We start from the raw sequence: 144179 nt of genomic DNA on the forward strand, positions 1-144179 counted from the left end.
ACCTGTTGCAGCAAAGTATCAAACATAGGCCAACCTTAGGAACATCACGTAGGTCCGGGGCCGTTTTTGCAGGTTGTAGAGACGGTGCGCTCGATTTGCTTACTCGGCTGTCCAGGAATGTTATTAATAGTATTAGTATTTCATGGGCACGTTATACCAATTTCATGGCCACGAATTAGTATTTTGTGGGAACGAATTAGTATTTCGTGAGCACGTTATAGCTATATTGTGGCCACAATTTATTTATTTATTTTTAACCATGTCACCAAAGGGGCTCCGCAGTTTCTGGAAACACTGACATCATGAAACCTCAGGTGTTCGCTGCGACGCTGATGAGTCGATACTGCGTGCGCGTCCCCGCCCACCTGCCCCAGAAACCGCCTCAAAAAGCTCGCTCCCGCTGCTCCCTCCCCAGTCAAGGTGCGGCAGAGGAACAGGTGCTGAGGAGATACTTAGAGACTAATATCACCGGTATCTGCTAAAAATTACTGACGGAAAACACAGGAATACCTCAAAAGGAGCAAACTTTGCTGGCAACAAAGAAAAACTAGCTTTATAAAAGAGGGAAAAACTTGTAAGGAGAGTGGAAATTTGGTACCTCCACAACAGGTGGACGTCGTCTTTTGTTGTTTCCAACTCGCTGAAGAAGAAGGAAAAATGGCCAACTCGGGTCTTCAGATTTTGGGATTCGCCCTGGCTCTCCTGGGCGTAATTGGATTGATAATTGGCACCATTTTGCCCCAGTGGAAGATGTCTGCTTATGTGGGGGACAACATCATCACAGCGGTGGCCATGTACGAAGGACTGTGGATGTCCTGTGCGTTCCAGAGCACAGGACAGATCCAGTGCAAAGTGTACGACTCGCTGCTGCAGCTCAACGGTAAGTTACACAGTCAAATAAATCAAACTGGGTGTTGTTGAAGTGTTTCTAATTTGGAAAAATAGATTAGAAAAAAAATTCTATCATAGTTTATTTTTTCATTATGAACAGGTATGCTATTTTGAGCGCTCTTGAAAAGTTGTTAAATGTCGCCTTTTTGTTTCATTAAGGGCCCCACTGTGTGCCTACAGTGTATTTTAATACTAAAACTTTGAGAAAACTGGTCTTAAGTCAACTCATTTGAATTTTTCCTACACATAAACGTAAATTTCATGTGTGACAGAAAATTATACAACATTAACCTGCTCCTGTTGGAAAGCAGTAGCTCCTAACTTTTTTTTTCCGCTTTCGGCCATTTTCTTTTTTAACGTCTCTCAGCCGTTACTTGATTCTGTGGTCTGATCCAACCGGTTTTATCACTTACTAACTCCTCTTTTATTCTCCCTTAGATTCAGTTTTGTTTACTTCAGAATCACACTATGAGGCCTCATCTACTCTGTGTCGTGAGAGCGTTGTTAAAAAGCCTTTTTTTTTTAAAAATATTCTGACCTATTTTCCATTTGATAGGCAGGAATGTGTGTTACTTCCACACCTAGGCAATGATTAGCCTTTTGCCATTGTCCTGCACGGCCTTACCCTCTTCCTACATGTGTGGAAATCTCCATTATATGACTTGCTTCACACAGCATAAGTGGTTACAGGTTAAACAATACCTGCATGAGCCACTGTTTAGAAAACATGTCTAAATACCAGCACCACAAACGCCTGCTTTGTCTGAGAGGGTTTCAAATGAGTACAAAACCATTCTTTCCTTTAGTGTGGGCCTGAAAATGCAGACGGTGAACACTTTTGACAATTACAACTCCACTTCCGAGTATATAGTAAGGCTGGTTAAGAGAAATTAGTAAAAATTTTAGTCATGCAGTCCAGTATCAAATCGGAACATCTGGGGCTAAATGAAGAAGCAGCAAAATTGGTTATGATTTATTTTGAAGGTCTGTAATCATCTGAGCGGACTGAGATGCTTTTGTGGTTGTAACTTCCTTGATGACTTTGGCCTGTTGTAAATCAGTGGATAAATGGGTCAATGGTAGCACGACAGGTGGCGGTTATTTTATTGTTCATGTCGCATGTTGAGCTGATTGATGAAGCGCCCTCAGGCATAAACTGCCTAAATGCCACTGAGAGAAATAGTTTGCACAGTTGGTACCTAGATCCCTCCCTGTCCATGAACCTTGAGTCTTGTTTACGCCGTTACAGCTGTAGTTTACTTGTTGACTTGGTGGTTAAATGGTTCGCAAATTTCTTCCAAATAGCCTATGTATCCGTTGTGATTTTCGTATCGTCTTTTCGGGTTGATTTATCAAAACATCTGATTAAAATACGTGTAGCGCGGTGTGCCTTATCGGCTACTCAAACATGAACACAATCCAACTTTGATAAACGCTGTGTGATCAAAGATGTGGTCAGATAGGAGATTTTTTTTTTTTTTTTTTTGTTAAACAGAAAGATCTACTCAAAATATACAAACACGCCTACGATTTAGCAACACTGAATACCAAAACAGGGATAGGTTTTTGTGGTAGATTTGTAAGCTTGATGTTTTTTTTGTTTTATTTGAAATCAAAGGCACATTTCTCTCAACTGGGGTAGTAATCGCAACCTGCAAAATGTCCACCTGCTGAAAGCGGGCTGTGAGTACCTGAGATTGGGAGTGTCTGTCCTCCTAATGAAACCTGAAACCTGGTTAGACCTGTTTCTGACTCGCAGGCGAACACACCCACTCCCCCAGCCCCCTCCGGAGTTTCTTCGGTCTTCCGGTTAGAGCCAGTTTCTGTGATGTGTTGTTATTGGGAGCGGCAGCGAGACACGAGAGACAGAAGCCGCTCTGTTGTGCACCAACGGTGTTTGTTTACACTGACCCCCTTTTATTTCCCTAAATAGCGGCTTCCAAGTGACTTAAAGCAACTCAGAAACGATATATCAAATCTGATGGAAGTTTTGTCACCACAAATCAGCATAGAGATTTATTTCACATGAAAGTCGCCATTCCTTTGCACTTTAGTTTCGCTTCAGTAGTGCCTGCTGCTTCTCACCACACCTTTTGATCATAAGTGTTAAGCTGTCACCAAACCTGATGAATTAACCCTATTCTGTCCTCTTACCCAGGTGCCCTCCAGGCAACCCGTGCCCTCATGGTTGTGAGTATTCTCATAACGCTGGCTGGTCTGGGCGCAGCCTGCATGGGAATGAAGTGCACCAACTGCGGAGGAGATGACAAAGTGCGCAAGTCTCGCATTGCCATGGCTGGTGGCATTATCATTTTGGTTGGAGGTAAGAAGCCATTCATTCTTGTTGTAATTACTTTTTTTGAAGTCATTTTTTTTCTGAACAGTTTCACTCATATTGTCCTTTACTCTGCCACAGCTTTGTGTGCCATTGTTGCCTGTTCTTGGTACGCTCACGACATCATCCAAGCCTTCTACAACCCTTTCACCCCTGTCAATACCAAGTAAGTACATAAGAAATGAAACTTAACATTTATGCACTGTCTTGGTTTTCTGAAGATATAAGTTGAGAGAAAATGTAAAAATTGTGACATGTTCTGGTGCTACAGTGCTTGCACATTTGCATTGTCAACCATAACAAGATGTTTGTATGTTGTAATATTAGTTGGAACTCTATTGACATCAGTTTTGCTCTTTTGACTGACCGTAACTTCTCTTTTTAAAGGTATGAGTTTGGTTCTGCCATCTTCATCGCCTGGGCTGGTGCATTCCTGACTGTAGTGGGAGGTGCCATGCTGGCAGCATCCTGTCCAAGAAACAAATCCACACCGAAGTATCCCATCTCCAGACCCCCTAGCAGCAAGGAGTACGTTTGAGCAGGACGGAACACAACTCGGTTAGAGGCTGAAGGACACTTTGACATTCATGCTAGTCCAGCTCAGAGATTGAAACATTGAAAAGATGTATCCCAAGAGGCGATCTGTACCTGTCTGATTTTTATTTTGTGTTTTAGTTTCTGCAGGGCTACACTGTTACTGTAATATTATTATTTTAACAAACTCATTAAAGTTTTTAAATAATGGTTGTTTACTTCTAAAAACAAGCCTATTGGCCTTGCCCTGTCTGGAACTGTAGTCAGTGCTTGCATTGTAATGTATACTATCCACTTCGTTGACACCTGTAAAGCACTAAGTTAAACTGAGATAAATCATCCAGGATGTTGTAGAAAATGTTTCTCACGTGCTGCATGGTACAGTGTGCTTGGGAGAATTATTGGAAAGCACTGCGTAGAAAAGATACGGCAATCGTCAGCTGTTTATTACTGTGTAGGCTGAATGCGCATGGTTCATGTGGCACCTGAGAAACGACAGGTCACCATAATTTCCATATATTTGTGCCTTTATTTATATGAACACCACAAATCATTCAGTACCACTGTAGACTATATTTGTTTTTAATCAATTGCTGAAGTGTAACTGTAATTGCGTAAATGAAAATATACTGATTATTTTATCTCGGATTGCCAATGTATTTGCTGACCTGACGGATATCGTGACTTATTTGTGTGACTGTTCTGTAATGATTCCTCTTTGTGTATGGGCTTGGCTGATGTTTGGTTTTTTTAGTTACAATAGCAGTTGCACTCATCAAATTTTCATTTTTTTACAAACTTTTTAAAGTGCGATTTGCAATGTGTTTGTGTTGTACATACAATAAAAGTGGAATATTTACTGTTTATGGGTTGTGTAAATACTGTAATTTAAAGAATATTCTTTTTTATATATGGAATTTATTTGTTTTAATTCAACACCACATAAAGTAGTAAGGAGCACAATATAGAAACACATGCAAACGAGTAAAAAACAATAAATTTCCAGAGGAAGTATACAGATAAGTTTTGGTTTCTGTGAGAGAAAGAGAACCATAGATGGTTACCGTACATAGTACTTTCTTTGTTTTGCATTAACTCCTTGTACATTCGAATAACCCATGTAATTTGCTCCCAGCACTAAATATTACTTAAGTTACACATTCTGTGTTCCCTTTCTATCCATTTATGTATCTCTAGTTTGTCCTCTGTTTTGTTGTAACTTTTCAAACTCCTTTTTAAATTGAGCATAAAGGCTAGAAGAGGACGCTTCCTGTAACTCAGTGTTACACTTTTTTAGAAACTGATCCTTTAGGCGACACAAAATACAGCTCCAAGTGTTTTACAAAAATTGTATTTCAATTTCAAATTGTTAGTTCAGAAAATAAAATACAAGAAGGCTACAGTAAAGTAAGGAAATGCTTGTGCATATTTTATCCTTCCATGAGCACTGGGCATTAAATAGAAATTAGTTTTCCTTTGATGTGGTGTTGCCCAAATGTATTCTGCAACACAAACGTAATTATAAACACTTGTTTTTTTTCTCAGGCACATTCTATTCTGGCTTTTAGAGATGTTGCTTTCCCAGACCTGACAGTCTCAGGTTGCAGATTATTTTCCTACTGAGGCAGGAGTCTGAAACCATCAGGGCCACACTCCTCTCTCTCTGGCTGGGAGCCATCTTCCCTCAGGTGGATGAGTGCACGGCGTCATAATGGCCAACAAAATGAAAGTTGCTTTGCTTTTATTGCCATCTTGTGGCGCATCCAGAAAACTACTTGTAGCTGTGGAGGCAGCTATAAAAGCAGAATATATGAATGTGCTGTTCTTTATGAACAGCAATTTTCAACTAATATCATAAAATGTTATTGTGTGCGATGGCTTGTCTTCATTTTCTGGCTGCAATCTAAACAGCTCTGAGGTAATATTTCACTACAATGAAACATTTTCACCTGCGTTCACCTCATTCCTTCTGTCTTTTTTACACTCTCTCATCTCCCCTCGCTTTGCCATTATGTCTTCTGAGGTTATGATTCTTGTAATTTATAAGAGCCTGCAGTGTCTTGCTCCAGTTCTCCTTTTCGTCTGTTCTCATTCTGCCTGCCGTCCTCTAATCATTACTCTTTCCTCCCTTCAGGCCAGATCAGAAAGCTAATAATGATAATGATTTCGCTTCCAAGTGGCTAAACCTTCTGACCCCAGTCTGCCTCTGTCCTATAAACTCATAAAAAGAAACCTAACATAATGACTATCCTCATCTACTGTGTCGAAAATGTTGGTTTGATAACAAAAAAAATCATTGAATGTTTCATTAGTCATATGAAGTCTCTTCTTCTCCTTAAAATAAAACCTGTTCTCAGAAAGCCTGCCTTGCTGCATAAATTCTGACCACAGTGCATGTTGTGGGCCCCTCTAATCTAATCAGCAGGGAAGGGCTGCTTATCACAGGCCATCCCAGCATACATGTCTTAGCTACTGAATCACAGAAAGATGACAATGAACTCTTACTTTCTATCATCCCTTTGTCACTCTGACTGTAAATGATGATAAGCAGCCCAGATTGGAAATTCATTTAGTGGATTGTAAAGGAAAGATGAGCAGAATGAGTGAACCCACTCCCTAAACTGCGTACATTATTCTGTATCAGAAAGCATGGCTGAAATTGAAAAATGAGCCATGTTACAGTAGGAGAAGCTCCTATGCAGAGTAATAGTAAATGATTTGTTATTTGGCTTAAAATGTCTACTGATGGGTGACAAATTAAACCCTTGATCCCCGACGGTGAAGGCACTCAGAGGCTCTGATATGCTCTTTGGGCATTTTTCTAGCATGGTTTGAGTCCATGTGTCCTCATCAAAACAGCTTTAAGTCACCACCTTGATCCAATGGTGAAGCATTTCTATCCTAATGGGAGTCCAGAATGGCAATGCCCCCATCCATAGGGCACAAGTGATCACTACATGATTGCCACTGACGGTATAGCTTTTGTAATCTCAACCTAGATGAGCCCTTACGGGAGATTTTAGACTGACATGTCAAACAATGGTCCTCAGTACCATCTCTAAAACACCAAATTAGGGAATATATTTTGGAAGATTGTTTTTCTTTCCTCCAAAGTTCCAGAACTTGTAGAATCAATACCAAGAAGCGCTGAAGATGTTCTGGTGGCCCAATACCTTACCAGCACACATTATGTTGCTTTTTCCTTTGTCACCCTTTTGTGATTGAAAAAAAATACTTCAAGGGTTTAGTCTGGGGCTGCACATTGGATCGGTGGTTAGCACCGTCACCATCTAGCTAGAAGATCTCCGGTTGTGACCTGGGATCTTTCTGCATGGAGTTTGCATGTTCTCCCTGTGGATGTGTGGGTTTTCTCTTCCTCTCACAGTCCAAAAACAGGCAACAACAGTTAACTGATGATTCTAAATTGCCCAGAGGTGTGAATGTGAGTGTGATTGTTTGTCTCTGTGTAGCCCTGCCATAGACTGGTGACCTGTCCAGGGTGTCCCCTGCCATCACCTTCAGTCAGCTGGGATAGACTCCACTGCGACCCTAATGAGGGTTAAGCGGTGTATAGATAATGGATGGATGGATGGTATAGTCCAAGTCTAAAGAGCTGAGAAAAACACAAAAACCTTTCTTCATGAGTAGCCTGGTGAAACAAATTTACAACAGATGACGCTTACAAACATAGAAGTTTTACTTCTTCAATAAAAATAAGCCAAAGTGGTCTGAACATTAGTGACTTTCATATTACAGGATGGTTATTGTCAGATGACTACATTGCAATATGTGCACTTGGCTCTAATCACAGGGGCTGTGCAGTGATTGTCATTAAAGATTTTGTGTATCATTCAGAAACAGAAAATAGATGTATACAAAGAGATCAAAGTAATGCCAAGATATGGAGGCAAAAAAAAGCTTCTGAAATGTACTGAGAAGAATGAATGATGTTAATGCATTTGTGTTGTTACAATAAGGTACAGCACCTTAATTAGGATTTTGAGGAACATATATAAGACAAAGGGGAGTGTAAGTAGGACTTTGAGCTTATGGTGCAGTATTTAAAGTGACAATATCAGATTTTGCCAATAGAATCACAAGGTCACTGCAAAATAATCATATCAGTCACAATGTGGTCATTGTCCTGTTTAATAAAGACACAGGCAATAGGAAACCAGTTAGAATGTTTCTTCATTTCTGGGAACCAATAGTGCAGTTCCATTGATCTCAGCCCCTAATGACTCACTCTGCAATCACAGCTCCTTCAGTGCTCTGCTGAACTTGCACCCATAGACCACAACTGACAGTAAAACCGGTTTAAGGAGTGGGCTGGTTTGTGTAATCTCAAACTTGCTTCTGCCTCACAGTATCAGGAAATAGATGACTGTGTACACAATGAGTAATTCCAACTTCAAAACACATCCTGGATCTTTCCATCTCAAGAACCACAGCATGAACATGATTTTTTTATTCTTCTTTATTTTATTAATTCTGAGTTGATAGTTGCACATACAAAAAAATAATAATTGGGGAAAAATACTGGATTTAGCATCAGACCTGGGTACAATTATCAGCAATCATAACGGTAAAGAAATAAAACAGCAGACAGATCCACAGCACTATCATTTAATCACTTTACTCATCAACCCACTGCAGGTTTAAAGTCGTACAAATTGACACTTCTTTAACATGGAACGGTGTTCTGCTTGAACAGGCCTCACGCACCAACATTTAAACTTTTACTAGAAGTTGAAGAAGTCAAATGAAAACAGAATTTGTGGCATGAATACAAGTTGGAACATTTAAGAATTGTAACAACTCGTATGCACATTCCTTCATGCATACAGTCTCTCACAAAGCAGATGACACATCCTACGGGCCATCAGTAGTCATGGCAACAGAGCAGACAGATCCCCAAAATGGCTGAAGTGTGTCAGGTTCTTCAATTCAACATTAGTGCAGCTTGTTGCTTAATATTAAATAGTTGGTTCTATCTGGACGGTCAAACATGACAAATTACAATAACATTTCTGAATTCTGATGCAATGTTTCAAACAGGTTTGGTGTCACTGGATTATGACATCAGGAATCTCACACTAGCATAGACATTCAAAAAACACCAAACGAGTTGCGTTTTCAAAAAAAGTGCCCAGTGTTTATGTTCTTGTTGGTACCAGAGAAACATGTATATCATGTTAATGACAAATTAAGACAAACACTCTGCTCCTGTCGAACAATGTGACCACGACCAACATTAGTTGAATTTACTACAAAACGGATATGAAGTGGCTGGAGCTGGTACTAATCTTGTTTTTGCTCTTTAAAATTGCGTAATGATGCAATGGGCGTTTTTCTGCTGTTCCTAAAAGAAGCAAATTGTATATATATATAAAAACAACACAGAAAACCCCCACATGAAATACCCTGCATACCCTGTCGCCAACAATCTAGAGAAAATTTAATTTACACATTTACTGTGATGCAAATTTGTAAGTTGGGTCTAGCAGGGTTAATTCAAAGCAAATCATTGGTTTGCCCTAATGAGATGGCAATAGAGGCGGATGTACCAACAGTGCACCGTCACCATCCATCACCACCTCTTCAGTCTTTTCATCCAGGAGAGCAGGTGGAGTTGAACTAGACTTGCGAGTGATTTAACGATAAGTGTGAGGCACTGAGTTCGGCTTCAGAGGGTTTGAGAGGTGCTATGGGCATAAACAAGGCATAAAAATAGATATTAAAACACTACAGAGTGGAGTTATTTTCCATCCTTCAATGTCTGCCTCCACTTCCACAGCTCTGCAATGTCCTAAAAACACAAAAGAAGCAATTAGCTGGCAGGTAGCATTAGAATGTTTCTATTGTCACTGCACAAGAACAACACAATTGAAAGTACAGTCTCCTGAAAGTGCATATATAAAATATTTTTTAAAAAACACATATGTAAGGCTATCAACAGAAAAAAACATTTGAAATTGAATTTGTTCTGATTTTAGTGCATAAATAGCATTTGCGTACAAATTTAGAAATGAAGTCAAAACACATATGATGAAGAAACTGAGCCCCCCCCATCAAGGCATCAGTGCATTTTCTACACAACTCCAATGTATGCATTTTTGTCATTGGTAGGGAAAAAACATATTTGGTGCCCCCTAGTGGTAGCACCAATAAAAAGCCTAAAACAAAGGAGCAGTTTGAAGCAGGGGCATCTTCTTTTCCCCCCGTTTTACTTTGAACATTTTCCTTAAATCATCTCCTCATATCTCTGCTGTGAACTATTAACAATGCAAATTTAATTCCTAAAATAAACAAACAATTCTTTTAAACGCTAGAAAAAAATAAATCACAGAAGTTCCACATAATTCATATGAAAGTTCACTAAAACCAAGCCTTGCATTTTTCCTGTACGTTTCAAATCAAATGTGGACAGATGCCAACTGAAGAATTAAAAGCATCAGCTTGAGCAGCATCTTATTCCATCTTCTTAACAAACTCATAAAATCAAGTGCATTACATCTGATACTCTATGGCAGCAGTGTGTGTCTGGTAAATAAGTTCAGGCACTGTCAATATAAACTTTACCTTGGGGTCTGTCACTCTGTGACCGTGCTTCACGAAGTTCTCAAACTTGGGTTGCACTTTAGGTAATGTTACTCCCTATAAAGAGCAAAGAATTACAAACAGTGAGCAGATTTAAATTTTTTCTCTTGCTGTACATTAGGTTTTCAAAAGGAGGAAAACAACAGCAATACAAACAGATGTAGAAAGGACACTGACCTTGTTCACTGCCTCCAGAATCTTGGCTTTAATCTCAGGAAGTGTAAGAACAGCTTTAGGAGTTGGTGGGCTCTTGGCTGACTTCTTGTCCTTTCCTTTAGGTGTCTTTTCCGAAAAAGATATTCAGACATTTAATTGATAATTTTCCAAAATTAAAGCATGCTGCCAACATTCAATAATGTGTAAAGGTCCCATATATTGTGCAGCTTTTCAGAAAATTAAGGAAAATTTGTGGACGTCTTTCAAAATCTTAGCCCAAAATATCATCGTTGATTACACCTAGCTGCAGTTCTAAATGGGCTGCTGCGTTGTGAAAAAAAATAGGCTGGCTCTGCAATAACCCCTTTTGGGAGAAAAACATTCTCCGTGTCTATAATTGAGATGTTTCACAGTTAACAGAAGCAGCTCAAGAAACTAAACAACCCTGGTGAACTGACAGGCAGCTGCTCATCCTGAAATTTAAAAGCACCATAAAACATGACAAAAATGGATTTTCTCATATGGGACCTTTAAGTGGAGCCCGGTGGTATTCAGTGGATAGAAAGACGCCCACATGAAGACCAGTTTTTACCTGGTTTGCAGCTGGGGTGTTGGGTTTGGAACTCTTGCCATTCTGAGCAGCAGCTTTTTGTTTGGATGGGGTTGGTTTGGCCTGGAACAAACAAGCAGCTGTAAGTCACGAAGCAACTTCACATTAATTGAGCTTTAACTCACAAAACTGTGATATTTTCTTACCTTCACAGGTGTTTCTTCTTCCTCACTCTCTTCCTCATCGCCATCATCATCATCCTCATCGTCGTCCCTGAGAAAAAAGAAAGAAAAAAAAAAAACCATCAGGCTTAAACATTCCAGTAAGTGAACAGTTGTGGTGAAATGCAACAGCGCGTTTCAAATTCACACTTTTTTGGTGACCCAGACATGCAGCATGTTTAGGTCAGTAAAAAAGCAAACGAGACACTAAATTAATATCGTCCTCTGTGTGCTATGACTGACACTAGTACCTTCTCTTTTATAAGTGGCTTCTACTGAACACCCGAAATGTCTGGTTTGGAGCCAAAAGATTAATTAACAACATTTGGATGTCCCGAGTGCTAAACCGCCATCCCAGTGCCAAAGAACTTGAAGCTGTTTCTTAGGCAGAAGGACAACTCAGAGATCAGTCTTTTTACTTTGCAGAACAAACGAGCTGCCCTTAAGCAGTCCTTGAACAATTCGCTAAAACAAATGTGACGCTCCAGACCTTTTAAAGATCCTAACAAGTAAAACCCACAAAGCTTTCCAAAAGTAATAAAGGCATACTTATCAATCACAACATGGACAATATTTAAATATTGGACAAAAAAGGAAAAAGTCACATGGATTTTAGAAATGATTACCAAAATGTTGAATGTCGTTGTCATGCCCTACATACAAAAACCCTTCACAATCTGTATGTTACACAACAAATCTTGTGTCCTTAGCTGACCTGTACCCATATCAGTGCATCGGCTAAAGTGCTGACCACATCAGCAAACCCAGAACATGCACACACAAATAAAAGCATAGTCCAGTCTGAGATCGCATAAATAATTACATCTCACTCGTACGGAGAACTGCTCTAGAAATGTCAACATTCATGTTTCTCACAACAATAGTACAGAAAACCAGATGACATCACTCAAAAATAGAGGATTTAGAAACAACAGACACAAGACTGCACTTTAATCCTCAAGACACCGGTCCATCTTTAGCTTAGCATCAGTGACACTATTTGTTTACATACTTCTGGAATGCTTCAGGCAAAGTTAAGACAGCATGTTGCTGTACATCTTATTCTACAAGACCTCTCATTCAAAATAAAACATTTACAAAAAGAAAGAAAAAAAAAAATCAACCTTTTAAAGGCTCAGTTTACACTCTTTAAAGCACACCTGTAAACCATGTTGATGCCTGTACAGATGTCTACAAATTTTCACCCACATAAATGCAGAGAAGACCAGGGGCCTCATTTGCGTACGCACAAAACAGGGCTAGAAAGTTGTGAACGCCACTTTCTATGCAAAGGTTGTGATTTCTAAAAAACTTGGCGTGAGAATGTGCGCACCGGTGCACCAACTTTGATGCTTGCTTACGCACATTTTGGAGACAGAGGGAACGGCAGTGCCGGAGGGTGAAGTGGTGAATTGAAACCAGATTGATCTCAAACCTTTATTGTTATCACATATTAGACTTGTAGAGCCGGATAATCATAAACCCTCATTGTTGTAGATGTTCCTATAGTGCGCCATTCGGCCTACGACTGTATTTGCAGAACTATGTTCATATATCAAACTTCCATCTTCAAATGATATAGAGCGGTGAGTGGCACTGATTGATTACTAATTTGGAAAAGGCATGTGACAATCAGTCCAATCGCTGATCAAGCGGATAAATAGCAGGTGACAGCCTTGCGTAATGTGGCACAATGGATGCGCTGGCTTTGCTGGAAGATCACATTAAGAATGGAGAGAGATTTTAGGGATAACGGGGATTTCCTGGCCCATGATGATGACTGGCTAATAGGCCGATTCAGATTCCCTAGAGCAGTACTCTTGGATCTATGTGCTGAACTGGGCCCTGTTTTAGACCGACCCACCCGCCGAAACCACGCCATCCCGGTACAGACACAGGAGCTGACGACTCGGGGGTTTCTGGCGACCGGCTCCTTCCAGCGTGAAGTGGCCGACAGGTATGTGTTTTATATGAAGAATATATGAGGTTACATTTGCTGTCTAAATCCTATCTGGGTCTGATATACAGTTACATGATGTCCTTTAGGTCTGGGATATCACAACCATCTCTCAGTGCAATAATGCCAGCTGTTTTAGATGACATTATAAACATGACCAGTCAATACATCAGGCTTCCTTACACTGTGGGTGAACAGGCCAACATTAAACAGCAATTTGCAGCAATGTCCGGTTTCCCAAATGTAATCGGCGTAACTGACTGCACTCATGTTGCTGTAAGGGCTCCGAGTAAAAATGAATTTGTCTTGGGTACCGAAAAAAATGTACATTCAATCAGTGTACAAATTATTTGTACATCGGACATGATCATAACAAATTTAGTGGCAGGGTGGCCTGGGTCAACACATGATTCATTCATCCTGACACACAGCAGTGAAAAGACTGCAGACCGGTGCTGCGTAAAACGCCGTGGATCAGCGGCTTATTTATATACAGATACATTCATGAGTTACTTTGCATTGACCATTCATGGTAAAATGTGGGTGTGTTGTGGGCGGAATGTGAGGTGGATCCACCTGTGCAATCTTCCAGCTGGTGTGTGATTTATAAAGGTGAAATTGCGTGCAGCTGTGCTTACGCACAGTTTTATAAATCAGAGTATTTTTTGGCGTACGTCCATTTCAGATTTTCGGCGTACGCAAACTTTTGCTATGAATCCTACGCAATGTTTTATAAATGAGGCCCCAGGTCTGTAGCCGGTTATACGCCTATTTATCAAGATGGCCCACTGGCATCTAACACAATGCTTTTCCAATACACACATTCACTGGGAAATAACAAAAAAATGACACAGAAAGCATTCCTTATTTATTTTTAGATTACATTTTCAAACAAAACTGTGGGCTTCATCCTACTTTAACAGTCTTAGCTGATGCTTACTCAGAAATAATCCTGACAATACTTTCAAGCACTGAAAATTTGACCTATTTCTGAGGTTGCAAAACAAGTAAACAATCTCTGTCCAAGTGCACCCTCATGCCAGGATCTGAGCATTAGGTGCTAGTCAGCATAATCTTATCTGTCCGTCAATGCTCATTTTGGGCCGATACCAACCGTTTATTTTAAAGCCTTTATCAAACAATACCAATGATGAGCAGGTATTGCACAACTCAGGAGTGCTCAACGCAACAATGAAACGGCAGTTTATGAAGTACTTACACCCATATCTAAAATTTGGTATGGACCAACATTTCATTTACACACAATGAACCAGCGAAAAAGAATTTTCTCACTGGAAGCAAGAGGAGCTGAATCGGATGTTTTTGCCAGCAGAGCAGTGACTGAAACAGTCAGTGAGTCTTTGCCTGCATGAGGCCATGGACCGATATCTTATATAGAGTTCCCTACAGTCACCAGCCCTCAAAATCACTAGTGTTTAAATGAAAATTTCATCATTCAAGTTGTAGTATATTCACTGCTAAGTATCCATCTAGAATTTTATATATTGTTAAAATGACAGACTTAAGAGTGTAGAAAGTGTTTAAGAGCATAGAAGTGTTTATAAGAGTGTGGGAAAGGTTAATGTGGGGAGGGTTTAGAAAACCTTGAAATATATATAGATAATAAAATAAATATAAATGTCGCTATTTAATGGATTTTCGCCTACCGCGGGGGTTTCTGGAGCCTAACCCTGGTGAGAGATGAGGGACCACTGTATATAGGAAAAAATTACAACATTGTGTCATGCACGACACTCACTCATCATCGTCGTCATCATCGTCATCATCCTCCTCGTCATCAGCGTCCATTTTCATTTTTTTCTGTAAAGGAGATTAAAAGTAGCTTATGAATCAAGTGGAAAGTGAACAGAATGTAAAACCAACCTATAAGCACCATTTGCAGTGTTAATATAATTTAGGAAGTAATCATTTTTGTTGCTGAAATGCAGACATTTGCTATATAATTGCAAAGTGAAATGGTCAAATTGTTCAACCTAACCGTTATCCTGTGAGGCTTCTATAGGCTTGGAAACGCAGCCACGAAAAGAATGTTGCCGTAAACAGTATTCTGTCGCAGTAAGTGAGCGGGCAGCAGAACGATAAGGTAGTTTTACCGTTATTGTGATGTTTGTCAGCACGTAAAACTATCTCCTGCCCCTCCTTTATGTAGTAGTTATGGCAACAAGAAAGTAAATAGAATTAAGAACCGAGACCACAGAACTTGGAAGAGCAACAGAAACTAAGAAAACCAACCTGAGACTTGACTGCAGGAGAGGAAGCAGGTCTTTTCTTTGACGTTTTGACATCTTCCTCCTCCTCTTCATCATCATCGCCATCATCTTCATCAAAAGACTGGTCAGCCTCCATCACTTAAAAAAACAATATAGAAACATTTGATGAGGTTCTTCAACTTCAGCTCTCATCATGAAACACTTTGCTTGTGTAGTTTGTTTCATAGAATAGAATAATTTATGCAATTTCTAAACTGGCAAATCCGTAGTAAAGAGGCAAAGAGAGACAGAGCAAGAGTTCTCTTTATTTTCTTTAGAACAAACATCATTCCATTCTTCGAACAAATACTTACTGACAAGATGCTGTCCACTGATATGGATCGGACCTGAACCCGACTTCAGACGGAAAACTGCTGGGGGTGTGATTGTGAAACCACCGAGACACACCTGCAACAAACACTCGAATTCGTTAACTGCCTGAATGCTGGCTGTTAATATAACACACAGAAACATTTCATAAAATGATAAATAAGAGTGATCAGAGGCAACAAAGCTACAAAGATGTTTCAAAGAGCAGAATATCGAGTGGTCGCGTTATACAAACAACCAAAAAAAAAAGAGAGAAAGAGACACAAACACTTGACACAATGCAAAAACTATTTATTGTTCGTGTGTCTGCACATAAGCAAAGATAAAGAGGTTTACTCACACTTGGCAGAACAGAGGGCTTAAGTGAGACCAGGACTGCCTTGATTTTCTGACCCTCCAAGTCCTGTCCTTCCACCTCAACCACGTGAAGTTCATCTTTTGTGCTGGGCTCCACACAGACCTAGAAAGCAGATTTAAATTGCGAAATGAACCATCAGGGTGATTTTAAATCTAACCACTGTTAAAATTAATTTAATAAAAATGTCTCAGGATGTTAATACTGGTGTAAAAGCTGTCAAAATGTGTTTACAGTGTGTAGTACACAAACTACAGAACTTTGTGGTAGTTGCCATTTTTCTTCATCCAAAGCTCAAAAAGCAAACTGCCATTACATCCATCTTCTGATTGTCAAGAAAGCAATCCATGTAAGTGCAGTATATCACCAGTTAGAACTACGTGTTCCTTTACTGGAGCATTAAAAATTTGGGAGAAGCTTGGACAGAGTGTTGTTCCAGTAAACACTACATCAAAGGACACCAGTAACCCTATACTCCTAATGCTAAGAGAAGGACTGGGCACTACACCGTTTCTGATCAATTCAACTGATTCAATCAGCCACCAATCTCTGTGTAAATGCACTGGCTTTTCCACATTTTTTTTACCCAATATTAAAAGATCAATCACATGAAAAGCCAAGAAATATCAAACATCTTAAGTCATTATGTATAACAATGGTCATAAGTCTCTTCCTTGCAGGGTCCTTACCATCCTCAGATCCAGCTGATGCTCCAAGTCATCATCCTCAGGGTTGAACACCACCTCCTTTCCACCTTCCAGCACGCAACCTGATGACCAGATCTCAGTTAATGATCCAACAACTGACTCAGACATTGAGCAAAACACAGAAATGCAGAGATTTCCATCGGTGGCATAAAAATTTGGTTTAACAAAGTGTGGAAGGTGAAGTCAATAATATGTCCTTTTGCTCTAGCTGGGACCACCCAGATGCAAAGTGTCATATGAAAACTGTACACAAGAGGGAGCTAAAGAGAAAACTGGTGGGAATATTTCCACATGGCAGTCCTAGGTGATACAGCAGAAGGTAAGTGGACCTCTCTGAGCTCAGTTCAGAACTGAGAAAGACTCTTAGATGAGGTGAAACGCATTCAAAAACAAAAAAAGAGGAGTTTGTTTGAATTCTACCAAATTACTTCAGATCACAGAGACTTCAATGACTGAAAATCTACATATACATATCTCCACATGGTGCTGGAAAAATTCTCCTTAAACGAGACAAAAAATATTAAAATTGTAGGCCAATTTTAACAAAACTGTACTCATTTAGGGGAAATTAAACATCTAGCAAATGCAAAACCCATTTGAATGCACTGTGTGTTTACTATAATAATATAAATCATTAACAAATTTGGAGTAAAGCCACTTGATTGTGCTTTAGTAGTAGTTTAGAGTAATGTCTGGAACACATGTGAAATATAGTGGACTAAAATAGGATCACTGACCTACTGAGGGAAAAGCTTTTTCACAGATCACGTGGGATAAAAGTTTCCAGTTCCTACTGTCTGTAACAACTCAGAATTTGTGGCACACGCCATTTCTAATCTCAGTTAATGTGAGCAGCCCATTCTGCATTTCTTGCTTGCACTACATAGAATTTTAGTTATGTCTAACTAGGCTATCAGGTCACACACAAAGAGGTGAGGTGGGTGGGCTCTTGGGTGACAGGAGAAGGTGCTACACACGACCAAAGGATAAATTCAATATAAGCTGTGTCTGACCTGCAGTCATAATGACTCTTTATATGTAATGGATTGCAAGCTCTCACTGCAGTAAGTTAAAAGGAAGATCATAAAAGCAAGATAAGGCCATATTTACTAAACCAGGGCACACAGCGAGCACGCTCCACATGTGTTTGAAGCCACGTTGAGCAGACTTTCACCGGCCAGCTGAAAACTGTCGGGTCAAACTTTCAATTTCAAAGTGGCAGTTAATAAAAAATGGGGTGTAAATTAAACAACGCATCAGCTTCAACCTGATGTGAGAAAAACGTTTAAATATGAGGGCTGTTAATAAAACACGGGCGCCGCCATGTTGGCAACAAAGCACGTGTGTGGCGGAGTGGACTGAAAGAAACTGCTGCTCTCCAGGATTCACCAAACCTCCTTCTGGACTATTAGACCAACAGCGGTATGTACTACACTTAAAGCGACTTAATATACTGTTAAGTACATTACCTTTCATTACAGAGGGCCCCAATGCAGCTAAAGCAGCTAAATGTGATGACTCTCCTGCTCTGCTAGCAACAGTCACACACGAGGATACGCAGAATTAAAGACCTTAAAGTAACGCAGAGAACAAAGAAGTTTTCTCACCGTAAAGAAAGGTTTGTGGCGCCATTGGTTCCTCGTTTAACCCGTTCATTGTTGGGAAAAAGACGCTGCCAAACTGCTGCGTGTCTGAGCTGGTGGAAGTAATGCTGGAAACCACTAACGAACGTGCTACGAGGCTGCTGCTCTTCTTCTATGGTGAATAAAAAGGACAACAGAGTCACAGCGCCCCCTAAAGGATCACAGTGTGTACAGCATACTGACTCCCATTTTGTTACTGTTGACAGTCAGAACAAGTAATTCCATCCTTAACTTAAAAAAAAGACTGATTTGACGTTGTAGAAATACATTGCTGCAAGTAAAAATCACAGAATTTTGTGGCTGTGCAGGTGAAAATATGATTATTATTAATATTTTTTTCTTTTATTTTTCTTTTCGTTTTATTATATGTGCTAGCATGGGCTGGGAATAACGGTATACAGTGGTTGAAAGTAACAAAGTGAATTTACTCAGGTAATTTTGGAATACTTGTACTTTACTCAAGTATTTCCACTAAGTATGCCACTTTATACTTTCATTACATTACATTTCAGAGGGTGATTTTGTCCTTTCTGTTCCAAAACATTTATCTGACAGCTTCAGTTACTTTTAAGATAAAGATTTTATACAACGGATAATATAACATGTAAAGTACAACATATAGTTGAAGATGAAGCCAGCCTTTTTAGCTGCTTACAAACAGCTCAAACCTAAGATGTCAATTAATTGTCAACAATATATATATATATGAATATCTCTGCAAGAATAAAAAAATTGAGGAAAGAGTCAGAAAACTGAAAACAAATTTGTGGTGTCCCTCATATGTAAAACTGTACATAAAATAGTTCAAACCTCCACAGCTACAACAGTAACCTGCTGCTGACACTGATGCTTCACTGTTAATAAGTTAATGATATCATGCATCATAATGCATCACTCAGATGAACCAAACTGGGGCTTTTGCTTCATGGTTGTACTAAATTTAGCTTCATACACTAATACACTTAAAGAATTTCTTCATACAAGAGTTTTACTTTACAGTGGGCTACTTTTACTGAAGTAACAGACGAGTATTTCTTCCTGGACTGATGGCATGCATGTCCCAGTAATAAAAACATAATTCATTCATTCATGCACTGCATTGTAGAAGGCTACATAATGTTCACAAAACTATGTGTAAGCCTGCAGTCCTTCAGAGTAATACTAAAAGAAAAACTCAGAGAGAAAGAAAAGCATAAATAATTTTAATATCTTTTGTTAATTGGATAAAATATTTCACCAGAATTGTTGAAAGTGAAAGAACCTACATTTGACAGATTTAGTCATCTAGTTTAGATCTGCCAGTAGGCTAAATTAGTTTGGAGTTTGTTTTTTTCCCTGTTTTTTCTTGTTTTAATAACGGATCTTAATTTATATAGATGGGTGAGATGAGGAAAAAAAGCATAGTTAACCACAAGCTAAATTGGTTGAGATCTGGGGAATGGAAAGGCCGTGGCATATGATTCACACACTTTTCATACTCATTAAACTATTCAGCGACCCCTAACAGCCTGTGCTGTGTGTGAATGTGTGTTTTAATTTATCACCCCCTTGTATGCCCGAAATCACAGTTAAATTACACATTTTTTTAAGAGCGCACACACAGAATAAAGACACAACTCAATTTAAGAATTTCCATATTTATTCTTATGGCTTAGAATTAATCTTCTCATAGTGAGATTTAACGACTCTATTCCAAACCAAGATATCAGAGAGCCGAGGCTGTGATGTCACACAGATGTACCATACAGCAAAGAGCTGATCCACTGACTCAAAAAAGAACAGTGATTAATATTTTAGTGCTTAAACTACTATAGCTGTGTGAGTTTTCTATGATGGTGGTGCTTTCAAACTCACCCTGACTCACCTAAAACCATCAGCAGACGACTGCCGTTAGTACCTTCTTCTGTGTGCACCACGCACGTCGGTGTGACATCACTGTCCTAGTTTGGATGGGGGAGGCAGTGCCAAATGTCTGTTAATACAGATGGAGCTGCCCTCAGTCAATCAAAATATCACATTCCAGAGCTGACATTCAGAGGTATTTCCCTGTAAGATTATCAGAAACTTTCTCAGACCAGGATTTCATTAGAATGGCCCAGAAGCTACCGTCTGTTCACTGACATCTATTATCAACATAAACACAGTTCTATGTCCTCATTGTCACTATCTCCGAATCACATATCAATTCCCCTTCAGCTGTGCAAAAAAGATATCGTTTTTATGATCACTAACCTCTTTCGATTAATTAAACATCTTCGTTTTTGCGGGCACTTCATAATGATATCCAAAATTTATGCACGTTTAAACACTATTTTCTTCTTTACATTATTGACAACACCAATTTGACCACAAGAAGCAAAGCAGCAAGTGGAAATATAAAAGAATGAATCATTTTCTTTCTTGTCACTAAAACCTAAGTTCCAACGTAGACAAAAAAGACAACCACACACATTCATATAAGACCCATAAAATGTACTATGTCAAAATTATTTGACTTTCTACTTTAAGATTTAGACGGACTAACAACAGGCATAAGACAGACTCTCAAGCGACAGTCAGATTAACGCAAGCGTACAGGGGTCACTGTACATGACATTTGAAGTATCTCATATCTGTCAACCACTAGATGAATGAGATCAATATAAATATCCCTATGGCCAAAATCCCAAAACAACTCTAACCAATGTTTGGAGCTAAATCAAAAGCTCTCGCAAAACCATGCAATCATATTTTGGCAAAGAAAGAACATCTTTTGGCAAAAATAAATAAATAGTTCAGCTTGTTGAACACATTGTTCATCACTGGTCGGGAGCAGCCTTGTAATGTCGGAGCATCTTTGTCTTTACCAGGGTAATCTTTGAGACAGGACTGAGAGCGACGTGTGGTAACGTCCAGGCCTGTCGCATCAGTCACTTTGTGTTGTGTAGTAAAACTCGGCAGGAGGGCGAACAGCATTCCAGTCCAATCTCTTCTTGCAAGTCCTTGTGGGGGATTCTGGCTGTATCCAGATCACAGCTGGATAAAATGGGGAGAAGAAGAGGAGGAGGAGAGACTGGACGTATTGCACATATGCATCCACACACACACTCACACAAAGCCCTCTCGTTTTCCACGTTTTTGTCTCCGTCATCCCTGCTCGTCCTACATCACGTTTTCAAACAGCTGCATGGACCTCATCATGGTTTCATCCTGGTGAGAGAGATAAGAGGAGTGAAGGGAAGTAACCATGGCAGAACGACGCATCGAACTGTCAGCTACTATTTGCTGTTAAAGGATTACCAGTCTGCTCACAGCTGTTTAAAGACAGTCGCAAAAGTGAGGAGGGGTGTCCAAACTTTGGACTACTACTCCACATAAACAAAACTGAAGCCTTTTTCAGACATGGATGCATAACATTGCTGACTTCACCAATCTGTTTAAGTAACAACATTCTGTCATTCAGGCATAGGTCACCTTTATGATAACGTTCCTATAATCTTCATTCAGACATTCATGTCAAGAGAGCCACAGTTTGTGCACAATATTTGAATTAAATTGGAAGTTACATCAAGTGATGTATGATCCATACTAAAGCACTAATAACTAAGAGACTAAATCTAAATCCACAATCTATCAGACTATTTAACTGTTGCTGATGAACTGTGACCCTCTGAGTGACAGCTCACCTTTATAAGCTGAAAAAATGTACATAGTGTGACTCGCAGTTAGATCCTGATCGATCTTGTGTCCATATCAAGGGTAATTTATCATTAATTAATGAAGTTACTGCTGTTGTTCCATGCATAAATGCATGCAGCTTTCTCTTTGGACATGCTCACATGCATCCTGTGGCTGTTTCACGCCGCAGGTATTTAATATACTTGGGAAAGACTCCTACAAAGAACTGGAAGAAACAAACTAAACAGGAAAAGCACTGAGAGAGCGCAGTACTCCGCCAAGACTGTTCAGTCGTATCATTTCCAGTGGATGAAATCTTAAAAAAAAAAAAAACCTTGCAGTGAGCACAGTTGTGTGTTATGCATGTGTACATTATGGACAGATACCAGATCGTGTGACCTAAATACACACGTGGACAGAATTGTTGGTACCCCTCAGTTAAAGAAGGAAAAACCCACAATTCTCACTGAAATCACTTGAAACTCACAAAAGTAACAATAAATAAAAATTTATTGAAAATTAAATAATCAAAATCAGCCATCACTTTTGAATTGTTGATTAACATAATTATTTAAAAAAACAAACTAATGAAATAGGGCTGGACAAAAATGATGGTACCCATAACTTAATATTTTGTTGCACAACCTTCTGAGGCAATCACTGCCATTAAACGATTTCTGTATTTGTCAATGAGCGTTCTGCAGCTGTCAACAGGTATTTTGGCCCACTCCTCATGAGCAAACAGCTCCAGTTGTCTCAGGTTTGATGGGTGTCTTCTCCAAATGGCATGTTTCAGCTCCTTCCACATATGTTCAATGGGATTCAGATCTGGGCTCATAGAAGGCCACTTTAGAATAGTCCAACGCTTTTCTCTCAGCCATTCTTGGGTGTTTTTGGCTGTGTGTTTTGGATCGTTGTCCTGTTGGAAGACCCATGACCTGCGACTGAGACCAAGCTTTCTGACACTAGGCAGCACATTTCTCTCCAGAATGCCTTGATAGTCTTCAGATTTCATCGTACCTTGCACACTTTCAAGACACCCTGTGCCAGATGCAGCAAAGCAGCCCCAAAACATTACTGAGCCTCCTCCATGTTTCACCGTAGGGACAGTGTTCTTTTCTTCGTATGCTTGGTTTTTGAGTCTATGAACATAGAGTTGATGTGCCTTACCAAAAAGCTCCAGTTTGGTCTCATCTGTCCAAAGGACATTCTCCCAGAAGCTTTGTGGCTTGTCAACATGCATTTTTGCAAATTCCAGTCTGGCTTTTTTATGAGTTTTTTTCAGCAGTGGTGTCCTCCTTGGTCGTCTCCCATGAAGTCCACTTTGGCTCAAACAACGACGAATGGTGCGATCTGACACTGATGTACCTTGGCCTTGGAGTTCACCTTTAATTTCTTTGGAGGTTGCTCTGGGCTCTTTGGATACAATTCCAACGATCCATCTCTTCAATTTGTCATCAATTTTCCTCTTGCGGCCACGTCCAGGGAGGTTGGCTACTGTCCCGTGGGTCTTGAACTTCTGAATAATATGAGCCACTGTTGTCACAGGAACTTCAAGCTGTTTAGAGATGGTCTTATAGCCTTTACCTTTAAGATGTTTGTCTATCATTTTTTTCGGATGTCCTGGGACAATTCTCTCCTTCGCTTTCTGTTGTCCATGTTCAGTGTGGTACACACCTTTTCACCAAACAGCAGGGTGACTACTTGTCTCCCTTTAAATAGGCAGACTGACTGATTATGAGTTTGGAAACACCTGTGATGTCAATTAAATGACACACCTGAGTTAATCATGTCACTCTGGTCAAATAGTTTTCAATCTTTTATAGAGGTACCATCATTTTTGTCCAGGCCTGTTTCATTAGTTTGTTTTTTAAATAATTATGTTAATCAACAATTCAAAAGTAATGGCTGTTTTTGATTATTTAATTTTCAATAAATTTTTATTTATTGTTACTTTTGTGAGTTTCAAGTGATTTCAGTAAGAATTGTGGGTTTTTCCTTCTTTAACTGAGGGGTACCAACAGTTTTGTCCACGTGTGTATGTAGCAGGCGACAGGAACTGATGGGACTTGGACTCCAACAGATAAGTCCTACTAAGTTTGCAGAGGTCGACTGCAGTAGGATCGCAATCATGTGATCGTCAACAGGCAGCTGATGTAGTGTTCATTTATAGTCACAGTTACAGTGACGTCGTGCCGCCATCTTGCAATTGTACAGAAATCTTAACAAACTTGTGGATCCAGACCGTAAGCCACATCACTGCTAAAATCTAATCACTTGGTCCTTATGTCATTTCTGACCTTCTCTGAAAATTTCATCCAAATCCGTTACATCATTTTTGAGTAATGTTGCGAACAGACAAACAGACAGACAGACAAACATATGCCGATCGTCACATAACTGCACCATATTTCTTGGCAGAGTAACAGTAGCTACTTTTAACACAGGCTACATATATTATTGGTGAGCCCCGTTATTCTGTTGCAGTCTCTGTTTTCACCGTAGTAAAGTTTGATTTTAATGGACATTTCATTTTCTGTAAGATGTGAAACTGTAAGGCAATGTTTGTTCCACACAACTTAAAGTACTGTCATTTGTGCGTGTCTATCCCTTAATGCAACGGTATGCACTTCAGACATGTGCCTTGTTGAAAGTAATACGTAAGTGTTGCTTAGGCTGACCTAGTACGATAGCTACCACAAATCTCATGGAAATCCAACATGAAGCCAACATCTTCAGTTGCTGTCAGATTAATGAAAAGGAGTGCATTTGGGGAAAGGGTCCACGTAACTCGAGGAAAATTAACGTTTTTTTATGATTTGTTTCTTCGGATATTCTTTCCACTTTATCACAGCACAGATATAGGATAATACATACCTCTTGGCAGGCTATAACAAACTCCTCCAAAGTCACCACTCCATCTTTATTCTTATCCATTTTCTGTGGAAAATTTTTTTATTAGTATTGTAATTGTTGTGGTTTTGTGTATCTCACATTACAAACTTTGCTTGCAGAAACTGTATAATACTGTATATACTGAACCAAAAACACCCTGACTACAAAGGTGCTATGAACTGCAGGGACTGAGATTACTATTGAAGTAAAACTTTATAAGCCTTATCCAAAAAACCTTTAGTACATGCAAAGTGTCTCAATAAAAGCAGAGAGGTTCATTTGCAGAGGTAGTCAGGTATGATAAGAGGCATTAAAAGTCAGACTGTTTTCTCTGCGAGCTGTGCTAACACAATGGGTTTAAAATCTGCTGTCACTGCATACAAAAAAGCCTGTTTAGACTCTTATTCATGGTAAAATTATGTATCAGAAACGAACCTGAAAAAAGGCATCCACATGCTGCTGTGGGACGTCTCCCTTTAGTGCAGGGTAGGTGTATTTGCCCATCATGTCATAAATTGCCCTCACGATCTCTGTCATTTCCTGAATGAACAGAAGATTGACACTGCAATGAAGCAAAAATGTGAGAAAAGATATAAAACACGGTTAAAAGTGTGAGAGTGCAGTCTCACCTCTCTGTTTATGTATCCATCTCTGTTGATGTCATAAAGGTGAAACGTCCACTCCAGCTTTTCCCTCAGTGTTCCCCTCAGCAGAATCGACAACCCCATTACAAAGTCCTGCACACAGATAATTAGGAACAGGACAAACTTATGCACAGAACTGCACATGACTATTAAGAAAAGAGTGTTTTTTTTAAAAAATGCTTTATTTTACCTTAAACTTAATGGAGCCGTTGTTTGTAGTGTCGAAAGCGTTGAAAAGATAATGTGCGTACATGCTTGCATCTGCAGCACAAAAACAATTGAGATAAGTTCTTCCATTCTCAAAAATCATCACAGAGGAATTAGTTTGGAAACAGTGAACTTTACCTCCATGAGGGAAGAACTGTGCATAAATGTGTTTAAATGTCTCCTCATTTACCACTCCACTCGGACATTCCTGTGAGGAAGAAAGATTCATTCAGGTGATTCTGCTCAATGGCAATGTTTTTTTGTGTGTGTTTGTCTTGTGCTTTGTCAGTCATGTGACTCTCTTAAGGTGCAGGCGATCTGAGCAAAAAAAAAAAAAAGGAAAGAAATAACGATCTTCTGGAGTAGAATCCCAATTGACAATCTCAATCACAACTCTGCTCACAGATGTAGTCAAACTCATGTGAGTAGAGCTTGACAGATGCAGGATGTTTTTGGAGCAACTTACCATGAAGACTCTGTTGCTCAGCTATAATATATATGCTGCAGACACTGCTGAGAGTGTTGCAAACAATACAGTTGCAGCCCCTCTGTTGGACAAATTATGTGATGACACTACTCTGAAAATACCCCAAACACCTTTTTCTGCATTATCTTATGTAGAAGGTTGATGCTACGGGTACGGACCCGTACCCGTAGCATCTGAGGTACGGACCCGTTAAGGTCACTGAAGAGCTGGCGCCAGTTAACTACTATTTGCTGCACATTACAGGCAGTTTATATGAATGACTTTGACGGCGAACATTGTATAATTTAACCAAAAATACACCGTCTCCTCTCACACTTGAGACATTGCAGTTTTTACGCTTTTAGACGCCGTGTATAAATTGTTTGAAGTCCAGCTCCTATTAATTAGTTTAGCGCGTTCAGTGGTGGAAGCGGCTGACGAACTCCATTGCAAATGTTCCCATTTAATTTCGGACGCTAATTTACAAGATAAAGTTAGGGATGTCGAATATGAAACAAACACTCGTGAATGGTGAGGAGCAGCTCTTTAATTCGGCATGAATTTAAAAAACCCACAAACTCGATTTACTGTGATATTGTGAGATTTGTTTGTGGTTATGTAACTTAGCCATTCAACAGAGTCCGCTAACATTAAAGTGACTGTGACAGTGTCTGTGTTGATAGACCAATACGTCAGGGTTTTGTTTAGGTTGTTAATATGTAATAGTCTGTCGCTACTTTTGAAGGTAAAAAAATACTTGTAGTTTGCTGGCTGTTAGTTCCGCCATTTGTTTTGTTTGCTGTTTGTGCTTTATTAGAACAGGGTCACGTGAATAAAAAGTTTTGCTATTTTTAATAGTAGTGCTGATTTCAACCCCCAAATCGCTGTCCGTGAAAAAGTCAGATAATGATATTTATAAGACATTATGCATGATAGAAAAGAGAACAGCAGATGACTGACATGACAGGCTCGGCACGCAGATTCACCTCAAATCACGGAAGCGCCTTCATCACTCGGATTACCAAGCCGGCTCATTAATATTTATGTACGTCGGATTACCAGCCAATCACAAAGCGCGTTCATCAGCCGGCTCATTAATATTCAAGTACGTCTCATTAATATTTATAGTAAGGGAAAGTGCCGTATCCGTAGGCCACAGGCTACGGGTACGGGTCCGTATCTGTAGACACTACCAAGCTTTCACACCAGTGAATATTGAACAACATACACAGCGATGCCGATACATGTGTGACAGGCCAGTACTGATCAATGATACCTGCTGACTGCTGTATTGGTTACAATCACATTATTAGTTGTGTATATGGTTGCCTAGAAACAGTGTGTGTCACTTCAACTCATGGCGAAAAGTCCAACTCACAACTTTTGGCATCTTGATTTTCTTCAGAAAGTCGTATTCTGTTTACAAAATAAGCTATACCTCCAAAATGTGTGACTCAACCAGCGTCCTAATTGTGTCACAGTCAATCATGCTTTTACTTCATGTTCATGCGGAGTAGGAAAATTTGCAGAGGTCTATTTAATATCACCATCTATATGATTCCTCCTATTATATATAGCCCTGGATCTTCTGAGACAAGCATATTTCAGTATTCTAACAAGGAAATCAATAAGTGTACGCTTACATTCTTAAAACCGCGATAGAGGATCTGCAGCTCCTGTTTGGTGAAGTTAGTTTGGGCCTCCAACTGATCAAGACCTTCTGGTCTGTGACACACCGTCGTCATCTCAAGCTCGTCATCTGCTTTATCTACAGGGAAGGGAAAGAAATAGAGATTTCGTTACTTCTACGCTGCCTGTTTAACATACGCTCTCCCCAGAAACATGAAAACTGTGACACACAAGAGAGAGACAACTCAGCGAGGCTTGAGAATGTTAAGTCGGCAGGAAACCTCAAAAATCTGATTAGACAGCAGAAAAGAGTGCTCAGAGGTAAGCGGAGCAGAAGAAAAATAAGGCGGGATGAGGAGGTTAAAAGAGAGAAAAAGAGGGATTGAAGAAGCACTGCATGTTCTTGACAAATTAGGTTTCCCCTCAGGAGTTGAAGCATTTTATTAATGGTTGCATGCTGCTCCGTATCGGCTGCTGTGGAGATGGATGGCGGTTAATGATGTGAAGAGATGCCTCTGCTGGAGGCAAGTGTTTGTCACTGTGACTGTCTTCAGCTACAGGCCAACGCTAACATCCCAACATCCGACACTGGGCACAATCCACACACCAGTGAGTTGACCAACGTGAACAAATATCCAAGAGAAAATACCCACTGGCAGCTGCAGTGGCCTTAGAAAAAATAGTGAAGATATTAAATCTGAAGTCTGAAGCCCTGTGTTGGTGTGGCAGGATGGCATATTTACCCTGGGCGGTCTGTAACTTTGAATATCTCAGCTGGGTCTGAGATATAAGCAGCACATTTGTCTTCTCTGCCGACCATGTAACAGATGTTATGTTTTTATAATGCAAACATGAACACAAAACCCAATAAATCCCCCCTAATTCCGCAATTAGGAACAGATTAATAACTTCACAAATGCATACATTCGAGCCCAAACAAGCTTCATAGTTGCGCCAGAATGGACTGGCTCTACAGAAAGGATTTAAAAAGGAACATCAGTTTCTTTGCTTTTTGTATGGCAGCGATGACTCATTCGTTCCATCTCATTTGCCAGTGTTGTCAAGATTAATCCACAACACTGAAACGGTATCTATTGTCATGCATCACCTGCCAAAGAAAATCTCTATTTAAATTTCACAAGGAGCATTCTGTTGGTCACACATTTTTCAGCATGAACCCTCAGCAAAATTACGCTACAACAACAAGCTCCATGCAGCAGCTGCACTCGTGTTCACAATGATCTAAGATTCTCAAGGCTATAGAGTGGTGTCAGGTGTGTAGTGCTTTCCCTCAATCTTCCCTCCATCTTCCTCTGAGCTCCACTTGCCATCCCACTGATTCCTGTCGTCATGGAGATAGACAGCTATGATAAATGCGAGCAAAGGCGGGTGTACTAGACGAACTGGTATTTATTTATAAAGAAAAATGGTTTGGGGTGGGGAGGGGGAGCAATTTGTATACAGTTATTTTCTCTGAGCCTAAAAGTCTCCCATCGCATGACAATGAGACCACAAAAGGTGCTGTTTTTCTCCACCTGTATGCGTTAATGCTTTCCGTCAGGGCGCTGTGCTTCCCTGCAAACGCAACAGTGTGATAAGAAACAGATGCAATGAAACGCGGGTGTGAGGAAAGGAAGCTGGGAGAGGTGCTGATTAGAGGAGGAGTGAGACGTGGAGGATTGGGAGGAGAGGAAGAAGAAGGCGGCAGAGTGTGAAGCAGAAAGGTGAGGCGAGGAGGAGAACAACACATGGCAGAATAAGAAAGCGCATGATATTTGGAGGGTAAGAAAAAAGAGGGTTTAGTAGAAGACAAACACTAAGCTGTTGATACCAGAAGCTTGATGAGCAAAGGGACATATTGTTGAACTACTAAGCTTTAACTTCAGGGCAATATAAAACACTTACTGATGGTACCTGAACAGGTGACAAAATCATCTGATGCACTAGATTATAAGGAGAAATGCTGCAGACCTTTAACCAACAGTTTCAGTGTTGATATGCAAGGAAGGAGCCGTGCTATAGTTAGTGGAACAACTACTCTGCACATAAACATTCATCAGCATGTACTGGGAGGGAAGTGTTATACGATGAAAGGACAGAGATAATTAGAAGTGTGTAACCGCTCGGTCACACTGTTAATGGCAACTGCTGCGACAGCTTCAGGACAGCAGGGCTTGTTTTTCAGAAACCTGCTCACATTTCCCAACTGTGATTGTTGTCTTGGCGTCAGGGTGGCGCAAACACGACACTAATGAGACAGGTGATGAGCACGGGAGGCTGGAACATCACAAGATGCAACATCACTAGCTTGTTTATCTTGCACGCTTGTTAAAAAAATCTCGGCATCGTCTGTAGGGCCTCTTTTCCACACTCAAGGGAGTATTTACCCACAGTTTGATGAGAATATTGACACCACTCTCAGGTCTGCAAACCAAATACGAAGCTGGTGCAAGCAGATGGTTGTCTTAGCTTAGAATACAGGCTGGAAACGGGAAGAAACAGCAAGCGGTGCTCCATGTGAAGATAAAATAATCAACCTACCAGCATGTCTAAACTGCACCACTTTACAGATTACATCTTCATTTGTTTAATCCAATGACCTTTTGTAGTTCGTGCTGTGACGACAAAACTTCAGTAGGTCACTGTATTGGGTCAAGCAGCAGCCTGGTATGTAATCCCTGATAAAACGTCAGCATGCCTTTTTATTTTATTTTATTTTTTTTTTAATGAGTTTTACAACCTGCATACAACAGTGAGCATTTCAGTTTCTGGTTATTGTATTTTGCTAACTGTGGACTCAGACAGACTGGCTGTTTCCCGTTGGTCGAGAACACTTGTGCTAAGCTAAGTAAATCTGTAGCTTTCAGCAGCATCATATTTAATGTATGGACACAAACGGCCTCGTCTCAGACAAACATTCTATGCTCACACACTTAACCCGCATTCTGAATTGCATTTTGAGGAAAATGCATTTTCTGCTGAAGAATGATTGAGATGTATCACAAATATGTTTCACATTGACAGCAGATCTATAATATATTAGACAGGACTCTGCATCCTGATGACCCAGAAAATGACTGAGAAGCTTCAAATGTTCTGTGAGAGGGTCGGACTTTACCCCAAGCCAGGATATTTTCCCAAACCTAACCAAGTAATTTTGGTGCCACACATACTAACATGTAGTTCTTGTTGTGACAGCTTGTCTAACATAATCAGACCTATCTCCACAGTGTTGAGCTAGCGTTGTAGAATGATCTGACAGCACCGTAGTGTCATACTGCCACAGAATTTTTAAAAAAAAAGCGTCTTCCTGAAATCATTCAGGGGACAGGAGTGGCAATAGAGTATTATCTCCCCAAAAAGGCAAACTTTTATTCCGAAAATAAATTTATCTCAAGGGTTGCTCCACAAACACAGCAACTCTTTTGTATTTTCTGTAACTATTTTCCTTCTTTCTATGGGTTTGTATTCAGTTTATGTAATGACAGTTGTCTGTGCATTTTTTTCAAACTTCTATTGCGATTCCTGGCAAATCAGATATCACAGATGTATCCACCATAGCGGTGAAAATAGAATGACTGTGCTCTTGGCCAGTGACACACATGCAGATTTTCGTTGTAAAAAAAACATGTAGCTTTGCAATGTATACCATATATGTTTACTGTATTTTCAGTGGCCCATTATTTGGTTATGAAGATTATTTTTTGTGTCCTACTTTGACTTGCCTCTGTGCCATTTTTCATGCAGCTACGATACTTATTCTCCCTCCTGTGGATAAGGTCTTATCTGTCTAATCTTATCTCGTATACTTCTGCACAGCTGGCACCACAACACACTTTTAATGCACAACATTAATGGAGCTAAAAAAAAAAAAAAAAAGCGAGATGACCCTGTTTTGTTCAAAGGATCTTGTAAGGCTTTTATCAAAACAAGGACAAATGATTCCATCTTGTCTGTGTAAGAAAACAAATGCACGACATTACCCTCGCCTTGTGGGGTGTTATGTCTGTGTCAGAGAGTAATTGCTTTGTTTGCTGCTTTCTCATCTTTTTTATCTCTATCTCATGCTGCTATAAATTCATCATTCACCCTGGTGGAGTGTGTGTTCACACTCTCCTTTTATGCCCCTACAACCCAGTCTCCATGACAACGGGCTTCTCAAGCATAAGGCCAGGGAGAGGTATGATATGTGAGCTGCGTGTTAATCCACACGCTCCTGCCTGAACCTCCGTTGGCTCCATGTTCTCCATTCACTCACTCACTCACTGGGCAAGACACATAATCATAGAGTCAGGGGCAGTGATTTTACACTGTAGTCATTTTCAAGGACATCCTGCTTCATGGCATCCTGTAGCCTCTCCATCATAACCATCATAACATGCATTATACCTCAGCATCTATGGAAAACTTGTATCACTGATCCCTCCCAATTCTGCTGTCTTGTCTATGTGAGTGAACATCAGTACATTTGACTCTGAGAATCAATTGCTCTTTTTCCACACAGAAATTAAAAAAAAACAACAACACAGCATCAATGCTAATGCTCAGTATACTTTACACGTACTGTATCGTTTGCTTGCATGCATGTAACATTTAGGTAGCCAGTCTATTTCCCCAAGCGTGCTAAGTAACTTCTTCCTTCAATAATTGAAATCAATCTGCAGAAATGTCAGAAAAAGAAATGTGTTTGCTTATGTTGCATGTGCACAGAAAATACTGTAAAAGCAAACATATATTGATCGAAGTGATTATCTTAATCTGTTGTGTGGAAGCCATCTCTCTCTGCTCTGTCCATCAGTTTGGTTCAGCTTTGTGTTGCTCTTTTGTCTCCTCTCCATCTCTTTCTGACTAATGTTGACGTACCTCTGGATGGTCTCCTCTGTTTGGTTTGCATGGTCAAAGTGCCCACCACTGCGCCCATGTTGTCACCGTGGAAACCAGCCGCCTGGTCAAACAACCCAGAGAGTAATAGTCCTCTATTTATTCTCACGGTTCTATCAGCCTGTCCGTCCTGTCTTTTTGTCCCTCCACAGCTCTGTATCTTGAAGGGTTTTTTGCCCCTGTTACCCCTCCTCACTGCTTTCAGATCTGTCACTGGGGAACGGCGCTCTTCTTTGAGCTGACTCTCTTGATTTTCTGATCCCGTTCTCCAAACACACACACACACACGCGCAGACACGCTGCTCCTGCCTTTCTGCGCCACTCCCTCTGTTCTGTGCCTCACTCCACTCATCTGTCAGCTTTTCCCCCTTCTTTCGAGCTCCCTGCCTCCTCGTGCCCTCGTGTTATTGTGGAGCGATGCACTCACTAATAACACTTAATGGCAAGTGAGGGGTGACAGTTAAAGAACAAGCTGACACATTTTATCTCTCTATTTTAATTTTATTTTCCTAATGATTACCTTTTTCCTCTTTCTTGCACACAGACCCACAGCTCCTTTGTATTAGCACTCTGCTCTCCCTCAACCATGTGCACCATAATGAGCATGTGGATATACATTAGCTGTTGCTCATCTTAGCCCTAACAACATTCTCCCTCCCTCTGGACAAATAAACTTTACTCTGAGATGTCTTCTGTTTTTTTTTTTCTTGTTGTTGTTGTTGTTTTTTATGACTGTGGCACAAACAAGAACATTAGTGTTTAATGATGTCAATGAATTTTCATTAAGATGACAGTGTGCACTGAGGGGTAAAAAAAGCAGTGGGAGTGAGAAATATTTGTTTTCCTCTGAACACTAAGCATTAAAAATCAAATAGATGCTGGATGCAAATGTGAGTGTTTACAAGTGCTTGCTCTGCTTAAACAATGTTACTTCCTGTGATAGAAAAAAAAAAGCTAATGAGTAAAACACATTCTATTAGGACATTGCTGAAGGCTGTTTTATAATTTGATCTGCTATCTCACAGTGAATTCCCGCTGGACTCATGTGAACTGTTTAATCTTAAAAAAGGCATTTAAAAGGCTGTAGAATTTGTGTGTGAGGTGCACGTTAAGGGTTGGATGGAACGTAGAAAATGTGAATGTCTTTTTAAATATTCCACTGGCTGCAGACCAGAAATGAAATGTCTCTGCCTCACTCTGTATTTGTGTGTGTGTGAGGGCTTAAGAAAACCTCTCTTAGTTTAAAAAATTCATAGAGGGCCGTATTTTCAATGACGTTTCAGCTTCCTGGTTTCTTGAAGTTGCGTTCTGCCTCTTCAGTGCAACGGCAAAACCCATATGAAAGTAGTACAGTCGCAATAACTGGCAAAAAAAAGACCTAAATCGACAACGTATTACATCAGAACTTTAAGAGTCCAAACTCTGCAGTCATTCATGAAATGAATGTTTCTTTCTGCACCATTAAGTAAAGCCTCGTAAACCTATTCTTGCTATGTTTTTTACTGCTTAAATTGCCAAAGACTGCACAAAGGTTTGCAGGTCTCTGGTATTCAAATCGATCACCCAAGTGAGCTGAGGTAAGACATGCACTAATTTATTAAACATAAAGTCACGCATAATTCTGATAAATTTACACTCCTGTCACACAGGTTTTCTAACTTTTCCTGATAGTCTTTTCTCTTTTCTTGCGTCCCAATTTCGTCCATTTCAGGGATATCACAATAAAATTAAAACACACTGTTTCACCCTTGCAGATCATTTACAGTCATGCTTTTCCTGCAGCGATATCACTGCATTTTTCAATCAAATATTCATTACTTTTACTTCATGGAGAAATCAGGGAGCATAAATGAGCACTGTAAGATTGTTTAAGCAATCTCTCCCCTACACTCTTCCCACTACAAGCAGAAATAAGTCCCTTGATACACCAACACCCACACATATGCATGCAAACACGAGCAGATGGGGAATCTAGTATTCAGACTACCATAAGCAAAGTAATGTAATCCCCACGACAGATGTTTGCCATCTGGGACCGTCTTTCTGCATCATATCACCCTGCACAGTGACATGCACCAAGGACACTGCACTGCAGTCCTACTTCATAATCTCTTCATTATCTTTATGGCAATTCATGAGCTACACAAGCCACCTCCCCACAACCAACAGGGAAGACCAGGCTTAACATTACATGCCCTACAGAAAATATGAGGAGTATGAAAAATTAAAACTGGATGAGTTAAGCACAAACACGAGGAAGAATTCAGTTACTTTACACAAAATGTGCATAATTTATAATGTATAGCTGCATGACTGGGTTTTTCACTGCCATGTTTCCATTTCATTCTGAAAGTGTTCTAATGCTGCGGTTTCCCCTCTGCATTCATGTACAGTATAGCAATGACTGCACTTTTGAAGAACATTGTGTAAAACAAGCACTTGTAAAAAAAAAAAAAAAAAAAAATCAACTCATTCACCACATTAAGTTATCTCACTTGAGATATGTAGAAAAATAACATGAACTTGAACTTTGAAATCGGAAGAAAAGTGCTTTGATGTGAGAGGAAATCTGTTTCCCTCCTCTCTGGTATGAAATGGCAAGTTCAGACCCGATGAAGTGGCTCTCTAGTCTGGTTATGCAACAGCTTGCATATTGAATTACAGTATTTCATCTCAGCTTTTCTCTTCTTCACCTTAACATTCCCCCTGCCATCGACACACTCCAAATTAGAGCCACTTGTGGTTTATGACACACAAAGATGTTGGAAAAGAGCTAAGTGACAGTTTTTTTTAAAGTAGTAGCACCTTTCCAGTTTGTTTCTTTATAGAGAAATGGAACAAGTCAGGAAAGGCCTGTATTTTTCATTTCCACTTAGTGTAAAGGTACAAAGGGTGAATAAATATTCTTTTAGGGCCAAGACTGATAATAATCATTAGTAATCAATATGATTGTAATAACTGAACTTTGTAACCACGATACATTTCAAATAAAAACTAAAGTCTTCGTGTAACAATCCAACACAAAATCCTGTTGAAATGCCTTTAAGTAGAACCCCTTTCCATGTGTAATCAAAGAGAAATTTTCAGAGTTTATTCTTCAGTGCTGATTGGCTATTAGTCATGCTGTATTAGCAATCAGACAGGGTTGTGGGTGGGATACACTGATGGAATGACTACAGATAGAGAGAGGTGGCATTCATTAGTTTTATCAGAATTCGGTTTAAAAAATAACAACACAGAAAAGTAGACAAATGTTCCACACTAGATTGGATAGCAAAGGAATAATGGATCGACCTCTGAAAGGTAACTGTCAGTCAAGCTTAGTACCGAGTACAAAAACATACGACAAGTCAAGCTTTTCATTGATCACACAAAACAAGCCTTTCAAAGCCTTTTGCTCACTGCAAACTAAAAACATAAAGAGTGATTTTTCAGACAAAGTGATGGTGACACATTCCAAGAGGAAGAATAAAAAAAAAAACAGAATATTGAAAAAGAGGGATGAATGATTGAGGGAAAACTATTGATTGTTATATTTGTGAAAGATATTGCGATTTGGCTTGCAATGTGATATTTTAAAGCCAAGCCCTAGTTTAATATTGACTGTGTAATAGATTTAGAACATGTGATGGAACAATATCATATTAGATACCATTAAAAACGTTGCAGTCACATTAGGAGGATTTGCTGATACAGGTTGAACTCTGGTTCAGACGTCCTGCATGACGTTTATCGCAAGCTGCAGCCTTTGATATTTGATAATTGTTTCAACTTGAAATTTTTGAAAATCAAGCAATTGTTCAGTTCTATTGAAAATGGCATGTGAAAAGAGAGGCGTGTGGAGTCTGGAGTCCTGTTAGTTTCCATGTTGTATTTACTCACACCGCATTGAGCAGTGCCCTTTAAACAGTAGATTAAGGCCAAAAAAGAAACAAACCAGATTTTCACCTAAATTCTCACAGACTGGGAAAACTACTGGCTGCACTCACTAAGCAGCTTAAAAACATCTTGTCAGCTGTGTCTAAGGAGGACAGTCTGATAGATGTAGGTCAGCGCAGCCACAAAGCCACAAATAAAGCAGAAAAGTAGCACAACTAAAGGGTGTCTTGCATTTTAGCAGTTGTTTCTGTGCTTAATTGGCCACCTCAGCCCACACAGGCGGTCACAACTTTTTTGAGGATCTGTTATTTTTTTGAACTCCCTAAGCAGCAAGCTCAGTCCCATTTTGTAATGCTGCAGTATTACTTGGTGAACAACAGGTGGCAGCAGAGTATAATGCTTCCTGATACAACCAGCAGCACCAGTCGCCCTTGCAAGCTCATTATGGCTCTTGATTCAACACACAATGAGCTAAAATCTACAGAGTCCAACAACACATGAATATGTAAGCGGAACCTAGAAGTACTACGCTATGACGCGTCACACAGTCATCTCCACGCGGCTCATCTCATCAAAAAGTTGCCAATTCAAAGAAGATTCTGCATGTAAATACAGTAAGAGAATGTGGTTGAACAGAACTAATGAGGAGAATGAAACACATGCACACAGAGGAAGCAAGAGCAAGAGATAAAAATAAATCTAGAAGAAGGCGGTTACATAAAAGTATGTAGTGAGGTGATGTAAAAAATTAAAAGCAGAGACACACACTGTCAGCTCCAATCCACTGCTTTTACAGCCACAGGAATGGTGAGTGAGAGGTAAAAGGAGAGAAGGGGTTTTTGGGGAGGAAGGTTCACCTAAATCGAGCAATGCCGTGCAATCCTGCTATAGTCTTGGTCAAAAAAGACGCTACGTTCAACGGGCTCGAGCCATAGATCTGGATCTGTCGCCACAGTGTAGAGTGATGTGACTCTTGCTGCAAGGTTATGCACTTAGAGGACACATGTGGCTTGTAATAGTGAGAGACAGCTGCAGCATGAGGCCGGATGAGTGGGCTTCTGTTTTACCTGCACTCTTACTGTTTCCGATTGGCCCTGAGTCTGAGTCAACACAAAAGCCACAACGGCAAGACTGTGCATACGAGGGATGAAAAATATATAACTAAGATTTTGAATCAGTCTCTAAAGCGAGTGTCTCTCTTCACCAATTCAAACATGAAAGCCAAAAGTAACCCATTTCCCTATTCAATGTGTATACACACGTGGACAAAATTGTTGGTACCCCTCAGTTAAAGAAGGAAAAACCCACAATTCTCACTGAAATCACTTGAAACTCACAAAAGTAACAATAAATAAAAATTTATTGAAAATTAAATAATCAAAATCAGCCATCACTTTTGAATTGTTGATTAACATAATTATTTAAAAAAACAAACTAATGAAATAGGGCTGGACAAAAATGATGGTACCCATAACTTCATATTTTGTTGCACAACCTTTTGAGGCAATCACTACAATTAAACGATTTCTGTATTTGTCAATGAGCGTTCTGCAGCTGTCAACAGGTATTTTGGCCCATTCCTCATGAGCAAACAGCTCCAGTTGTCTCAGGTTTGATGGGTGTCTTCTCCAAATGGCATGTTTCAGCTCCTTCCACATATGTTCAATGGGATTCAGATCTGGGCTCATAGAAGGCCACTTTAGAATAGTCCAACGCTTTTCTCTCAGCCATTCTTGGGTGTTTTTGGCTGTGTGTTTTGGATCGTTGTCCTGTTGGAAGACCCATGACCTGCGACTGAGACCAAGCTTTCTGACACTAGGCAGCACATTTCTCTCCAGAATGCCTTGATAGTCTTCAGATTTCATCGTACCTTGCACACTTTCAAGACACCCTGTGCCAGATGCAGCAAAGCAGCCCCAAAACATTACTGAGCCTCCTCCATGTTTCACCGTAGGGACAGTGTTCTTTTCTTTGTATGCTTGGTTTTTGAGTCTATCAACATAGAGTTGATGTGCCTTACCAAAAAGCTCCAGTTTGGTCTCATCTGTCCAAAGGACATTCTCCCAGAAGCTTTGTGGCTTGTCAACATGCATTTTTGCAAATTCCAGTCTCGCTTTTATATGAGTTTTTTTCAGCAGTGGTGTCCTCCTTGGTCGTCTCCCGTGAAGTCCACTTTGGCTCAAACAACGACGAATGGTGCGATCTGACACTGATGTACCTTGGCCTTGGAGTTCACCTTTAATTTCTTTGGAGGTTGCTCTGGGCTCTTTGGATACAATTCCAACGATCCGTCTCTTCAATTTGTCATCAATTTTCCTCTTGCGGCCACGTCCAGGGAGGTTGGCTACTGTCCCGTGGGTCTTGAACTTCTGAATAATATGAGCCACTGTTGTCACAGGAACTTCAAGCTGTTTAGAGATGGTCTTATAGCCTTTACCTTTAAGATGTTTGCCTATAATTTTTTTTCAGATGTCCTGGGACAATTCTCTCCTTCGCTTTCTGTTGTCCATGTTCAGTGTGGTACACACCTTTTCACCAAACATCAGGGTGACTACTTGTCTCCCTTTAAATAGGCAGACTGACTGATTATGAGTTTGGAAACACCTGTGATGTCAATTAAATGACACACCTGAGTTAATCATGTCACTCTGGTCAAATAGTTTTCAATCTTTTATAGAGGTACCATCATTTTTGTCCAGGCCTGTTTCATTAGTTTGTTTTTTTAAATAATTATGTTAATCAACAATTTAAAAGTAATGGCTGTTTTTGATTATTTAATTTTCAATAAATTTTTATTTATTGTTACTTTTGTGAGTTTCAAGTGATTTCAGTGAGAATTGTGGGTTTTTCCTTCTTTAACTGAGGGGTACCAACAATTTTGTCCACGTATGTAATAAGAACCAAAACATAAAATGTTGTTTTGGCTATTCTGAGATATAACTGCTCATTGCTTTTCCTTTGTAATGGTTTCTTAGCAGCTATTTGACCATAAAGACCTGACTGGCGCAGTTTGCTCTGAACAGTTGATGTAGAGATGTGTCTGCTACTAGAACTTTGTGTGGCGATTTCTAAAGCTGGTGACTCAGATGAACTTATCCTCAGCAGAAGAGGTGAGTCTTGGTCTTATGGTCCTCATGTGAGTTAGTTTTGTCGTACCGTTGAATGGTTTTTGGGGATACATTCAAAGTTTAAAAGCAATTTTCCAGACTGACTGACCTTCGGTTCCTAAAGTCATTATGGACAATCGTTTCTCTTAGCTGATTGGTTCTTGCCATAATATGAATTCTAACAGTTGTCACATACGGATGTCAACTGTGTACAAACCAGACTTCAGCACAACACAACTGATGGTCCCAATCCCATTAAGAAGGCAAGAAATTCCTCAAATTAACCTTGACAAGACACACCTGTAAACTAAAAACCATATCAGGTGACTACCTCATGAAGCTCATTGAAAGTCATCAAATCAAAGGGTGGGTATTTTGAAGAATCTAAAATATAAAACATGTTTTGATTTATTTCACACTTTTTTGTTTACTACATAATTTCATATGTGTACACTTATAGTGTTGATACCTTCAGAGAGAATCTACAATGTAAATAGGCCTGAAAATCAAGAAAAAAAAAGTAAATGAGAAGGTGATTCCAAACTTTTGACTAGCAGTGAAGTTTGAATAATTTTTTAGAAATAGAGTTTTAATGTAATACCCCAGTCAGCTTGACAATGATTGATGAAGTTGCACTAAGGAAAGAACAGTGCCCAGGAAAATGTCATCAATCAACAATATCCCAGCTTTAAATCCAATGAAATGTAGTCATTTTTTACAGTATACTATCCATTTTCATGCAGATACTGCTTCTTGATCTCCAATTCCTTATATCTAGGAGTGGTATGATTGATCAGCAGCAACTTTATAAAAGAAATTGTCGTGCTCAAACAGACAATTATATCCATCCATCCATTATCTATATACCTCTCAATGCTCATTAGGGTCGTGGGGGAGCTGAAGCCTATCTCAGCTGACTTGGGGTGAAGGCAAGGGACACCTGGACATGTCACCAGTCTGTCGCAGGGCTACATATACAGAAAAACAATCACACTCGCATTCACACCTACGGGCAATTTAAAATAGTCAATTAACCTCAGCATATTTTTGGACGGTGGGAGGAAGCTGGAGAACCTGGAGAAAAGCCATGCATGAACAGGGAGAACATTCAAACTCCATGCAGAAAGATCCCGGGAAGGTCGGGATGCAAACCAGGGATCTTTTAGCTATAAGGTGAAAGTGCTAACCACCAGTACACCACTGTGCAGTCCCAGACAATTACACATCTGCAAAAAAATGACTACACACCACATACAGTTTACGAACAAATAAAATCATGTTCAAATTTTTTGATTGAGTGTAACGATCGCCAGCCAGCCAGCCAGCCAGCCAGCCAGGGCATATTTCTGAGTGCCTGCATTAAGAAATACAGCCACAACTTTTTATCTTGCAGTGCAGAAAAACTGTGTTCACACCTGGCATTAAAGCTGGGGTAGGCAGAAATGTCTTTTGCGCCGTTGGGCAAAATCCCATATTAATGATTCAGCATATTGTAATGCAGGTGGTATGAGAGGCAACTATACTTTTGCACATCATCTTGGCTCTGTTTTCAGAAGCAAGACCGTATGGAGACCGTGATTGGACATTTTAACCAATTACAGGCCTATTCATCCAGAGCAGGTGATGAAGGCGATGATTTGTGGCGTTGAAGCCACAATTGATTTTTGACTTGAAGTTTGACCATTTTCGCGTTTCTGAAGTGTGTACTCATGGAAGGGGGCTTAGAACAAAGAGAAGTGAAAGCAGGAAGGCATGTATATTTTTATTGTTGGCAGTTTTGGTTTGTTTTGTTGCCTTTTGCACGTCACTTCTCCTGAAAGAAAAACAGACTTCTTGGGTGGTCCAATCAGAAATGGATGGCTCTAAATACAGTGCTGCATTAATCTTTAAAAAACGTTTTTGGGTTTTCTTGGGGTATCTTTATCCAATATCAGAATTAGTTTCATAATCTGAAACATTTAAGTGTAAGAAATATGCAGAAATAGAAGCTATCTTTTTCACAGCACTGTGTGTCAATTAACACCTGGCTTTAGAGTGCGACTTAATATGTGTCTCAAGTGACCACTCAGCTCTCTCTCTATATATATATATAAAACAAATGCATACATTATTGAAGCTTACAAAGACTGAATGCATTGTTGTTTTTAACTAGACACACAAAGGCAGCAATACACTTTCTGTGTCTGGTCTACTCCTCGGTGTGATGCCAGTGGTACTCACACAGCATGCTCCGTGTGTACTCCATCCACAAGAAGCCATATTGCCTTTTGATATAATGCCACTGGCACTCAGAAGATACATACAGTACATCTGCTCACACTGAGGACATCAGCTGAGTAGGTGTTCCCTCAGTGTGACCCACATGACACATTTACATGCACACCGCTATATAAATATGGCCATACGTAGCCAAGACCTCAACAATGTTGTCTGAGCGATCTGAACGTAGCCTCGGTGCATTCACACTTGGAGCTGTCCACTTGTGATTGGATCACCCAAATGCATGTTCATGCTGGGCATTAACAGGGCCACTCATTTATTTGCATACTTTAATAACAGTGCGTGGATTTTTTTTTTACTTGTATTCATTATAAAGGTCCTGCATTGTGCCCCTTTTCAGCACATTAATAAAAGTCTGATGTGTTCTCATAGTGTGTCTTTCAATTTTTCAGCTCAAGATGTGGCAAAAATGGTTAATTTTACTACAACTGTATAAGCCCTGATTAGTGCTGATCGAAATGGGCTCTGAAAACCATCCTTGCCCCTTTGTAGAAGAAAACCGTCACTGGACCTGTGATGGACAGCGCTGCAATAAACAGTTTACTGTTCGGCAGCTGACACCATAATAAGTGTGTTAGACCACAACTTTGTATCTCTAACGTAGTTATTTGGCTTGTAAAGAGCAGAAGAGAAGAAAACAGATGTAAACACTGGCTGAATTTAGGCTGCACGGAAGCACAGCAATAAACCACACACTGTGATTGTTTACTGTTTTTAAATCAGTCTTAAACTTTTCATCTTCTTTGACTGTCCCTCACCTTCACACTTTCCAGAGAGCTCTTACCTGTGGGCATAGGATCAAAGCTAAGGGTAATGGTACCCACATTAGAGTCCCTATATTATCAGAGTATCGACATGACTGGTCCAAAAAATTTTGGTCACGTGATCTATGGGAGCCATTTTGTTTCCAATTCATGAACGCTGGTTATGCCTGTTAACGTTGTTTACAACGCAGAGAGTAATTCTAGGTTTTTTTTGGCTTCATAAATACCTGAAAAATGACGGGCTGTTGTGCGTTTGGGTGCACAAATCGATCGGAGAAGGGATTCCACATGTTTACATTTCCCAGTAATAGTGAAAGAAGGAAACTGGGAAAATAAAGTCCGGCGAGTGGAATGGAAACCGACTTCATCGTCGTTTTTGTGCCAGGTTAGTCCCATGTATATACTTTCATGTTATGATGTATGGGTGAATGACAGATAGAAAAGTTTGATGTGATTTTAGGCAGTTGTGGTTATTTTGACTTTGACCATTTTCATTCATAGAGATGCATGAAATACGGGCCGCTGAAGTTTAACGGGTTACCCCGTTAAACTTCAGCGGCCCGTAAGCTTTCCATGGTTGTATGATCTGAGCTTCGACAACAGCCTCCCTGTTCATTCACATGATTTCCAATTCAACAAACAGCTGACAGTTTTCTGTTTCCTATTTTCTGTTTTCCGTCCAACCTGCAGTCACTTATCAGCCTCATATGACCCGAACAGGCTCCGTGTTGTTCACTTGTTTCTGGGGCGCGGTAAAATTGGTTTTATATTCGACATTCGCTTGTTTTTTTCCGTTTCTCGTCTTAATAGCGCCGCGAAAACCGCACCAATTCCAGCAAGGTTGGTATTATTTTGTCCAGTTAAGTCAGAGAGACATTTCACAGTTGCCATCAACTCACCAACCACAATAATTGTGGCGAAAACTAAAAGGAGCAACGCTGAATGTCCGTCGGAGTTCAGTGCGGCAGCCGGAGCGTTTAGGGACTGTCGCAAAATTGCAATCGGTGATTTTTCTGTTTGGACAATCAAGGAGAAAAAAACCCTCATACAAATACTGTCTGTTTAAGTTTATTATACATCTTTCGCAAGCATGATCTAGAAGAAAATGCATTTAAAAACACCTCACAAAGAAGAAGTGTTCAGTCAACAAGAGTTATTTATATTTCCATTTTTGGAAATTTCTCTCGGAGATTCCAGCCGACCAACCACAAAATATTTGTCGTGTTCTGCTGTTCTTTGACGACCATTATGTCCTACAAATAAAACATTTAAATATATATAAGAAAAAATGCATGTCCATTGAGTGTGATATTGATATTTTTCCATTTTATTATGAAATAGGTCACAACATTTTAATCTGACCAACATCAATCTACTCATCATCTATTTCTTTGGTTGTTATTGATCTTTCACAAACATTATCTCTCAGAAAATCATGTATACAATATTCTAGAAACTGACTAATCACTGAACATATTTTTGGAACATTTCTCAGTTTTATTTTGAAATAGCTCACAGGAAACTTGACCGACCGACACCATTCAACTTGTTATCTGTTGTTAAGGTCAACATTGATCTTTCACAACCATTATCTGTAAGAAAATCCGCTTAAAATATTCCCAAAACTATAAGTAATAACTGTGTACATTTTAGGCATAATACTCAGTTTTATTTTGAAATAGCTCACAGGAAACTTGACCGACCGACACCATTCAACTTGTTATCTGTTGTTAAGGTCAACATTGATCTTTCACAACCATTATCTCCAAGAAAATCTGCTTAAAATATTCCCGAAACTATAAGTAATAACTGTGTATATTTTACGCATCTTACTCAGTTTTATTTTGAAATAGCTCACAGGAAACTTGACCGACCGACACCATTCAACTTGTTATCTGTTGTTAAGGTCAACACTGATCTTTCACAACCATTATCACTTAGAAAATCTGCTAATAATATTCCCAAAACTATAAGTAATCATTGTGTATATTTTAGACATATTACTTAGTTTTATTTTGAAATAGCTCACGGGAAACTTGACCTAAGGACACCATTCAACTTGTTATCTGTTGTTAAGGTCAACATTGATCTTTCACAACCATTATCTGTAAGAAAATCCGCTTAAAATATTCCCAAAACTATAAGTAATAACTGTGTACATTTTAGGCATAATACTCAGTTTTATTTTGAAATAGCTCACAGGAAACTTGACCGACCGACACCATTCAACTTGTTATCTGTTGTTAAGGTCAACATTGATCTTTCACAACCATTATCTGTAAGAAAATCTGCTTAAAATATTCCCGAAACTATAAGTAATAACTGTGTATATTTTATGAATATTACTCAGTGTTATTTTGAAATAGCTCACAGGAAGCCTTCAGTCAAAAAAGTAAGAATTACTCAGACAGACTAGGTAATCAGTGAACATAAGTTTTTAGTATTTCAGACATTTTTTTTCAGTCTTTTGTTTTATGTTTTGTTTGTTTCATTGATTTGTTTTATTGAACAACTTATATGGTCGTCATAATCTGTTCTCAATTCCATCGTCAACACACATGAAACTTCACAACGCGTGTGTAATTATGTTCTTTATTTTTTAATAGCAAACAAAGTTTCTCCCTGTAGATGTGCATATTCATCAAAATAAAGATTATTATAATACAGGAATATAATACAGTACGATAATAAAATTACCGTTTTTTCACCGTATGTGATGGAACTTCACCCATGTGATCCTTGTCAATGACTACGTTTATATGCAGTCAAAAACTCTTCCATAACCAGAATATTAGCAATAACCCGGTTGCGTACGGCCATGTAAACACCCGCAAAAACCCGAATATGCTCATATTCCGGTTTTTAAAAACCCGAATAAGACCCCTGGGTTACTCCTTTTCTAACCCGAATATCTCGTAATATAAACACGCATCGGAATGTCCCCATAGAAAGAAACATTAATTTCAGGAGACCCCCGAGCCAACCAGGCTCGAAAAGTCTCCTTTTTCAGCCTGACGGCCTCCCTCACCGCTAGTGTCCACCAGCGGGTCCTTGGATTGCCACCACGACAGGCACCAGTGACCTTCAGACCACAGCTCCTAACAGCTGCTTCTGAAATGGAGGCTTTGAACATGGACCACTCAGAATCCATGTCCCCAACCTCCCCCGGGATGCAGGAGAAACTCTTCTGGAGGTGGGAGTTGAAAACCCTACGGACAGGGTCCTCCGCCAGACGTTCCCAGTTCACCCGCACTACACGTTTGGGTTTACCAGGTCTGTCCGGCAGTCTTCCCCGCCATCGGATCCAACTCACCACCAGGTGGTGATCAGTTGACAGCTCTGCACCTCTCTTCACCCGAGTGTCCAAGACATACGGCCGCAGGTCTGACGATACAACTATAAAGTCGATCATCGACCTTTGGCCTAAGGTGCTCTGGTACCAAGTACACTTATGAGCAACCTTATGCTCGAAAATGGTGTTTGTTATGGCCAAACCATGACTAGCACAGAAGTCCAATAACAAAACACCACTCGGGTTCAGATCGGGCAGGTCGTTCCTCCCAATCACCCCCCTCCAGGTTTCTCCATCGTTGCCCACGTGAGCGTTGAAGTCTCCCAGGAGAACTATGGAATCCCCGGGCCGTACCCCTTCCAGGACCCCACCCAGAGACTCCAAGAAGGCCGAATACTCCGAACTGCTGTTCGGCGCATAAGCACAGACAACAGTCAGAGTTTTCCCCCCTGCAACACGAAGTCGCAGAGAGGCGACCCTCTCGTTCTCCGGGGAGATCTCCAACAAAGCGGCGCTCAGCCGGGGGCTTGTGAGTATCCCCACACCCGCCCGGCGCCTCTCTCCCTGGGCAACTCCAGAGTAGGAGAGCGTCCAACCCCTCTCCAGGATTCTGGTTCCAGAACCCTTGCTGTGCGTGGAGGTGAGCCCAACTATATCGAGCCGGTATCGCTCCACCTCCCGCACCAGCTCAGGTTCCTTCCCCGCCAGTGAGGTGACGTTCCACGTCCCCAGAGCTAGTCTACGCCACCAGGGGGTGGCACGCCCAGGCGCCCGCTCCTGCCTACTGCCCGGTGGGCATAGCACCCAACCCCGACTTCCTGCCCTGTCGGTGGTGGGCCCACTGGAAATGTAGAATTGAAAAATTGAAAAATTTCAAGGGGTCTGAATACTTTCCGTACCCACTGTATGACATTTAGGCAAACTATTTCACTCATTCACAGGTGTAGCCAAGGGCATCATTGACTACGTTTATATGCCATAAATATTCGGGTTAAGGTCAATATTCCAGTTTCTGAAACATTTGGAATAACCCGTTTACGTGCATAAACAGACAGAGTTACTCCTGTTTACATGATCAGCGTAATCAATTGGGATATTCCCATCCAAACCGTGATGCACAGACAACGTCATGATGCAAATTGCGTCATTTCCGTTTCTTCTGTTTACCTCTCCTTGTGTATTTCCGGTGGGTCGCGCGCCAGACACGGCATACAAGTAGTTGCCGTACTGAAAGACCAAGATTCCTTTCGGATGAAACATGCGCAGAACGCAAATTAATGTTTCTTTCTATGGGGACATTCCGATGCGTGTTTATATTACGAGATATTCGGGTTAGAAAAGGAGTAACCCAGGGGTCTTATTCGGGTTTTTAAAAACCGGAATATGAGCATATTCGGGTTTTTGCGGGTGTTTACATGGCCGTACGCAACCGGGTTATTGCTAATATTCTGGTTATGGAAGAGTTTTTGACTGCATATAAACGTAGTCATTGACAAGGATCACATGGGTGAAGTTCCATCACATACGGTGAAAAAACGGTAATTTTATTATCGTACTGTATTATATTCCTGTATTATAATAATCTTTATTTTGATGAATATGCACATCTACAGGGAGAAACTTTGTTTGCTATTAAAAAATAAAGAACATAATTACACACGCGTTGTGAAGTTTCATGTGTGTTGACGATGGAATTAAGAACAGATTATGACGACCATATAAGTTGTTCAATAAAACAAATCAATGAAACAAACAAAACATAAAACAAAAGACTGAAAAAAAATGTCTGAAATACTAAAAACTTATGTTCACTGATTACCTAGTCTGTCTGAGTAATTCTTACTTTTTTGACTGAAGGCTTCCTGTGAGCTATTTCAAAATAACACTGAGTAATATTCATAAAATATACACAGTTATTACTTATAGTTTCGGGAATATTTTAAGCAGATTTTCTTACAGATAATGGTTGTGAAAGATCAATGTTGACCTTAACAACAGATAACAAGTTGAATGGTGTCGGTCGGTCAAGTTTCCTGTGAGCTATTTCAAAATAAAACTGAGTATTATGCCTAAAATATACACTGTTATTACTTATAGTTTTGAGAATATTTTAAGCAGATTTTCTTACAGATAATGGTTGTGAAAGATCAATGTTGACCTTAACAACAGATAACAAGTTGAATGGTGTCGGTCGGTCAAGTTTCCTGTGAGCTATTTCAAAATAAAACTGAGTATTATGCCCAAAATGTACACAGTTATTACTTATAGTTTTGGGAATATTTTAAGCGGATTTTCTTACAGATAATGGTTGTGAAAGATCAATGTTGACCTTAACAACAGATAACAAGTTGAATGGTGTCCTTAGGTCAAGTTTGCTGTGAGCTATTTCAAAATAAAACTGAGTATTATGCCTAAAATATACACAGTTATTACTTATAGTTTCGGGAATATTTTAAGCAGATTTTCTTACAGATAATGGTTGTGAAAGATCAATGTTGACCTTAACAACAGATAACAAGTTGAATGGTGTCCTTAGGTCAAGTTTCCCGTGAGCTATTTCAAAATAAAACTGAGTATTATGCCTAAAATGTACACAGTTATTACTTATAGTTTTGGGAATATTTTAAGCGGATTTTCTTACAGATAATGGTTGTGAAAGATCAATGTTGACCTTAACAACAGATAACAAGTTGAATGGTGTCGGTCGGTCAAGTTTCCTGTGAGCTATTTCAAAATAAAACTGAGAAATGTTCCAAAAATATGTTCAGTGATTAGTCAGTTTCTAGAATATTGTATACATGATTTTCTGAGAGATAATGTTTGTGAAAGATCAATAACAACCAAAGAAATAGATGATGAGTAGATTGATGTTGGTCAGATTAAAATGTTGTGACCTATTTCATAATAAAATGGAAAAATATCAATATCACACTCAATGGACATGCATTTTTTCTTATATATATTTAAATGTTTTATTTGTAGGACATAATGGTCGTCAAAGAACAGCAGAACACGACAAATATTTTGTGGTTGGTCGGCTGGAATCTCCGAGAGAAATTTCCAAAAATGGAAATATAAATAACTCTTGTTGACTGAACACTTCTTCTTTGTGAGGTGTTTTTAAATGCATTTTCTTCTAGATCATGCTTGCGAAAGATGTATAATAAACTTAAACAGACAGTATTTGTATGAGGGTTTTATTCTCCTTGATTGTCCAAACAGAAAAATCACCGATTGCAATTTTGCGACAGTCCCTAAACGCTCCGGCTGCCGCACGGAACTCCGACGGACATTCAGCGTTGCTCCTTTTAGTTTTCGCCACAATTACTGTGGTTGTTGAGTTGATGGCAACTGTGAAATGTCTCTCTGACTTAACTGTACAAAATAATACCAACCTTGCTGGAATCGGTGCGGTTTTCGCAACGCTATTAAGGCGAGAAACGGAAAAAACAAGCGAATGTCGAATATAAAACCAATTTCACCTCGGTTGTTTCTGGGCTGTTAGCCGCCGTTAGCATGAGGATGCTTGCTGTTAGCCACATGCTAACAGCTGCAGCACCGTACAGGCGGACGGGAAAACGTATTTTACTAAATTGACCGAAGCTGCAAACTCGATGATAGAAACATTATACACCCATGGAAAGCTTAGATTCTCATGAATCCGCCGGTATAAACCACTTTAAGATGTGATTACCACAACGGGTAATATAAACACATTTGTCCAACAAACAGAAAATAACGTAAACAGCACAACTCACCTTTGAAGGCTCAAAACTAGTCACAGATGAAAATATTCCACAAAAAACGGCCATAATCCAACCTTGGACATCCAGACAAAACAAGCCAGTAAAATATTTTGTCCAAAACATGTCTTGAAATCAGTAAACAATCCACAAATAACTAGTTTTCGTGAATGTGCACCTGGCGCTGCGCATCCCATATTGAGTGAATGGAAACAAAATGGCTTCAAATCCCCAGTTGTCGGTACTCTGATAATATAGGGACTCTAACCAACATTAGCCACACAAAGCGCTAACACTAAGGATTTTCCTATTGTGGTGCTGAAACAGGCAACAAAACTAAAAGTAATCTATAGATATAAGAATACAAGTTTATAACACCCAATAAAAACTATAAAAATAGGTTTTCATCACGACCAGATGTAATGATACTCTACAAGAGACATTAATGTGTGTCTGGATAACCAATGTGCAAAAACTAGTTGTGCAGAAGTAACATGAATCTAAGATTTTTATTTAAAAAAGTGATATAACCCGGCATGGATCAACTGACTGTGACAATGGGCACAAGATTCATTCACGGCGTGATACCATCATTTAATTTTCCTCCTAGTGTTTTCATTAGTTTCGTTCTTTCCTTTAGATTCCACAATTTCACTCAGCAGACATTTTTATCCAAAGCGGCGTACATCTGAGAGATACAACACAAGCAAGGATCTAGTCAGGAGAAAACAGCTTGGATAAGTGCCATAAAACAAGTGCAAGTGTGATAATTAGACTTTGGTGCCTACAGGCAGTGCGGGAGGTAAAAGGAGTATTTTATTTTTAAATGTTTTTCCTTTGCTTAATAGGCAGCATTGAAGAAAAGCTCTTGCTCAAGATAGTCTGTATACCATGTGCTTAATCATTAAATCATAAAATGTTAAAAATGTCAAAATTAGTGTTGGTTAAGTGTTTTCATATTTATGCACGTACATTTTCATGTTCATGCAATTTAAAATGATGCATAGATGGTTAGGGCCTGAATTCGCTGCAAACTATGGGTTCTGGGTCATTCTACCTTCTTAGGTCAGTCATTATCTACGCAAATGATAATTAATTAACTGAAAAAAACTCCACACTTGTCAGTCAGACAAATTTTCTGTCATATCCGTAAATCAAACATAGCCTTAATAGTATTCAGCTGTCATATTTATTTATTTATTTTTAAATTGAGAAGCTGTTTAGGGAAAAGGACAACCTATTCTCTTGTGCTTCATTAGTGTTTCTCAGATAACATAGCAGTTAAAGCTTTTTCATTCAAGCTGAAACCATTTTACCAACAAAGCAATGTGAAACAAGAGTTTAAACAGTGCAGCACATTGCGAGGGACCTATGAATAACAGCGAGCACCAGCTTCAAGCCTGAGGCATATCCTCAACCCTGTTTCTCCAACCATGGCACTCTTAGCTCACAATGTTTAAAGGGCTGCAGATGAATATATATGCTGCTGAACTTGTAAGTAGAGCATTTTAAAGGTGAACAGGCTGAGTTTCACAGTTCATTTCACTATGTATGCAAGTGTGTGCAGGCATCACGCATAACAAACCAAACTGGTGGCGTGCTGGAGTCAGGGGGCTCGCATTTTTCATTCTAAATGCGATGCTTGCGTGTGTGAAGGTGACTGTGTGTGCATTTTCTCATGTCTTCTTCCATGCATATCATAGCATGTGCTGTTCCTCTGCTGCATCCTGCACCGGTGATGCACTGAGACATGATTATGAGTAAATTGAGCAGAGAGATTTCGATTTTAAACGCAACCACCACCACAGAAGAAGAACAGTATCACGTGCTACAGCCATATATAAAGGATCAGTGACATTTTGAAACATGCATGAAGATTTTGCAAGCATTCTTTAGTAACAATTGTCCTCAGACCCTATTTGCATGGGAATATGCTCAAAATGTATATTTTGTCCAGATTAAATTAACTATGCATGATCCAAAATTGTTAGCAACAGTCAACACAATTACAGCTTTTAGAGAAAAAAATCTGAATATAAACCTACAAAATTTAAAATATTTATTCATTTTTTTTACTGCACAGGGTAACAGTGGAAAAAAAAATCACTAAATGTAAATCTGTAACTTTCTGATGCTTCAAAGCGTTTGTTCACAGCAGACTGATTTGCAAACTTTCTGAAAAGACTGGCCTCGATATTGAAGTCTATTTGAGTACTAATTTTCTATGTCTATCAGTAAATAGATGTCTGCGGATTGGTGTTTTATTCATCCAGATTATGAATCTCCAAGTCATTTTGGGTTACAGATAATGTGATTTCTAGAATTCTGTCACACAGATAACTTGCAAAACTGAGTTGTGATTGAGTCTATATCAGAAGGTTAATATTAATGGATTCTTATAGCGTTTCTGTACTGACTTCCGTGGGGGGCACAAGGGTTTGTGTTAGTGTGTCCACCCCTTTGGAATCTGCAGATCAAATATCTGGCGTGTCCATTAACATCCATGGGAAACTGATGAAGTGAAATTCATTTTAATCCATGCATTTCATCATGCTGTGCTAAAAAATCCTTTTCTCTCCAAAATCAGTTTTAAAAACAAGAAATGAATGAACTAATATCCCCCATTTTAGACAATTTATAACTGGACTAAAGGCTCTTAATTAACTCTGTGACATTTAATTATGAAACTAAATGAAGACATGGCCTCTGTGCTGCCCAATGCACAGGCATCTTAACCTCAAGTCAGAAAAGGTCAGTGCCACGTGCAGCAAAGCCGCAAAGCACAAAAGAACATTTGGAGAAAGGCAGCAACCATGTGCAGAGGCGCAGCGTCAAGGGACTAGATGCTCTATAGAATTCCCACTCCATTTCATCAACTACTCATCCTTTAAGGACGCAGAGAGCAGGATTACTGACAAATAATGGCAGAGAAACAGAGATCTTCCTCACGGCTGTTTGCTGTTCCTCTTTGCTCTTCTAAATTTTGGCATCTGGTAACATTGCATCATATTACTTGGTAATGAGTCCAACCAGCTGAAGATTAGCCCCTTAGTGAATAAGTAGGTCTGGAACTATTTCAGTTTTGAAACACTATAGATAATGTGGTTGCATTGCATGACCCAGATTGTCAACCTATGCAGCGATGAGGAGGCTGTATTATTTGTGGAAAAACACAGCAGCTGACTAAGCCACCCATTTAAACCACATTGGTTCACTCTCAGCAGGTTTTAATATCGTTGTTGTTTGTTATTGTCTGTGTATGGAGTGTCTATATTGTTTGTTGTCTGTATAAACTGAATTGGAAGCAAATCAGTTTTCCCACATGGGGATTAATAAAGCTGTCTAATCTCATCTAATCTTACTGTATCTGATTCCTGCCTTTTCTTTCCTGTATTACAGACACAGACACTCTCTACTGGAGAACCAGATCACAGGTAATGAGGAATAGAAGTTCACGAGAGACTGGTCATGAAGCCGTTTTCTTACAATGAAGGTTTTTTCTTTAAATATATGTGAAGACATACAGGTATCATACGGTTTGTGTGTATTTGTTGACAGCTCTGCCTGATGTGAATGTTGCTCATTTTGCATGTTTGCTTTGTCAGGTTCACTGCTTTGCCCTGTAAGCAATTCACTCCTGACAGCACTTACAAATAATTTAGAGGTAGGTAGTAAGAGAATCCAAATGTTTCTTGATGGCATAAAAACAATATAGAAACCTAAAATTCATGCCTCACACTGAGTGTTTAAATGAAGAACCACCTGCACAAATATTTTCTACGCCATTCATGTCCGTCGGTTTCATTTTAAATTTATACCCGACCGCAGGTCTGTCTGAAAGTGAGCGTGGAGCCGTGCATTTTATCAGTCGTGACTGAGTTGCAGCTGCACTCTGACTCAGCATTTGATTTTTGCTGCTGAGGTGAAAAGTAACTTTGGACTGTAGGATGAGAGAGGTTGTGGAAGGGAGGAGAGCCAGTGCTTTTAACACGCAGAAGATGAAGAAGACAGGTTGAAAGTTTATCTCAACTGATGCCTGCAGGGTGTATGAATGATGCTGACATGATCTCACTATTCAGGTCATGAAGGTGGACAATGGTCACACAGGATGTCCAACAGAGGTCTAATCGAAGTCCTTCGTTTTAACTTAGAAAGAAACCAGAGCACCATATATGATTTACCCGCCTCCTGATTTACCTTTGTTGGGGTGGAAATCTGTGAGGGCATTAGGGCATATCATAAAATATTTAGTGTGCAAGCTAATGGCATTAAAATACGTACTGTTGGTAGGTAAATTTAGGTGTACAAGCATACAGTATTTTGAGATAAAAAAAAAAACACAAATCACCAACAATTTGAAATAAATCGTGACCTCTTCAGCCCATTTCATGGTTTTCTGCATCTCTGTGTGCTGTTCATTGCAGATTTTAAACGGCAACAGCACGTGTTCCATAAATTCTACAATATACATATGAGAGGGTACGTGACAGTCTGCATGCATCCAGTCATATTGCCCCTCACATCAAACACTGAAAAACATGTTGAGCTCCTGTGGATTTTCCTGAAAGCTTGTCTGTGACTTTATGTTTTTTTACAGGATATCTACTTACAGATGATTATTTTTGAGGTGAGCTGTGCACACTAGGCGGGCACAGCACAGGATTTCTAGTGAGTTTGGAACTTCCCCGCTGTGTTTGGGCCTGTAATGGAACATACAGTTACAAATCAAAGCACCTTGCAAGTCAAGCAGCCACCACCTAAATTACAAATGTTTTAATAGTAAACAAAACAGGTAGGATTGAGAATTTCCTCACGCAGCTTCTTATCCTAAGAAGCATTTGTTTTGATCATTTGTTTTCCTTGTACATGCGCAGTTCGCATGCTTGCAGCATGTACATTCCATCTAGTCACATGACTAAATGTACATGACACACAATCTTGTAAGCATGTGGACAGCATGAATTGGCTTCTTAAATTAAGCGAAGTGTCCTGATGACCTCTCACTAATAATACAGTATTTAGCATCTTGCAGAATGCACTCTTTTCCATTAATCTGATCTACTTAATGTCTGAATAAGGACATGAGGTTGTTACTGTTATGTAAAAGTTGTCATGACAATCTAGTAACATTTTTGTATCACATTATCACAAGTGTGAGCTGCACGCCATAGACTGTATATATAGTGGACGTAGCATCTGGCTCCAGAATTGAAGCCCACCCGGAAGTGTCAAAAACTTGCAATATCACTCCGTCCGCTAGGGTTGACTCCAAGAAGCTTTTTCTCCATAGACTCCCCAATTCATTTTTGGAGAAAATAAAATTTGATAGACTGATTTTCTACAGCTCAGGATTTTTTTCCCGTTAGTTTTCATGGTCAAAATGAGAGATCAGGTGGCCGATCTTAAAATAAATTAATACTGACTTTTAAATAAATCGTTAAAGTTGGCGGAGCCAGGGGGCGTGGCTATACTTGATAGACAGCAACAGAAGCCTCTGCGGTAAAATGTGGGTGGGATAAGAGAATCCTCAGCCAATCCTGCCCCTAGTTGCTCTCCGGTTCAGTCTGTTTGATGACGCTTTTTACGTCACTGGCTCCAAAAAATCCAAAACGGCGACCAGGAAGTAGCAAAATCCGGACTTCATTTTCTCGGCGTTGAAACCAACGGGTGACGTCACAGTTAGTTTACGCCTGCTGCACGCAGATTTTAATGAGCATTTTCTTTGCAGTAGTGTTATTGTCACGAACAAGAGAGTGAACCCATGCAGCAGGCGGAGACAGCGGAGTAAACTGATAATGACTTTAATTAAATTAGGAGGATTGTTCTAACAGAAATATGTCTTAAATAAAACAGGAGGGAAGAGGACTGGAAAGAAATTAAACCAACTAAAGGAGGACCCGAGGGCCAGGACAAAAACTATCAAATAAGACAAAACTAACTAAACAAAGGACGGACAAGAAGGCCGAGGAGAAACTAAAGCTAAAAATCAACCGAAGAGAGGGATGGTGGTTTACATACAGTCCGGGTTATGGAGGACAGGAATGGACAGGGCAGACTGAGCTGGTGGGGAATGAGACGATGGCAGGGGAGCAGGTACTTTCATCCGGGAGGGGCAACGGGGTCCGAGGAGCGGGGCATAGCGTGGATTATTCCGGAGAGAAACAGAGTCCGGGGGGGGTGACGTCTAAGAGACAGCAAACGTCATGGAGCAGGTAGCAGAATGCATGGCATGGTGGAGAGTATGGGGGCAATAATGCAGAGAGAGTGCCAGGCTTTATGCTGCACTGACTAGTGACTAGCTCCGGCTGTGTTGCTCCACACAGCCGTAAGTCATCTGGCTGACGAGCCGGCTTGCTGCAGCCAGAGGAGCGTGACAGTTATTGCTGCATTTTAAAGAAGAGCATTAGTAAAAGTTAATGGAAATGGTCTGGTTCCAAAAAATTCCCAATTCCCTCCGAAACTTTTTACACTCACTTTGTGGTTGTTGATTTTTTCCCGAAAAACACGAAAGCAAGCAAAGACTGATCAGATGTTTTAGTTTCTTTCCCTGTCATTGCCTCCGGGCAGCAGGAAACATGCCCAATAACAGGTGACATGAAAGAATAATTACACCTTGGACGACTGAAAACAGTTCCTGAAGACTTCTCTCTATTATTCTGATGTAAATTGCCAAATTTTAGTTTGTTCCTTCTTTGATTGTGTGAAGCAGTTAGCAATGTGGCTTCTACTACTCTGCGGTTGTTATAGGAAACAAGCCTAATTTGCATTGCTAGCCTTTTTATGCCATTTGAAAAGTTTGCTGCAAATTTGCAGGACAGTTATACGGAAATTAAGCTAATCTTGTCCAGTACTGACATAGAGCTGTAAAGGCAGGTCTGACTATGTAAAACTAGTTTCTAGCTATAATTTAAGGAGCTTACCATTAGTTCAGTTCGAGTGTCATCTTAATTAGCAGCTCCTTTTAACCTTGCTGTACTGTCCAATCTGGTGTGTAAAGAAATTATTGCACATGTACTGTGGCTCTCTCCACCACTGTCATAGACGTGTAAATGAAGCCTTGAGGAACCTTTACATAAAAGGGATCTTTGTCGGAATGACTAAATGGTGTCATTTTAAACAAACTGATGAAGTCTGCTATGTCACTATCCTATGTCTAAAGAGGCTTTGTTGTGAACCGTGAGCAGCTGAATGAGCAAGTGAATTCTTTTCAGGATGTTCCATTTTGCCAGAAAGGTAGGAAAGTCCATTATGTGAAACAGAAATATTTTTTGACCCGTCAGTCTTGTCTTGAACCTGCAGGTTATGAACCACTGACCCTAAAAAACAGAAATCTTCAGACTTTATCTGACTAACCTGAGCTGATGACTCAATATAGCTGCCACAAGCTCAGTACAAATTACAGTACAGCCAATGTTACACAAACCGAGCTCAGTAATGCAAATCTTCTGTGATTGACACCAGAAGCTCCAACAGCTGGCATTCACTTCGAGGAATGTGTTACATTCCAACATCAAACGGCACATTTGGGCATCATCCAGCAAATGGTAATGTTTATATTCTTATGAGCTGAAACCCTTACAGACTTACACTGGACAGCAAAGGCTCAGTGTTTTGCTCAAGGACACAATGACAGGACACATGGCTGTTGACGAATAGACCACACCATGGCTGCTGTGGGAACTGAATCTTGACCTTGACCACATGGCAGCACCAGCTGGATAAGAACATGTTTCACTTGATCAAATAATGGGAAAGTGGCAGTGGCATTTGACACTATTGTTGCTTTTCTTAACATGTTATTGGATGCAAACACCATCAACAAGTTTACTCACTGTAACATACAGTAAGGTACCCATGTATACTGTATCTAATCAAGCTCACGTGAAGTCATGAAATGCGTGAGAGCATCTGCAAAAAGCCACAGTACCTTTTGTGAGGGTTCCTGAGACCAATCTCTGCAGGGACTGGATTAACTTGAGCACCCCCTGCCTGCAGCGGCTGGTACAGCCAGCCATCCTGAGGTAAAGGCAGGGGCAGACGGGGCAGGTTTCCTCCGACAGATCTCAAAAAAGGTTTGAGCGTCTAGAATACTGGATCCTTATTGGACCGAAGAATCTGCCTCAGTCGTTTCTGTGATGTGACATCATGAGGTCCTTTAAGGGCGTCCTTGTGGAGAACAAAAGTAAAAACTGAAATAAATAAGAAGTCACCTGCAAAAATTCAGCTTTTGCACTAGTGTTTAAAAAAAGAAGAGCATATTCCACTAACACTCATAATATTCTTTCATGCAGTTACATCTGGGCAAATGTTATCTCCCTGACGTTTCATTTTTCATTCAGACACACATCTTCACATCCCCTACGAAGACGCAACCACACGCATGCACTGCAGTCAAGTTTTAAAGTGTTAAACTGGTGCTAGAACCACCAGAAACAACCAAACAGGCAGGAAATGTTGAATGGAAAGAAAACGTCAAACTTTTAAAAAAGCAAAGTTGTGTTCCACAGACCAAAATGAGGGAGAAGATAAATTATTAAATGAACTCCAAAAGTAGAACGGGAAGAGCCCCATCCCCCTTGAAGTTCTGTTCGTCCAAGAAACAGCAGAGAACCTCATGCCATTCTTCTCACCTCCCTCTGCCTTTTGTCTTTTCTTGCCCTCTTCTTTGTCTTGTCTTGTCTTCTGTCTTCAAGTCTTGTGAGATGAGCCGTTTCTTCTCCAGTGTCTGTTTCTGAGTGAGGTTTTCCTCTGAACTGCAGTGGGAGCCCTGCGGCTGTGGTCTGTGGAGGAGCGCTACTCTGGTACTCTCAGCAGATCTGTGCTGCAGAGAGCGCCAGCAGCCACCACTGTACCCGCCCTCCCCTCTTCTATGCTCCCTCCTCCTGTGTTGCATTTGTGCTTCCTCACTCTCGGTCTTACTGATGTGCTTTACTCTACCTTAGAGGCAACACAGTTGTATGATCCAGTGAATAGCCTGGTGAAAAAGAAAAAAGAGGGGAAGTTAAGGTTGATGGGTTATGAGGTAAAACTGGAACCCAGATGGTTGGTTTTTATCACGTTTTTAATGCTCTCTACACTGTAATATAAGTGCCTAATATTAAACGGACACTTTAAATAGCACCTTCTCTGAAATTACACACTTTTACCTAACATTACAAAAATATACAAGAGATCATATCATACCCAATGAACAGCAGAAATGTATTTTAAATCAATCTATGAATCACATCATGAACCGAAAGTATCAGGCTGTACTGTATTATCTTTCCCAGTTTCATTTGAAAGTAGGTTTTCAGTTAATATATTTGAAACACTATTGCTGTGTTAAATTTTGCTGCTTGTATTTAAGTCGCCATCATAAAGTGTGCAGATAAAAACAGATAGATAAGGAGTTCAGCATCGTTTATAATGTTTCTCAATATATAGCAAGTTAAATGGTGTGCAACTACATGAAAAACTTCATGAAGAAGTAATTGCAAATGAAGAGAGATTGAAAACACGTTGTGGAACAGAGTCAATAATGGAAGTCTACCAGCATCACCTGAATCATCTGCACAGACACAGCTGGAAAGTACACACATAATCTTGAAAGCCCATTTTCTGTCACTCTGGTGATCAGACACCCACCCGAAGTGAGAAGCTATCATTGCTGCAGCAGAACCGCACTTTGTGCCAAACTCACATATACGCAAGTAATCACCCATAAACACTATGGTCTACTGTATCTTAAAATGACTCTAAAATAGGTTATGTAAGGCTGCAATTTGCTTGTGGAGACAGAGCTTTTTGTTTCTCACTCCAGTGAACTGGGGAAATGCTCGGGGAGAGTATGACGCAGTGCTTCCTCCGTCTATTTTTCTCCTCCTCATGCTGTCTTGTCTATATTTAATGTTTATAGATTCTATTTATTTTCCCACAGTCACAGTTGCATTTTGGGAGGTCTTGATGCTACAGCACCCTAAATGTCACACGAAAGAAAGGCAAAATAAATAAAAACGGACAGCAGGAAGTCCATAGCTTTCGTGACTTTAGGTGGTTGTTCGCACAATCCTGTTTAGATCCCAGGAGAGGAGCACTTTAGTCAAAGAGTGGCACGGTAAAAATAGCAGCACAGTGCTAGCCACACTGTCTAAAAGGAGTGTAAGTTGGCTATGTGAAGGATATTAGTGATTAAAACCAGAAAAAAAAAGGAACAAAAACTGTGAAAATGGGTGCTTATTGACCCACAGAATGAGTCTGACATTTCAGTTGTGTTGTGTCATAACAGGCCTTCACCTGGATACTTTTCAGCGACAGCAATGGTTTGTCTCATCTTTGTGAGAGCTGTGAAAAGAAGCAGCACAACTGGATATGTTGCCAGCCTAAAAAAGGCAGATTATCAGGGACAGAGCAACAAAACACAGGAGACAGAATTTAAAGAAAAAATGAGGGTTTGCCCACAATGCAAGAAAATACAAAAAGGAAAGAAGAGTGTGAACTCAGCTGGACCAACAAAAGGAAATGAATCTTCACAAAAGTGATGTCAAGTTTGTGAACAATCTGATCCTTTTCAGTGGCTCTTTTGTACAAATGAGTCATCGTCTTTTCATTACAGTACACTGGCATTTCCAACAGGTTTAGGATTTACTTGAGATGGTGGGTGGCAGGACGTATAACAGACGTACATGCAGAAAGAGATGTCCTTTAAACGCTTCACACGCAGAAACTCAGACACTACACTTGAACAGGTTTCCATAAATGTCTCAGCAGTCACATGCATCAGTAGACTGCAAAACTAGACTGGCATTCAGCATTGACAACACAACATATTTCATACCGAAGTTCAAGTAAAATAAATTCAGACAAAGCAATTGGCTACAGTATTACCATGTGCAACGTGTACAGTGCAGAACATTGGCATTAGATCCGACCATTTACGTAATTTTGCACTGTTACGCCTACTCCATACATGTGAAATGAAACTATGATGCTTCTATGTCTAAGTATGAATCTGATTTAAATAATATACTATCATTAACACCATGAATATTTGGCAGATAAACCTACAAACCCCTGTTCCCTAAAATAAGATGAGGTTTGATACCTGCTATATAGCTAGACCATGTATGAGTACGCAAATTACAGTCATTTTTGAAATTCCATTCAGTTTGTAATGCATTTGGTTGCTGATTCATTTTGAATTAGAAATTATCAATGGCAAAAATGTAACATTCATATGCACTAGACAAGATAAAAAGGAATAAATGGCTGCTCTAGCTGAATGAAAGTGAAGGGGAACATTTACAATTTCCAAGTTCTGAACCAGAACAACAATTTTCAACTTGGAAAGTCAGAATTACCTCACCCTGTCCGACCACATAATCCAACATGGCTGCTCGGGACGTCAACAGTAGTCAAAGCTGACAGTAAATGTGCATGATGATGTTTTTGTTTTTGCATGTGAAAAACTAAAACATCTACAATGTTCTGGAGCTTGATTAATTATTGCCTTGTAAACCTAACCATGTAAAGAAAAGTCTAAATTAGGATGAAAGTGAGGATGAGTGGAATGATATTATCCAACACTTTTGACTGCTGAAGTGGCTGAGGCTATGATACATACCTTTGATATTATCTAATAGCTTTAATGCCTACTTCACATAAATGCTTTCATCAAATCACAGTTTTGAAAGCATTACTTTGGTTTAATAACAGGTAGCCAAACTATTTTTGCATTAACACTTATTTTCAGTTGTGAAAATATATGGTGATGTTTTGTAGCCTCGATAAAATGGTGGCGAAGTGCCTGGATCATTTACTTTTGTGAACACAACAATCAAAAGTAAAAGTCCTGCTTTCAAAATACTGTAAAAAAAAGAGCATCATTATTGTCAAAGTATCTAAAGTTAAAGTTCTTGCTTTATAGTAAAAAATCCTCTGTGGCCGATGCAGTGCATATGAACTACATTATTAGGTTAGTAATAATAAAACACATTTTCACTACTCTAAGCATCATCCTCCACAGATAAATCAGAGTGGCAATGAGGTGAATAACTATGTTAATAGTATTAGTATTTCGTGCACACGTTATAGCTATCTTGTGGACACATTTTTTTTATTTTATTTATTTTTTACCATGTCACCAGAGGGCGATTAACAGAAGGAAAAATGAAGAACAAAATAAGTTCAACCACTGAAATTGGTATTTATATTTTGTTTTGTTTCTCTCATCTCTTTTTATTTGTTAAAAAAAATGTCGTCACTGGGCCAAAACAATTTATTAGATGACATTAAATGAAAAATCACTCCAGAATGGTTGGGAACCACTGGTTTGGCACTTCATTTCATAAGGTAATTAATGTAATGGAATAAGGATAAAGTAGCAAAAAATGTAAATGTAAAGTGAAACACAAGTACAGTAAAATTCGCCTTAGAAGTACAGTACTTAAATAAATGTTCTTTCCACCACAGCTTGAAAGCACCTTGAGCCCACACATAATTTGCCACCATTCTCATTTGCTTTTTCATCAACGTACTAAGTGTAATCATGTCTGCCCCACAGAGACCATTAGCAGCCATGGCAATGTCAACAGACATAGAGGCTAGATAATTCACTGATCTAATTTCTGCATCACTTCTGAGTACTTCTCTTTGTGGCACTGTCAAGTTACTTAACATTTAATATCACACTGCATATTTAAGCACAATCAACTTGCTAAAACTAATTGTGGATCCAATATTCCACACAGTAAGGTGGGTTACAGTCCTAAAACATTTTACACAGGCATTTAAATCCATCAGAGCATTGCAGCCTTCAAGATAAAAAAAATATATATATCTCACATGGATCTACATCACTGGAACAGCCAAAAGAGAGTGAAGAGGAGATATTAATAAATAAACTCACAAAAACTAATTTGGCACTTGTTTGAGGAGAATATTGTTGCCATAGTGAAGCAGAAAGAAGAAAGGAGTAGAGGGAGATAAATCGCAAAGAAAAACACCATGTTTAATGACTTTCACTTGCTCTGCTTTGAAAGTGTCTCTTGCATCAATCATGTGCATTATCCCGGTGACTGAAGCCACAGATTTTCCATTTCCTCGGGGTTTGCTGTTCAATGCTGTCAGTGCAAAAACAACCGCTGCTGGGTGCAGGCAGCCGCACAGCTGACCCCTGCTGCAGCACTGCGTTGCCTCCCACACTCAGATGTTAAGCCTTCCAATGCCCCCGCACTGAGCATGCTCACACAAACCTGCTTTTGGATCTCTACACAGGAGTTTAGCAGTCATCTGCACGTGGAACGATGAGAAGTGACAGAAACAGTGGGAAGCCATGGAGCTGAGATATCTGGCATTATGAGGCAAAGTCAACAGCTACACCCACGCACACAAGAAATGCACACAGGACAACAAACACATACACAGTATACATAGAAGCATTTTCTAATTTGGTTTTTCAATACACACATCTCAAGTCAATGTCTTGTTCTGGGGATTGGTGTGAAAATGAAACCTGTGTGAAGAACAAGTGAAATGTATTATTACAACTTAATTATCAGCTCAGCACTATGAAACAAAACAAACATGTTGCTATCTCTGCTGCAGCCAAGCTCATATAGGTACAATAAAAATAAGTGCTGAGGAAGCTGAATGCACGGAGAAGATCTAATTGCTGTAGAGATAAAGGTATGAGCATATTTTACAGCCTTTTGGGTAAAAACAGGAAATTTGCAGATTACGCTGAGATCCAAAGTGTGGCTTCACACATTATAAATTATGTGTTTATTGTGACCAATTGGCAAACATCCACAAAATCCCCTCCCGGTGCAGCCTGCAGAAGACATTTGTTTAATTATCCATGGCAACTGCTGTCCTGTTCAGGTCCACTGGGGACAATTAGGGTGTGTGACTTAACAAACACCAGCCTGCACTCCAATCAAACGCAGAGGCAGTATTTACAAGCTTACAATGCAGGCTTACATGACTGTGGAGAGAAGGAGTCTTATTTTAAGTTTTGCACCTCACCACCCACCTCACCTCCTACTCAGTTGCATAATGTATGAGGTTATTTAAACACACTCGGGCATTGGGCACCAATTGGACATGGATGATGTAAAGATTATAAGCTCATTTATGAATTATGGAACGAATTTCAGATATCCTAAATTAATGAGTTCTCTCCTTATTTTCTTTTGCCCTATTCTACTTGATCTTTGAACTGAGGAGAGTCAATGTGGACTGAAACACCATCTTATATGCACCTTAATTACATTCAAGAAAAATAATCTTCAGAGTTTTTTTTGTCATTTTTTTTCTGCTTTCTAATCTCAAAGCTGATTCTCTCTGTCCAGCAGCTACATTTATGAAGGCTTTTGAATTTAATGGATTGAGTGGATTTTAATGAATCATATAGACCTCTTAAACTCTGACTGTTGCCCTCTAACAGACAGCCCAACACATTATATTGTGTCTTTGAGGATCCTTGCAGAGACTTCACCACATTTAGTGCCTCGTCTTGTCCGAGTAATACGTCATTGCTGACAAGATGTTTGTCTTTTCTCTCCAAGGAGAAAGAAGGAGGTTTTGAAAAGCACCACATATTACTTCATGTCTGCAGTGTGAAAGCTGGTTTATGCTGCCATCTGGTGGAAATACTTTGTTTGGCTGGAACAGGCCAAATCTGTCCTGTAGTCACTCATGAAAGCGGCAGTGCGCCCCGTGTATTAGACCACAGATTGAACAGCACACATTTGTAAAAACATTTAATGAAAAATGAGCAAGTGTATACTCAACCAGTCAGGCTGCATCTATTCAAATATCCAAATCCTTCGAAAACAGCCGCAGTTTCATCACTTCCAAATTTACCAACTAGGGGACTCAGATTCAAGGCTTTGGCATTTGTAATTTGGTTAAACATCATTTTATTTAGGAGCATCTTCATGTCAGTTTTGATGGCATCTCTACTTTTATGACGGATCAACATGATGCCACCATAAAAATAAAGACTAAGCGAATAACAGAGCCCTGGGTGTGTCCTTTGCCTCAGCCGTGGACATGTCACTGCTATAGACTACCTGCTGGCCTTTTGTTCCACCTGTTCTTCTACCCTGCAGTCAATGCTCTTCCTCTTAACTCAGAAAAAACTTTTTTTTTCTGGAACAATCCCCTATCTTATGTTAGGGAGGCAGTTTTCCACACATCCATGAAAAAAAAAACAACATAAATGTGTTCTCAGTTCCTAAAAAATTATACATCTTGATTAAAAAAATAGCCTTTAAACACTGGAGCAATGAATATAAACTGAAGCAATCTAGGTTTTGAAAGTAGAAATTCAAAATCTGAAGTTGGGGGTCACAAAAAATTTGATATTGTATTTTAAAAGTAATTTAACAAATTATTTAGACCCAAATGATGTTGAGTAAACCTGAGGACTTTGAGCACACGAGGGTCTGGGGCGGTGAGCAGCTGCCTGCACTTTGTCCGACAAATCCACAGAAATGAGCACATGTAAAATCCCACCATGTCATTTTTGCACATTGGGTTTTTGCACAGATAAAAAGCAAATGCGGTTTTCAAACATGAAAGTGGCACATAGCGTACAGTATGTTTTCACATTGTGACGCTGTTTTTTCTTTCTTCTCTGCAAGCTCATGCTGTAAACACATTGGCTGCAGTAACAAGCCTCTCACCATCAGTCCAACACTGTTTTCCCCACTGTGTAGTACATTTAAAATACTGTGGAAAGATACATTTCTAGAATTCTCTGCTGAAGTGGCAACCCTCAAAAGCACACTCCGTCTCTGTTGTTTAACACTCTAAACATGTACCTAGGTCTATCTGAGTGAATTGCCCATGTTCCACTGACACGAATAAATAATTGTTCACACATAGAACCACACCAAAACAATAACAATGTAATTATTAATACTGAGATAAAAATGCCACTCTCTGTGCAGCAGGCAGCTCTTTTATTTATCTTTGTGCTCTAGACATGTAACACCGGAAATGATAATGTGCGAGTAAACAGAGATAACCACAATGCAAATGAAAGACCGAACATCTGAAATTACAGAAGATATCTCTGCATCAGGCCTTACATAAATAATTAGGCAAACACAATATTGGATTAGTACACTTCTGAGCCAGCAATACAGTTTCATGAAGCACATGATGACGCACGCTGCATGGCACCGTTGAAGGTCTGTCAGTTCCTTAATTCAGTAGAAACATCATTACAAAGGACATTTTGGTTCCATTATGTTTACCAACAGTTACTGGAAAACCTCACAGGGCTTCATTATCTTTGTTTTGTCCTTTTGATCTGAAGGTTAAGTCACAGCACACTATTTATCATCAAACATTTACAGATGCACAAAACCCAGACTGATCAGGTTAAAACAGATATAGCCATCCAATAAATGGGACTTGCCATTAAGAATACGTTGCAGTCTAAAACTAGCCCATCTTAATAACTTTTTGCATCAGTTACTCGTATGTAATCTATGATGCTTGATATGAAATAATTAAATGCAAATACATTTGCGACCTTGAAGACAGAGATCAGTGATGTGATGTATTTTGTTTTTTGCAACCAAATAATTATGTTTTACGCAATAATTTGTCAGGTTTTTCCAAATAATTTAAAAATAAGAACTGTTCATCCCTGTGCAATATCACTGAAATATCACAATTTGGAATTGGATACCCATAGAGTATTCACAATATTTCTGAATTTACCAGCAGGGTTTTTGCTCTTAAATTAACATTTTGTGTTTGCTATATTAAAACAACAGGCCCAACAGCAGGAACTCAGTACAAACATCAGTACATCTGTCATTACTGAGACTTAAATCTTTTAGGTTTCAAATATTTTGTATGTCCACCTTGATTTTTGAAGGGAGACTTGGCTTGGAAGATAGAGTGTCAAACACATTTGTGGAGAGATGCTCTGCTGTTCCTCAGAGACTATTTTTTCAGCTGCCCTTTGCTGGAGGGGTTGTGTTGCTCTGGCTTTCCCTTCAAAATACCCCAAAGACGTTCTGTTGGAATCAAGCCAGGCAATATATTTGGCTACACCATAGTTTTTAGCTTTTTTTAGAAATTCTTGTGTGATTTTGGCAATGTGCTTTGAAATATCCCTCTTGTGCCAAGTTACTATACTTTGGGGGTCTTTTTATCAGTCAGTGTTTTGGTATATGAACAGACATTTGTGGTGCCGTCTTTCACTGTCTTCCTTCCAACCCCTTTTGCACTCGTGCAGTCCCATATCATAAAATTTCCACCTCCGTGCTTCACTGTGTTAACTCTGCCTTCACTGTGGTAGTCCTCACCAGGTTCACACGAAACATGCTGAACCATGTTTGTCCAAATTTATCTGGGTCCCATCTGACCAAAGAATGTATTCCCAACATGCATTAAGCTTCTTTTTATGATCTTTTGAAAAGTTTATACTGTATAGCAAGCAAATGTATTCAAACACTGTAAAACTACACTGTACAACTACTTTACAATATTTATATCATACACTGTCCTATGCAATGTCTACCTCCACTTTTATTAAAGTTTTGCAGAGCTAGATTATGCAAGTCGTGCACTGTTTGTGGTGTCATTTTAGGACAACCACTTATCCTCTTATTGTATGGATATGGATCCAGTGGACCATTACCCATGGTAAGCATGAAGACGAAAGCCAAGGAAACAGCTAAGTTAAGTTAAATCCCTAAAGTTTACATAATGGTAAATGATTGTATTTATATAGCACTTTTATCCAAAGCACTTTACATGATATGTCACATTTACCCATTCACACAGTGATGGCAGAAGCTGCCATGCAAGGCACTAACCACAACCCATCAGGAGCAATTAGGGGTTCAGTGTCTTGCTCAGAGACACCTCGACAGGCCAAGGATCGAACCAACAACCTTCCAGTTACAAGACGGCCACTCTACCCACTGAGCCATGCCACCCTACATAATATGTAGTAGAAACAGAAATGAAAAGACCGTTTAAAATGGTGTAACTCTTAGCAATTGCTGTCACTTTGTAGATTCTCGTTGTTGTGGAGATGTTGCTTGGCATCCACAGAAGACTCCAGGAAATCACTTTTCCTGCTGAGATTTGAATTTTAACTGTGCAGTAGCTGCTGCAAGATGTAAACAGCCATTTGTCTTTATTCAGTTTTCTTGTCTGCACAAAATCAGAGTTGTTGCATTTAAATAAACTAAGAAGATACCCATCTGATGGATTCCAGCTCGTTTTCACAGAGGGAGCTGTTTAACCTCCATGTGGCTGCACATGCACCGCTCACACTCTGACACTCTCATGCTGGGCTTGGACATGTTTGGCAGCAGTAGCAGAACTTAAACTGATCCTTCTCAGGTCGGAAAACCCTGGAATGCTGGATTAATATTACCTTAAAAACTGTCTAGCAACCCACTTTACCACTTTTAACACCTCTGGAATCAGACATGAATCACAACTTTATTTATGCTTTATGCAGTAGCTATATCAGGTGTTGGCTTGATCAGTTCTAGTTTCTGACCTTATTTTTGTGACAAAATGATCTTCTGTCTTCTCCTCAGTGTCCTCCTTTCTACAAGGTTGACGCAAAGGATTTCATTGCCTTTCTTTAGCTCAAAAGCACGTTAACTGCCATCAAAAGCACCATAGTTGACATGAACATTTAATTAGAATCACACAAAGAGATTGCCTTGTTACTGACAGTTTTAAAACAGTTGCAATCTATGCAATACCACTGATGGCCTTCCTCAGCAATTCAAAGAAACAACCTGACACATCACCAGTGCAGTATTCAATCTATAGTACAATATCTACAATGCATTGAGTGCATATTTGCAAAACTTTAGCAAAGAGTGACTGTCTCATTGGTATGGAATTTTACAATAATTAGTCATATTGGATTACATAGGTGTAAAAAGTCACTAATAAAAATACTACTAAGGAATTAAAACCCCAAAATAAATATGTTTCTCAAACACATTCCATTTAAATTGTACTGTTCTATCTGTTTTAAATATATGGATATATATAATTTTAAAAATTACTTGTCCATGCTCTTTAATTCCAATTTTTCATCTCCAAGTTATTTTTGACAATTTGTGAAGCAGACTGTGATTACATTCCACGTTGTTTCTCATCATTGTCTTACAACAAAGGCAGCAAAATTGAAATTATAATTTAACAAGTTAGTCTTCACTTTGTTTTTCTCTTTACTTAATGCAGTGCAGAGCATGTCCACTTGAAAAAAGTCTTAAATAATGGTGAAAACTCTAGGAATCAGCTTCACATATTTAAGTGTTGCAACCAGTCTTCATCATAGTTTAATCCTTAATTTACAAAGGATGTGTAGTTCAGTTGCAGTTCATCTGTTGACACATCCAGGAAGTCCCTTAGGTTGTCCTGCTTGGGTCATGTCAAAAGTGTACATATTGTACATCATATCAACTTGCTGGTCACTTATTCACTTCCACTGCCAGAGCTGAAGGAAGAGAAAATAAACAATTTGCAAACTTTTAACCACCTGTGTCTCCATGCAGCTTTCTGGAAAACTTACTGAGTCATCTATTCAGTCCTGGCAGCTCTACTCCACTCCATTGAAGCACATTGTTGTCTGCTTTTTCACAAATGTCCACTAAACAGAAAACCCAAAACTGCAAACTTCTGAGTGTAAAATTTGATTGAATCACCAAATTGACCTGACCCTATTAATTAGGCACTTAAACACTGGATTTGTACGCTAACAAAAAAGTTATGTAACATTCATTTTATTGTGCCTTGAATTGTACAATCTTTGGCACTTCACACTAAACATTTAACTGATACTGTAAATTGTTAGCTAATCTGGTACTGTGAGCAGCCAAGTGAATTTGCAATTCTAATATTTACTGCCACACAACAGTCTGTCAGTGCAACAAGACCCCACATCATTTCATCTTGGCTCATTAGGAAAACCGTTTCCCTCGAGTAAAGTGATGCTCTTCTCCTCAGTTTCTTTATTAACTGTGTTAATATGTTTCTTAGACTGTTGGGAGCCCTTTTTGACATTAGTGAAGGCGAATCGTTTATGCACAGATGCACGCGTAAACTGCAGTTTTCTGCAAGACGACCCTCGGCAGCGAAGCAGCTCTCCATAGGCCTTGCGGAAATCCCTGTTGAAGGCTGGATACAGGATGGGATTAAGGGCTGAGTTAAAATAACCCATCCACAGGACTATTGAGTGAAGGGTGTTTGGGGGGTTCGTCTTTTCCTTTATGCCCTTGCAGGTGAGGAAGGTGAAGTAGGGAAACCAGCAGATGACGAAAGCGCCCAGTACAGCTGCCAGGGTCACTGTAGCTTTGTGCTCTCGGGTTATGGCTGCAGTCGCTGTACGTGCAGATGATGGGGTGGTAGCACGAATACGCCGGGCCTGAAAAGATTGGTTGAAAGAAGGATAGGGAGCCATAAGACACAGAAAAGGAGATCTTAGGATTCAGCTTGCTTACTGACTTAATAATACAAGATTTACCCTTACAAGAAAATGTGACTTTGGATGGATCACATTTGAATGACCCTTGGATGTGTGTGTTTCTGCTAATTTCCAAAATAGTAACCTAAGACAGTTGCACAAAGTCATTTAAGCCTTAAGTTATGACCTCGTATATGTCACGGCATCACATTTTGCATAATCATAAGAAACACTGACCTGTTCTCGGGCCACTCTGAATATGCAAAGATACATTCCGCACATAAGCATCAGAGGAAGATAAAATGAGCCAAAAGTATAAATAAGAACATAGTTGTTATTCCATTCAAACTGGCAGTAGCGTCCCTCCTTGTCCTCATCACCAATGCCCCAGTCGGAGTGCTGCACTCTGTAGTCTGCTGTGTTCCAGCCCAGGTGGATGGGCACAAAGGACACAGCTACCGACAAGGTCCAGATGGCGGTGATGGCCAGTGTCACCCGTAGTGGGGTAACTCTCCGGGAGTGGCTAAGGGGAGCTGAAATGGCCAGGTATCGGTCCACACTGATTGCCAGTAGGGTAAGGATGGAGGCTGTACATAGCATGACATCCACTGAGATGTAAATGTTACACAGGGCCCCTCCGAGGGGCCATTTCCCACTGCGCAGCTCCACAGTGGCCGACAGGGGCATCACCAACAAGCCTAGCAGGAGATCTGTCACTGCCAGCGACACAACAAAGCAGTTTGCAATGCGCCACAGTCGACGGCTGAGCCCGACGGCTAAACACACCAGCACGTTACCACCAATGGTCAGAATGATGAGGAACATTAAGACCAGCCAGCGGAGAGCTATGGAGATCATGATGCCCTCCTCCTGAGGCGCTGGGAAGCAGTGCTGCTGCTATCTTAGTAGAAACTTTTCGAAGGGACACATCCACGTATCTTCAAACTGCAAATTCACTTTCCACTCAGGCAATCTTTTCCATGGTGCCTTATTCAAAGGTAATCAGGTTCAGTAGGAGATTAGCAAGTGGAAAGCACTTCCTCGCCATCTCTTTTTCCACGGTGCCTCTGCCACAGCCTCTGAGGTGCACATCCCTGGTTAAGAACAAGAACAGCAGTGATTACTTTAAAGTTCAAATTTTACCATATAAATGACATTTTATTACTTGCATACTTTAAAAGTATGTTCATCTATTGGACATTTAATGCAATATTTTAACTGCAGCTGTGAGTTAATGGTCAAATTACCCAAAAAAAAAAGAGTCATTGAGGAAATAACTGACAGGAAAAAAAACTATGTACAAGACTTAAGAACATAGTTTTCTGTTATAGGGTACATGGAAATTTAATACTGACCTCTAGACAGTATGAAAATGTGACAAATTCATGTTGTTATCTAAAGTAGCAACATTTAATGAAAATCAAGAAAAATGAAACTCTGCATTAAATAAGATGTCAGACAATAGGCGACAGTACATATTTTAAATGCTGTATTGAAGTCTATCTCCAGGCTTTTATTAAATTCTTCATATATATTCTTCATAAATATTAATATTTTTTTCATTAAAATTATCCCTTTCTGTATCAAAAAATATTTAGATTCAGCTCTGTGTTGTTGCTTGTGTGGCTCTATGAAGTCCCTGTCGCTTTCCTCACTCATTCCTCCCTTCTTGCTGCAGCTTGAGCACACCAGCTCCCCTACAACTCTTCTCAAACACTGTGAAACTACTTTATGCTCCATAAGAGCAAGGAACAATACTGTAGTAATTCAGCCAGGCATGTACTAACTAGAAACTGATGAAGAATAAGGAAACAAAACGTCTTTATCTGCATGCTGACAGGACTGGTTCTTTAGGTTTGTTTTGTACAAAACCCTAGCAATCTGTGTTTTTGAGATTGTCATATAAAGGGTAAATCTTTCAACATTTAATAGTTAGACTGAATATGTATCACACTTATCTGTAATCTTATTCATTTCAGATGAAAAGAGCATTTTAGATATCTGCAATGTCATTCTTATGGGGACAAATGTCTGTGTATAGTGTTTCTCATTAAAGATATCTATAATTCAGCTGCAGATACTGTATCTGCAAGTCACATTGCAGATATGTGCAGCTGAATCGTGGCTAGCTGTAATTCTAATTTCAGATATCTACAGTACAATTCTGACAAGTCATAATTCTACTTTACAATATCTATGAATCCCCTTGGTTCAGGATATCTACATCCGAGAAAAAGGACAGGTCAAAATGATATTGCAGAAATCTCAAACTGGTATTCTGTGTTGTCATCATGTAATATATCTTCAATTAGAGTTTTGACCAGCCTAGGTGGGGGCAACTTGCTTTTTGGACACAATATAGTGCTGTAATTGTAATATGGAAACTGGAAAACCATTGTATAGTTATGTCAGAGCAACTTGAGGCCAAAGTTGCAGTAAATTTCCACTAGAAGTCTTTAAAAATGAAGCTCTCACTCTCTACAAATCACTTACTGATAATCTCTTTTTGTTTTATGGCATGTTCTAAAGATCTTATCACCTCAGTGACTACCACCGCTTAAGCCAACACTGTTCAGATGCTTTGCTGCACTAATATCCAATGGGAAGCCTTGCATAAGCATTGTCATATGCAACAAATTGGACTAGTCTTAATGACATTTAAGATGTCTGCAACTAATAGTCTGACCAGTCAGAACTGATAACCACCTACTTAAAATGATGCTGATGTCTGTACTTTCAATTCCAGATAATCAAATGCAGCTATTACATGTTAAAACAGCTCACCATAGCCATTGTTAGTTTTAAGGTTGAAATACTTTGCCACAGTGCTTATTTTGCTAATGATGTGTCTTCAAACATATTAAAAACACCACATGGACATAACGACAAGGTATAAACCTTGATTGTTACACAAGGGGAACTTTGAAATGAATCCTTTTATCAGTTTAATTTATTTACAGTTTAAAGTTTATATAATTTGTATGAAAAAAGTCATCCAAACCAGCCCTTCTTTATGGGGGTAATAGGTTAAATGACATGTGATGACCTGTACAATGTCTTTGACTCTTTACTCTAAGCTCTTTATCTGTTGGATTAAAACAGGGATGATCATTGAGATAATTTCCTTTATCCTATCCCAATCAGTAATTGCACAGATGTCTGAGCTGATTGTAATGAAATGTAATTGAACGGAATTTAAATATCCTTCTCTATACACATTGAGTGGCCAAAATAAGAAATATTTCAGCCACATTCATGCATCTGGCTTATATGTGGTGTCATGTAGCGTATATCTCAGGTTTCTGTAATCTAATCTCCTCTTCGCGAATCATACCAGTGTGATAAAGTCACGTTCACTGGTGCATGAATACATTCATCCGCATACTACAAATTTCAAAAACACAATTAGCCTTGTAGAGGTACACTGAAAAATATATTTTTAAAAAAAGTCTAACCCAAGAGCACAATACGCCACCATTTAGATTCAGGTCACCTTCAGTGTCACACTACACTCTTATGTAGATAGAATCTTTACAAAGTGAAAAATCCACCCACAGAGTAAACATACAGCATCAGCTCCCTCAATTCTGCTGCACTGTTCTCATACTTTCAGCTGTTTGCCCCTTTCGTATAAGGCATATAATCCTTTTCCTTTGCTTATTGTACTTGTGTTTCTATCCATTGTAGTGCTGGAGAAGGTTAAGCACATCCTGCAATATCTCTGGCAGACAGTTTTATTGTATGTAATTTTTGCTGAAAGTATACATTTGAAAAATTAAACAGCAATCTTCGTAATGGAATCTGGCAATAATTGGTCTCGAGATACATATATCTATGAAATGAGAAATAGACCTGGATGATCTACAACACAGGCAGATAAAGAGAATGAGCCTCGGCATACGTATATAATGAGGTAAGGGAGCTGGTCCCTGGAGACGAGATTATTTACTCGAGAGGGGAAGCGTAGGCTGCGCTATAATAGCACTATCAGGATGAAGCAAGGCAAGATCTTAGGAACTAAACATTGTGTTCCAGTCTAAGGAGTCATATAAACAAATCTAAGCTCTTTAAGAAGTGGATGATTTGACAAAAGAAAAACAATGCTGGGTATCCGACCACATACCCTGCTTTTAAAATAGATTAGAAGACTTTTTTTTTTTGCTGTTAAAGGTAGACTTCACTGAGGTCTCTGTAAACCACATTTTGCCTCGTGAAAGCTGAACATAAATACTATAGATATCAGCTTTCACAATATAAAGTGTGACCAAATGGGATCAACAGACTTGTTCTTTTTTCACTAATGTGCTCAAAACCCCAACCATCCTGTTGTGAAGAAGCTGAGCAAATACTGATGAATGTAACTCATACATAGCTTTTAAAACATTAAACAAGCAATACACTTTCCAGTAACAGCTAATTTAATTTGATGACGACAACCTAATATTTGCTTTCATGTTTCATTTGTTCCCCCGCATCACCCACAAGCTTTAAATGCATTTAAAACTGAAATTAGACACATGATAATGGGCACAGATATATAATACTGGGTTTAAAGTGTTTTATAAGCAAGTAATGTTCAACCTGTTGTGACCAGTGTAGCTGCCCAGAGCTGTTCTTTGACAGTTATATGTACTGTATATCTATTAGTGCTATTTTAGTTTACTATCTGCGCACTTATCACAGTACGGCTATTTAAAGTGCCATAAAGGCAAATGCTCCTATTAAGCTTTGATGATTTGAAAGCAGAGTGGGCTTTTAGAACAGCAGACTGATACTGAGTTGATGGTACTGTAATTAAGAGGCTGCATTGTCTGAAAAACGTCATGCAGTTGTCGTTTATTATTATGACACTAAATGCACTGGGCCCTGCCACAGACTGGTGACCTGTCCAGGGTGTCCCCTGCCTTTGCCCGAATCAGCTGAGATAGGCTCCAGCACCCCCCGCGACCCTAGTGAGGATAAAGCGGTGTATAAAAATGGATGGATGGAAATGAACTGGGGCTGAAAAATGAGGCCAACATGGACGTGCTAAAAAACAGCAGTTTCTCAAATGTCCACTTGATTCCCATAGACCCCCATATTAAAACATCCAACTTATATTAGAAATAAATATGTTTACAGCAAGGTGCGAAAAATGGTTTTGGCCTAAAAATGGTGCAACTAAATTCCCCATTCATGACAGTTGTGAATTTGTATACAACTCATCTTAATTAACTATGCTCCTGCTTTGAATGACAAGACATCACAGGAAGTGCATAGCCTAGTCCATGGCTGGCCAACCTTAGCCCTACTTATTCTCTACCTTTTTGTTCATTTTTGGACTAGCATGGAGTTAGGCAGAGTCAGGCCCTTCACAGATGATGAGATCCACAGCCAGCACATTTGCCCAATCCCAGTCTCACACTCAGAGATTTACAAATTTTGAAACACATGAAGAAGATATTTCAGCACTTTTAATTTCTCATTCTCAATATTGCTATCTGCAGAGTTTTCTAAGGCGCTTGTCTTTAATTCATTGTAAGGTGTTTCTTCTGCCCTAACACATTTACACAAACCAAGCATGGATGGTGTAGTGAAAGTGCACTTCAGGAAACCTGGGGGTGTTGTCACTGAGGGTTTGTCCACCTTTATATACAGTTTATGGTTACTAGACTATTCCTGCCATTAGTTACTATGCTTTTATTATATAATACTGCACTGTACTAAACTATGCAATAATTGTGTTATAGTTACACTATGCTATGCTATACAATACTATGGTATTACTATGCTATGCTATTACTATACAATCCTATGCTATACTTTACTATGTTATCCTATACTATATTATGCAATACTATGCTATGCTATGACTATACTATGATGTGCTATATTATATTATACTATGTTATGCTTTACTATACTACACTATACTATGCTATACTATACTACACAATGCTATCCTATGCTATGCTATAGTATTACTATATTATACAATAACCACTAACTGAGTTTGTGTTATCTACAATAGTTAAAAACAAATCATTACATCATGGCTATACCCATACAACCAACTTTGACCGCTTGGGAATGAAGGGTATAAAGTTTTGGCAAGCTTCTACAATCTCATATGTAGGATGTAACATATGAGTGGCCGTTTTACAGCTACTGTACGTCCCTCTGGACTGGCCCTATAACTGACCTGAACATAATTAACACAGTTACACAAGCAATATGCTATAATTCGCACACCTCCAACTTTATGGCACATGCTAAACAAAACAAATTGCTCCTTTATGTTTAGTTTGAAAGCACCTATGTCAAATTTATTCTCACTACGAAAGCAGGAAAACCCGACGGACGTAAAGTGTTTCTGCAGGAAGCCCTTTATCATGTTTTCTAATTGTGTTCAGGGTTTTCCCAGTAGAATATAATTCAAGTTGTGATGATAGATGTGCTAACAGGAAGTGATAATGCTGACAATGATAAGAGCAGCGGGTTGGAGGAAATTATAGAAATGTTTAAACAAGAATTTCTATAGTGATCCTTAACATTGTGTAATAAAAGGACAAGAGACAAACTGTTATTACATAACTAAACACATTGTAGTGCTACTTTTCACAGATAGATGTGCAAGTTCAGCTGATGATGTAATCCTTTAAATACACAAAAATATGCACTAAAATATTTTATGAAGGTCATTTTTGTTGACTGCAAGTTTTTGGTTCAAGTACTGAACTTATAGTAACACTGACCATTTTTGCCTTACAGGCTACAAACAGCACTCAGTGAATAGGAATGTCAGTTTTTCGGGTAATATTTTTGTTAACTTTCTTCTGAAAAGATGCTACAGTTGAACATAATAATGTCGTAAATGATCACATATTTGTAAGAAAAGTTGGAATTTTTCTGGCTGAAGCTGAACTTTGCTTTCTTTTTTTTTTTTTTTTGCATATTTCCGACTTGTTATTTAATGAACTGACTTAACTGTTTACATAGTCATTTACTCACTAATAACTCTCTAATGAGGATTTTACCTTTTTCCTCACCCATGCTGTAAGTTAATAATTCAAAGGAGGCTGTGTTTCACCTGTACCTTTCCTTTCAGGGAATCCAAGGTTTTAATGTTTCTGAATAGATTTCCCTCAGGGACAAACAGTTCTTGTTTCCATGGCGACTTCATTTGTTCAGCACTGACCAAGTTTAGATCGAGCTGTGTCCCTGGTCATCTGGCCACCTTCATTTAGTTCCATAAGAACAGTGCCTTAGCGGTTATAGGCCATAAACAGTCAGAGATGCTTTTAATACAAAACTCTAATAAAAGCCAATGATGTTTGGCTCCACTGTCATTTTGTTAGGTGACTTGTCACAAAAAAAGGGAGCAGGTGAAACACGACACTATCGTACCATGAGTGACCTAAGATCATGTTACACTTCAATGTAGTATTTATTTCCTTGCTTCACTCACAGTGGACTAGAAGTGGGAAAAAAAACTATTCTTACGGAAAAAAATCTCTGAAAACAAGTACAAAAAAAACAACAAAACTATAAGCAATTAATGAACCTTGTCATAGTACTTACATTAAATCCATGTGATGTGGAAAGTGGTATATATTGTGCACTGTATCTGCTGCATGTATAAATACACAGATATTGCACTGAATGTCAAGTGTAAACTTTGGCCTCATGCATGACTATACACTGCATATCAACTTGAATAAGTAATAGTCGATCCTATAGCAATGCACAGCATAGATCAGTGCTTATTTTACTGCTTATTGATGCCAATTGAGAATTATAGACTAGTGCAGCTACACACTGATTGGCTAAATACTACAAAGTATCTTATCTTCTGAGATAACCTGAGAACCTGAGCATTAAAATCCCCAGGCTCATAGTACAAATTAAGAAGGTAGTTGAGTCAACAGTAAGCGATAACAATGTGGCTAAACATCCGGGCCAGAAAACCAGACGGTGGGCGGACATAAAAAAAAAAATCAATAATTGAACATGTGAAAAGTGAAACCACGAGGAGCGGTAAGGTAAATCATTTGGTAACCTGGCATTCAAGGAGGTGTTACATAATAATGTGTTCAGTGTCTTTGTGTTCTTGCCTCACGTTTTTGAACGGAGCTCCTTGCAGTGTTTTTTTTTCTCTGCTTCAAAAGTTTATCCAGATTATGTTGATTCTATTAGGCAGATCTCTAACATCTTTTTAGGGAAACTTAATTGCCTTGCTGCTCATTGGAAAAACTCCCACATGATTACTGTAATTCTGACTGCTGTTATGTTATTTATATTATTCAAATCTGAACTAATGTCAGAAACCAGGAAAAAATTAAAGTTTAATTCCTGGCGAAACAGTTTACTTTTGAGCTCAATTCAAATTAATGCTGAATTTAATTTGGACTAGATCGGGTAACATATCGCTATAAGAATATCTATCATAACTGCATTTAAAACAATGTGACATACAAAAAAGCCCTGTATGCTGCTTTTGTAACACTTGATAGGATTAAAATGACCTAACCGGATAATCCAGTATTACTAACCACCCACATCCAACACAATTACACATACAACACAATTCCAATTAAATTACAAATGAGCTCAAATTTGCGAAACTCAAGTTTCTAAAGTGCTAAAGCATATAGTAATTTGCCTTGAGAGAGTGAACAATTTGTCTTAAGGCTAGGAACAGCTGCTCTATACTGTTACTTCACACTGAACCAACCGCCTACATGTCAGCTAACATCCTGTGAATGTGTAACCAAAGAAAACAAGACATATATGAATCACAAAACACTTGCATCCATCCATATGTCTTCATTAAAGCTTATTGGAAGAATCTTTAGCCTTCAGAATGGGAATTTGTGTATGTAATGTTCCTGCTTACCTTAATCACTTTTGTATACATGACATTCCCAAAAAGATGATGTTGACAAAACCGTGTTGACTCACCTCACATGGCTTGTCCTAAATGTCCGTCAGATCGTATCCTTCTTTCCAGAACATGAACGTTCTCCTCCGATTCCTTGATCCTGCCTTAGTGTAAACTTACTTCTCTCTTTCTCTCTCTCCCTTCTGCACTCTCTCCTCTCTCCCTCCCTGCCTCTGTTCTCATAGACCTGTAGACAGACACATGACATTAGCATTTGCACTTCTCACTCCCTTGTCTCCCGCTATTAATCATTTGCTCATGAGCATTTCCACCATGTAACATATAAATGTATTTCACTCCATATATGCAAAACAGTTAGGTGCAGTTTACAACTTGTTTTCAAATTAAGGGACTTGATAGGAATCTTGTTATTTTTAATAATTATGCAATATTGAATCGTAATTTAATGCCATCATTGTGGAGTTTTGTTTGTGGCCTCCTTATTCTGCTTATGCAATGTACAGTAAGTGAATGTCAGAGTAGGAGCTGGTGGAGCAAGATAAGCCACTCTTCACTCACCTAAGACAGCAGCTGACAGTAATGTCTCCAAATCAAGACACAATATGCTTTTAGACATATATTGCCATTCACAATGTAATGCTGTACATCACTGGTAGCAATCAGATTACAGTAATTTGATTATATAGCTTTGAATTTATGACTTGCCTTTGCACAAAATGCCCCTCAACCCCCCTGAAGTGTGACCACTATTTTAGAAGGAGAACACAGACGTAACACAGGAAACAGATATAGAATTTTAGTGACAGTGTGACTCATTGATGGTTATTAAGAGCAGCAGCCAACAGCTCTGTGAGGCTGCGCTTGGAAACAGCTCTGAGCCACATATTATATCAGTGTGATTAAGCAAACATGCTGCTGTTTATCAGGTAATGTTTGAATTTGCTAAGTGGGACAAAACACAGAGTGCAGTTGGCTAATGGGAATGTCACTAGGTTTCTTTAGTCGTAAATCAAAGTATTGGATCTCGTCGATGATGGTGCTTTATTACAGTTCATCCACATTTCATGGCAATAAATCAGACATTTGTTGCGATACAGCAGTGTGGACCAGAGGGCAGAAAAACATTACCCTCCCTGGAGAACCAGACCATGGCTACATATAGAGTATATATGATTTGAAAAATAATGGTCAGATTCAGTGTCTGACTTCTGGAGTTGAAAGGTATTTATGGTCCTTGAGGATACTCACAACAACAATGTGTCTTCTCAGAATCAAGGTCTGAACTTGGGAAAAATCCCAGTCCTTGCTGTAGGTAATTTTCTTTCAGAGTAGTTTCAGCTGCATAACACACAATATGTCTTTCTAATACCCCAGTTGTTGTTCAGACTATAATGACAAAGTAATTTCACCTTCTTCCATCATAGTTAAGCTAATGGCTCTTCTGAAACAAATTTTGACAAGATAACTTATGCCAAAATTCTAACTTGGTCAAATCAGTGTATATACCCCCAAATGAAAATAAGTTAATCATTGAATAAGCTTCAATAATCTTGCAGACTAAAGAGATTAAACGATAACACGAGTAACTTGGAAGCTGTATGGTCTGTGCTAAGTGTCTATAAAACTCCCTCCAAGTCAGTGCTATTAGAGATATGATCTAACACTAAGGTCATATGCATGCACCTTTAGATATATGCACAAAGACATAAATCTTAAATGATATCACCATTAAAGTAAAGTAAAAACTAAATGCATGATTAACCGAGGGCTCAGAAAGACTCCAGACAGGAAGGTCAGTATTTTAGTTGATGGGAATCTTAAAGTCCTTTATCCAAGGGGGAGCCATAAAACATGCGTATTTAGGGAGGAAGAGAAGCCTGAGATTCACAGAGGCTGTTTAGAATATTTGTTCAAACAGAAATAGCAGTGTGCTATGCTTCATACAGCTGACTAGGTCAATAAGGGGACAGATAAATTTCTCAAGTGAAGCATTAAGAATGTTAGGTCAAAGGGAAGAGGGAGAATGTTTATTGTGACTCTGAATAATGACTAGTTTGGGTGCACTGGTCCAGACAAACACCCTCAGTAATCCTGTAAAAATCTTATTATCAAAGTCAAAATCCAACCTAAAATGTGTTCTTATTAGCAAGGATACACATCTCACAGCCAAAAGGAATCACACAATAGCAGACATAAAATGGGATCAGATCAGTGCCCAAATCAGTGTATTATAATTTGAAATGTAAGTAAAACTTGGTTGTTTCCTTTTGTAATGACAGACAAATGTTTCTGAAGAGCTCTAAATGGTAAAAATCACTGTGGAAATGGAATGATTATCAGAAAATCAGTTTGTCTGGGAAAAAAAAGACAAATGAGCCAGTTATTTAGCAGTTACCAGACAGTGTGACTCTATATGGTAAAAATATTCAATTGTCTCCTCAGTTTTGATATAAAATTTTAACAACTCTTTTCTCCCACCTACTGGACATAAGTGGGCACTGAGGAGGGGCATCAACTACTGAACTGTGGAAGACAAATGGAGAACAAGTCAGTTTACTTACAGAATATATTGGAGAATATTCAGAATATGAAAAAATATAGTTAATGTAACTACTTAAATATGTAGTTAGTGTACATATTTACTGCATTTATGCACAGAATATTCTTGGTAATAGGCTGGATCTTAGGTTTTAAAATGGAAATGAAAACAGAGAGGAAGCTGGAACCCTGGGAAAACACTGATTTGCAATAACTTCAAAAGCAGCAGGTTTCATTCCTGTCAATTGACTAAGCAACATTTAACCTATTCACATGAGTATTTTCCATTTCAAGCAAATTAGCACTTAAACTCCACTATATTCTGGAGAAAGATATTGCATGATTTACTCCTCCATGTTTATTTGGCGGGTATAGCTAATAATTACTGTACAAAAAAAGCAACTGTGTAATGTTTTAGGTTACAGGCCCCAACATATAACATTACTCTGGAGCTCCCGTGTAATCATTGTCATTAATGTTGCTCCAGTAAAATATGCGCCAATAGCAACATATGTATGCACAGTGCTGGGGAACATGATGTGAAGTTATTGAATAGAGTGGAAATAATTCAAGATCTTACAAAGAACATATAAAGTAGCTATTATTTGACTACTGGGCACCTATTGTATTACTTTAAAAAATGATATGAGTTTGCTGATGAGATGAAAAACAGCCGAGACAATCTTCAGAGACCGACAGTTTCCCTGACAACACACTGTCTCCTGGCCTTTGCAAAGTAGAGCTTTTTTAAGTACCCCAAAATTATAAGGGAACAATGTGGTTTGCCTGTTTGTTGGATGCTTTGAAAAAAACTCCTATGTTGGAAAGGAACTAAATACATTTAGAGGTTCTTGAATACGCCCTAGAACCATACACCATCGACCTTACACAATGAACATGGTGTAAAGCATCATTCTGGGCTACAAAAACATTCCAGAATCTTGCAGCATTTTAGAATTCTACAACATTGTAGAATCTTAATGTGTGTTGAAATTCTAGAATCTTCCATGATTCTAGAATATTGGCCTGTGACAAAATTGGAGAATCTGGCAACATTCAAGAATCTTTGTGTATGACAACAATATACAATCTAAAAGCATTCTAGAATCTTGGCCTTTGACAACAATATACAATCTAATAAAAACACTGTAGAATCTTGATGTATGGAAACATTCTATAATTTAAAAAGATTGGTGTAGGCTATAAGAACATTGTAGAATCCAAAAACATTCTAGAATCTTGTTCTATGACAATGTTCTACAATTCAAAAACATTCTAAATTCTGTAATGTCAGGTTTTTGAATGCTGTCATACAGGCTTACAGCAGTCTAGAAACTCAGTGTATGACAGCATCAGAAAATGTTACAACATTCTACAGTCTTGGTGTATGACAACCCACAAGAAGCTTACAAAATTCACAAATGTTGGTGATTGATACATTGTAAAATTGAAAAAAAAAATTGCAGACCCTTGGCCAGTGACAACATTCTAAAACCATATAACATTCTGCAATCTTGGCTGATGACCACCCTCTAGAAACTGACAACATATTACAATATACTAGAATCCTATGCATGACAACATTCTAGAACCTTGCAACTTTCTAGTGTTTTGATGTATAACATCACATTAGAATCTCACAAATAGTGTAGATTCTTGGTCTATATACAGTCTAAGAACATTCTAGAATCTTTGCCAATGACAACATTCTATCATAATATACCTTTCTAGAATATTGGAATATTATAACATTCTAGAATCTAAATGCATCATAGGATCTTGGCGTGTGACGACATTCTACAATCTAAAACCACACCTAAAACCAAGAAGCTTTGCTTATGACAACATTCTACAGTTTAAAATGATTTTAAATCTTGGTGTGTGACATCATTCCACAATCTGAAAAACATTCAAGACTCTTACAACATTCAACAAATTTTAGTGTAACAACATTACAGAATGTTAATATATTTTAGAATCCTGGTGTATGACATCATTCTACATTCTAAAAACATTCTAGAATTTTGGCCTATTGCAATATAGTAGAATCCAGTAGAACATTCTAGAATCTTGGTGCATGACAAAATTAGAGAATGTTATAACATTTTAAATTCTTGGTATATGTTGTCATTCTACAAACTGAAACCATGTGAGACATATTGCCTGTGACAACATTCCAGAATCTTGGCCTTCGACAACATTCCAGAATCTTACAACTTCCTGGAATCTGCTGTATCACAACATTAGGGAATGTTACAACATTTTAGAATCTTGGTGTGTGACATCATTCTACTATCATATACATCTTAGAATCTTGGCCTATGACAACATTCTAGAATCTTACCACATTCTAGAATCTTGGTGTATGACATAATTCTACAATTTAGAAATATTCTAGAATCTGGGGCAATGACAACACTGTAGAACCTTACAACATTCCACAATTTTGGTGTTTAACAACATTAGAGAATGTTACACCACTCTAGAATCTTGGCGTGTGATATGATTCTACTGTCTAAAACCATTCAAGAAACTTTGTTTTTGACAACATTCTGTAAGGTTACAGCATATTAGAATCTCATTCTAGACTCATGATACATGACAACATTCTGCCATCTGAAATAACTCTAGAAACTTATCCTACTGCCACCTTTACAGTTTTACAGCATTCAAGAGTCTTGTTGTATAATAACATTAGAGAATGTTACAGCATTCCGGAATCTTGAATTGTGACATCATTCTACAGTCTAAAAATATTCCAGAATCTTTAACTATGACAACTTTCCGCAATCCAACAACATTCCAGAATTGTATAAAATTCTGTAATCTTCATGTATGACAACATTGCAGAATTTTACATCTTTCTAGAATATTGGCCTTTGACAACACTTTAGAATTTCTCAACATTTTAGTATCTTGGTGTGTGACGACATTCAAGAATCTTACAGCATTCTAGAATGTTGGTGTATGACAGCATTCTATAACGTTACAACATTCTGGAATCACTGTACTTTCTCCGAAACAGTCCAGATTTGTTTTGCCTGTGACAACATTCTGGCACCTCATTTCATTGTGCAATCTTGGTATATGACAACAGTCTAGAATATTACGACATTTTCGTAATGTTGGTGTCTCACAACCTCCTCGAATCTTACAGCATCCAAAAATCCTGCTGTGCTGCAAAACTCTACAATATAAAAAAATTTTAAAATCTTTGTGTATGACAACATTTCAGAATCTTCTAATATTCTAGCATCTTGGTATGTGACAACAATACAGAATCTTACACCATTTTTGAATCTTGGTGAATGACATTCTACAATTTACAAACAATCTTGAATCTTTACCTATGTCAGTACTATGTATTAAAATTATGGAGTGACACAGCATTGTGTAATATTGGTGTATGACAACAGTCTAGAATATTACAACATTTTCAAATCTAACAGTATTCTAGAATGTTGTGTAACAACCTCCTACAATCTTACAATATTCCAGAATCCTGTGTATTACAAAGCTCCAAATATAAAAACACTTCAGATTCTTGGTGACAATATTTCAGAATCTTTCAACATTGTAGAATCTTGAACTTTGAAAACATTTTGTACACATTTACGTACTCTTCAGTACATTACACATCTAATCAACAGCTCTTTCCTGACAGCAGTAAAATCCTACATACACATCAGCATTAATTATATGATACGGTGTGTAGTAGTAATACTCAAAGGCCATTCTTCTTCTTTCTATCCACATTACTCACATATTTTAACTTAAGGCTTCTATTGCAGTATTTTCTACAATATATTATTTGCTTTTTAAAGTTGCGACAGAATCCTCTACCTTTCTGCATATGTACAAACCTACTTTCTCCAAGTTTTGTTTATTTGTAATTAGCATTACTTACATACTTATCACTATCACACATCACTCTATTCTAATTTCTTGTCAGTCCCTATATACGTGTGTCCAATCATGGACAATACTTTACTTACTGCCAGTGAAATGTTTATTTGTGCACTTTGTAAAAGGAGTCTGAGCAATTAAAAAGGTCTCGCAGCTGTGTTGTCTGTCAATCACCATTACTCACAGTGCTGTGCTAACGAGATGTGAGTGAGCCTGAAGAGATGTTTCTGACTAACAAGCTTTTTCTCACTGTTTCAAGGCCGCTGGTCTGACCTGTCTGGTGTTGCTGCTCTTCCAAATTCCAGCATTCTATCATCAAAGCTGGCTTCTATATCAAATAAAAAACACTGAGCGAGAGAAAAAAGCCTCTCATTTCTGTGATTCCCGACGGGCTTTTCCACATATACACCAATTAAGTGGTAAAGTGCTGTTTGGGTGGTGCTGATATTTTTTAATTTGCTGCTGATATGATGTAAGCTTCTGAACTAAACTTGCCAAGTATCATTTTTAGTATGAATGGAAACTAAACATATAAGGCATATATAGGGTTTAAAGTTAAAGGAGTTTCTCAGTGGGTGTTGAAAAGTGCCTGTGTACACCTTATAAGCGGAAAATTAGAAATACTCATTAAATCTATATAACTGCTGCCATTACAAAAATAACTTGGATTTAGTGTCTGTAAATGTCTGATAAATTGTAATATTATTCTCCTGCACATTATTGTTTATGTGTTAACAAGACACTGTAGTCCTGCCTTGCCACCTGTTCCACTTTTTTTTTTTGTTAAGCACGTGTTTCTTCTTCTTCTGCTGTTTTTGTGAGGCTGAACTTCCTGTTTCTGTCTACACAAGGTTGTGCTCACATATTTTTGGAGGAACGGTAAAAAACTGTCTAAAAACAGTAGTTATACATCATATTTATCCATTTTGAATTGTATTAGGGAAAGGTGTGATTTACCTCATTATTCTGTGTTCATAGCCCTGAACAGCAACGTGCATATGTGCGTATCAAGCTAGAAAGCATGCACTAGAAATTCCAGCCCTGAGCCAAGGCCGTATTACCGACCGGGCGAGTGGGGCGGGCGCCCCGGGGCCCATGGCCCCAGGGGGCCCAACAATAATGCAGACGCCAATTGCGATTACGATGCCGATTGCGATGCCGATTGCGAGGGCTTCTGGGTCATACGATACAGTGACTAGAGGGCCCCTAGGCCACGGCAATCAAAGGGCCCCTGGGCCATGGGAAATGGCGACCAAAGGGCTTCTGGTTCATACGATACAGTGACTAGAGGGCCCCTAGGCCACGGCAATCAAAGGGCCCCTGGGCCATGGGAAATGGCGACCAAAGGGCTTCTGGGTCATACGATACAGTGACTAGAGGGCCCCTAGGCCACGGCAATCAAAGGGCCCCTGGGCTACGGGAAATGGCGACCAAAGGGCTTCTGGTTCATACGATACAGTGACTAGAGGGCCCCTAGGCCACGGCAATCAAAGGGCCCCTGGGCCATGGGAAATGGCGACCAAAGGGCTTCTGGGTCATACGATACAGTGACTAGAGGGCCCCTAGGCCACGGCAATCAAAGGGCCCCTGGGCTACGGGAAATGGCGACCAAAGGGCTTCTGGTTCATACGATACAGTGACTAGAGGGCCCCTAGGCCACGGCAATCAAAGGGCCCCTGGGCCATGGGAAATGGCGACCAAAGGGCTTCTGGGTCATACGATACAGTGACTAGAGGGCCCCTAGGCCACGGCAATCAAAGGGCCCCAGCTGGGCTACGTGAAACGGCGACCAAAGGGCTTCTGGCTTCTAGGCCACGAGATATGCGGTACGGCAACCATGAAATACGACAATCAAATGGCCCCTGGGCTGGGTATATTAAACAAGAGTCATCAGAAGATGACCTAAGCCATGGAAGCTGAACAAATTAAATTTACAGAATTCTGAAAATATCAAAAGGCACCATTTCAGTAGTGGGTTAAAGCACATACCAAGTTTCAGATGGATATCAAAAACGGTTTTCGAGTTCTGCCCCGGAAACGAAATTATTACGGACGGACAACGTACGGACGGACAGACAGAAGAGAACACCTCTGTCTGTCTGTCCGTATGTAACGTTAGTCAACATGGTTACAGTCCGCCACTCTGAAACACCACCATTCCGACATGCAGCCTTTCCGGAATAAGTCTATTCCGAAATACCTCCATTTCAAAATCTCATTTTACGCGGAAAGAGACAGTCCACGCATGCGAGAGCAGCGCAGCAACCCTAACCTACAACCTAACCCGAACAACATCCTAATCCTAATCTTAACACTTAATTTGAGCCCTGTAATCCTAAACTTTTCAGAATGGTGGCTTCTTTCACAGTTTCAGAAGAGTCCCCAGTGATGCTTGATCATGTCGGAATGCCGGTATTTCGGAATGGCGAAAGACCCCCAGTCTACATAGCCCACCGGTGGGATAAAAAAAACCTAATATCGATTTTTTTAGAAAGCAAGTGTTTGACACTAACGTAAGGCATCTAATGTCCCCTGCCGTTATCTCATATAACATATTATTGAACCACATATCCCAATGAAAACCAGTCAAAGTTACGTAACGACCTTGAAAATTGGGTCAAGGTCACCAAAATCGACTGGTGTCTGTGCGCTGCCTCCATAAATGCAGTGGTCAAGTTTGAAGACGATAGGGCGGACGATTCATGAGATATCGCGTTAACGAGAAATGCGACATTACGTACGTAACTACGTACGGATTACGGACGCCGCTGTATTGGCCTCACTGAGTGGACTGACAGAAGGGGCGGAGACTGTGGCTCTGTCTCCTGCTTCCGGCTCCCCTTCTCCTCAGTCCTCACTCAGAACTTGACCGTGACAGTTCAGCTTGACGACTTGCTTTGCATTCAACCTGTGCCTTATCACTTGTTTTTTTCATATTCAACAGCCTTTTTAAAGGCTTGTGCGCATTTGGAGCATACTATACTATTATAGTAGATCATTCTACATATAATAGTTTAATACTCAACAGCCTTTTTAAAGGCTTGCACACATTTATGTGTGAGCATGGATAGTGCATTTTGTGTTTAAATAACGTTAAATCACCTTCTTCACTTTAAGGCGTGTTGTGCTGTATTTCATTTAGCCTAGTGAATTTACGTAGCGACCTTGCATATTACCGTTACGTCACTCTGCCTTCAAGTTTCACATAGCAACTTTTGGCCGTTTTTGACAGCCAAAAAGCTCAAGATTGAGATATTTTAATTATCAATTCATTTTCAGTTCTGCCTCAGTCAATTTACCGTCATTTATTTCAAATTCTATTGTCTGCCTTGGTAATTTTGTGGACGTCATTATTGCGTTGACATCTATGCTATTTGATCGTTAAATCTCTACGTCAATATCACATTCGGAAAATACGTAATTTAGACTTATTGTTTTGCACCATCCAGGGACTGTTTGACGTCGAAACTATGGAATTTTTCTGTCACGTCATTAGGTCAGGAAGCCTTTTACATTAGCCTTTTTGTCATTAATAGTAGTATGGATTTCAAACAAAAAAGTGGCGCTTCAAAGCGAAAAGCCAAAAAAATCAGGGAGGCTAAACAGGCCGACTTCATAAAAACTGTGCCTTTGATTTCTGGCTTTTTTGATAAGCCAAAAGATTCCAATGTTGATAATGTCATCAGTGGTCCGAGTTGCAGTAGTGCAGAGACCACCATTGATCTGATGGTGCCGGAGCCCACACAGTCAGGCATAGACCTGAATTCTCAGGCTCAGGTTTCAGGGCCAGACCTAAACCAGACATCACCTGAGAAAGGTATGGAGGATTGCACAGAGCTCAGTATCACACCAGAAGCTGGAGACACCATCTCTAGTCATGATTCTTCGGCTTTGTGCTCAAATACCACAGCCCTTCTAGACCCGTGTACTCTTGCAACAGCAGACTCGCCGTCAGACCAGGATGAATACACTGAGACCAGTATCCCTAGGACCTCAAACTTCTGGTGTGAAACCGTGAATGACCCTGCTTTGTGGCCAAGTGTCATTACTGAAAAGGCCAAGTCGATTCTGGTTAGTCGAGGAGCAGTTGCTTTTCAAAATCGGAGTGAGAAGTACCCAGCCTCAATTAGAGATATGACCATGGGGGGTGGCACTAGGACTTTCAATAACTCCCATATCAAATGCTCTCTACCAAATGGCCAGTCCGTGAAAAGGCAGTGGCTCCTTTATTCTCCTTCCTCTGGTAACATTTATTGTTTTGCTTGCAAACTCTTCTCAAGTAAGTGCAATGCATTTGTCTCTGGGTTTTCTGATTGGAAACATTCTGAGCGTATCGGTGAGCATGAGAGGAGTGAGGAGCATAGGGCTTGCATGTTAGCACTAAACAGACGTTCCAAAGACACAGGAAGGATTGACTCTGATCTTGTGAAACAAATAGATGCCGAAAGGCAATACTGGCGGGAGGTTTTGAGAAGAGTTGTTGCTGTTATTCAGTTTTTGGGAGAGAGGGGCCTTGCATTCAGGGGAAATGACGAGCAGTTGGGATCAGCTCACAATGGCAATTTCTTGGGCATTATCGAACTGTTGGCCAAATTTGACCCCTTTCTTGCAGATCACCTCCAAAGGTTTGGAGGCAAGGGCAAGGGCTCTGTGTCCTATCTCTCGTCCACAATCTGTGAGGAATTCATCAACTTAATGGGAGAAAGAACAAAGGAGGCAATTATCAGTGAGATAAAAGACGCTAAATACTTCTCTGTTATAGTTGACTCCACTCCAGATCTTGCCCATGTGGACCAACTCACTTTTATTTTCAGATTCGTTGAAACTGGGGGAGACGTTGTTGAGCGGTTTCTGGCTTTTGAGCCAATTGAGAGTCATAGCGGGAGCAGTTTGGCCGAGTGTGTTGTTGCAATGGTGGAAAACCTGGGCCTAGACATAAGTAACTGCCGTGGCCAGTCATACGACAATGCAAGTAACATGTCAGGCAAGTACAATGGTGTTCAAGCTCATCTGAAACGCATCAACCCGTTGATTTGTTATGTCCCCTGTGCTGCACATTCATTAAATTTAGTTGGAGTCAATGCTGTCGACAGTAGCCCAGAAGCTGGGCGTTTCTTTGACTTTCTGCAGTCATTCTACACATTCTGTGCCTCTTCAACACACAGGTGGGGAAGGGTGTTCAGAAATACAGATGTGAAGCTCACCCTGAAGTCCTTGTCGGGCACTCGCTGGAGTGCAAGAGCTGAATCGACAAATGCTCTGTGGAAATATTATGCAAAATTGAGAGAGTCATTGAGCAATATTTCCAAAGATACGCAGGAGAAACGTGACACTAGAAGTGAGGCCTCTGCACTTTGTGACAAGCTGGACACCCTAGAGATAGCTCTCATGGCTTACTTTTGGGATACCATACTACAGCGGTTCCAAGCCACAAGCCTACAGTTGCAGAAACCAAACATTAACATACATACAGCTACACAGCTTCTCATTTCTCTTCGTGATTTTGTGGCAGCACAGAGAGACAATTTTGCCCATTTTGAAAGATCAGCCATAAAAGTTAGTGTTTCTGTTTCTCAACACTACAGGCATGATCTCCAGCGCACAAAGAAGCGCAAGCATATGGATGATGAAAGTGCAGAGCCAGAGGTTGAATTTGGTGGAAAAGAAAAGTTTCGAATCGAAACATTCAATGTTCTAATTGACAAGCTTGTGTCCTGTCTTGACCATCGCTTAACTGCATACACACACTTGACCAATCTTTTCCATGTTCTTTTCATGCCTGATAATATGTCCATCAGTGAGCTCACTTCAAGGGCTGAAGCACTTGCTGCAGCATATCCAGCAGATCTGACCATGAGCCTGGCAGATGATCTTATTCAATTCAAATCATTCATTCCTGAAGAACAAAGATGCCCAAATACAATGCTAAAGACCGTGGTAAATTTGGGTTTGCAGTCCACTTTTCCAAGTCTTTACATTGCACTTCGACTGTTCTTGACTCTGCCCATTACGAACTGTGAAGGGGAACGGTCATTCTCCAGAATGGCTCGAATCAAAAATGAGCTCAGGATGAAAATGAGCCAAAATCGTCTGAACTCCCTCTCTCTTCTTGCCATTGAATCACAGTTTGTGCAACAGCTGAGCTTTGATGAGTTGGTTGATGATTTTGCTCGAAGGAAGAGCAGAAAGAGACCTTTGTAGGGGGGGCTTGGGTGGTTGTGCTCGGGCCGGGGCAGGGGGGACTGGTGGGAGGAGAGTGGGTTGGAGGGGGGCACTTTCAAACTCCCTGCCCCGGGGCCCAGACCCACCTTAATCCGGGCCTGCCCTGAGCCCTTTGGCACATATATCTCTGCACCCCAGAGAAGAGCCACTTGGCACTAATCCCTGGTTTACAGACGCTTTTGTTATGACAACGAGGCACTAGTGTGCGCATTACCACTTGAACCTGGGATTTCAAGTGTTGATCACCATCCATTATCAGGGACACATTCCTCAGAAATGGTCCTCATTTCAAAATGAATAGATAGTAGCCAGAGCCATCTGGCACAGTTCTGGGAGTAAATAAACATGGCAAAACCTGGGATTTCAAGTGTTAAGTTAGCGCCCTTGGAGAGCGGAATGAGGTATGACAATGTGAAATATGCATTATCAGATGAGTTGCGTTTATTTGTATTGGTTCTAAGCATGATTAATCTGTAACATGATTCATATGTGAATGATTTGTGAAACTGCAGTGAGGCATTTGTATTCTCCTGTTTTAGTCTGTAGTTTTCACGGTGTTTGTGATACATGGTGCTCGTCGAGAGAGAATATATCGACACCCGTTTGAAACTCTCTGCGTCTTGCTGAATTAATCCAAGGGGCCGCTACAGTGTCATCAGTGGTTAAATATAAATAACTGAAAATACTGAAAGTCTACAGCTACACTCCTGATTCTGTGAGGCTGTATGTGGAGAAAATGTTATATTATTCACATTATATTCATACATTGCTCCCATGCTGACTTCTTCTATTTTATGTTAACTTCAGGAGGGTGATAATTTAAAGGAAACCTTGACCCTATGGTGAGAGGATCTGGTGTCTCTGTTATACTGTGAAGGGTGTTTTCCTGGGACAATTTGGACCAACATTTCCACTTTAGAAGGAAGAGTCACTGTAAATCAATACAAAGTTGTTCTGAGGGATCACCTTTATTCGAACATTACGATGCTGTTGGGAGTGGCCACTTCCAGGATGACAATGCCCCCATCCATAGGGTACAGGGGGTCACTGAATGCTTTGATGAGTATGAAAATTATGCAAATCATATGCTGTAGCCTTCGCAGTAGAGTCAAAACATCCCCACATCCTGTCAGAAGCTCTTATCTACTGTGGTTTGGGAAAAAGAAAGGAAGATAGGTGCAGAGATGCAACTCTGTAACTATGCAATTCTTTGAAACAGAAATTTAGTAGAGCTAAATGTTACTGTCAACATGCAGTTATTATTCATACAGATAATTAGAAGGATTTGATAATTAGCACTAAACATTAACTACAGCTGACGCTAATGGGAATATTATTCTTTTCGCAGGTATTAAGTCAAAAATTAATATAATGGATAAAATACATTTTTGTTCTTGGTTGAATGTTAAGGCATCACCATAGCTGTTGCAATTCCAAAGGGAATATAAATACCTGAACCAAATTTCAGGGCGTTAAGAAAAATGTCAAGCAGCTTGTGGAGCTACTGTAGAGGAAAATGAGGGAATCATCGCATCATTAGGATTCCTTCTTTGTGGATACTACCTTTAAATATTTTGTGCTGATTCATATTGTGAATATCTTAGTGAATAAGTGAAAACTCAGACATACTGACACTAGATGAAAAGTGAAAGAAACCAGAATCACAGGATGGGCTCTCTGGGAAACATGCATCTTCAACTGACGGACACAAACCGATGAAGCATTTCTTGTTTGTGTTTACATTTGGATTATACTGCTGAGAACTGAAGAAACAGAACTGAAGTAATTAATCTAGTGGGGTTTTTTTTTTTTTTTGACATACACTTGATGCATTCCAAAACTCAATATTCTAACTTGAACAACCATATAAAGTAAATTAAAACACAAAACATTCTCACTGCAACTGTTCATATACATTTTTTCTAAAATGTATTTGTTACATGGTGTTTAATCTGTTACTTACCAACCTGCAGTGATAATTTTGTAATATGCGTTTTGTGTGTGCTGACTCGAGAGAAACTGAAGAGACAGTGGAGATGCCTGTCTACCACTATCTACAAAACCTAACTTATCTTCATACTCGGCAACGACTGAAGCTGGCCTGAACTGTTTGTGTGTGCAGTGTTATACTATTAATGCAATTTCTGCAAATACATTTTTTAAGTCTGCCAACAATTTTGCCAGAAAAATAAGCTAGAAATGACAGAATATTGTGGGATTAATTAAAAAAAAAACACACACACACACACATAATTAATTAATCACATTAACCAGGAACCATGGCTGCTATGACAATGTATTGTTTGTTGATGAAGGAAAACAAGGTTATTATATAAATCACACTCTAAATATGGCCCTAAGTGTGATGTGATGTGCCGACGACACTGGTTTCACACACTCTTATTTATTCTTACCTTCATCTGACCTCACACAGTGTTGAGTATGATGGAGGGAAGCCCGGAAACAGAACACACTGACTAGAGTGGAAATTGTCATGTTTGTTATACAGCATTATTAAGCCAAATTACATCATGTTTATAACCATATAAAAGCTCCAGGCAATTGCCTGGTTTCTTGTATGGAAATTCAGCCAGTACTCTCTCTCCTTCCTCTTCCATTGTGCTCTGTCATATTACATTTCCATCCCAGGAGAAACCAATCTCTCACATCTCAGTGGATTACTGCTCCTCTAAAGCCCCTCTGGAGGACACTCGACCCTGAGAGGAGGAGTGATAGTAAACCCCAATCTGCCCTTCTCTGCCCTGCTCTGCTCTTCATTGTCCCCAAGGAACATTGCCAGTGAGTCTCCATGTCAAAATGAGTCATTAGCTCAGTCTGTGAATCAGACCGGCAGCGATGTTTCCATATATAGAGGAGAAACACGAAGAGTTGGGGGTGTTTATATTTGGTGGATATAGCAGAAAATAGGCTATAAATTAATCAAACAAGCTCAGGTAAACAGACAAATAAATACTGACGTGGGAACTAAAGTCACCTGCATGCTCTTCCGGCTGGCTGGAAACTTGGCAGAGCTACTGATTTTTTTATTTATTTTTTTTACCACATTTGGCACGAAGCTGTTCGGCATATCTCTGTCCACATATGATGAGGTCAGATTTACCACTTACTAATTTCGGTGTGCTTACTTGACAACACCAATGCCGTCTCAGTGCATTACGAGCACCACTGACAAAATTTAATTGCATACTACCTTCCTCGTGCAGACAAATAGATGCTGTTGTTAAATTTGTAATGAATTATCAAATTAACCAAATTTGGGCGAGATTAAGCCTTATATGTGGCCTAATTTCAAATGCCTAATAGTTATCTGGGATGACACAAAAATACATCCAACTCCTCCGCTTCTGATATGTGTGGAAATAGAACCAACCGATTTTCAAAAGTGATATGATTGAACTAATTATTCTACGTTTTCAGCTCTCTCAAAATATGCCAACACAAAGTAACTCAAAGCATCAGAGCATTTAAACACTTGAATATTTACAGCAGGTCCAGACCTCCATCTACATCCATAAAAAGTACATTTTGACACCATAATCAACCCATTTCTGATTCTCTGCATGAATAGAATTTACTTTAAGTGACCTTTTGTCCACGCTCTCATGGTTAGAAACGGATTCTCATTTAACTGCCAATATTAGGCGTCAAAATGGGACTATTGATCATACACAAAGATATAAAAACATGTTTTTCTGAAGTTAAATCAAATCAAGAGGCAAATTATAATAGAAATACAAACATTTCTTAGATACATTTTAAACTTTTGAACAATTCCCCCCCTTTATGTGCAGAAATAGTATTATTTATCTCAAATCAATAAATAGGCAAATAGGGATCCATTAATGCATTTTAAAATACAAGGAAAAATCTGGTAAAAAGCCAACCATAAAACATACAATTGTGTAGGTACATATTGACAATGGTTTTATTACAACATATTACAAATATTCTGATGATACTGCAATTTTGGCTTTACTCAATAATCAGGAATCAACTACAGCTTACAACCATTCAGTGACACATTTCACACAATGGTGTACAAATAATCATCTGTATATTAACTCCAGTAAGACAAAGGAGATGGTTTTCAACCCACCTACACCGAGTTTGAATAGAATTTTCATCAATCATAATCCAATAGAACAGGTGAACACATTCAAATATCGTGGACTTACTTTGGACAGTGACTTTACCTTCAAATACCATGTCACAGATATTTATAAACGATCACAACAAAGACTTCATGTTCTCCGTACACTTAGTTCTCTTCATGTTGCTCCTCATCTCTTGTTGCTGCTGTACAAAAGTATAATCCAGTCCATTCTGCTGTAATGTTCTTCCTGTTTCTATACTTTATCAGTTTCAGACAGAAACCGACTTGTTAAAATCACACGTATTGCATCTAAAATTATACATCAACCCATACCTAACATACCTGAACTTAATAATAAGGCAATAGCCCGTCTCACCAGATCAATAATTTCGGACACTGAACACCCTCTTCATCGCGTTTCAGCTCCTCCCCTCTTGACGCAGATTTCGAGCACTAAGATGGCATTATGTCCGTTACAACAGAAGTTTTGTTCCATCAGCTATTGTCATCCTCAATAAGCCACCGCGCTGAACGTGAACTTTATTTTTGTGTGTCATATTGTGAATATTGTGAATGTTGTCTTTGTATGTATGTTATGATGTGTGACATGACAGCTTGTGAAAACAAATTTCCTTTGGGACAATAAAGAGCTCTATCTATCTATCTTTATCAGACGGGTAAGTTGAGCTGAAGTTCACCCCATCACCAATGTAGTCTAACAGAGGGATATCTCTGGACACAAGTTATATCCTGATGCACATGTTGCATCTGATTCTACATCTTGTTAGTTAATGGTTCTACAAAGCATTTTACAATGCATTTCTCATTCACCCATTCACACACACACACACACACACACACACACACACACACACACACACACACACACACACACACACACACACACACACACACACACACACTCCAGTGGTGGCAGTCAGCCATCAGCGGTCATCATGTGACAAGGACAGCAGCAGGGCCCGGCGATCGAACTGCCAACCTTGAAATTAGCGGACAGCTCGCTGTACCACCTGAGCCACAGGCTGCATGCACATGGCTGAGCTCTTGGTCAAAATCTGGGCCATACTTTCTTTTCCTCCCTCAAAAAAAAAAAAAAAAAAAATCAATTAATCTGTCACAGTCTTGACAATTGTGAAAAAAAATAACTCAGAATATTTAGCAATATTTATCACAGCCTGTGCATTTACTTTTGTAGTGTGCAATTGTTTCAAAATATGGCTAAATACCTACTACAATTCAGAAAGCACTGTCTAGAGTAGAGACCTGATTCAGGCAGCTAAGAATTTTAATAAAATCTTTACACTCATGCTTTGAAATACTTATTTTTTCATTAATTTTAATTTGTTTTTGTTTGGTTTCTAAATTGTATTTGATAGACTACAACTTGTTGTACATTGCTGCCTTCTAGTTCTCAATTTTTGAAACTATGGCTTGTTCTGATACTTTGGAATTCCATATTTTAGGTTTTATGGTGGTGTATAGATTTTTAAATGTTAGGATCGAACTTAATTCTGTAGCCCAAATATTAAAACAAGGAAAATGTAATTTACAGGTAGGTCTAATGTTGATTACAGTGTCAAGACTATATACTGTAAATACAGCATATTAGAAAGTGTAGTCACATTATGCAGTAATTAACTCTTTACAAATTTACACATAACACTAAGAATACAGTAAAATACTATAATTTTACAGGAAAATTTGCTACAGTGTTTACTTAAATCTAGTTCATATAAGTTTGCTGACAAGACTGTATTATGAAAGTATACTGTTCCCATTTGTATTAGAGTACAGTGTGCAGTGATTAGCCTACTGTTTGTAGGCAATTTTCCATTTGGCATCTTGTGGACAATAAAGAGAACTGTCTGCAACAGGAGATGTGCCACTGCTGTAATTTTATGAAACTCATAAGCAAGGAAAAAAGCATTATCGTTATGTTTACTAAGAGGAACAGAGTCAGTGTTGGTTCTATTACAACTCATCACGAAGATATTTAGACAAAGTTGTTAAATAGAAAATCGAGAGTTTAAATTCTTAGTGGTAGATTGGGGCTGTTTTTGAATTACAGAATGGTCAAACTGCCAATTTGATGCAGTCCAAAATAAAAGGAATTTTTCATGTCAACATATGGTACCAGCACTCCGACAAAATTTCAGTCTCTTACTATAACAGTACATTAAAGATGAGGACAGAAAAGAATCCTCTTCTTTCTATTTACATTATAAACCTCATCCATTACACTACTGTTCAAAAGTTTGGGGTCACCCACATGATTTCATGTTTTCCATGAAAACTCACTTTTATTTATGTGCTAACATAACTGCACAAGGGTTTTGTAATCATCAATTAGCCTTTCAACACCATTAGCTAACACAATGTAGCATTAGAACACAGGAGTGATGGTTGCTGGAAATGTTCCTCTGCACCCCTATGGAGATATTCCATTAAAAATCAGCCATTTCCAGCTAGAATAGTCATTTAACACATTAATAATATCTAGACTATATTTTTGATTAATTTAATGTAAAAAACAACAACGTTTCTTTCAAAAATTATCTACACTTTATGTCATTTGCACATTCTGTTCATTACCTCCGCTAGGAGGATATGTAATCACCGGAGTTTGTTTGTCTGTCCGTGTCAGGCGTAAACTAACCGTGACGTCACCCGTTGGTTTCAACGCCGATAAAATGAAGCCCGGATTTTGCTACTTCCTGGTCGCCGTTTTGGATTTTTTGGAGCCAGTGACGTAAAAAGCGTCATCAAACAGACTGGACCGGAGAGCAACTAGGGGCAGGATTGACTGAGGACTCTCTTATCCCGCCCACATTTTCCCGCAGAGGCTTCTGTTGCTGTCTATCAAATATAGCCACGCCCCCTGGCTCCGCCAACTTTAACGATTTATTTAAAATTCAGTATTGATTTATTTTAAGATCGGCCACCTGATCTCTCATTTTGACCATGAAAACTAACAGGAAAAAATCCTGAGCTGTAGAAAATCAGTCTATCAAATTTTATTTTTTCCAAAAATGAATTGGGGTCGATGGAGCAAAAGCTTTTTGGAGCCAACTCTAGCGGACGGCATGATATTGCAAGTTTTTGACACTTCCGGGTTTGCTTCAATTCTGGAGCCAGATGCTACGTCCACTATATATACAGTCTATGGTCCGTGTCCGTCTGTCCGTCTGTCTGTCAACAGCATAACTCGAAAAGTCATGGACGGATTTTCACCAAATTTTTACAGGATGTCCGGAAGAGCAAGAGTAAGAATCGATTAGATTTTGGAGGTGATCCGAATCACCGTCTCGATCCAGGAATTTTTTGAAGGTTGAAGGACAATTGAGAGATGGCCATTCTGAAGAATAACTTTTTGAGTCAACATGAAATTCACGTCAATGTTGCCTTCCTGATTTTCCTGCGCTTCAAATTCGATTGGACAGAGATGATTCGGATCACCTCCAAAATCACCGTCCAATTGAGAGATGGCCTGGCGGCCATCTCTCAATTGTCCTTCGACATTCAAAAAATTCCTGGATCCAGACGGTGATTCGGATCACCTCCAAAATCTAATCGATTCTTACTCTTGCTCTTCCGGACATCCTGTAAAAATTTGGTGAAAATCCGTCCATGACTTTTTGAGTTATGCTGTTAACAGACAAACAGACACACACACACACACACACACACACACACACACACACACACACACACACACACACACACACACACACACACAGACGGACAGACAAACGGCATGGCGGAGGTATGCGCTCTCCGAGTGCTTTTCTAGTTACTGTATGACTCTTGCATATTCTCTTGATTTTATCTTCATTTTCATTCTGCTGTCTTTTTGTTTACCCCTTTATTGAATATCCATGCTGCTGTAACAATTTAGTTTCCCTTAATTTGGGCGGGGATTAATAAAGTTATTCAAGTCTAAGTGTAATTAGTTGAAGTCTATGAGGGGTTTTTTTTGTCTTTACAGGGAGACATGGAATTCAGCAATTAACACTGGGTGTCACAGTGACATTAGAAGCTCATAGTGCATCTCTTCGTGTAAAGCCTCATCATAATGACACTGTCAGAATTAATTTACTGAAAAAAAAAAAGCTGGCACTCATTTTCACACTAACTGCCAACAGATATTGCGACAGATTACAAACCTCAGTGGAATTGACTCAAGCTCATCGGGCCAGATTTTCAGGGCTGCTTCGTTTCACTTACATTCACATTATTAGGGTTACTTGTGTAAAAACATATTCATTACACATTCAGTATAGCATGCTGTATGTGCAGAAATTAATTTACAGTTCACTGTGCTGGAAAGAAGAGAAACAGGGCCATTTGTACAGAACTTAAGTATAAAGAATGTTTTTGTCAGTGCACAGCAGGCTGCCCAGGGAGAAGCACTGTAGTGGAAATGATTGTCCTCTCTGAAACTGTCCCACATGGGACCGACAACAAAAAATATTATATATTAAAACCTTTATCTCGAAGAATTGCCAAAAAAAGTAAATCTCCTCTGCTGTTCTGAAAGGAAAGTACCCTTCTTAGCAAAAGGCCCCCGCTTGGGTGTGTAAAATTTAGAGCTGTATTTGTCCAATGATTAGCATATGTTATGTTGGATTAAAACCATGCATGAATCATCAAGCATCATTGGTGCCTCGTAAAGCTTACGGTGGTGTAGAAATGCAAAAACATGTAAATGAGCACCAGTGGCCTTTCCAGGATAGCTGTGCATGTTTGGGTGATGCTTTCAGCTTGCACAAAGGAAGTGTTAGAGTAACCGCTTTGTCAAGATAAGGGCGTTTATTTGGGAACACCAAAGTCAGCAAATAATATCCTCTAGTTATTGATATACAAGCCTGAACCAAAGTGGATCAACTGACAAACATTTCCATCCGAACAGACAGACCACTAGCATGGCTTTACAACAGAGAGAAGGTTCTGCTCGGTCAACGCTATTGAAAGATATAAGGACAGCACTGCAGAGAGTTTATAACTTACATATTCAATGTGCCAGAAAAAAGACACACTTTATGAGCACTAAGGATAAGGAAGTACAAGTGAAAGTCATCAGCAGGCAATGAAGCAGTTGGATCACTTCCTAAGTCTATTCATCTGCCATAAGACTTGGAGACAGCAGACACCATCAAAAACATTATGAATGTCAACCACATTGGCGTTCTCTTAAAGTTTCTTATGGCATCCTTTGGTTTAGAACTGCTTTACATATTTGCCCAACTGTTACTATTTCAATCTAATCTGTACTTTATCCATCCATTACCATCAATCCTGTAGAGGGTCATGGGTACAGGAGACCATTCCAGCTGACATTGGGTGAGAGAACACGAAGTCATGCTCAAACATTATACATACGACCAATTTAGATTTCACCGGTTTAACTAATTCTGTTTTTGGACTGTGTGAGGAAGCCACACATTTCAGGAAATGGGAGATACAAAAGAAGCAGGCTCACTGAAGAGATCAAGTGAAATCATCATAGTTTTGCAAGGAGTAAAACAAGTGACAGGGTTTGGAGTCTGGATGGAACAAAAGTTAATATTTGAAGGAAAGGTCTGGCAAACTACAAGAATTCCAACTGGAAATAAGTTGGAAGATCCGATCCAAGTGCTACAACAGATTTAAAGTAGAACACCAGGTTGTACTAATGAGTACAAGAGTTTTATTACTTACCGGTGTGTTTTTAAATAAACTGAATGTTGTCTCAAGTCTTTAAGCCCTCATTATCAAATGCAGCCTGTGTTAGGTTCACTCTTTGTATAAACTGGGTTTCTATCACTCTCTTCAACTTCATCCAACAGTTTCCAAAGTTGCTTCCGTTGTTTCATCGTCTGCCGTCTCAGCTACCTGGGGAAAGCTACCGGGGAAAACAAACATGATATCTTTTTCCTGTTTTGGTCGGGCCATTGTATTCCTTTGGGTCGTTAATCCAGCCTTAATTTTCCTGGGAGACTTTGTGCCTGGTGTCAGACAGCACTGAACAGTAAAAATGTGTTTAAATGGAATCAGACTAATCATTGATTGTGCCATTACAATCATAATTTACTTTACAGTGATAAGTCAAATCAGATCAAGTCAATCTATTGCATCTCACAAAGGTGCTGGTCTTATAATCAACTTTTTTTTTAAATCAGAGATAGATTTTCTACATTTATTTATACATGTTCAAAGTGAAATCAATTATTGAGAGACAGAAACTGGATATTTAAAGTGCAAACCTGAATTTCACGCTCTGTCTCAGTCAACAAACACTGTACCCACTGCAGTAGTCTCTCTGGGTATTGGTATCAGTCAATCCTCACCATCTTGTCTGCAGCTGCTGCAGGACTGGCTCCAAAAACAAACAAAAACACCCCCGAAAAGCATTACACCTGCACTAACCTCCCAACACTGACTATCCATTAAATACAGAATGGATTTTATTCGTTTTTCAAGTCATGCATGGGTTGGCGCCCAGTACATCTCAGAATTTATCTGCCCCCACTCTACCTCCAGGCCTCTAAGATCCTCACAACAACTACTTTTAACTGTTTTACAGTTTGTGCCTTTGCAGTCCAAAAGCTCTTATAAATCAAGTGTCCCTCCTCCATAGACACTTTTAAGAGAAAAATACGTGTTTTTAATGGCTTTTGGCTGCTCTTAGTGTTTCGTTTCCATTTAATTTTAAAAATGATCTTACAATTTTTCCTGCTTTTTCTTGTTATTTTTTGTGTACATTATCTTAATCCATTTTCAAAGTGTCGTTCTGTTTTCTTTATTGTGTGTATTTGTTGTGACTCATCTTATGTGAGCAACACTTTAGTCAAGTCAGGCCGTTTTAAAATATGCACTATAAATAAACTTGATTTGATTTCAATTGGATTTAAGACGACTGTCGGACCTTCTTCCATCATTCCACTCATGAAAACTGAAACTAAACCAAAGTCTCCATTTAACCACAGTAACTGAAAGCTGCCTGCAATGTTTGCATCAGCTAATTTCCTTTTGACTAGACTAATTATAGAATTTTTGTTACACATTAATGACATGTGGGTGGACTGACACTTCCATCTATTTAAGCTTTGCCTTAAATCTTTAGTTTTCTAAATATATATCACATTGTCCGTAATTAGAAAATTAGGTTTTTAATTGCAGACACAGCCAATGGTATGGCATAATGTACAGTCGAAGTAGCTCAATTGCAATGGTCAGCTCAGCTACCTCTCATGAATATGGTGCCCCTAGTGGTTTCCCCTTGATCCTGTATTAGCTTTTTGAACTCTTTTTTTTTTCTTTTTCTGCAGTGTCAGAAAACACTTATCCATCCACACATCCAAGTCCTTTATCTTGCAGCCTCTAAGTGTATTCATTCACCTTGTTTTTGACTCCTGAGAAATAGGGATGGGGCTTTTGGCTTGCTTTTCAACACTCGATCACTTAAGCGCTCTGCTGTTTTTCAGTGCACAGGTACAGCAGTGCAGTGTGGCTTGTTTGAGCCTGTGAGCTGGCAGCGGCCCGTGGCTTTTTATGCAGGGGCTGGTGAAAGCTGTTGGACCTCAACCAGACGGACCAGTGAACCAAAATAATGAGCTGAAAGCGGCTGAAGAGCGCATAGAGCTGCAGATCAGGCCGTTACTTTTCAGTGGTGTTGGCACTGCTACTCATTCTCTCACCTCACATGGAGTCATTCAATTCAAAGTTAACATCAGCAGTGTCATCTCATGGAGACTGAAGTTTTTCAGCTGGCATGTTTTATTTGTTTAGTTATGCAACATCTGTACAGGGTCAACCGGTGCTTGATTTGCTCTGTCGTACTGTGCAGCAAAATTAAAACTGAATATTTTATTGCAGGCACATTTGCATATTCGTTGTGAGCCATGTATGCAACCAGTGGAATCCCTGTTACACATTTCTATCATTTAAAAAACAAAACAAAAAACTTTTGCTCAGTTATGTACCGCTTCTCGACTGTATTGTAGACCTGACCGTCATCTTTGCAAGTCATCTGCAGACTGCACATGAAGACACTGATTTTCTACACATATTTTTGGACTATCAGAAGGAAACTGGAAGGCAAGGAGCTCACATGTTTTTCAGACAATGTAAAAGTAGAATCTCTATCAAAGTTTTTCATGAAATCTTTAAAAGAGACAAACATGAAAACAGAGTGCATCAAATGACTGCGACATACGTTGTAGACATACTGCTGACTTTTTGATGAAGATAGCCCACGAGCAAATGTGCAAACTAAACTTGAGACTTTGTGGCACATCAACTGAAGACAAATGCAGGTTTAAATAAACCATGAGGGTAAAGTGAAACAGGCAGACTGCACTTTGAGGGAAACTGTATCTCAAAGAAACCACTTAAGGGGTTTATTTGTGCAGGTCTTTACAGAAGTATGCACCACTACAGTAGTTCCACGCCTGACTGGTTTAGAATCTTTTTCTGAATCACAACAGACATGTTGGTATTGATTCTCTAATTTCCCCCCAGCATCTGCCTCCAGCTCAGCTACAGCACTTCCAAGGAAGCAATACAGTCATATTTTTTGCAGTGATTACATAACTGAGCTGCCACTTTGTGAGTTACACTCTTTTACAAGCATAGGGAGGGTTGGAAGTGATATTGTAGAATGGCTCGTCTGACCATTTAAAAAAAAATTTAATCTTCACATAGATCACAGTGGTTCCATTCACTGTGAAAGATGATCTCTGATATGGATAGTAATATAAGCGAATGCTTTGCCTGGCCTGTTTACTCTTTGTTTTATGGGCCTATTTGTCTTTGGTTCTAGGACATGGGGATTGCTTCTGCTGCAGTATCATTTAGCGGTAGCACTTTTCAAAATTAACAGGCGCCTTCGCACAATATTGCAGAACATGAACAGAACACTGAGGCCTCTCCACAAGCAATCATATAATCAGGTTTGAAAGCATGGGGGAGGGGGTGGGGGTGAAATCAGGAAAGGGGTTTTATTTAAGCAGAAAACTAAAACAAAACATAAATTGAGAACTGAACGGGGGGGGGGGGGGGGGGGGGGGCAGACTCAAACGGAAGATCACAAAACTAATTTGAATGGCAGAACAGAGCTAAGGACAGGTACTCACAACCAGGGGAAAACTAGACAGAAGAGACAGGGAAACAAGCTCAGGGAACCCGGGTGGAGAGGAGCAGAGTCCTAAAAGGGGAAATCCAGGAGGCAGAGGGGAAACTAAGTCCAAAAGGTGAGCAGAGTTTCTGAAGAAGTGTGACTCAATGATCCAGCAGAGACTGAGTGACTGAGCAGGGTTTAAATAGTGAGGAGAGCTTGTGGACAGGTGAGCTGAGTTCAATGATTACTGCAGCTGACAGTCATTGGGGTAATCAGTAGGGAGAGTGCAGGTAGAGCAGGAGGGCGAGTGGCAGGGAGACAGAGAGAGACATGAGGGAGAGGTGACAGACAGGGAACCAAAAAGGCAGGACAAAACCGAAACAGATCAGGAAACAAGAAAGGAGGAAAAAGAGGACGAAAGGGGGAAGAAGGCCAGGGGACAGAGCAAGTTCCTAACACAGTTAATGAAAAAATATTATGTTTGACTGACACAAAAGTCTTCTTTCAGCTCATGCAGAAAATATTGACTCGATTTATGAACCATTACCATCAGAAACACAGCAGATCTGTGTTTGTGATGACTTCTGACAGCACATGATAAATAATATTATTTTAATGCCTTAAAAAGGCCCATCAAGACAACTGCATTCAAATATGTAAATCCTCATATTACAGAATACTAAAAGGAGCACTGCTCTGATTTAGCTTTGTGCTCCTCTAACATGTCGGACTCATAATGGACTGTTTAATAAAAGGTTTTAATTGATGCTGCAGATTCACAACTATTGACTTCATGTATTCCAACCATTCGTCATCCTCTTTTGTGCCTACATTCCCCACAATGCAACTCGACAGCCAATAAGTAAGTTGTGCTGCCTTCAAATGTAACTCACAAGCTTGTGATAACACTATGGAAAGTTGTTTACACCAAATACTTGGAGTTCAAGTGGTACCATCAGCTGTAATTGGTGAGAACACTGCTGAACTGTAACACCAGCATTTTGCTTTTGGTGTCTGGAGCCCGTTGAGGGTAGTGATTTACTAAGCTAATAAATGAGCAACATCATGTAGGAAATACAAAGGCATAATGAAAAGATGAGGCCCTGAGAAATATTTGCGTTTCCCTCAGACATTATACAGGGTGTCCCAAAAATTTAACATCATTTCACAGGCCAATAATTTTGGCAATTCTTGTTAAAATAACCTTGAATTTTCACAAAATGTATAGAAACAGATCAAGATTTTATATTTAATGTTTCTTTTTTGTTCGGGTTGAACCGTCTTGGAATATGCTGATGTTGATGATGGTCTACCAGATCCTTCAGCCCTGCATAAGCAGCCTTCCTTTTTACGCTTTTGATACCAAGTCCAATTTACGGTTGGTGAAATTTTTCCAAATTTTGCATTGAAGGCACTAAAAAGGAGATGAGGTGTCTCCAACAGGCACACTGCACAGTCTTGGGTGACTGTGTGTGAGCACAGATGGTGAAATTTTACCAAATTTTGCATTGAAGGCACTAAAAAGGAGATGAGGTGTCTCCAACAGGCACACTGCACAGCCTTGGGTGATTGTGTGTGAGCATATTCCAAGATGCAAAAATAACTTCTCTTTGGGAGTGAACGGCATGGCTCAACCTGAAAACAGAACAAAAACAAAACATTAAATATAAAATCTTGATCTGTTTCTCTACATTCTGTGAAAATTTGAGGTTATTTCAACAAGAATTGCCAAAATTATTGGCCTGCGAAATGATGTCAATTTTTTTTGGGACACCCTGTATAATTAGAAAGAAAAACTTATAAAATCACAAAATATTACCTTACAATCCACCAAAAAATGAACTTTCATGACCTCTGTCATTTTTAACAACATCTCAAACACATCACAACTTGTGAACTCGGAGCTATCACATAATTTGACATTTCTGAGCCAACTTCCTTCATAAATGGGGTACTTTTCAAGGTTAGTTCAGTGAAAGCTTGAGACTGCGCACAAAAGAAACAAAGTACACTATAAGAAACAATCTGAAGGCATGGAAATAGTATGTAAATAGTTCATTATTTATTGTTGTACATGTCGTCGGGCTGGGCATCATCTTGGACGATTACGATTTTGATCGATTTTTGTTGTTTCTTTGGGGTCTCTTTGCTATGGCTAGTGCTAGCCATGCCACACTCCCGTAGCTGCGAGCACTCTTGCCGTTCTTTAGGATGACTCTGCCGGAGGTGCTGAAAGAGGTTAGTTGTGCTGCTACTCGTCGTTTTTACAGTACTTTTGCAAACCTTGCACATGACTGTAGTTTGCTCTGTGTCAGTCTTGTCAAAGCCGAACCACTTCCATATAATCAATGTAACATGAGGCCCTTTTCTCGGGACCAACTCTTCGTCTGCTGTTCTGTCCGCCATGACGGGGATGTGAGTGTTTTGGCAGAAGGAGATGAGAGGCGGAAGCAAACACCAGTGCACAAGTCGTGAAAGGCAGAAGAAGAATCTGTATTGTTATATATTTAAGCTCGCCTCGATTTTACGATTTGGCAAATTTTCAAATCTTCAGGTTTTAAAAAGGCAAATTAATCGAATTAATTTGATTTATCGCCCAGCCCTAACATGTAGAGGCCTTATGTGTGTAGAGATAGCTTTTGTCAGCTGTATGTTTGTGCCACGATAGACCTTTGTCATCAGCACCACTGAATTATTCGATTTCTCTGTTTAAATTTTGTAAGAGCTTCACCTTACTATGTCAAATTCTTTGAGATGACTTATGTTGTGAATTAGTGCTACATAAATATATTCGAGTTAAATTGAATTTCCACTTTCAAGGTCGAGGTACAGCAAGGTAGGAATTCATACAGACTCTTCTTACTACAAAGGTCTTATAAGTTCACACCATTCTAAATCTATTCATTTTTCAATACAATTCTTTTCAGATGTGCACCACTTAACTAAATGTGTAAACAGACTTGAGACTCTCCCCTTTCTAAAGTGGAGCCTGCGATTCTAGAGAAAGATTGCTGATATTTAGCCAGTTAGCATATTAATGTAGTTCGAACTGTCAGATTTTCCTCCGGCTTGCTCTTACTACCTCCGTTCCCCTCACAACCCTCTGTCCTGTGCATGAATGCAAACATGTACAGGTAATACTGGAATAGTGTTGTGTGCATCAGTTCAAGCCAGTTTCGTTGTTTCCCGTTTATAAAGCTGTGTCGGATCACAGACAGCTAGCTGACCGTGACGAGACATTTGCTGAATTTGACAAAAAAAGAAAGTGTACTGGATTAGAATCGCACAGCCCACCTTTCAGATGTTTTTGTGACTCCTACATTTTTTAAAAAACAAATCAAGCAAATTTAAGTGCAAAACATTATTTATCTCTGTTTACCACTATAAACTGCGTAAAACTGAATTTCCAGACAAGAGATGTGTGACATTCAGTGTTTTTCCTATATGCTGCTTGATATATGCATAAGAAACTGTGCTACCCTTTACAGTAGTGAAATGTGACAGAACTGTGCTACCTGCAGAGACTACAAGGCTTTCACAGCTGCAATGAGCACATATTTCCCTCTTGTCCCATTGTTGCAAGAATTTCATTTTCAGGAGGTATTATTTCTCCTTACAAGAATTTTAATTAAAGTGTAAGTGTCGCCTGTTCAAAAATTTAATATCACAGTTTTTGCTTGGCTTACTGCGCAGATAAATTGTGTATGTGTTCCTCACTCATAAGCTTTTAACCAAAACTCTTGAGCTCATGTTCCCTTTGCATTGATAATTTATGAGCGGTTCTGTGAAACCACCCACAAGGGTTTGTTTCATGCTGCTATATTTTGCTCTTTATATCCATATGTGTGTGTCCAGGAGTGTGCTCATGTGTGCCGTGCGTGTGCGCACGTGAACGTTTTGATTGTGACTCATGCTTCATTGCAGCCTTTCGTCATGTCATTGTTTTACTCAGAGACCTTTTATGAAGTTCAGATTGTTTGGGGATTTGGAGACCATCAGCACAATTGGCAAAAGCATAATGAATGTTTCTGTATTTTCTGCACCCTCGTGGCCAGTTTGCAGTTGTGAAAAAAGGTTTAGATGCATTAAAGGCGTATGTCTTAGCTGGGAAAAAAACAACCTTTATTTCATTCAGAAATTACCGAGTTCAGTTAACAATCCGAATTAGAGAATGCCCTGCACAAATTAGGAGATTTACAGACAAATCAAGCATAACAAAACTTGTATACAGAACATTTATTCCTGGGGGAAGAAGGTACGAGGACAACTGAAGGAGAAATGTAAATTCAACTGCATTAATCATAACAGTGCAAAGAGAAAGGAATCTCATATAAAAAATTAGATATAGAAATCTATGGAGGAGGTTAGCCATAAATTTTACGCAGGCATACTGACAACAAAATAGCATTAACTTTTAAAATATTAAATAATCTCTTATGGATGGTACTAGATGAAGGTCACAAAGATCAGGGGCAAATTAGGGTACAAAATCCTACTTATAAGCTTTGACAGTGTGCAGGAGAGTGGAACTCTAGTGGGTAAGTGCCTAATTCAGAATCTCTCATTCTATGGGAAGGAAAGAGTAAGAATCCCCTGCAAAAGGCTTCTGCTGGTCACTTGAAACACAGGCTAACGGCTATTAAACAGCACACAGGTATCATTAGAGGGCTAGACTTGCTGAATTTTCCTCGGGATCCATTTGAACAGAGTCTTGCACAGCTTTTTGCTTTTCACCTTTGTCTTTGTTAAGTTCTTAATGATGCCATTTCTGAGCAGGCTGAAGTTCACGGGCTGGGACAGATGCACGGAGAAATCACTGTTGCCACTCGCCGAATGATTCAGAACCTCCAGGAAGCGTCTTTCCTGCTGCCTGAAGTCGTACTCCACGCTGGACGGACAGACAAACAGACATACACGCGTCCCCAGAATTACTGAAACCACTCAACCATTACACAAAATGTTGCAAATTCAGCTCTTGCCAAAGATGCAAATGAACGCTTTAATGTGTCACATTTGCATTTCCAGCTCATTTTTCTGCAATGCAAAAGGCTTTTTATGCCACCAATCACTGTAAACTGTGTTGCTACAGTTCACTTTGCTCTGTGTGGTACTCCTCATGTGGGAAGCTCTGTGCTTGTCAGATTTCAAAGTGGCTGATTGGTTTGGGCAGGAAGACATTTCCCGGCAGGGTATCCTTTTTTTTTTTCTCAAGGTATACACGTCTTGTTTGAATATCCTTATCTTCCACTTGGCCTTTCAGGACCAGATGCCAACACACACAAGTCAGCAATTCAACTTATATAACATATTTTTTGTCATACAAAAGCGGTTTTGAACATAAGTAGATCAAGGAGGATGTTTTGAATATTTGAAGATAAAGGCAGTTTTAGCTTTTGCTTTTCAGAGCATGAGGCATTTTTCCAAAAAGATGATGAGAAGATTTTTAGACTTCTTAGCCTCACTTAGCCTCCTTTCCACATACAATATTCCTCGGGCATTTGTTGAGATTTGCTGTTTTTCTATTGCTTCCACCTGATGCAATATTTCAGTGAGTGGGTGCAAACCTGGACTGAATATGGAATATGAGAGCTAACCAGTATTGTATGATTAGTCTTAATATGTTGCACCTTCAGTAAAAAATGTAAAAACGCATGTATTTAAAGGTCTTGTCAGATCACAGGAAAAAATACCTTTTTTTAAAAAAAAAAAATCAAATGAAATATACCTTTTCACCTTTATGAGGACAAATGCACCAAATATTTTCATTATATTCAAAGTGGTGTCCTCTTCAATAATGCTGCAGGATATGAAAATATCAAAATGACGAATGTCTCAGTTTAAAATGAGGCAACTTAAGATAAACTCGCCTACCTCTTACAGCTCACCTCATCTAGTGAAAGTGATAGTTTTTTCATGTGACATGAAATCACTTTTCCTGTAAATTAACAATGCTTGCAGTGACTTCAGCAGCGGTCATCATAAATCATTATAAATCAATCGTGCAGGCTGCTTGTGTCCAACTCATTCCTCCCTGCCTACTTGAATTTCAGAGTCCGTCTTCATCTCTTTATAAAGCCACAGTATGAATAGACTGCGCCACATGCAGCGAGTGCTTCAATCTGACAGTTGCTCCACAAGATTTATGGTGCGCTCGTAGAGGAAAATGTAATCTTCCTGTGTATTCTGCGCAAGCAACAAACGAGCAGTACAGAGCTTTTCATTTGGTAAGCTGCCCGCACAGTAAGTCATTAATTTTCAGCGGAGTGAAGTGAACAAGCTGGCAGAGAACTGGCAACTGTACTGGCAAATTGGCTGACCCATGAATTGGACGCCACATCTGACACTGTAAATAAAATCTATATGCTGAAATTGTCCTTTTGAAATTTGTAAAAGTCATGCATATTCATTTTTTTCCTCTTAATCACTCACTATCAAAGGCTTCCTATGATGAACATCAAGGACTGCCACAAAGCAAAGCACAGCAGAAGTTATTTATATTCTAAAACCAAGGTTTTTATATCAGAGCTGCTCTGCTCAAGCATTGCAGTTGCAGTCAAAATGACCAATTTCACTACTATCTCACCTGTAGACGATACAAGCAGTCTTCTGGCAGGTTGAGCAGTTTTTGAGGTCCTGTCCAGTTATGTAGCATCGCCGACTAGAATAAACAAAGCAAATTGCACACTCTGAATAACTTCCACAACTATCATCCTTTTTGGATCCACTGTTTAATATTCTTTCTGTTCATCCTCGCTGCTTGAGATTCATTCAGACTTCCGTTGGCTGTGATGAGCTACCTAACACGCATTATGTCGGACATCAGTCGGTTATTAGGACTTGGTTATTCTGAAACATGACCTCAGAGGCAGTCACAGCTTATTAGCGCACCGCAGCGAATGAGAATGATTGACAGAGACACATTGCCAGGAGGCTGTTTTAATTCCTGTTATTTGTCCCAGAAGAGTTGTACGGCTAAATAAACCTCTCTGAGACGTGCCCCTTTGAAATGCCCAAGTAGGTTTCTGTCACACTCACAGGAAGCACAATCACAGACCTGTGTGCAAACGTGTACCAGTGTTACAGCTTCATACCATCACACCATCAGCTCTGATGTACAGCACATTTGTAGTGGCCATAAAAACACCTTCATAGCATCTTAACAGTACGGTCGCCTTCAAAACGGATTTGTGCAACATGTTACATCATAGTGTGAGTAGTAAGCTGCACAAAGCACACTTTCTTTCTCTTGTTGAGTTGGTTTATCCAGTCTATACTAGTTTTAATGTCAGCAAAATGTCAAAGTTCAGCAATCAGACTCATATTTACGGCATCTCAACAAATCCCAGCTACACCTCTTCCAAATTACACCGAATTTGTCACTATTTTGCATTTGCCAGGTATATTCAGGACTAAACTTGCATTTATTTTGTCACCACGCTATTTTACAACTCAATGGATGCAAAGTAAAGCTGATATCTGCACTATGTCTGTTCTGTATCAAATAGAAATAACCCAGAATTCAATTTTTTGTTAATTTCCAACACAGTATCTAATAGAACTATGGCTAAAAAAAAAATCATACATGTACTTAAATAAATGCACACACTAAAGTTTCTGGACTGAAGGTGTGTTCAGTTTGCCAATGATTTTCAGTCACTGAGTGGTTCCAGTAAATGCAAGTGATGACTCACTGGAAAGCCAAAGATCAGCAGTGCAGGACTGCTTTTAAAGTAATTCCCTAGTCCAGATCCTGGCAGCTGTGCAGTACCTGTACTGGACTGAATGCAATACATGAATAATTTACAAGTCATATCTGACCCTGCAGGATTAATATTTATTATTTCAAAAATGTTTAATGCTCAGTTAAACTATAAGTTAAAAGTTTAATGTGCATCGTGGAATAATTCAGCTGTGAATCTATATGTACACAAGTAAAAACTGTGTAGATTCTGTGATGCTTTATCATAGAAGAACCAACACTCTCCAACCCCAGCACAATTACACCCAGACACGCAAAGACACACACACATCCTCTTACCCGCTGGTGGGAGTGTGGCATGACTCCAGGTCATGGATAATGTTAAGCAGAGTAGTGATCCTGTCCTTGTTGGCTGCCAGGCTGGCCTCCACTGTCTCGAGCCTCTGCTGTAGGGCTGCTGATTTGCTGCACTGTGGGGAAGGCGGCAGCAACAGGGCTGCATCAGCTGGGTGGGAGTGAGCCAGGCCGGTGTCCTCTGGGCCCGGCTGAGGGGGAGCAGGGCTAAACTTTGAATCCGGCCTCACGATTGCCTCCGCCTCCCCGGGCTGGGGGCGGGGATGGGATGCCAAGCGCATTGTTGATGACGGCAATATGGAATTACATTCAGGGCCTGTGTGTGCACAGAGCTCTCCCTCACTGCTGAATGGGGCTGGTGCAGAGGAAGAACTTGTGCGCGCTCGTGGCTGTGATGAAATATCAAAATCAGACTTTCGGTGGACTGAAGATTTTGTGAGAGGTTGGACATGTGTGTTTGAGGTCCCGAGTTCACAGTTTTTTTGTGCGGTGACAGAGGATGTTGAATAATTGGGATGTGCCTGTTTATCTGCATTGTATTTAGGCTTAACATTAGCATGCCTGGCTGATGCACCCAAGGCAAACTGTTCTGTATTTGAATCCGTCTGCTGGGCTGTTTTGACTGGTGGGCATGTTGCACATTGTCCCTCATGTTCTGTTTCTGTGCATCCTTGATAATGTGCAAGGCTTTGTTGTTCTGTGTTTATGCAACCCTGCAGACAAGAGCTGCTTGACTTAATTAGGGAAATGTAATTCTGAAGGTTATTGACCTGTGATAAATTTGAATTTTTATGGCCTTTTGACTCATGCACAACTAATTCATCGATTAGATTACCATTGAGTTTGCTTTTATCACAATGCAACTCCTCATTTTGAGTAACGGTTGAATTAGGATCGCGGGAGCTAACATCACTGCACCGGCTATGATTTTCCAACACATTTTGTGGTTGAGATAATGTGAGCTGAGGTGTTCTGGAGTTGTTCCTCTGATTAGGAACAACCCCGCAGACACCAGATTCATTATTGTTGGGAGTTCTGATGTTTGCTGCTTGTGTGTGATGAGGTCTGCTTCTGTCGGGGGCTTCATTACAGCTAAGTACTCGGGTTGTGTCTGCTGATTGAAGCAAAGTTGTACTTGATACAGAGATTTTTTGTTGTTTTTCTGTCTGTGCCGACAACAGTGAGTCGGCTGCGGAGGCAGACTTTTTCAAATTGAATGTGGTTTTCCTGAGGGCTGTGTTTTTGTATAGAGTGCCATTAGATGTGAGCGTGGAGCTGGGAGTTGTACTTGTCGACAGCTGAGCTCTCGAGTCTAGGGGTTTACATGCACTGGATGTGGTGTGTAGAGAAGACATAGACAGATGAAGTGTAGGCTCAGAATTTGAGGAGTTAGGCTGAAGGAGTAGCTGAATTTGAGCAGCTACCGACAAATATTTAGTATTTGTAATTTGATCTGATTTAGCTTTATGATTCAAAGTGCTCTGCTGGACAACAGTGCTGTTAAGTGGACGGGCTGTAATTTTATGTGGGGGATTAGCAAAAGCAGAGAATCCAGCTGAGCTTACTCCACTGTCAGTAAAAGACTTTTTACCTGGTGGTGTGCTGTCAGTGTTTAAAGATGGATTCTCATGTGGTTTCAGAGCATCAGATGAAGTTAAGGGTGGACTTTCAGGCATAAGGTGTGCAGCTGATTCAGATTTTTTAACAGAATTGAAAGCATTGGCTGGCGGTGATAATGTGGGACATTTTGGGGTCATTTGTGGGCTGTTGGTTGCATTTGTTTTGATGTTTACTTGTGCTGTTTGTTGTGAGTGCAGGGTTTCATGTTGAATATCGACTTTTGCAGCTATATTTTCAGTGGATGTCACTGCAGAATTAGAAAATGCTGTTGCTTTGTGTGCATTAGTACTGGATGTATTTCCAGATCCTCCAGCTATAGTGTACAAATAAGAAGGTGGAGACAGAGTATTCTTAGGTGTAGCGTGCACGGATACACATACATTTTGAGGCACATTATACTGTGACTGTGTAGAGTTGCACTGTGTGGTTTTGAGGGTTTTAGGGTAAGTGTGTGAATGTGGGTTGTTTGATTTAGTAGCAGTGGCCATCTGAGGAGTGAAAGTGAGGCTTGTTGTTTGGGGGATCTTGCTGTCGTGTAGGGGTTTAGTTAAGGAATTCACACCGGACTCATCCTGTCTGGTTTCAATGGTTGCTCTTGTGACTGTGATGGTTTTAGCATGTAGGATGGCATCATGTGTGTGCAACAAAGTAGCTGGATTGCCTCTGGAGTGCACTGGGCAAGCAGGGTGCGGTGTATTTCTATACCTCAGTTCTTCTTTAAGATAAAATATTTGTGGATTGACTGTGACTTGTGTCCTTTTTTCAGAATTTGTGATGCTCTCAGAGATTTGCTGGCTCAGATTAAGGTTCTTCTCAATAATGGGCATCTGCGTAGTGGCCGATAGTGAGGCGAGGGCTGACTTTAACTGCTTCTCTCTAAGACAAGCGTCCAGATTCGTACATTTCTCCCCCGGAATGGCAGCTCCGGCGGTTACAGATTGTCTCCCACCGCAGTAGTTGCATATTTTTTGTGGCATGCCAAAAGGTCGGGCAGCAGATAGCGGCTTCCCAGACTGATCAGCATAATGACCTTGCAGTCTGATGTGGTCTCTTCCACGAGAGGTTGCACTTTTTACAGGCTCTGCCTCATCATCAACTACGCTAATTCCACCGATCGCGTCTGAATCAACCACGCTGCCATTGGTGTAACGAGCAGCAGATTTAGGCCTGCCATTGCTTACAGTCCCTGCAATGTGTGGATTGGTCTTGATTGCCCTGGCATAGCAATAAGTCCCCGCACTGTTCCTCTGACAGCAGGCCACATCCTTAGAGACTTCACCTCCAAGTGCTTTGAAAGTCACTTCTTTTTTGGTCTTGGATTCCCCACTTTTCTGTTTTAAAATAGCCTTTTTCTCTTTGTCACTCTTTGTTAGCAGCAGTATCTCCTTGTATTCATTTTCCTTGGCAATATAGATGTTGGATGTTTGAGCAGTGCTATCTGAGAGTGTATCGGTTTGCTGGGTGGGTGGCCTGCTTATCCCCGGGGACGTCTGAACACCAACGCTGCAGTGAAGTCCCCATGTCTGCAGCAAGTTTCCTTCGGCTCTGTCTCCTCCTGTTGTCTTCCAGCCACGCACCCCTACTAAAGCAGGGACTCCTAAAACTGGAACCGGAGTCGTCAGGTCGGCTGCTCGTCTCCCCATCCCTTGTCTGAGCGACTCAAAACTCTGATAACTCGAGAGAGCGGCAGCGTTTCCACACCATTAGACCCATCTATAAAGCAAGAGAGGAACAAGTTTACAGTGAGAGACATTTGAGTTGGTGCTGTGAAGGAGGAAATCCATGAGTAAGCAGGATTAAGTTGAAACAATGCACAGAGCGAGAACTGAGACGGGGAGCTGCTTCGACACTGCAGGGACGAAGGATAACTGGAGTTGTCAAAAATCAATTGCAGATTTGAGATAAGATGGAAACAATTGTCCTCTCACTTTCCAATCGCCCTGACATAGTGACTGGATAAGGAACAGGAATGACACTCTGTTAATGCTGATAACAAGAGGGGACTGCTCCTGTGAAAACAAGCACTCTATATTGTATTAGCATTTCAAACATACAGCACAGATCCCTGCTCAGCGTCTGACAGCGATCGGAATAAATTATTTGTAGAATACATTTCAAAACATAGTTCATGCGGTGAACTCTTTCTCCTCCAGACAGTTTTCACAAAACTGTCTTCCACATTCAGCTCACCTTGGAAAGAGGCCATAATGCATATACTGATACTACACTATAGACTTCATTAAGCTTTGTGTGCACTTAACTGGAACACCCTTTCAAAAAGGGGCAGTTTCTATGTGTGTGTGTGTGTGTGTGTGTGTGTGTGTGGGAGAGAGAACGACCATGCCACCCATGAATTCATGTGTGCCAGTTTTCCCGTGTGTGCAGGAGGTCATTTTAATGATTTACGCAACAACAGTTCAGTCGTCAACAACACGGCAATAATGTTTGGATTTGTGCATACCAGCAGGCATTTCATTATTGAGCAGTAAAATGCCCAGTGCGTCTGGGTTTGTGTATGTGCGTGTGTCCCCCCGCCTGCAAGCGTGGATTTATGACAAAAATTTCATGCAAACACATTCTGACAAGGCTCCCTTCACTTCTTCTCCCTTTTCATTTAAGGATGTCTACATTGCAAAAAGAACATTTAGTCATCCATACCTGAAGGGACTATTATTTTGGTTGTTGTGTCATCAAATGTTACTTGAGCTCATTGAAGTGACCTATGTCTGTCGTTGCTGCTTAATCGTAAGTGACAACTGTCCTGCAGTGGTAATACACCACTAAATCCCTCGTTGCTTAGCTATAAAAACAACAACAACAAAAAACCCCACATTTGCACACTTTTAAAATGATCACAAAAAAAGAAAAAAAATGACAGAGGTGTTTCTGCAATTCTGTTTTAACAGGCGTACCTGAGTAATCTTGCTGCAAGATGTCTTGTTTTCTTGACTCCGAATGTCCAGAGCTAGTTTTCCGCTTCGTGTTTTATGTCCTCATAAGTCCTCAAGGTTTGAAGTGACTTTGTCTTCATGTTTTCAGTCCCTTGGTTGCAGAATTCAAACTCAGTGGCAGGCAGTCAGCACCGCAAAGCAATGCTGCTAAATGAGAATCCTTCTCTCCTGCTCAGATTCTGAACTAATCTACCTTTTATTGATCAGGCATAAAGCCAAGCTGTGTCCTCCTTGTATCCACTTCTCGTCTTGTTTTGGTCCTGCTGCTCCATGCTCACTCCATAATCACAACACAGCAGTATGCTACAGTATGCTGCACACTCTGTCCTACTATGTCTTGCCTTTTTTGCCTCCTCCTCTTCACACTCTCTCTTCCTCTCACCCTTTCTCCCTCTCTCTCCCTTCTTTCTGCCACTGTCCTCTTTCCCAGCATTCATGTATCCTGATCTACAGCTGGGTGGAGAAAGAGAGCAAGGGAGAGAAAGAGAGAGAGGGCGAGAAAGAGAGGAAGTGACTTGCATCAGTGGGGTAGGGACTGTGTGTAAATTACCATGCAAGTTAAAAAGCAAGGAAAATGAGCTGAGGATGACAGTGAAGCAAATGCAAATGCAAAGAAAGTTGAAACAGTTTGAGCAGTCACTATGAAAAAAAAATAACAGGAAGAAAACAATTTGAACAAATTTATATTCAGTTTGGAAAATCTCAATTAAATATGCCGTATTCTGAATAATTACAACCTCTAAAGAGCATCATTGCTATCAGGAAGCATTCATTAAAAATACATAGAAATGATCGGTAATTAAGTTAGTTCTGGTTTATGTAGGACTGAATTAGTGCATGATAATATGCATTAAATTATAGTTAACACTGCATTTCTGAATGATGGCGTGGGCAACAAAATTTTAAGTCCTACAATGTAGATGTTACATTTGTCTGATCATGCACTTCCAGCATACATACTATAGTTTCTAACATATCGCTGCTTTACAACACTTTGAATAAAATGCACAAAAGTGATATAAGATAAGCACATTAGCTGAAGAGCTGCATTTAACATAAAGTTTGGGGAATGTTGCCAGCATTTTCAGAGAGGCAAACACTGTAGTGTATTATATTCATTAAATGTAATACTTATTGCATGAAATATAATAATGAAAATTAACAAGACACTCAGCAGTACATGTGTGCTACTGTTCAAAAGTTTGGGGTCATTTAGAAATCTTCTTTTTTGACAGAAAAGCAATTTTTTTTTTCAATGAAGATAACATTAAATAATCAGAAATACAGTCTAGACACTGTTAATGTGGTAAATGACTATTCTAGCTGGAAACAGATGATTTTTAATGGAATATCTCCATAGGGGTACAGAGGAACATTTCCAGCAACCATCACTCCTGTGTTCTAATGCTACATTGTGTTAGCTAACGGTGTTGAAAGGCTAACTGAGGATTAGAAAACCCTTGTCCAGTTATGTTGGCACATTAATGAAAGTGTGAAATGCAGAAATTGCAGACCATTGTGCATAATGAATGCTTCTGGTACTTTAAAGCTGGGCTATGTGTTTGTTTTTGGCATCATTGGGGCAAAAATTTTACCTTACTACAACTACTTGTAAACCTTTCAAATTTAAGTCCAGACTGAGAAAAGGATGTGGTGATACAAGGTGTTGAACAGGGGACTTCCACTTGGAGAGTGGGGTGTGAATCCACAAAGGAACTGACTTTTAGCTTGACTGTCTTTGCATATTCGAAGTGCTGCCCATCTGGTGGGAAAGGCTTCGAATAAAGACAGGATGAAGGGCAGAGCTGCAAGAGGAGGGCTGCATACACACGTGGACAAAATTGTTGGTACCCCTCAGTTAAAGATGGAAAAACCCACAATTCTCACTGAAATCACTTGAAACTCACAAAAGTAACAATAAATAAAAATTTATTGAAAATCAAATCATCAAAATCAGCCATCACTTTTGAATTGTTGATTAACATAATTATTTAAAAAAACAAACTAATGAAATAGGGCTGGACAAAAATGATGGTACCCATAACTTAATATTTTGTTGCACAACCTTTTGAGGCAATCACTGCAATTAAACGATTTCTGTATTTGTCAATGAGCGTTCTGCAGCTGTCAACAGGTATTTTGGCCCACTCCTCATGAGCAAACAGCTCCAGTTGTCTCAGGTTTGATGGGTGTCTTCTCCAAATGGCATGTTTCAGCTCCTTCCACATATGTTCAATGGGATTCAGATCTGGGCTCATAGAAGGCCACTTTAGAATAGTCCAACACTTTTCTCTCAGCCATTCTTGGGTGTTTTTGGCTGTGTGTTTTGGATCGTTGTCCTGTTGGAAGGCCCATGACCTGCGACTGAGACCAAGCTTTCTGACACTAGGCAGCACATTTCTCTCCAGAATGCCTTGATAGTCTTCAGATTTCATCGTACCTTGCACACTTTCAAGACACCCTGTGCCAGATGCAGCAAAGCAGCCCCAAAACATTACTGAGCCTCCTCCATGTTTCACCGTAGGGACAGTGTTCTTTTCTTCGTATGCTTGGTTTTTGAGTCTATGAACATAGAGTTGATGTGCCTTACCAAACTGCTCCAGTTTGGTCTCATCTGTCCAAAGGACATTCTCCCAGAAGCTTTGTGGCTTGTCAACATGCATTTTTGCAAATTCCAGTCTGGCTTTTTTATGAGTTTTTTTCAGCAGTGGTGTCCTCCTTGGTCGTCTCCCATGAAGTCCACTTTGGTTCAAACAACGACGAATGGTGCGATCTGACACTGATGTACCTTGGCCTTGGAGTTCACCTTTAATTTCTTTGGAGGTTGCTCTGGGCTCTTTGGATACAATTCCAACGATCCGTCTCTTCAATTTGTCATCAATTTTCCTCTTGCGGCCACGTCCAGGGAGGTTGGCTACTGTCCCGTGGGTCTTGAACTTCTGAATAATATGAGCCACTGTTGTCACAGGAACTTCAAGCTGTTTAGAGATGGTCTTATAGCCTTTACCTTTAAGATGTTTGTCTATCATTTTTTTTCGGATGTCCTGGGACAATTCTCTCCTTCGCTTTCTGTTGTCCATGTTCAGTGTGGTACACACCTTTTCACCAAACAGCAGGGTGACTACTTGTCTCCCTTTAAATAGGCAGACTGACTGATTATGAGTTTGGAAACACCTGTGATGTCAATTAAATGACACACCTGAGTTAATCATGTCACTCTGGTCAAATAGTTTTCAATCTTTTATAGAGGTACCATCATTTTTGTCCAGGCCTGTTTCATTAGTTTGTTTTTTTAAATAATTATGTTAATCAACAATTCAAAAGTGATGGCTGATTTTGATTACTTGATTTTCAATAAATTTTTATTTATTGTTACTTTTGTGAGTTTCAAGTGATTTCAGTGAGAATTGTGGGTTTTTCCTTCTTTAACTGAGGGGTACCAACAATTTTGTCCACGTGTGTATTTTCAAATTCTGACATTTTTTTCTTCCTTTTATAGGTTTCTGTTTTAATGCTTGACCTTTACTTGTTGATACTAGAGTATTTGGAGGCATTAATTTTACTTAGGAAAAGATGTAACCACTGGTCTACAATACTACAAAATATTGTGAAAAAGGTAGGCTGGATTAAAAATAAACAAGTGGAAAAGTACAAATAGGTGATTAAATGGGCAAATTTACCTTAAAGGAAAGCGTTTAATTTTTAATATTTCATGTTATTCATATAGAAATATTTTTGCAAGCAGGAGTTTCATCAAAAATAAACACCCTGCAATGTTTGTAAAATTGACTAATCTATTTCGTGACTGCAGGGTTATATGGAGTAAGAAGGGGCTTGTCAGTCTTGATTAGAGTGATCGGCAGTAAAAGTACTGCCCTGCCAAAGTGTCCTATATGCTGTGAGCTCTGTCACTGTGAGTCCTTGCGTTGCACAATCAGGATAAATTAACACAAAGTCAGCTGCAAGTTTGTGGTTTAAATCATTTCAGTTTTTTCACAAAATTATTGTGACATCCCACCAACCAACCCCAGAGCAGGCCACAGTGTGAGAGTTAATATGAACATACATCACCGCTTCTTCATAGAAATCCACCATGAATCAACCTCCGTAGAGTCTGCTTCAATTTAATTAGAGTAGCTGTCTGTCTCAGATTAAAGGGACAGATTGAATGAACTGAGGAACCTTTATTACAGTCTGTTTAAAATGATTGTCTCTTTGCAAACGGCAGGTGGTTTACAAAATTTGACAGTACAGTACTTATCAGGATTCGATAGAATTTATTGTTTCTGCTTTGAAATAAGTCTGTGGGATGATAGAGTGGGCTGTGTTCAGTAGATTGCACTGAAATTCCATCACTGCAGCCCTGGGGAGCACGAGGCTGACTTTGTGAAGAGAATATCATCCCATAGCCTCAAGGTGATTACGCAATATTGTATCAGGAAAAATGCCTACAGTGAAAACAGTTTTACTGTCACCGTAAGAGTTTTGTGTGCTTTGCATTTATACATCATAACAGTTGCTTCTTCTTTGGAGAAGGAATTAAATATTAGTATTTACTTTCTTTACCTTAATTTAAACTTTAGAGGATGTATCCATGAAGACTGATGATATGTAGCTGCAGTTTCAGTGACAATAGGCTGATAATGGCTGAGGTGGGAGCTTCAGATTACAGTTATTATGGGGTCAATATACAGTTGAAGGACTTTTGAAGTCCATGGGATATATCTTGCATACATTTTTATTAAAAATTAAAAAGTAATGTTTTTTATGTACATTATCATCATATCTTTAAAAATTCCATAATTATTTATTATGGAAACAATCACATAAAAAAGTCAACTAAATAACGTCTGAATTTTATAACAACCACTTTCTAATTAGCTAAACAATAATGAAACGAGTTTATTCAAAATGGTTTTGATTGTGTTCTCTTTAATAAGTTCAGATAATCATGACAGATATTTCTTTTTTGCCAGTCTATCAAATTTCATATGGAAAGTAACTAATTGTATATGTATCACTCTCAACTAAAAACACCTTTCAAGGAAGTGTGTTAATTCCAAATCACATGACCTGCTCCATATGATGTCATTTCCTCCTGAAGAAAAGATTGGCAAGACTCCAAGGCTTCCTTAGTTACTTAATGTAATGTAGTTTGTGAGTCAAGTGTGGATTTATTGCATTTCAACAGGTTTTACTACAATATCTTTATAAATAACTTTCAAGTTCAATTTTACTCAATTCTATATATAATATTTTAGAAAAATCTTTCTCTAAAAATGCCACGTGGTGTTTGGTTATAGGCGGCCATGTTATTATTAGACCTGAAAACAACAAAAATGTCAACTATGCTACAAGAAGTCCCACGATTATATATCGACCCATGAAACACTAGGCGGGTATGTGAAACATAGAATGATATCTATACCTGCACATCGATAGCCGTGGACATGCTCACGGAGTAAAAGTGGTACAGTTTGCTAATGTTATTACTCTTTTGCTCAAAACTATTATATTGTCTAAAATGCAAAAGCATGCAAAATGATTATAAGGAATATGGGTTTTGCCTCCCCTGTCTGCTTTATGTGAAAACTTCTGCTACTGGTTGAGATAATGTATTCAAAACAAACCAGAGACTCACTATTCCATGCATTCTTGTAAAATCCTGAGGCCTACACTTCCCACAATGCAACTTGACTAAAGGCAGTTTGGTCAGATTTTGTTTTTTTTTTTTTGAAATATGCTTTGTGGTTCCCTTGGAGTCATGAAAGTTATATTACACCAGTTCTCATAAACTGACTTTGATGTATAAAATTGTTGGAGTTTCTCTTTGAAATTCATGAAATATATTTCCCTGGAGCAATATTTCATTATTATGTGCCACATTTCCTCTTCATTTGTAACATTTTGCTTTAATGTGCAATATGTACAACACTGTCAATGTAACATGAAATGTTTCATTTCCACTTTCATCTCATTTTCAGGTGCAATGTTTCATTTTCACGTGTGATATTATTTATTATCTCAGTGTAACTGCCAGCATTACTTTACACTATTTTATTCTATTTAGCTTACTTATATTGCTTTGGTATTGCATCATATTTATATCTTATTGCTTTTCTACTAAGAATGTCTTATCTTATTTTATCTTATCTTATCCAAGCACTACAAACTACCATCAAGCACCAGCATTCCCAGAGCTGCCTCCCTCAGCAGGACAATGCTTAGGAGTAAGGTTGACTAGTAACTCACAAAAAATGCTCTGGAACACGACAAAGAGCCCAAGGTGATGACCCAGCCTCCATATTTCCCAGAGTCCATCCAACTTAGCATTCATGGGATGCACCAGAACCTACTCAATCCATAGAAGCCTCACCTCACAACCCACAGAACCCAAAGGATGCACTGCTAACAACCAGAGGCCAGACAACACGGGGAACACTCAGAGGTAAAGTGTCAGCAGCCCCAAAATTGAGATCCATACAATTTTAGGTAGACTGTTTTAATGGTGTGGTTAGCTGGTGTTGGAAAGAATTCACTGAAAAGCATATCCCATGTTCACATTTAGGAGGGCATTGTTTGACGTTACAATTATTATAATTTTTTATCGATTTTGTTTTTACAGCTGATTTTCATTTCACTTCATAACAGCATAGGCATGGGATACACAACAGCATGGAATACAATAACTGGATGAATGAGTAGCATTTTATAAGCTACACTTAACAAAACGGCCACTAAGGGGCAGATGAACACCAAAAATGCTCATTCACTGCCCCATTTACTGATGTCACCCTTGAATTGTGTCATTATTGACCGTTAAGTGAAATGATCTCTTTGCTTCAGTGCCAGCATGTTTTACAACAAATTTGTAGACAGTTATTTCATGAGTGAACATTAAAGAATGTGATATTTTGATAGATTTTTTTTTTACCCAAATTTGCACAATAAGAAAGAAAGACGTGTTTATTACTGTATATGGCATTATTATCCGGCATGCTTTTCTCTACTCAGTATGTTTTTGCTGTGTAGACAAGAAGTATAGTTATTTTTCAGTATTACAGAAAGAGAACTATATGGGTCAGCTGCCAGTCTGAGCGTTCATCAATCGGTGTCAGCACTGTTGGAAAGACGAACCTTTGGAGGAGGAACAGCGGTGCGTTTCAGTGTTTTCTCCAGTCTGCAGACAGGTGGAGCTCGAGCTCCAGATATGGATAGACTCCCTCCAAAGCAACTTAGAAAACAACAACACTTTGTTCAAGCAGAAGGAATAGATTAAGTTCCCACCAGTATCCAACCCTCTGTTGCAGCCTTGAATTAAATGTGCAGATGTGCCGCTGACCCATCACCTCGAGCTCAATGGAGAATTGAAAAAGCACAAAAGGTTTTGCTAATGAGTTAAACCAGAGTTGTGCAATGCTCCAAGTCCTCTGCTTCTTGAACGATTTCTTCTGTTGCTGTCTGTTCCCATGAAGTTTCAATTTATCTCACTCTGTTTTTTTTTTTCTGTTTTTGGCTGCTGAACAGAATATTCATGGATTGTGTTGCAACAGCATCTGCTTTTGCCAGGAAACAAGAATGTTTTCGAGTGAAGTTGAAATAGTTGTTTTCACAAGGACTCAAGTGTTCCAGCTTCCAGGAAAATGTAGTTGTCTGATCGGAAAAATCCCTGTTGTTGATGCTATTTCCCCACAAAAGCACCATTATAATCTCTCCTATAGTCTGAGTGCCTTATCCGGGAAAGCCTATAAAGAGGCCTGCAGCTTAGGTGTTATGCTTTTAACACAGAGCTGTCCTTTAATGCTCCGTTAACTAAAGTGGTGCTTTGTCCAATCTAGACACCTAACTGAGACAAGGTCATTCTTTATTCTGATTTAGAAAAGGTCATTTATATGATCATCTGTCAGATTCCACTGTTGCATTGCACTTTACTCTGCTACCAGCAAGTGAAACATCTGCACTGATGCAGGCTTTTAACATGTACGAACAGAAGTCACCATATTACACCAATCCTTACTGCCCTTTGCAGACTATCTGAGATTTGAATGTCAGGCAGACAAGCTCAATAACCTTTTAAAATCTCTTCTCAAGACTAACTACTACCATTTGTTTTTAAAAATGATGGCAATTGCTGTAATTACTCTATCTTTTTACATTTCATCCCATCAGGCTCTGGTTCTTATTTACTTCTTTTATATCATTTTATTGTAAAGCACTTTGTAACTCTGTTGTTGAAAAGGTGCTACATAAGTTAGGCTTATTATTATAATTACTTTGTAGAATAAGGAGATATTTTCATTAATGTAACCACACTATCTGAACAACTGACAATAGACATTACAATATGTCATCCACCCATTTTCCAAAAATGATTCTGTGTGGAGCCTTTTAGAACTACTGGCTGTTGCTATAGAGCCAACATCTCAGAGCTAAATATATGAGCATCTCTGCCACACCCCTCTTTTTCTTTCACTTTCATTAAACAACCAGAAAGGTTGTCCATCCATCCATCCATCCATCCATCCATTATCTATACACCGCTTAATCTTCATTACTGTCACAAGGGGCTGGAGTCTATCCCAGCTGACATAGGGCGAAGGCAGGGACAGGTCATCAGCTTATTGCAGGGCTGCATGTATAGTCACACTCACATTCACACCTACAGACAATTTGGAGTTATCATTGAACCTCAGCATGTTTTTGGACTGTGGGAGGAAGTACCCAGAGAGAACCCAAACTCCATGCAGAAAGATCCTGGGAAGGCCGGGGCATGAACCGGGGATCTTCTAGCTGCAAGGCGAAAGTGCTAACCACCGAGCAGCTGTGCAGCCCCAGAAAGGTTGTGTCTTTCAGAAACAGCTGAAAATGAATCCTACCCCTACTGTTGACCTACATTGGCACTGTGAAATGCTTTTATTGACTGTAGCGAGAGTCAAACCCGGTAACGTTATCCTCACTTCACCTGTTTCGACTTCTCTCTGTACCAGGCTGTCCCTCTTCATGCTTCCATTATTCTTCGGTGCAATGTGGGAGGTCGCTTTCTGTCTGTTTATAAGTGCCAAGCATCACCAGCAGTTTCAAAGGGATGAACGCAGATGTACCATCCACACTAGCATGCACTCATGGCCAGAGCAGCTGCCAAAACATTGAACGAAGAAGCTCAAATTACATATATGGAGTATGACATCATGCTCTGCTGAGGACACAATTACTCCACTGAATCTTTACATGGCAGATACCTATATTAATGCTACATTTATGTTCAAAATTTTGCATGTTGCACCTTTAAAAGTAACAGATAGTTTACTTATAGATAATGCTATAGCACGCTGATATCCAGCTTGTACTCACCACTTCTGATCACACATCATCCTACTCTTTATGTACCCATTGAAACACTGACTTAGGGCATGTTCTTTCATTTGTTATTGTGCAAATAAATAGCTTAGCAGTTCTAACACTTTAGGGATTCTGTGTATTTGCTGCATTACCGTGTAACCATTCGCCATGAGCTGCTGAATAAACCATGCTGTATTACTTTACCAAATCATGGCCAACTGAGTAAACTTTCCCAGTGAAGTGGAAAGACGAAAACAAGCTGTTGAGTTGAACTGAAGTCCGAACACGGTTGAAGATATTTAAGAAAAAAACTTTATTTGTGACTTATTAACAAAACACATTACCAGATTGATGAAATCATAAGAATCACTATTATCACCATTACAATGATGAGCAGGTGTACAAAAAAGTTATTAACAGATCTGCACTGTCACAGCCGACTGGAATGTGTCACTCACTGCCACACCCAGCGACTGAGGAACATTCACTATACACAAGCAGAGAATACATCAACTTTATTTTTTTTAGACCATTTTATGCATTTTTTAATGATTTTTTTTTTCTTGTTTTTCTGCCTTTTTCTCTACAGGGCAAGGAATAGATATGGAGGGTGAGTAAATGATTTCACAATAGTGTTCGATCATCGTTTCGACGCTTAACACAAGTTTAAGGATTGATTTTCTTATCTATGAAAATCATATGGGTAGAAACAGAAAAAAAGGCATTTCATAGCATAACACAATAGCATTATGTATATCTAGAAGATTAAATTCATTTTCAACAGGATAAAAAATGTGATACTTTTAAGGTTTTTCCACAAATGACTGTTCGCAATGGCGTATCTGTATGCACTATATGCATGTATGTTTATGTGAAAGTCTTTTAATGTATGTGTTTTGTCTTTGAGAATGTGTATCAGAGGTATATGTATTCCAATACGCATTTCCCAGTGGAAAAAACATATCTATGTATATATAGTATCTATATATTATCTGTTTCCTTTGCTTATAACATGCAAACAGCCACTTGGTGATCTGACAGCACAGAAGTACACCTGAAGAACGGGGCAGGGGGGAAGGAATCGTGTGCATGGGAGGGTTTGAGCTGGATAGCAGCACCTATATATCCCTACAGTGATTGGTAACACGATGGTCTAAGAGAAGGAACACTGAGGTGAGGTTTTATGACACTTTTAATCACGTTGATGCTGCTCCAATATCTACTGTTTGCTTTCTCTACCATGCCAGATCTGGGAATCACAATGTCAGGGCCAAATTTTAATTACACTGGGATCACCGCTCAACCCGGACGCTTCTATCACAGCACCTCCCAGCAGCTTTCCTGACGTTTATATGTAGCAATAAAGCAAAACAGTATAATTCTAAAGTCTTGCCACGTGCAAATGTTGAGTTTTGCTTGCTGTTACCTCTCACTGGTGCACCATAATCAATTTGAACATTGTGATTCATCCCCACTTCTTCCCTCACTGAATTCAACAGCTTCTTAACACTGTTGCCGAACTGAGATACGCTTACTTTTTAACCCAAGCTGATCAGTTCTGACTAATTGGAGACACAGGGATAATTGCAACACCTCCCAAATAGTTTCGTTTTTCTTTTACACTGAATCTATACAACACACTACAATGACTGCTATATTCTGACTCTTCGTTTTTGCCACTCCATCTTGTCTCATTATATCCAGAACACCATAATCTCAGCTTCTGCTAACCCGTCAGGCGTCCTCACAACACAATACGTACAACCCATGCGAGGGTTGACAGAGCTGTCAACAACGAGCAATCAGAGGAGACACTCTGGCTGAAGCGCTGAAGCTCGGTTGAATCAAACAAAAGATGTATATACGAGTGCGGTGTGTGTGTGTGTGTGTGTGTGTGTGTGTGTGTGTGTGTGTGTGTGTGTGTGTGTGTGTGTGTGTGTGTGTGTGTGTGTGTGTGTGTGTGTCTCTGTGTGTGTGTAAATATGCAAAATACACAAATGTTACTGTGTTACAACTGCACAGTTCATTGAAGGAGAGTGACTCTAAAGATGTCGTCCAACCATGTTGATTCGAGGAAGCAGGAGTAGAGGGAGGAAACAGGCAGCGGGCAAGCAAATCCTACAAGCACTGAAGCAGTCGAGGCAGTGGTGCAGGGCTTGAAGAACAACTACTTAACATTCAAAGACAGAAGTAGAGGGATCAGGCTTGAACAGAAATGAAGCGACGAGCAACGTTTCCTGCGTCCCAGCCATATAATACACTCCCATATTAAGGATGGCATCGGCCTTCAGTTTTGGAGTTTCCAGAAAGGGCTGTGTATTCTTTTCGTATATTTATAGTTTATGTATTCCTATGTAGTGGAATAGAGGATGTATGTGTTTGCGTGTTTGTGCGTGTGGGTAGGAGTCAGGTTGAGTCAGTGTTTGTGTACAGTAATGTGTGTGTCAGACTGTGTGTGCTAATACACAGTGGGATTAAGACCCCGTTGACCTGTGCCATATTCCAAAAGAAGAGGCAAGGTGAGGGGCCGGTTGCATCAGCTGCACGTAGGTTCCCTAGTTATATCCGAGGTAGCCACTAATCCCAATTCTTTGCTAAATTACAAGCGGTACCACCACAAAAGTCTGTTAGAACAGAACCTTAAGCAACAAGTAAATAATTAAGCAAGCAATAAAGCAGGTGTAAATGATACAAAGCCACACAACTGCACTCACTAACAGTAAAGCAAGATTTTTTTCTTTTTTTTCCCCCTGCTCACAGCATTTTTTTTCTTCAGCAGTCCCACACTGTTTTGCAACTTGAAGGGCCACAGCAGTTATTTTGAATGCTTTTGTCCATTTTCTACATTTAACATGATACTGCAAACTATTTTCCACTTGAGTTCGCACTCTTTTCCTTGGGTTTCCTTTCCTTCAGGCAACATCTGGTTCCCACTTGATTCCATAAAATATAAATAATTCATATGCTGAGACTTCTTTTAAATCCAGCAGCTAATCTGTCATGTCTGTGTTTTATTTGTCTAAGGTTACGTTATCATGAAAATGCAGGAGCCACGTTATCACATGACAAAAAGTACCTGAAACAACAACAAAACCAAATGCTGTGTTCACTTTGATGAGTTTTAGTGTGACGCAATTTTGAGTCTCAGCTGATTTTATTAGAATGCTGTGCTACAATTCAGTAAAAGAATCAATAGCTGCCTGCAAAATCGAAAAATTCCACAAAACAAAACAAAAATTCCAAAGATGTGATTTAGAAATTGGTTAGCAGTGATGTTAAGTGTAAAATAATTTGTTGAGAGTGGACTAAAACATGCAAAAACTAATATTGTCCTTTAGGAGTCAAATATGGAAACCAATTGTCATTTTTCTGCCAATCTATTAGTGAAAAATCTATGTGGTTTGCACACATCAGCATGATATTGCTGTTACCGATTGGCTACTCATCTCAAATCTTAATCTTATAAAAAGATACAGCCTCAAGCCTCACCCCTTCAATAGCCATGCTCCAATCGAATTTAGCAACTTGCTAAATGCAAATGAACTAGCAATTTAGAAGCCACTACTTCATAAACTAACCTGGGAACAAACTTGCGCATAGTTGGTGCAACCTAGTCCAGGTCCTCAGCCTCTGCAATGTGCTATGTTACACTGAAACAGAGCTCTATATTCGAGTGTGGTCCAGCTTCTCTCAGCCACCTCATTCTCACAAAGGTGCTAAGCTGATGGTACGCATACTGTATATTGTTACTTTTTCGTTTTTTGCTTCTTTTTTTTTTTTTTTTTACAAAAGACCTCATTTTCAGAATTTCTACAAGGCCTCCATAATACTGAAAACAAAAGCCTCTGTTTCTTTTTTTTTTCCCCCTTCCGTTAGTTCTGTTAGTTTGGCTTTCACTTCCTATCGGCGAGCTAAAAAGGAAGGAGGCCCGAGATGTCAACACAGGCAGCCTCAGCTGACAATGGTCAGATACAAATAGTACACCTTTTCAGGTGCTTTCGTTTTTATTATACAAACCTCGGGTGAGGGGTTGGGGATGTTGGGCAGCAAATAACAGAAAGGCTCATCTAAGCCAATAAAATCCTTTCTGTTGAAATTTGGTCCAGTCTTTAGATAAAGATTGTTTGTTTACAATAAACCACAGACTTTTATTGGCCAAAGTTATAGCAAGTTAGTTCGCATGATGTGGGGAGCCAGGCCTGGTCTAATGAGGATTTGGCCACTGTACAATGTCTATGCAAATGTGGTGCAAGCAGGCTCCCTTGGTTCTACAATATGCGTTTGGCTTATTTTTCTGGCTCTGGAATTGAGATGGTAGTTTGTCGGTAGCTCTGCTTTCAATCCAGCCCTTTCTCCTCTATTCATCACCATCATCCTTTCCTTTCTCCTTCTTGTCCTTCTTGTCCTTCTTCTTCTTTTTCTTCTTCTTCGCCTCCTCCTTCTTCCCAAAGCTTATGAAGTCACCTTTGTCATCCACTGGGCCCGAGTCGTGGCGGATAGAAATGATGGCTGGAGATCCGGGGATGATGAAGGCTTCAGGGGGGATCTCTCCAGGTTTCAGGGGCTGAGGAGGCCCGTAGCCTTGTCCAGCGCCGTATCTGAAGTGCCAGCTGTTGCTGTTGACTCCTGCGCCCACTGGGGGTGAGAGCTCTCCACCACCCTCTCCGTCTAAACAAGTGTGGGAAGAAAGTGGAAAGAAATCATGTCAGATGTGGATACTTATTACATCTAACTGCACCGTTAAAGGAATAGTTTTACATTTTGGGCAACCTGCTGAGAGTTAAAAGAGGAGATCAATATCACTTTCTTGTAAGCTAAGCAGGATGTTACAGCCTAGGAGCAGTTGCCAGGCAACCAGGAGAAACTCCAGGAAAGTGTTGAATCAAGCCAAGAAATAGCCCAACTTTAAAAAAACTAAAACAATTTTTACAGAAAAAACACTACATGTTAAGCTTGAGGTGCTAGTAGACAGATTTTGTGACTTTTCGACAGAGCCAAGCTTACTGTTCCCGTTCGTTTCCAGGCTTTGTTCCAATTGAATCTGAGTGATCAGTCACATACAGTATTTAACATGCAGACAGGACTGTGCTTCCAGATTTGTTTTTTTGCAGTTAAACACATCCTCTTCCTTTAAGCATCAGTGTCAGGCACAGTCACTTCTTACACATTCTTGTAATATTTTTATTGCTGTTAAAGTGATAGATGCAGCATTTTCCATTCTAGCCCGGACCTCCTTTATTTAAACCCCCTCTGCTATTAGCTTACAATAACTGTTATGGCTGTCATGCGCTGTCCTTTTCCTCGACTTTATTATTTAGTCGATGGCCTGACAATCGCACGATAGCCACAGGGAGTGGATATTTTCAGGACAGCCGTTCAGCCAAGATCACAGAAGGGAATACTGGAGGGGACTAACCTTTAAACCACAGGGATGTTTAACATGGCAATGGGATTTGTATTTGTATTTGGATGATGGCTGCGGCATAATCCTTCTCTCATAGGAGGCCAGAGATAGGGATTCAACCCCTTAGTGCGCAAGCATGGATGTGAAAGAGAATGAAAACCAGATAGCAAGCCAACAAAAAACAAAAAAGAGGGCACAAAAAAAAAAAACAAAAGTGGAGGAAGGGACCTATATATCGGAGAATCATTGTGAAAGGTAAAAAAGAAAAAAACAGATGGAGCTATAAAGGTCAAAAGGGCAAATATATTTCAGAATGAAAAGAAAAGAGGATGCTGGGTGAAATGAAGAGAGCGACAGCGAGAGAGAGGGAGAGAGAGAGGCAGAGAGGGAGAAAGGAAGATGGGGGTGGGCGGGTTTTACAGACACGGTGCTCTCAGGCCCACACCAGTTCCCTCTGCGCTGACCTACTTTCAGTCTGGATTCTATTTAGATCAAACGCAGGCCCATGCAAAAAGATTCTGTTTGATTTATCTTTGTAGGCTATTTATGACATTGCTGGAGAGCTGAAATAGTTTCAACCACTGTCCCACTGGGAAATACACTATTCTGAAAATGTGTGCCGTCCGTATACACAGTGTCCCTACAATGAGTTAATCGAGTACGAGAGTAAATTACATGTATAGACTATAAAAAGAGCAAATGTAATGGACACAGCTGAACTACTCTATAGACAGCTTTGCATTATCACCCCTTTTAATCACTCCTACAAAGAGCATAAATGAACACACTGTTGATACACTGTAAACTGATTCGATATTAACTCAAGAAAATGCTGGAAAGGATTGGTGTTTTCAGTGTAACAGCAGAAGTCAGATATTGTGGTACGTAGTAACATACTCAGTCCCTCCAGGAATTCGTGATGTTGCGAATCCGCCAGTTCACGCGAAATCAACCAATCTCCGCGAATTTTGCGCGGCCTTGCAATTTTGTCCAATCACCGCAACTTTCCCGCAATTTTGGCCCATCTCCCGTAAGTTCCACCAATCATAGCAGCTCCCAGCGCAAACGTAATGCACGTACGTCACCGAATTCACTTCCTTGTTTATGGTTTGAAGGTGCAGACGTGCAACACTAATGTCTCTCATTTACCATCAAAAATTACTGCTGAAGACCATGATAAACAATTAATTCCCTCATGTTCTTCACCAAAGTGGAGCTAAACTGTTTAACAACCGTCCAATATTGTGGTGGAATACAAAAAAAGAAAAAAATCATGGATTGATACACTTTTTTTTTTTTAAAAACATGAAACGTATTAGAACGGCTGAAATGAGCTGACAACAGACCAGACAAATCACCATGATGGAAACTGTTGCATCCAGATCAATTAGAGCAATGAAAGAATGAGGTAAATTAGATTAATTATTCCACCAAAGAACACGGCGGAGTTATGTGACGATCAGCGTGTGTGAATCCTTCCTCTGTTACCTATATCACTCAAAAACTGACTCGGGAATGAAGTTTTCAGTGTCGGTCAGCAATGACACAAGGACCAAGTGATTAGACTTCGGCAGTGATACGGCATAAAGTTTGGATCCATGGATTTGTTAAGGATTCATAGCTGCACGGCGGCTGATAGCGGCACGGTAACCATGGCAAGAAGTGAACGCTACCTCAGTGGCCCGCTGACGATCACACAATTGTGATCCTACTACAAATCTACCACTGTGGATGAATGGGAAATAACACAAGGAACAACTGATTAAATTATGGGGGTGTTTCTGAGTCCCATCAATTCCTGTCGCCCCCTGCATTGTTAGGTCACGTCATATTAAACCAGTATCTGGCTGCTGCTAATGTTCCACCATGGTGTGCCAGCTTTTGTGGAAATGGGTTGGAACGTAAAATAATTAATTTTGGAATAAATATTGTCAATTACAGTGTTGAAACATATTATACAAGCTGGGAAAATGCAGGTTTTTTAACAATTGTCACTTGTCTCCTGCAATTTATCTCAACAAATAAGCTTAAAACATCGCAACTTTTATCGCAATTTTTTTTAGAAAAGCTGCCGCGAATTCAGGCATTTTCGGCCGCAACAATCACGAAAAACGCCCGCGAAATCCTGGAGGGACTGCATACTATTGTGACAAGATCACAAAAACGACCGGAGACATAAATAATTTTTTCTCTTTTTACAAAAATAGATGTATTTATTTTTAACTACATGAAACAATTAGCATGTGAAGGACTGAGAGACCAAAAAAAACATAAGTCAGTTACTGAGGAAATCCAAATTTATCCGGTTCATTGGGTTTTTATAATTTTGCCTTATTTTATGGAACCGTCATGTCCAATTTTTGAAAAGAAGAAAGAAAAACTCCAACAGCCGCTAACTGACCAATGTAAATGAGCTTGATTGATAATTAGTCAGTGTCAGATGCTATCATCTTATCTCACTATTAGCGGAGTTACTGCTGTAATACTGTAATGCTAGTCAGCTTTAGGATTATGACATTTGATGGTATGGTCTGTCTGTTTGTATTTAATGTGGGTATTAAGCCCAGGATGCGGCTGTGGTATTTTAAATAAGCCCTTGTATCAATGGTTAGATGGGGAGGATTGCTTCTCATGGAGAAAAGGACAAACATGTTAAAAATAAACCTAAAAGACAGTCACTGAGTTAAAAGAAAAACACAAAATACTGTGAGGCAGAATGTGGAAGAGCCTGCTGAGGCAGTAAAGCAGTGCAGTGTATGGTTGGACCGAGCGCAGTACAATTTTATATAACTGGTGCACCATTTTCTGTTACCTGATCCTGCTATTTAAAGGAAGACGTTTGATGCTTAGATTTTAGGAATACTAAAATAGCGCTCTTTTGCTGAGAGATCACTAAATACCCTCAAACAGAGCTTTTCACATTTCACCTATTATTGCACGTGGGATATGTAAAACCATTGCAGTGACGGGCACACAGAATCGAGGAAACGCTATATAGTCAGATTTGAACTTACAATAGCAATATTTTCACAAATGTAGCCAATGTGAGTCTATCATTATGGAATCATTTCTGTAGTTCAAATTTTGGACATGAAAGGTCTGTGGAGTATGGATTTGTTAAAGAAATCTCAGGTATTAGAGGAAAAGTTCAAAAACTCTCAGATCCAATCTCTGAGGCAAACGAATTCAGAGATGACCATTAGAACCATTTGAAAGGTTTATTCTGAAGCGTGCACACACACACATTTATATAACTATGGTTTCTGGGTGACCTAATGGTTTTGGCCAAACCATTACAGGTTAAGCTATGACCTACTTAGTTAACTGTTGGACAGTTTTATTGACAGTATGGAAAATCTTTGTCTAGAAATGTGTGCAAATTTGTGGACTGGTTGTAGTGCTGCTACAATTACTGCGTTCCTGCAGTGAAGGAAATAGTAGACTACCATAGCATATAGTAAGTGGTTCTGGTGTATGTGCACCTGATGGGATTATAACAGCGCATATGTCTATGCATGACCAGCTGAGCTAAAATTTTAACAGACTGTGAAGAGTCTAGTCTTGTAAATATTGTCTAAGTGTCTTGGGACATCCCAGGGCTTCCTGCACGGCTGTGACAAATCCAAACCTTTGACATGTTAATTAAAATAGGCACCCAGGTATTAATCAGAGATGTTGCTGTAAGAGTGTATGTGCATATTAAAAATGAATTCATAAAGTGTAGGCCATGTCATAGCTTGGTACAATTCTAAAGAGCTTTGCTGGCTCTGTGCTGCTGTTCCTCTAACATGCCTCTGCCATTGCTTTATCTTAGCCCATATTTCTGAGCAAATGTGTGTCTGAAGCGGATTATGGTGTAACTGCTGGTAAGCAGGTCAGTAAAGCTCCTTGTGAGGAGGTTGCCATGACACCTGATGTGGGTATGTGGGTGTTTGAAGCCTCATTTTGTGTAACCTGATGTCCTAGATTTAAATAGGCTATGTTATTTTCTGTCTGGTCCAAGACACGGTTCCAACTAATATGAATCCCTCTGGTGGTTTGTGGCCCATGTACTAATCTGACAGTCACATAGTGCTGGCGTAGATATATGCGAAATGCTGCATGTCTTCTGCATGAGACATCTACACAAACCACACTTTCTGACATTGTTTCCTCTCAATCAGCCGTTTTTCCTTCTTAATACCTGCCCTCGCAGAGTCCCCTTCCCTCTATGCCTTCCTACTCCTTCCTTTTTTTTTGTCTCTAAATATTCCATTCAGAGATATGGCCGGTTGCCATGGAAACTGCCTTCGCCCACTCCCTGCTGATGGAGGGTGCGGCTGCTGCAGCAATCTCTCAGTTAGACAGTGTTGCCAGGCAACAGGTCACATGGCGTTCCCTAGCAACAACACTACTGCAGGAACCTGCCAATCCTCTTAACCTTTCTCTCACTCCATCCCCCCACACCTCGCTTTTTTCTCCGTCCCCCCGTACATCTCCTTTGCTCTTCCTCCTTCCAAAATTGCTTTTAATGTGAGCGGATCTCCCAGTTTTTTCATGGCACTGTCTTATTACTGATAATAGCCTTTCTCCCCCTCTGGCATCAGACAAATGTCTCCTCATCTGCGCCATGGGTCACTTACATAAACACACTTTTGAGGGTGCCGCATTAAGATGCACCACAGCATGTCAGACAACTTTATCATGATAACAATTCACTGCAGCAGACAGGAAATGTGTCACAGAAAGGCTCCACCTCTTGATGCATAATCAAGAGGATCAACCTGCAATCGAGTACGTGCCTATGCTTTAGCACAGACCCACTCCTAACAAATTACTTCCTAATGCAACAATGCACACCTGATAGGACTGCAGTATGCTGCTGCTTTAAAGAAAATATTTGACTCTTTACATGATCAGAGAGACAGCTTTCTATCTGCTCTGAGAAAAATGTGCATTTCTCTGCTGCAAGCTGGCACAGAGATACTGGAAAGTGGTTCAGCTGGGATCTCAAATAATTCCCCAGCTCTCTTCTCCAGAGAGAAAACCCTTCATTTGAGCATGTTTAGTAAGCAGCAGGAAGACATATTCTGTCACTGACTCGCAGAGTGATTTACTGTGAAGCTACGCTTTTCCCTCAAGTCTCTACGTATGTTCTAATTCCTGCAGCTAGACAGCAAATCGATGAATGAAAGCTAGGCTGAAAAGAGGAGGGAGCATCACACAATGTTCCAAATACTCTTTGGGAATCTTGGTTACAAAAGTCTTTTCAGTCGCTTCTGTGTGTTTCTACACACAATAGTTGTTCTCCCAAATATTCTTAGTCATTAGCTCTAAGCCAGTGGTGGTGTGAACGATGTAGCACAGGTCGTCACTGAGGTCAGCTCTCTTTACACTTATGCTGGGCTGCTACATATTTTCAATGTTGCCACCCACTCAGGACAAGACATTTCTTATTAAAAAACGGTTTTCAGTCCGTAGCTCTTCCTGCTGTCGGCTACTTTTATGGAGGATACGGTTGTTTATCTGTGGCTCGCATAAGGGCCTCGGTCTTCTGGCATCTCAGCTGAGCTCTGTATGAACACCCCACTGGAATTTAAGGTGGTGTAGATATCTAAAGGACAATTCTTTCAAACCACCAGTAAAGCAAAGATGAATTATATTAGGTAGAATTTGCACTCAGGTGTGGTGACATCTGACAATGGTGTTAAACTCCCTTGATGATTGTCTCAGCACTCATGTTGCCCGTCCTGTGAAACTCCAGATGTAATTAAAGGAACAAGATAGACATTTTAGGAATTATGTTCATTCAATTACTTGCTGAGAGCTTGATAAAAAACACTGATAATACTTTCAGGTCGTGTACGCTAAATATAAATTGACAGCCAGCAGATAGTTATCTCAGCTTTGCATAAAAGGGAGGAACAGACAGGCTGACTCTGTTCAAGGGTGCAAAAAAGTGAATGTAAAAAAGCACGACGTATCTAAAATGATTTGGTTTTACAGTTCGGGTATGGTACAGGTAAAAACAAGATAATATTTTAGTTATTAGGATTGAGAGGTTACTTCTGAATATAGCCATGTTTCCTTCAGTTTTATCAACAACTGTCATGAAGGTACGGAGCCCCTCTGGTGACATGGTAAAAAAAATAAATAAATTGCGGCCACGATATAGCTATAACGTTCGCACGAAATACTAATTTGTTTGCATGAAATACTAACTTGTTTGCATGAAATACTAATTCGTACCCATGAAATACTAATTTGTTTGCACGAAATACAAATTTGTGGCCACGAAATAGGCATAACATGTGCACAAAATACTAACTAATACTGTTAATATCATTCCTGGACAGCTGGGTAAGCAAATTGAGCGCACCATCTCTACAACCTGCAATAATCTGTGCACGGGCCCGTACGTACGTGATGTTCCCAAGGTGAGTGTCTTTTCTTAGCTGTTCTAGTCCATATCTTATTATCCAGCATTTAGGCAGTTATTTATTTAGGTTTATGTTTGATACTTTGTTGCAACGGGTAGCCTATCTGTTGACGTGTCACCCGATATACAAACTTTTTATCCTCATCCTGTTACTACACGTTGTTTTGTTGTGCTAATATGTAGCCGTAGACTCATTTGTGTCTGTAGGAGCTGCAGCCCTGCACACATGTGAGGACACTTTCAGGAACAGCTGAGGGGCGTAGGCATATGACTAAGCGAGGTATGTTGTGCATAAAACCAGAGTTTTCTGTGTCACGAAGGTGTTTCTGTTTTAACCTGGCTAGATCACCATGCTAACTTATGCTGCAGACCAAACTTTGTCCAGACCACATTGTGTTCAGAGCTTCAGCTGGAAATCATCATCCTGATTACTGACCTGCAGCACTGGATACTGTGGGCCAGTTCTGGACCAGCATGCCCTGGGCTCCTTGCATCACTGAGGACTCCTCCATGTGGACAGAACTGAAAGTGAGGAAAACATTCAGCAGAACCAGAGAGACATTTTCAAATTTAAAGACAATCTGAGATTTAACTCCAAGTAACTAATTCATATTTAAAGAAGTCTCAAATGAAACAGTAATCCAGCATGCCAAAAAAAACAGCTTACAATGTAAAACTTTTCAAGCAGCATTAGTCAATGTTTCAGGCCTTGACAGAAAGCAGTTGTTTAGTTGCCCAGTTTTGGATTATTTCTTGTGATCTTGTTGCCACCAGCAACAACTTCCTGCTTTTTGTATTTAAAAAGAGACCATTAATGTAGAATACACTGTCTTAACACAATGTAACAAAGAGACTTTTACTATGAAGGCAATGCATTGAAATGAAAATTGTCTATCAATAATTTTATCATTTACATCAGTAACCCTTCTGCTGTGACTAAGATCTCCTGTGAATAAGGTGGGAAAAATGTCCTATTGATGAATACAAATGCATTACATCTATTTAACCTTGCAAATTATGGCTGCTCCGCTATTTACATAAAAAAAAATAAGAATATGGAAACTGTGTTGTTAGAACCATTTTGTCACAAACTGTCACACATTTTAAACATTTCAAAACTCTGTTTTAGAAATAAGCACTATTGAAGAGTAACAGGATATGACAGAAACAGCGATTGCACAAAGAATCAAAACGTGTATTGGCTAATGTAGGAGTTCACGCAGTAATGTGCAGATTTTGCTGCATGAAATCTCAAGTGTTTTTCACTTCCAGAGAAAAATTGCTTCCACCTGCTGTCACATTCTTTGGTTCTTTGTGAGTAATTTGGCTGCCAAATTTATGGCTTACTTGGAAATGGAGTTACTTTCTGATTACCCTAGACCAGGATGAACAACCACTAGAGTAGTATACATAATCATCACACATGGGATATGATTAATGGTAGTGGATATTGTTAACTTTCTGTACAACTTAGTTTATCCATACACTCTACCATGCTTTGATTGTGAGTTACCAGGTTATGCTGCACTCATTTTCACAACAGGGGGTTACAATTCTGGCTGCCATGTTAACAGCTCCTGCATCAATGGAGCTGTGACAGCACCACTGCGAACTTATTGGCCCAACAAATGTGCACATTCAAGTGGCTAAGGAAATGGTGCCACTTGCACAAGCTGACCAAGTTTTACTTCAGTCGCTCAGGTATATTTCAGTAATTTTGTAGCTTATATGTAATATAGATTTGCTGTGTTTATTATGCTTGATATCTACATTTGAGCATTTTTCTGTATATTTAACTGAACATTTGCTATGCACTGTAGGGAGGGAAAGTTGAAAATAAGATGCATTTTATTACTAACAATGCATTGTGAACATCTGTTCCCATGCTGTGATATGAAATGCTGTCTGTGCTGTGCACACATTACATGTTTATTATTGGGGCTCACAGCATAGGTATCCATCTTAGTGAAAGATCACCATTGGTGTTGTACATTATGGACACAGCATCATTTATAAACAGAATATGTGTTGAATGGCACTCCAGCATCTATTGAATATATATATAATAATGACAGAAACATAGAATGTAATGTGTATACTTTATTTTAATTCTTTAATTATTTATCTTTGCAGTTAAGATGTTAATTATTTACAATTTCGCTCGGTATACATAACATATTTACTGCAACTAAAAGCACGCTGTAAGTATTTTCTGCTGATCTTGTTACATACTTACATTTTAATGTATGGTAATCTTGTGTATAAAAAGTAGGACACCCCTACCGCACCCAGCGCATAAAAATATTGAAAATTCACTCTATAAGCACAACAGAGACACAGAAGATGGCACCAAAGTGGAAATGTTGAGATTCCAGATTTTATTTTTATTTTTGTCAGCACATCTGAAGTGTACTTTTCTGAGCTCTGCCTTTTTATTCTCCTGGCAGGCAGGTAGGCAGCACACACACACACACACACACACACACACAGATGGAAATGTGCAGACAGTTCCTTCAGATTTCACTGTTGGTTCACAGTCACCTTGTGTTGACTCAGACTTGAAAATAGTCAGCGCATTAACATTTCAAGGGATAATTAAAGATGTAATACACAAGATTTTGAGACTACAACAGGAAACAACTATCTAGCATGTAAACATATAGTAGAGTATATGGTTTTCTTAGCAGAGATTGGCATCATGGTGGTTTGCGTGTATTTTCGTGCACATTTGTGTATGTTTGTGCGTACAAGATTCTCACTTTGCAGCTACTCGGCACCCCTGCATTTATCTACAATCTGAGGTTGGAGGATTCTGCAGGTGCTTCAAAAAACAAAGACTTTAAAGGTGAAGTATCTTATTTATGTTATTTCCCTAATTTGTGTTCATTTGTTTCATTTCAGCTCAACGCGGGAGACTCTACTGCTGTTTTAAGGCTCTTCTCTGCTCGTTTTCGTGTCTTTGTGCGTGTCTGTTTGCACACACAACAAATGCTCATGTATGGATCAGAGCAAATCTGGTTTATCCTCCGGTCAGTCAAACCATATGTGGAAACAGACACACACTGACCGGAGCAGAACAGACAAGAGCGGTGTGACGGATACACTGGTGAAGAGAATTTAGCAGTACCCTGAGCTGACAAACATTTGTCTTTCAGTGTATTTTACAATACTAGTTGTGCTAATGGCTGTGGCTAGATTTTATATTTTGGTGCTCATGTACACTACCTTTCTACTTGTAAACAAAAAGTGAAAGCAGAGGGGAGGTGTGGCAGGCGTGGCTGAAATCAAGTCTGAAATGCTGCTGAACTACAATGATGTGCAGTATCACCATGCGGCACCAATTACTGGATCTTTGCAAGTTAGTGTTTGTGTGGCTGTTAGAACATTTTATAAATACATTGCAGTATCATCTAATTAGCTGGGTTCGACTTCCAAGAGTTTTGTCTTCGCTGTGAGGTTGCTTAGCAACAAGAAGAAACTCCAGGTTACTAATCCCAGCCAAGCAATACCCCCAAGGCATTCTGTTTTGCATAAATGAAACAAAAGCGATATAACATGTGTTTTAGTAAGATTTAGAGGTAGTGGTAGGAAAATTCATTACTTTGAAGCCAGGCTGCTCTCTCCTGTTATTTTCTATGTGTAAGCTAAGCTAAGCTAAGCTAACTGGCTGCTCTCTGTTTGTCTTTGTATTTATCGTGCAGACATAGTGGTGTGAATAACAACATTTGAGGAAAATGTCTTTCCCAAGATGTCAAACTAATTTCTTTAAAAGGGTGAAACCAGAGCGCAGAAATGTGTTTTTGTAAATACTGTATTGACAATCAAACCCATCCTTGAAAAGCTTTTCCCCCTCATACATTTGTAATGGATATAGAGCATACTGTATAGGAAGACCTACACTGGCTGGGGCCTCTGCAATGCACCACATTTGTCCTATGTGAACCTGCAATACACGTTATGTTGATTTCCAATGAATAAAAAAATGACTGTGCGTGTTCTGAGCCACTTTCGAGCTTTTACAAAGTTGCTGGTTTAATGTGTGAGAATAGGACACGGATAGGACTGGTGTGTTTCTACACTGACTGACTACACCGGAAATATGGGCCAGTTACGTTTGTGCTACATGCTGTGTTTCATGTGATACATTACAGCCTGCCTGTGTTGGGGTAAAGTGTTAATGTGACCCATCTCTGTGTCTGTGTGTGTCACAGGCACTGTCATTTTAAAGATGGCAGCGGCAAATTGCAGCGTTGATTTATGTTAATCCATGTCATGTTACAGTGACTTGATGAGAGCGCGCACATTATGATCCCCTCCACGCCATAGAAATTAACACTAATATCCAATTAAATCAAACTTAGACGGTGCAGATGACAGCACAACCGAGCGGTGAGCATTGTTAGCATGAAATTATGAAAATTTGGTACAAAGCGCAGGCATGTGGAGGGAAAACTCATTAGTTCCTGATGTTCCAGCTGTCCTCGTCTCAAATTAGAAAGACACAATTACATATTTTCGTACAACTTTTATGACCTGATGATTACAAAATGTAAGTGAAAGATGTAAAGTTGTAAAAAGTAAATCTTTCTCCAGTTGTTGGTACTGTTGTGGATAATTCTTTTAACTTTGGCATTTTCTGACTGCAGAAGGTACTTAATTAGAACATTACTCAGACAGACAGGGGAGTACTCAAATATTCTTGGAAGAGCAAGGCAACTGAAAACACAGCAATCTATCTTTGAAACAACACCCAGAGTAAGCTTTTAACCCAAATCTTACAACCATGTTGTTGGCAGACGTTAATCTTTGCTAGAGTACTATAACACGTCAAATAACGTCATATTTATTTATACATTACATTCGGTACAACAGATGTTGAGCTAAAGTGCTGTGTGAATCTGGGAGAAAATTTACAAATGACTGTCAAGTCTTGTTTTAGTATCATATTGGATAGATTAAGTGTATCAGCATGGTTTCAAATATGGCCAGAATTGTGCCATATATGAGGCCATATTTGAATAAACTGTGCTTGCAAGTTCAAAATGTCCTCTGCTGTCTGTGTTCACAACTTCTCCACTCCTCTCCTGACAAAACTATACAACCACACAGAGCGACGCACACATGTGTACATGCAGGGCAGTTGCACATGCAGACACTGATGCATGTGCGCATCTGATAA

At 39.6% G+C, this 144179-nt stretch overlaps 6 protein-coding genes across 11 annotated transcripts in view; 1 reads left to right on the top strand and 5 right to left on the bottom strand.

Annotated features, from left to right (window-relative positions):
• The first annotated feature begins 484 nt into the window (after positions 1–484).
• Positions 485–4624, top strand: LOC110970808 (claudin-7-B). Of its 2 annotated transcripts, XM_022221131.2 has the most exons (4): positions 485–880; positions 3050–3214; positions 3308–3392; positions 3614–4624. In XM_022221131.2, the coding sequence occupies exons 1-4, from the start codon at positions 658–660 to the stop codon at positions 3762–3764; spliced, it is 624 nt and encodes a 207-aa protein (XP_022076823.1). In that variant the 5' UTR covers positions 485–657; the 3' UTR covers positions 3765–4624. The 2 variants fall into 2 exon arrangements, with proteins under 2 accessions (XP_022076823.1, XP_051793336.1); XM_051937376.1 differs by having other exon boundaries at positions 3050–3392.
• A 3595-nt stretch (positions 4625–8219) lies between these two features.
• npm1a (nucleophosmin 1a) lies at positions 8220–18677 on the bottom strand. The gene is made up of 11 exons (XM_022221127.2): positions 18514–18677; positions 16889–16968; positions 16185–16304; positions 15829–15922; positions 15498–15613; positions 15004–15065; positions 11273–11339; positions 11109–11189; positions 10538–10642; positions 10343–10417; positions 8220–9569 (listed from the first exon to the last, which is right to left on the bottom strand). Exons 1-11 carry the CDS (start codon positions 18560–18562, stop codon positions 9519–9521), a joined length of 900 nt encoding a protein of 299 aa, XP_022076819.1. The 5' UTR covers positions 18563–18677; the 3' UTR covers positions 8220–9518.
• Positions 18678–20170: 1493 nt separating this feature from the next.
• On the bottom strand, positions 20171–58847 carry kcnip1b (Kv channel interacting protein 1 b). 5 transcript variants are annotated; one of them, XM_051937514.1, is made up of 9 exons: positions 58624–58840; positions 57921–58159; positions 28062–28186; positions 26091–26160; positions 25936–26006; positions 25731–25838; positions 25537–25641; positions 25084–25146; positions 20171–21738 (listed from the first exon to the last, which is right to left on the bottom strand). In XM_051937514.1, exons 2-9 carry the CDS (start codon positions 58006–58008, stop codon positions 21691–21693), a joined length of 678 nt encoding a protein of 225 aa, XP_051793474.1. In that variant the 5' UTR covers positions 58009–58159; positions 58624–58840; the 3' UTR covers positions 20171–21690. The 5 variants fall into 5 exon arrangements, with proteins under 5 accessions (XP_051793474.1, XP_051793473.1, XP_051793475.1 ...); XM_051937513.1 differs by having other exon boundaries at positions 25936–26160; positions 58624–58847; XM_051937515.1 differs by lacking the exons at positions 57921–58159; positions 58624–58840 and adding an exon at positions 50009–50134.
• A 7076-nt stretch (positions 58848–65923) lies between these two features.
• On the bottom strand, positions 65924–79508 carry hrh2b (histamine receptor H2b). The gene is made up of 3 exons (XM_022201675.2): positions 79377–79508; positions 70674–71530; positions 65924–70397 (listed from the first exon to the last, which is right to left on the bottom strand). The coding sequence occupies exons 2-3, from the start codon at positions 71292–71294 to the stop codon at positions 69921–69923; spliced, it is 1098 nt and encodes a 365-aa protein (XP_022057367.2). The 5' UTR covers positions 71295–71530; positions 79377–79508; the 3' UTR covers positions 65924–69920.
• Positions 79509–109309: 29801 nt separating this feature from the next.
• On the bottom strand, positions 109310–118311 carry LOC110956303 (mucin-12-like). The gene is made up of 4 exons (XM_022201676.2): positions 117801–118311; positions 113254–116601; positions 111799–111873; positions 109310–110103 (listed from the first exon to the last, which is right to left on the bottom strand). Exons 2-4 carry the CDS (start codon positions 116529–116531, stop codon positions 109884–109886), a joined length of 3573 nt encoding a protein of 1190 aa, XP_022057368.2. The 5' UTR covers positions 116532–116601; positions 117801–118311; the 3' UTR covers positions 109310–109883.
• A 9156-nt stretch (positions 118312–127467) lies between these two features.
• Positions 127468–144179, bottom strand: part of LOC110956304 (protocadherin alpha-C2-like) — a 22584-nt gene continuing 5872 nt past the window's right edge. Inside the window, exons 3-4 of the mRNA XM_022201677.2 lie at positions 139437–139522; positions 127468–131846 (exon numbers count right to left, since the gene is read on the bottom strand). Of these exons, the coding sequence (XP_022057369.1) occupies positions 131536–131846; positions 139437–139522 (397 nt within the window). The 3' untranslated portion in view covers positions 127468–131535. The remainder of the gene's footprint in view (positions 131847–139436; positions 139523–144179) is intronic.

The sequence above is a fragment of the Acanthochromis polyacanthus genome, chromosome 17 (genome assembly GCF_021347895.1).
Source record: "Acanthochromis polyacanthus isolate Apoly-LR-REF ecotype Palm Island chromosome 17, KAUST_Apoly_ChrSc, whole genome shotgun sequence".
Classification (NCBI taxonomy): Eukaryota; Metazoa; Chordata; class Actinopteri; family Pomacentridae; genus Acanthochromis; species Acanthochromis polyacanthus.

Coding starts and splice junctions, on each gene's coding strand:
- hrh2b (XM_022201675.2), bottom strand. CDS start 71,294: ATGATCTCCATAGCTCTCCGCTGGCTGGTCTTAATGTTCCTCATCATT. Junction 70,398..70,673: donor TCAGAGTGGCCCGAGAACAG/GTCAGTGTTTCT, acceptor CAATCTTTTCAG/GCCCGGCGTATTCGTGCTAC.
- LOC110970808 (XM_051937376.1), top strand. CDS start 658: ATGGCCAACTCGGGTCTTCAGATTTTGGGATTCGCCCTGGCTCTCCTG. Junction 881..3,049: donor CTCGCTGCTGCAGCTCAACG/GTAAGTTACACA, acceptor CCTCTTACCCAG/GTGCCCTCCAGGCAACCCGT. Junction 3,393..3,613: donor TTCACCCCTGTCAATACCAA/GTAAGTACATAA, acceptor CTCTTTTTAAAG/GTATGAGTTTGGTTCTGCCA.
- npm1a (XM_022221127.2), bottom strand. CDS start 18,562: ATGAACGGGTTAAACGAGGAACCAATGGCGCCACAAACCTTTCTTTAC. Junction 15,066..15,497: donor CTCCTGCAGTCAAGTCTCAG/GTTGGTTTTCTT, acceptor TCTCCTTTACAG/AAAAAAATGAAAATGGACGC. Junction 11,190..11,272: donor AAGAAGAAACACCTGTGAAG/GTAAGAAAATAT, acceptor TGTTTGTTCCAG/GCCAAACCAACCCCATCCAA.
- kcnip1b (XM_022221128.2), bottom strand. CDS start 33,280: ATGAGTGGAGTGAGGCACAGAACAGAGGGAGTGGCGCAGAAAGGCAGG. Junction 26,161..28,061: donor TCTATCGCGGTTTTAAGAAT/GTAAGCGTACAC, acceptor TCTTCCTCACAG/GAATGTCCGAGTGGAGTGGT. Junction 25,642..25,730: donor ATGGATACATAAACAGAGAG/GTGAGACTGCAC, acceptor CTGTTCATTCAG/GAAATGACAGAGATCGTGAG.
- LOC110956303 (XM_022201676.2), bottom strand. CDS start 116,531: ATGGGGAGACGAGCAGCCGACCTGACGACTCCGGTTCCAGTTTTAGGA. Junction 111,874..113,253: donor TGCCACACTCCCACCAGCGG/GTAAGAGGATGT, acceptor TGTTTATTCTAG/TCGGCGATGCTACATAACTG. Junction 110,104..111,798: donor ACTGCTTGTATCGTCTACAG/GTGAGATAGTAG, acceptor CTGTCCGTCCAG/CGTGGAGTACGACTTCAGGC.